Source organism: Urocitellus parryii, chromosome 4 (genome assembly GCF_045843805.1).
Source record: "Urocitellus parryii isolate mUroPar1 chromosome 4, mUroPar1.hap1, whole genome shotgun sequence".
NCBI classification, from domain to species: Eukaryota; Metazoa; Chordata; class Mammalia; order Rodentia; family Sciuridae; genus Urocitellus; species Urocitellus parryii.
In genome coordinates, this window is record NC_135534.1 from 46,663,309 (window position 1) to 46,770,041 (window position 106,733).

The window sequence follows — 106,733 nt, forward strand, 5'->3', positions numbered from 1 at the left end:
AATGTGATGGAAGTGCTCAGGGGTCTCTGACCAAACTCAGCACATGTTCAGAGAAGCTTGCAGAAATGGGCTAAAGGGCCTTCTCTTAATCCTTCCTGAGATTATGTGGAATATGTGCCTTTATGCTCCATACCCCTACCATTCCATATCCTTTCTACATGAAGGGTGTGTGTGTGTGTGTGTGTGTGTGTGTGTGTGTTTTCTGGTTTTTGCTTTGTTTTGCCACATTACTATGAGAATCTCTCCCCCAAAAACAGAAGGCACAACATTGCCGTTAAAATTTTGCCACATCCTTGAACCTGCAAGGCCTGTCCCAGGTCAAGTTAAGAACTCCAATCCTGGGGGTAGGGATGCTGCTAAGTGGTAGAGTGCATGCCTAGCATACATGAGGCCCTGGATCTGATCCCCAACACTTCAGAAAAAAAGAGGTGAGGGTAAGAATCCAGTTGTTTTTCACTGCCTCACAACTCTCTGGCCAGGATTAACACTTGTTCTACACATTCTCTTGACAGTCCCTGTAACATTGTAATGTATTTGAGGCATGAGCAAAGAAGGGGGTATGAAGGGAATCTGAGAAGCTGGATTAGAGCAATGTTTCTCAGCTTGCAGGCAGTGGGACCTTGGGTCAGTCATGTAATCTTCCTGGGCCTCATTTTTCTCATCAGAAAAATAGAAGCAATTTCAACTAGTTAGCAGGAGTGTTGAGAGATCCCTGTGGGAAAGCCTTGGATAGGCTGTAAAGTACCTTCTAGACCAAGAGCTTGGGACCACTTTTGGAAATTTCCAAGTGCCCTCCTAAGTTCTTCACAGATTTTCTCATCCATACAGGGTGGGGACTTGTGCCACTCTGTGCCCACGGGGACCCTCAGATCTCACTACATCCATTGGAGCCATATTCAGGTGAGTTTACTCTCGGGACCCCAATCTCACGCTCTTGGGGCCCACGAGGACCCTCCTCCTGTCTTTTGCATCCCCCACACTCCCACTGAAACGCGAGCGTGCCCCACCCGCCTGCCCTGCCTCTCTCCCCCAGCGCACGCGCGCAGAGGGGCACTCACGAAGGGACCCCCGCACACATCTGGGCGCGCGGGCCGACACAGTGGGGACGCCTGCGAGGGTGCGGCGGGGCTGTGGGGCTCCGCGCTGCCCTGGCCGGGCGGCGGAGCAGGGCGGGTGGGGGGAGGGAGCGCCGGCGGGGCGGGGCGGGGCCCGCGGTGGGCGGAGGGGGGTGCTGACGGCTGGCCGGGCGGCGGAGCTGCGAGGGACCGAGGCGCGGGAGACGCGCGGAGCCATCCGGAGCCCGAGCCCAAGCCCGCACCCGCGCCGCCATGCCCCTGGCCTTCTGCGGCAGCGAGAACCACTCGGCCGCCTACCGGGTGGACCAGGGCGTCCTCAACAACGGCTGCTTTGTGGATGCACTCAACGTGGTGCCGCATGTCTTCCTGCTCTTCATCACCTTCCCCATCCTCTTCATCGGTGAGCGCGCGGCGAGCGGCGGAGGAGGGGAGGGAAAGAAGAGGAGGCGGAGAAGGAGGCGCTGCGCGCCGCACCGCCCGCGTCCCCTTGCGGTCCTGCGACCGCCTCTTGCCTCTCTCTTGGGGTCCCCTGCTCTGTGCCCCGCCCGCAGTTCCCGACAATCGCACACCCGCGCATCCTTCACCTCCTGGGGTGTCCCCGAACCCAAGCCAAACACTGCGGACTTTTCCTGACCCCAGGGATCCCCAAGTTTTGCCTCCTCGGGGCCAAAGCTGGGTGAAGAAAGGGCAAAGCAGAGGTCTTCGTAAGGGAAGGAAGGTTGGGAGGGGTTCGGCTGCACCCTCAGTGGTGCTGAGTAGGGAGCCGGGTCACCCCTCCCCCAAGGCATGCTCCCTGTCAGCCACAGCTGGGCCCTGGGAGGAGGACAGGCTGTGCTTCCAAGACCGGAATGGAGGCCCAGCGAGCCCCGCGCTTCACCAAGGCTGGGCCAGACAGTGGTCGGTAGCCTCTGACAGTCCCGGGGCTGACCGTGCCCTGGGTTAGGAGAGGCGGGAGCTAGGGACTCAGATCCCCATCCAGGGCGCGTGTCTCCAGAGTGCAACTTCTCCAGCCCAGTGCCAAGCAGCTCTGACTGGAGACTCTCGCAGCGACCCCGGTGGCCCCCAGTGTGATTGCTTAAAATCCCTCTTCGAAGTTGGGCGCCACAATTGGGGCAACCCTTGAGTGCGTCTTCACTCCGGTCTTCTTTATCTCTCCAAGACCTTGAATCGCCTCAGCCAGTCAGCTTTGTCAACACAGAGTGTCCCCTCTTTCCCCAGAACGTGTTCATTCATTTTAAGAAAAATAGTAAATCTTAAAATTCATATACAGATTTGAGGAAGAAAGGAAAGAAGGTCACAAAATTAAATTTAAACAGAAATTGCTGTAGAAGTAAGTTGCTAGTTATTGACCAAGATAACAAAGATAGGAAAGAAACACAATACTTGCTAACATCTGTATCAAAATTTTTAAAAAAAGAAATAGCATTTATACTTCTATTCTTGACCTGATGACCTGTCATACAAGAGGCCAACATACAAAATGGATACCTGTACAGGATCAGCCTGCTGTGATCCAGGCTTTGTGCTTATACATTTAGTTCGTGTGTACCAGCCTTGGGGCTCCTCATGAACAGGTGAACTAATATGTACCTCACCCTGCTGTGAACCAAGAACCCTGGTGGGGCTCATGCACCCTCCTTCAGGTGGGCCAGACTTCTTACCTGTTACTGTCTCTCCCTACAGGATGGGGCAGTCAGAGCTCCAAGGTGCACATCCACCACAGCACATGGCTCCATTTCCCAGGGCACAATCTGCGCTGGATTCTGACCTTCATGCTGCTTTTTGTACTGGTGTGTGAGATTGCAGAGGGCATCCTGTCTGATGGGTGAGTGACTATGGACTCAGGGTAGTAGATCTGCTCCAGGATGCTCTGGAAAGGCCCAGGAGACCCCATCACACCTGCCTTCCATGAACCAGTATCATTTGCTATTAAATCTAGCAACTCTTTACTTAGCATAAAGTGTACAAAGATTTCTCTGCCAGGCATTACACACACACATGAGACCCAGGCCCTGTCCTCAGTCCTGGAGGACAGAGGGAACAGAGATCTGTATGCCAACACTTAGTGAAATAATGCTAGAGCCTATTAGAATGCCTCAACTCCTGTAAAAGATACCAGACCTCTTCCACAAGCTGCGGTTGCTACCTTCTTAGGGTGGGATGGGGGGAGACTAAGTGTGTCACTCGCTCTTTCTTAAGGCCTTTCCTTGGTTCTCAGTTGCTCAAAAGATGCAGCCCCTGGGTATCCAGGTTATCAGAGTCCTGCCCCACCTGCCTCTCACCTCATTCCCAATAGCCTTTTCCCTGCACCCACTTTTCTTGTGGGCCTCATATCCTATGTTTCACTCTTAGCTACTGCACAGGTCATACTGTATGTTGAAGTTTGGACCTAACTGCAAAACCATCTCAAGAGTCAGAAAGGCCTCTGGCTTAGAATCTGGTTCTTATTCATCTTTGTATTCACAGTACAAGACACATGAAGGCTCCACAAACATTTTTTAAACCCTTAGAAAAATAAATAAAATCATGTTACAAGTACATACTCTGAGAGGAGTGGGGAAGGCAATGTTGGAAGAGCTCTGTGGTTGAGGGGCTTTGGAGCTGAGCCTGGAGAGATGGCTAGGGTCCCACAGGCAGAGGAGTAAAGGGGAGGGAGGGCATCAGTGCTGGGGAGGAAGGAAGGAGGAACAAAGCCACCTGTGCTGTAGCAGAGGTCAAGGCCTTGAGGAAAGGTGGGCATGGAGAGAAGGTCTTTGAGCTAGAGGCTAGAGGGGAGTGGGGCTGAGTAAGGAAAACAGGTAGGTGTGAGGAGTGATGCAGGCTAGGCACTGAGCACATACAAGGGAGCGGTGGAGGCTGAGACTTGGAAACAGAGCTGGGCATCTTGGAAGGGCTTCAAAACCCACACTGCCTGTTTGGGTTGGATTTGATCAGCAGTTTGGAGCAGAAGAGGAATATTATCAGGATAGCATTTTTAGGTAGAAGCCCAAGGGCTGTCCAAGGCAGGTTGGAGATTGGCAGAAGCTAGAAGTGGAAACAGCCATGGGAGGTGATTGCAATAGTCTAGGCGAGAGATAACTGCAACCGGAAACAGTATGTCAGCAGTGAGGAACAGAAGAGGAAATGGAGCAGTCATCTCACTGAGGCACAGTGGAAGAGTCTGCAAGGCACAATGGCTGCCTGGTGAAGGGATGGTTCAGGGGAAGGACATCTGGCTTGAGAATCTGAGGTCCAGTCCCTCTGAGCTGAAATCAGATTATGCCCAAACTTGACTTCTACCAGCCCTGCCTGGTTCCTGCAGCTGATCTGGAGCCCCCACTCACACGTCCTCACCATCCCCATCCCAACCCCCTGGCCAATATTCATGCATCCAGGCACCAGCAGTGATCACTATGATACCTGCTTGCCTTTGGGGCAGGAGCTCCTCCTGATGATCAAATTCCCCAGACGGGCAAGAAGACCGTAGGGCATACTGCATACTGCTACCTAACTAGCAGGTGACAAGTCTTCCTCCCCCCTCCACCCCAGCACACTTTCCAAAGCAGCATAAATGCTACAGAGGGGAGGGATGCCTGTGGGCCCTTAGTCTAGAAGTACTCATTAGATTTTAATTAGCCAGGGTGACCAAGAAAGCACCCTGCCCACGAGGAAGGAAAACCTGGGTATTCTACTGCTCTGAACCAGCTATGGGACTTTGACAAGTCCTCTAGCCTTTCTGAGCCTCTCTTTCTCTTCTGGTGAAAGAATCACAACCCCTGGCTTTTCTGCTTCCAAAAAGTATAGAGGATAAAATTAGAGAATGTACAGGCTACAAGTCCAGAGTGACAGAGCCCTGGGCAGATAGTGTATTACTAGAACATGGGAGACTCTAAGGAATCAGTCTGGAGACTCCTTCCTGCAGGTTATCAAGATCCCCTCTTGTGTGTGGCTGCATCTGTACCTCAAACCAGCCCAATGCAAATGACTGCCTCCCCAGGGAACAGGTCAGCTCCTGAGCTGGGTATTACCTGTCTTTGTGGGCCCACACTCCTGAGCAGCAAACATGAGAGAAATGCACAGAAAATGAACAGACAGCAGAAGTTGAAGACCCTGCCCTGTGTTATCCCATATCCACTCCAGCCTGAGTCTTCAGACCTACCTGGAAATTTAGGGGGCAAGTGGGAGTAGGGGCTGGTTAAGGCAATGGTCTTCAATCTCTAGTTTGGTTAGACTAGACATCCTAGTCAAACAGAAACTCTGGTCATGGTGGCCTCCTCCTCATGCTAGCTTCTCCAGGGCAGGGGCCCTTGGCACACTAGATTGAAAGACCAGTGCAAGTTAGGGCACCCAGAGGCAGTTGGCTGAAGTAAGCCCTCTGGGAATGAAGAAGGTTCCCAACATAGTGAGAGCAGAAAGAGGAGGCTCCGGCAATGTTGGAAAAGCAGCTGGAAGCCATGTCACCTGGGCCTTTGGTGCCAAACTGAGCCAAGCCAGTTTTGACATCCGCAGAGGAGCACAATCAAACCAGCTAAAGGTGACCCTCATCTCCAGTCTTGGGGAAGACTGAGGTTTGGGAGAAGGCTCAGGCTCCCTATGGGGTTACCACCAGGTCTGAATCCCCCATCACAGAGGCCTCTGTGAATTAAGGTGGGGAGGACACGAGCTGGCAGTGATTGGATGTCTTTTGTCTCTCTATGCCTCAGTTTCCTCAACCACAAAATGGAGAGACTAACAGTGCCCAATTCATGGGGTTTTACGAAGGTTACATGGCCATCGAGTGCTCAAACCATGCCTAGCACAGGGTAAATGCTCAACAAATATTGACACTTACCAGTGTCATCCCATCACCAGTGCTGACCTGTGCCACTCATGTTCAATGGAGATGTTGCTAAGTGAGCTGGGATGCACAGGCCCCTGTGCTGCCCCACAGGACCTCAGGGACAGGGAGCCAACTGTGTTCACTCCAAGGAAGTGGTTCCAGCCTTCACAGTGGCCACTGCCAAAGCTCCGCAACAAGAACCCAGGGAGAGAGGCTCATGAATCCCAAGGTCTGAACACGGAGCCCTCGCAGCTTTGCTTCTGCACTCCTGGGTCCCTCAGCTAATGGCTGCTTGGGGTATGGGCTGGGCAGAACTGCCAGAATATGAAGTGGAGCTGTGGTCATCATCGAGGCCCTACTGTGTGCTGAGCAGTAAGCCCAAGGCCTGGGTTCTCTACTGGAATATTCACCATATCCACATCCTCTCACTCCTTCTCTTTCTCTCTCTCCCCCATCCCAGGGTGACGGAATCCCGCCATCTTCACCTGTACATGCCAGCTGGGATGGCGTTCATGGCCGCTGTCACTTCTGTGGTCTACTATCATAACATCGAGACCTCCAACTTCCCCAAGCTGCTGATCGGTAGGGGAGGAGGGGGCATCTTCATTTATTCCTTCAGATAATGTTTTGCTGAGGACTTCTTGTGTGCCGGGCACTGTTCTGGGTGCCGGAGATTCAGAAATGAAGAAGAAAAGATTTCTGCCTTCACGGAGCTTACAGTCTGATGATAGAGACAGGCAAAGACAGTAATGAACAAATAGGTGGTGGCAGTACTGTGAAGAAAATCAAGCTGGGTAAGGGTAGAGAGTGATCGCAGCATCGCTAGCTACAAAAGGTGATCAAGGAAGCTCTGCCAAGAGTAAGCGTGCAGATATTTGGGGAAAGGGTGTTCCATGCAGGGGAACAGCCAGCACAAAGTCCTTCTGATAAAAATGAACTTGGCAAAGAGGCCAGCGTGGGCACAGCCCAACAAGCAGGAGCAAGAGTGAAGGAGGTGAGGTCAGGGGCCAGGAAAGGGGTAAGGGAGACTCCCAGGGGAGACCTGAGCTCCTGGTGATGGTGGTGCTAATAACCTATATGGCACGGAAGAAGGACTTGGGGGTTGGCCCAGAATCAAGTTTTGTGTTTGGGGCGTGTTGAGTTTATCATGTCTCTGAGACAGCCAGCTCCAGGATTGGGTGGGTTGTTGGATCAAAGAGTTGGCATTCAGAGGGAGGTCAGGGCAGGAGATACATTCAGCCATGGTGGGTCTATGGCATCTAATGCTTGAGCCTGAATGAAATCATCTGGAGAGAGAAGAGAAAGACCCCGGGACCAGAGCCTGAGGTTTGCCAGCACTTAGAGACTCAGGAAGCGGTGCCCACTTGCAAGTTCTGACTTCACAGTGACTGCTGGACCTTATCAAGTGTGCACTGTGGTTCCAGGCTCGGTGCTACCCTTACTTGCCTGTCTGTCTTCATTCCCACGACTAGCTCTGTTGATGCTGGTAGCGTCCTTATGCTACACAGGCAGACATAAAACTCAGAGCGGTTAAAATTAATACCAGTACTCACTGAGGACTTACCATAGGCCAGGCTCTTTCCTAAGCATTTAATCGTTACAACTCTATGAGGTAGGTCCCACTACTGTTTCCCCTTTATAGATCAGAAAATTGAGGCTCAGAGGTTAAGTGATTTGCACCAGTTTACCCAGCTCATCAGGTGGTGAAGCTGCAACTTGACATCTACACAGCCTCCAGTTTCTGATCCTCAGGCTACATCCTTTGGGCCAAACTTATAAAGCCAAAGATCTGCCTCTGTGCAGGCTTAGCCTATGTATCAAAGACCAGGGCTACATATCTGAAAGTTGGAGGGTGTGTCATTAAGTCAGACTGTGATTTTTAGGAATCACAGCATTTAATCAATATCGGAGTCTAGAATACTCTGTGCTAAGCCAATGACATTGCTGTGTCATTGGGAGGCAAAGGTGTTTCGTGAGCTAGTCACAGGGCACCCTTCCTGTGTGAGGTGGGATCTGAGCTCCATGGGGATCATCCACATGATTACCCAAGACCTCCATGAGAGTGTGGATGGGCACTTGGAGAAGTAGGGTAAGAGGGTTCAGAGAGCCCCCTGCTCCAGTTTTCTGAAGCAGTTCTCATCTACAGAGAGCCCTGCATTAACCACCAGGGCCTGGCTGACTGGTGCCCCCTGGCAATACGCCCTCAGCATCTGGTGATTTCATTTTCTCATTCTCCAGCAAGCATGTGATACTCTCTCTTTAAAGCACAAATTGCCACTCATGGATGGATTAGTCCCTTCCCAAGGAACTAGGACTTTCTCCCTTCGTCTCCTTGTTTGGAGTTTGGCCACTTGAAAAGAGGCTCCATAGAGGCAGAAAAGTGAAGGGGATGCACCTAGGAACTACAGGGATGAGGGCAGTGGATATTAGGGAAATAACCAGTCCTCTAAGGAGCTGATGTCTGGTCATAGGTCTGGAATCCATAGGAAAGTAAACCATGATGTGGCTCATGTTATTCCATGAAAGAATCATTGTCCTGAGACTCCAGATGAGGCCAAGGAAAAAGTCTATGGGAAAAGACATGCTTGAGCTGAGAGCTGGACCTAGGAGCACTCTTCAGTGCTTCAGGCAGCGTCAACAGCATGGGCAAAGGCCCTGGCAAACAAAGCCTATTAGGGAATCTGGAAAGAAAAAAAAAAGGTAGTTGGAATAGAGAACAGAAGTGAGCTGAGCTTTGAAGCTTGGAGCTGCAGGTGAGGCCTACACCAGGCAGGGCCTCAAAGGATACACCACTGGCATGGGTCTTTGTTGGAAGAGCAATGGGAGTCCATTGAGAGTAGTGGAGGGAGGTGAGTTACCATATACATAACATAAAATTTACCATTTTAGTCACTGTTAAGCATTCAGTTCTGTGACATTATGTAAATTCACTTTGTTTCACTCCTATCACCATTGTCCATCCTCAGAAAATCTTTCCACTTTCCCAAACTAAAATTCTAGACCCATTAAACAACAGCTCCCCATTCTTCCTCGCCTCAGCCTTGGAAAACCACCATTCTACTTTCTGTCTCTATGAATTTGACTCCTCCAGGAACTGACCTCAGTGGATTCATGCACTGTTTGCCCTTTTGTGATCGGCTTAATTCCCTTAGTATAAGATACTCCAGGTCCATCCGTGTTGTCACATGTGTGATAATTTTCTGCCTTCCAAAGGCTGAGTGATATTCCAACGGATGGAGATTCCATATTGTGATATCCTTCCATCATTGCACATTTGGGTTGCTTCCACCTCTTGACTATTATGCATAATGTTGCTGTGAACGTGGGCACATTGAGATGTTTTAAAGGTGACCATGTTTATTGCTTTATGGAAGCCAGATTGGAGGAGGGTAAGTGGGGGAGCCAGAGAGGAGGCTCTTGAAGTGGTCCAGAGGAGACAGATGGTGGCCTGGGATGGACAGCAGTGGGGAGATTCAATGTATTGGGGAGTAAAACTGACTGAACTTGGTAGGGAGGGGTGCCGAACAGAGAGAGAGGAAGTGGGGAGCAGGAGGGTTCAGGGGATTCCAGAGCTTAGAGCTCAGCGGCAACCCCCTCTCAACGCCTCTTTCTCCTGAACATTTCCCTCTTCTTTCAGTCAAGCACTAAGCATTTGCTGAGTGCTGCTATGTGTGGCTTGGCACTGCAGGACAGGACTGTGGACATGACTCTGGGCTTGGCCCTGGGTCCACCATTGACCCCCTCTGTGACCTTGAATGAGGCCCTCAGGCTCTCTGAGCCTCAGTTTCCTCATCTGGGCAGGAACAACAACCCTACCTAAGCCACAGTGTTTTAAGAAGATCAAATCGGACCACATCTGTTAAGTGTCAGGGCAAGACCACGTGAGACACGTTTTCAAGTCTCAGCCCCACTTGGCAGCCTTCATCAAGGCTAGGAGGTCCTGATGCCTGAGAGAAAATCTGTAGGGAGGGTAGAGTCATGGAGGCAGGGGAAGGCCTCCTGCCGTGGATTCCTTGTGACTTGGAGCCCAGACCAAGCTTTGAGGGATATCATTGCAGCCCTGAGAGGTTCTGCCCCACTATCCTTGTGCCTCACCCAAGGACCTAGTCAGCGTCAGCCCTTCTGGGCATGCTGAACCCCGGTGGTGCAGTGGGGCCCAATATTTTGACCTGCTTCTCAGTCCAGGGTAAGACTGGACAGATCTCTGCTTTTGTCCCCAGGAGCAGTCCTGGCATCCCTGGGATGGTGAGCAGGCAGCAGGTCTCCTTCACTCACTGAAGGGCGCCTCAAGAGAAGCTCTAGGAGTCTGGGGCTGACCTTATTTCATGTGGCGGTAGGAACAGGGAGGGCAGGGGCTGCCAATGCCAAAGCACCTCTAAAGATGACATAACTAGCTGTTGCTGGTGTTTTTCCCCCAAGCTGATAGTGGATTAGGGGGAGGGATGATAATTTATGATAGAATCCACTGATAGTTTCTAATGTTCACTTTGCCCAAAATATGAAATCTAAAGATAATAAAAATATCAACAGTTGATGTCCAAAAGAGCATTTTGTGCCCCTGTGCTCAATGTGCTAAACACTTTCCTCATGTTGCTCCAACAGCCTTCAAAGTAGTGCTGTTATTATCGCCATTTATGAGGAAACTGAGGCCTAGAGGGGTTGTGTGCCTACTTCAAAGCCACACAGCAGTTATGCTACAGGATCTGAACCCATGCACATCTGGCCACAGACCTCTAACCACTCTGCTGCATTGCCTTACAGGACTGTGACTCATTTTTTCTGTGTCCCCTACTTCCCAGGCTTGCAAGGAGCCTCATGAGGGACCTGAGCCCTCACCCTCTCTCTGCCAGGAACAGGCAGCAATATTGCACCAGTCACCTCCTCTCTCTAGGCCTCAGATTCCTCATCTTTAAAGCAAACAGGCTGCATTGAATGACCTATAAGATCTCTCCAGCTTGGAAATTCCACTGGGAAGTTGTTACAGCAGGGAGCATAGGTGCATGACCTCTGGTATTAGACTAGCTCTGCCACTTAATGACTTTGTGACCTTGGATCAGTTACCTAAGTTTTCTGAGCCTCAATTCCTTTGATAAATTGGGGGTGACAGCAATGCTTTCCTTACAAGGTTATTGTGAGAAATAAATGAGATCATGTGTTTAAAGTGCTCACTTGGCACGGTGCCTATAACATAGTTAAATTCAACGTATAATCTTCCTATTCTCATTATTATTTAAGGGAGATTCGTCTGACCAGTTTGACTTATGACATCATTCATGCTTTTGAACATTGCCTGTCATAAATGTACTTCACGTCAAAGGGACACACTCTGATACAGTCATACCTGCACGTTCCCTCATCAAGAATGTGTGCACGCACACCTCTGCCTCCCCAACATGTCATTCTTGCTCCTCTCCCACATAGTTGCACATATAAGTGCTCATACATGTGAACTTGCACATACAACCTCCATGTTGTCCTGTCTCTCCTTGTTAGCTCTGCTCATCTACTGGACCTTGGCCTTCATCACCAAGACCATCAAGTTTGTCAAGTTCTACGACCACGCCATTGGCTTCTCGCAGCTGCGCTTCTGCCTCACCGGGCTGCTGGTGATCCTGTACGGGATGCTACTTCTCGTGGAGCTCAATGTCATCAGGGTGAGGGTAAGCAAGCCACCGGAGGACAACTTGGGTCAGGGTGGGAAGGGGGTGGGGGGTCTGACCACTGTGGGACCCTTAGTTTTAGCCCCTACCCTGCAGCTTGGCCAACACCAAGAAGTAGCCAGCTTGCTTCAGCTGCCCCAAAAGGGGAGGGGAGGTTGGGGGGAGAGGTCAGGAGAGCCTTTCCACTGGCCCAGTCCTTCTACTCCAGGCCCCTCAAGGGGTGGGGGGCAAGGACATGGTTAGCTGAGTTGAAGAATGGGTTGACTCCCACAGAGAGGAAAAAAAAAACACTTCTTGCACTGACTTCTCCCCGTTTCTTTATCTCAGGGGTGTTAGTGCTTAAGTGTATTCATAGACTCATACATATGTATGAATGGGTAGCCATGACTGCGCACATGTCTTGTGTTTGGCTCTCCTGTGTCTTCCCACCCCCTTCCTTCTCTCTTCTCCACCCCAGACTCCGACTTTCTCCTCCCTCTGCCCCTGTCCCCACCTTCCTGCATAGCTCAGATGAACAATCCTGTTTCTTTCCATATTGTGTTTTTATTAACATAAAACCCCTCATCAATCTCAATAAATATCTATTCAGGATTGTTTTGCTCCACATGTATAAAATGCATACACTTTTCCCCTTTATTTTATAAAAATCGCATCATATTATACAATTGTTTTCTGCATCATGCTTTTCTCACCCAACAAATATCACTTAAGATGCCTTCTAACACACAGATACAGTCAGTGCCATTTTCTTAATGGCAGCATAACAGACCATCAGGTAGATGAGCTGTAATTTATTCAGTTTTCACCCTACTGATAGACTTTCACTTTGTTGCCAAGTTCTTGCCTTCACAGACAATGGTGTATTGAAATACTTGTATCTTTATGTATTGTTGCTTTTATTTCTATGGGAAAGAGTCCAAGGAGTTAAATTGCTGGGTCAAAGGGTCTGTGTATTTTAAATTTTAATCAATATTGCATATTGCCCATCCAGAAAGTCTGCAGTCCAACTGCAATGAATGAGAATACCTTTTCCCACCCTCCAGAAAGGGTGGTGGCCCTTTCTCATCTGGGCCTTCCCATGAGTCTAAAGTGCTACTTTAATTTTCATTTCTCTGGTTCCTTTGCTCTTGGTTGGTTATCCAGGGGAAACAAAGCCCCTTACATCTCCACCCTCGGGCTGACCTTCACAGCAATCCTGGAAGCAAGTTCTACCCCCGTAGAGGCGGAGAAACACTGTCCATGAGGCCTGTCCAAAAATACCTTGCTAGTATGTGGAGGAGGAAGGACTGGAACCTGCTCTGCATAACTTCAAGTGCTGTGAACTCCACATGAAACACCATGGTGCCCTCAGATCTGTGGGCACCATGTTATCTCATTGACAGTATATGGGAGACCCCTGTTTTTCCCCAACCCAGCCTAGACCCAGGCCAGCCCAGCCAATGGGATTCAGAATGGACCTCAGTGAATAGCTACAAAGTGAGAAGGCCCTGGCATCAGTGGTCCAGAGGTGTTGAGGGATCCTTCTCCTGGAAATAATCACAGGCCAGAGATGGCCACGTCCATTAGAAGTCAAATGTGGGATGTCACAGCCCTGATCCTTGATGGGCAAAGTTGGGGGTGGTGAGGAGCTGCACTTATCCATTCCCCATGGCCTTGTGCTCCACAGAGATACATCTTCTTCAAGACACCAAGGGAGGTAAAACCCCCTGAGGATCTTCAGGATCTGGGGGTGCGCTTCCTACAGCCGTTCGTGAACCTGCTGTCGAAGGGCACCTACTGGTGGATGAATGCCTTCATCAAGACAGCCCACAAGAAGCCCATCGACCTGCGAGCCATCGGGAAACTGCCCATCGCCATGAGGGCCCTCACCAACTACCGACGGCTCTGCGAGGCCTTTGATGCCCAGGCGGTCAGTGGGTGTGACCACACCATCCATTCCCTGCACACCAGTTTAGAGTGACAGGCAGGGACTTCAGAAAGCATCAGGTCAAATCCCTGGTAGGACAGCTGGGGAAACTGAGGTCCAGTGAAAGAAAGAGGATTGTCCTGAGTCACGGTAAACCAGGGACAAGTCCAGTACTAAAAATTCATAGGATGGTCACAATTGGAATGGCCCTTACAGTTTAGTTAGGTCATCTGGTTCAACATCCTCATTGTGGATGGGGAAACTGAGACCTGGTGATCCCATTGGACTCCCCTGTGCCCCATGCTCTTCCCTCTGGAGTTCATTGATTATAAGGGAGGGGATTTTCACCCAGTAGGGATGTGGGGCATTGGCCTGATCCCTACAATGACTATGAGTTTGGCCAGGCAGAGATCTCCCCATATCAGTGAGGAGGAAGCCGAAGCCTTGACAAAGGCCATGACCTGCTCAGAGCTGACCCACAGCTGGTAGGTGGCAGAACTAGTCTCCTGACTCCCAGTCCAGTGATCCTTTACTGCCTCCACCCTGGCACCATGGGAACACCAAGACAGACATGGTGGTGGATGGTGATGAATGAATGTGGCACATGCCATGTCCTCATCAGAGAGTTCCCTACCAGCTGTGTGATCTTGATCAATCCTCTGTCTTCAGTTTCCCTATCAAGACCCTGTCGGTGTTGATAGGACACACCCCACCCATGCACTTAGCGATTCCATGATTTCTTCCTGGAGCTTACCTGTTTGCAGAGGATGTAACCATTGGATTTTCCCAGGCATCAGGAGCCAGGGGAATTCTGGGAGGCTGGGCTCTGTCATGAATGAGTCCTCAGTCACTCTGACCTGGCTATGAATCTCTCTGGGCAGCGGAAGGACGCACAGAGCACCCAGGGTGCCCGGGCCATCTGGCGGGCACTCTGCCATGCCTTCGGGAGGCGCCTGGTCCTGAGCAGCACTTTCCGTATCTTGGCTGACTTGCTGGGCTTTGCCGGACCACTGTGCATCTTTGGGATTGTGGACCACCTTGGGAAGGAGAACCACGACTTCCAGCCCAAGGTAGGCTGCCCCTGGGTTAGGGCAGGGCACCCTTTAGAAGGCTTGTTTATCTCACAGCTGTCTACACAGCTGTGCATGAGATTGCAAGAGGCCATTGTACATGTGCACAAAGCCCTCAGCAACATCCCCCTGCAGAGGATGCTCTGTATCTGGACAACCAAAATGCCAAGAGGTGAACTTGTGCTTCAGGAATTGCATGACACTTGGCTTTGCTTACCCCACCATCATTGCCATTAACTGCTCCTCTTGCGAAGTCAATCAGAAAGTTGCAGGAAGTTTATGTGTTTGCCCTATGCCTAGAGCTCCTATGGTTTGTTATGTGTGTTATGTCCTGGTCCTCCTAATTGACTCAGAAAAAGTTTGCAGGACTCGGTCTTCTTCCATTCTGCTCCCCCTAGCTCTTAAGTTCTGCAGGAGCATCTTGGAGACTGCTATCAGAGGGAAGGGATGAAGGAAGCCTCCATGGGTGGGGGTTTTTTCTCCTCAACTGCAAATTTCATTCAGAGTTCCCCTAGTTCTATTAAAATGTTGGACTTTTCCATTAAAGCTTCTCTTTAACAAAAGGTTCCATTGCTTAAACATACTTTAAACCCACTAGACTAGATGATGTCCAATGGTCTTTCCATCTTCAAAGATGCTACAAACTGAAATGTTTTGGACAAAAGAGAGGAGAATTTTTTCTGGGGTTTATTTTCCCTGCTTGAGGGCCAATGGCAGCCACTTTGGGAGCGGAGGGGTACTTGATTCTTTCCAGCTACTTAAGTTCAGATGACCACAAAATGGAAAACTTCTCAACCCTTATAAGACTCAGGGTTTTCTTTTCTCCGTGAAGAAGTCACTATAACATTTTAACCCAGACAGTCCAAAAGTGATGCAGAGAATTAATAAGTAGGACTCTTAATAATTTAAGACACTCCTTGTGTAATGTTAATTCATCTCACCACTGCTAAACTTGCAGATTGCAGTTAATCCTCAGGAGTATATGTTAATTTTTCTGGAGATATAATTAGTCAGCTGAGCATTCTTGGTCAGAAATATGAGATGAAAAAAAAAAAGAAATATGAGATGAACCAAATCTGTTTGTCTGACTTATTCAGCAAATATTTATTGAAAGCTATTGTGTACCAGACCTAGCTGGGGCTGTGAGAATATGGAAGCACTGGTTAGGACGAGGACTGTTAACACAGTAACACCCACTTAGTGTCTGCTTGGTACATACCTCACTGTGCACAGGGGTCACCCATATGTTATCTCATTGAATCTCTAAAAGAACCCTTTGGTTCTTTTGGGTTTCTTTTTTTTAAAACAGATGTATTGGGGTATAATTTCTATATTCATATTCATGAGATATGTATTCTTATCCCCATTTTACAGATCAGAAACTTGGGGTTCAGAGATGTTAAGTAGCTTTCTCTGAGTCTTTCAGCTAGTTAGTAACAGAGTTAGGATTTGAATGCATAGTCTGGATACTTTCGATCAAGTTACTAAATTAACTGTTATCATCCAACCATAAACTTTGGCTTCAAGGATTGTGAGGGAGAGAGAAATCTTTATAAAATATGTTTATGCTGTATGTTCCATATAACTATAAGGAGGATTACACATGAAACTGTGGAAAGAGGGAGTGACTAGTTTAGCCAGTGGTCACGGACAGCTTCACAGAGGAGAGGTGTCTGAATGGGACCTTGACAGGAGTTGGACATATGGGGGAAATTTCTTATTCAATTAATAGTGTGAGAATTCATTTTGCTTACTTAAATTTTGATGGATTTTGAGGTCTTTTCTGGCCTTTGGAGCCTTTGGTCTTTACTTGGCCCAAAAAAGAAGGGAGGAGTGGTCACTTTTCTTATCCACGGAAGTGTCAGCTTTAGTCTAACATAAGCAACCCCAGAATACTCTCCATTGACAATCTTACAGCTACATGAAGCCAGTTGTTAATATGAGGGGGAAATGACAGGGGCCAGAGCCCTTATCAACTTGTTCACATCTTCCTCTTCTTCCTGTGTTTCCTAAAACCCTTGGAGAATTCTTCAAAGGTGGGAGTGCATAAAAGGATGTTCCAGAGATGGTGAGAACAGCACTTAAACTTTTAGTTCATCTGAGCATTACCTTTGCCATCTCTTTTTCTCTTTATTTATACACAAACCCTAGGATTTATTGCTCTCTCATTGGAATGTTCTTGTCCCAGTTCCTTATCAACACATAAATCCCTCAGACAGATGGCCCTGCCTCAATGGCAGCAGGCTTTATCAGATTTAATATTTGTTCCCTGCAGCTCAAATACAATCAGCAAATTTCCGACATAGAAACGAGAGTTGAAAGTAAATACACTCTCCAGCATCTGCAGAAAAGAGCGCTCAATGATGTGGTTGCCTGGGATATGGCTTGATTCTCATTCGGGCTTCTGAGTCCAGAAAATGGGGAAAAGGGGTCATTTACTGCGCTTATTTGGTTCATCTCCCTGCTTCCCAGCAGGACTAATGCAGAGTCAGGTGCTTTTCTGGTCCTATGAACCTATGAAGAAGGAAGCCCCCTTCTGCTGGGTGGTGAACAGTGACTGGGTGAGGAAGCCCCGCCTGAATCCATCCTACTGCAGTCTGCACAACCGGACACCCATTGTTTATTCCTTATCAGTGGCTGCCCTGTTCTCTCCCCACTTCCAGGACACTCAGTTTGGCAAGACACACTTGGCACTTGGCAGCCACACAGATGGACCTCTCTGACTTCTTTAGTTACTGTTATGACCTGACAGGTCTCTGATGCACCTTCCCCATCACTCCCTAGGGAAAGCTGGGATCCAGGCTGGACTCCGCCCACGATCTAGTTCTCTCCATCCCCCTCTCCTGCCCAACCCCCCACTCCCAATCTGTCACCCTGCCGCAGATGCCACTGATCTGGCTGGAGGGTGAGAGAATTGGATTCACGGAGAATTTCTGGTGTCTGAAACCTGCCAGCCCTGCTCGGGGCGGTCAGCTGAGCCAGAAAAAGAAAGAACCAGTGTGGGTTGACCTAAGGGCCAAACCTCAACAGCCTAAAAACCTCACTGGGCAAATGTGTAGACTTGTGAATTGTATGAGTGTGTTCCCGAATGAGCTCTTTATAGTTTTATGTGTGTTCTCCTTTGTCCCTCAGAGTACCTTTCCCCCCCACCCCTTTTGTGTGTGTGTGTGTGTGTGTGTGTGTGTGTGTGTGTTTGTAGCATGTGTTTTCATCCCTGTTTGGGGAGCTATCCTTTGGGCTATCACTATGGATATCTTTTTTTTTTTTTTAATGTTTCCAAGTCCAAACTCCTGTGTCTTTTTTTTTAACATTTATTTATTTATTAGTTATTGGCGGACACAACATCTTTGTTGGTATGTGGTGCTGGAGGATCGAACCCGGGCCGCACGCATGCCAGGCGAGAGTGCTACCGCTTGAGCCACATCCCCAGCCCCAAGGATATCTTTTTTTAAAAAATAATTTTTAGTTGTCAATGGACTTTTATTTTATTTATTTATATGTGAGGCTGAGATTCGAACCCAGTGCCTCGCACATGATAGGCAGGTGCTCTGCCACTGAGCCACCGCTCCAGCCCCCACTATGGGTATCTTAAAGGACTTAAATGCGTTGGTGTTGCTGTGACTTTGGGGTGTCTGCGTAAACTGGCCTCTTTGCTGCTCTGGTTTGGAGTGCCCACCTTCACTCCATTGGCTCCTCCTCAGCCACCAAGACTCCGTTCAATGCCATCTCCTCTAGGAAGCCTTCTGATTGAATTAGAATTTCCCCCTCCGTGCTTCTATCATACCCTGTGCTCCCACATCAAAGCACCCCTCGTCTCTTTCCAGCTTGACCCTGAATCTCCCAAGAGTTCAGACAGGAACTGCATCGAATGATCTCTATGTGCCTAGCACCCAGCTTCCTGCTTGACCTTCAGGAGACACTGGGAAAATCAATTCTGCAATGAATAATAAATCCTCGCAGTAAACTCTCTGAAGTATACCCTTTTTTACGTTTATTTTATTTATTGTTTTATGTGGTGCTGAGGATCAAACCTAGGGCCCCAAATGTGCTAGGTGAATGCTCTACCACTGAGCCACTACCCCAGCCCCTGAAGTATACCCTTGATGGGCTTATTTTATAGGTGAGGATACAGACTCACAGAGGTCAAGAATTTACCTAAGGACACAATGGCTAATGTATGATGAGCTGGGATTCAAACTAAGATATGGATGACCTCCAGGTCCAGGCTCTTGACGACAATGTCAGATATTCTGTGGGCAATCAAAGATAGTTTTGGGTTTTTTTCCCGTGGCATCCTAGATGAAAACTCACCTTTTGACCTCTGCCAAAATAGAAAGCAAGAACCCGAGTGACCATCTTTAAGCTCCAGAACACACAGAAGGGGACAATTCCAATCATACCTCTGTCCAAGAGGACAACAGGGTCAGAACCATAGAGGCGGGAGTCCTGAATTCTGGTTCCACCTCTGCAACTAATCCTCATTATGCTCTTCAGCAGTCACTTACATTCTGTAGGTCTCAACTGCCAAATGGGGACGTGTGCAACAACTTCTGTAGAAAGTCCATGGGGCATAAAGATCAGAAGCGTTGGTTAATTTTAAAAAGTATTTATTTTCCAGGGAAAAACCCTGGAAACAAACATGGCTTCTTCCCTGAGAGCATGTGAAAATACAAAACTAGGACATACGAGCTTCCAGAGCTTTTATCTGCCACAAATGTCAAGCTGTGGTCCTTGGTCTTTTCTCTCCAGCTGTGGGACCTTCAGGGTGCTGGCCAGTGTCCTCACACCCATTGTCCTAGGGCCCTCTTCCCACTAGACTTCCCCTGGGCAGCACCCCAACCTCTTGGCCAGCCTGTTTCCTACTTAACCAAAACCTAGCTATTCCAGGTTCCATCCCTTTGAAACTGTCTCTTTTTTGAATTAAAAAATATTTATTAGAGCATTATAATTATACGTAGTATTTGGGATCATTTTGACAAAATCACACGTGCAAAGAATTTGATTTTCATCCCCATGCCCCACTTTCTTCCCCTCCTCCCTCCCCATATTCTCCCTTCCCTTCTCTTCTAAACTTCCTTTCTTCTACATATACATAACGGTGAAATTCCCTTTGGTACTTTTATATATGAATATAACATATTTTGTTAAATTTATTCCATTTTCTTCCCCTTTTCCTTTCCTTCCTCCCTCCCTCTCATTCTCCTTCTACCCCATTAATCTTCCCTGTATCTTTATGGTATCCAATCCCTTCCTCTACTGCCCGCTTTCCCTTATTTTTTTCTGGCTTCCGCATCTGAGAGAAAACATTCAACCCTAATTTTCTGAGTCTTTCTTATTTCACTTGGCATGATGTTCTCCATTTCCATCCATTTACCAGCAAATGCTCTTATTTCATTTTTATTATGGCTGAGAAACACTCCATTGTGTATGTATACCACATTCTCTTGATCCTTTCATCTACTGACAGGCATCTAGATTGACTCCATAGTTTGGCTATTGTGAAGTGAGCTGCTCTAAACATTGAAGTGGCTTAATTACTATTGTATGTTGATTTTAATTCTTCAGGATAAAACCAAGGTGTGGGATAGCTGGGTCATATGGTGGTTCCATTCCTAGTGTTTTGAGGAGTCTCCACACTGCAGTCCCAGCGACAATGTAAGCATGGACCTTCTTCCCCACATCCTCACCAGCAGTTATTACTCCTCATGTTCTTAATAATTGCCATTCCAGCTCGAGTGAGAACTCAGTGTTGAAAATGTCTCCTTCAAGAGACAATGACGGGGCTGGGCATGTGGCTCAAGCGGTAGCGCGCTCGCCTAGCATGCGTGCGGCCCGGGTTCGATCCTCAGCAGCACCACATACCAACAAAGATGTTGTGTCCGCCGAGAACTAAGAAAAAATAAAATAAAATGTTAAAATTCTCTCTCTCTCTCTCTCTGTCCCCCTCTCTCTCTAAAAAAAAAAAAATAATAATAAAATAAAAGTATTAAAAAAAAAAAGAGACAATGACGACAATGTCAGATATTCTGTGGGCAATCAAAGATAGTTTTAGGGTTTTTCCCAGGGCTTCCCAGATGGAAAACTCACCTTTTGACCCCTGTAAAAATAGAAAGCAAGAACCCAAGTGACCATCTTTAAGCTGCAGAGCATACAGAAGGGGACAATTCCAGTCATACCTCTGTATGATCATGACCTAATGATTTACACCTGCAGCAAGATTTTCATTTTTTTTTCCTTCTAAATGGGTCACAAAATTCTTGACCCACAGAAATTTGTTGCTGTTGTTGTTTTTTGTGGGAGAGGCCTAAGGTGTGTTTTAGGGGAGAGAAGAATCAAGATTTTGCCTTTAGAGCCGCCATAGAGAATTTGTTGCTTTTTAAAAGTGTACAAATATTGAGGACCACTCTCAATCTAGCCATCACGTGTGCTCAGCTGACCTCTCCTGCCCTCACTCTTCAGCCTGTGAGTCTCTTCGTTGCTGTGACACAGCACATATGGTGTTCCATGCTGTTCAAGAGCTCTCCTGCTGATGGGTAGTCTTGGGTGCACTGTGTTCCCATGAGTATCATAATGTCCCCAACCATTTCCAAAGGCTAGACATTTGTGTGGGGTTTGCATCTCCTCTTACCCTAATTTAGAGACAAACAACTATTTCCTTATGTTAAATTATTTCCCTTGGGATGATGCCCACAAAGTGTTTTGTTGTTTTAAAATAATGGACTCTACTGTCTACAGCTGGGTCTCTGGAAAGGCTTGGTGGAACAGAAAATTCCCAGGGCATGTTAAATAGGCCTGGGTGTCCTGAGCCAGGCACCTGTCAGGGATTGACTCAGGGCAAATGGGCTGGATGAAGCTTAGGTGGTGGGTCTCTGCTAATGTCTAGAGATCACACCGATTCATATCCATATGTTGTCTCCTGACCCGCATGTGGCCTGGGCACAGACATTTAACCACGCTGAGGGACTCCATTTCCTCATGCGCAAAATGGGGCCAGTGATGGTAGTGATGGTACCTTTCTCATGAAGCATTGTGAGAATGAAGTTCTATACCTGACTCTGTCGCCTGCCCCTTCTTCCTTTGTAAAATCCAGTCTCTCCCCTGTGGTCTAATTTTAAGGTCCCTCTTGCTGCCACCAACCCATCTTTGCCATTCTATCTTCTACCTCCTGCCTCTGTCTTTTCCTCTGGTTCATAAGTAAATAGGACAGAGATCCCAGGGGTCCATCCATGGTAGGGCCTTTGTCTGGAGTCTTGCACATATCCCTCAGTGGTCTCCCTGTGTCTTTTTCCTGTTCCCTCAACAGAGAGAGAGACCCCATCCCTCCAAGCTAAGAGGTACATCTATAAGCAAGACCAGACAGTTTCAGGGAGCAATGAGAGCTGGTTTGGAGTGCCCCTCTTAAACCAAGAGTGGGGTCTTTCTGCCATCAGGAAGCTCTATAGCCAAGATCCAGGAATTTCTGGATCCAGGAATTTCTCCACTGAGAGCCCTGCCCCACTCAGCTTGATCCTGGCTGGGGACATGCCCTTGTGCTCCTTCTCACCACTTTATTCTTTTCTTTTTTACCCTGCAGCAGCTCCCACACCCTTCCAAATAGCATGCAAAGTTCAGGGCAGAGTCTCAGGAAGGGGACAGTTCTGTCTTCGTGGAAATATTGATGTGCATCTGCTGGAGAGGGATGAACTTATCAAGATCAAAGTTTTCCTGGGAGCTAGTGATGCTGAATTTGGAAACAGACACACTGTTGTTCTGTGGTATCTTTAGCAACAAAGGCAAAATGTTTTCCTTCACTGGGTATTATCTGAAATCTTGCTAGAAGTGCAGAGAAAGAACCTCCATTTGAAAGGAGGGGTCCTGGGAACCCACAGCTGGGCCCGAGGAGGCTTAGATCTGAAATCTTTTTAGTCTATTGTAAGCGCTGAGTTCCCATCTTTCCCCCGGGAGCATCACAGTGCCAGGTTTCCCACTGGTCTTTTCTGCCCAGAAGTTACAGCACAACAGGCTGTTGGTAAGTAGGGGACAAGGCAGATGTTGATTGCATTTCTGCAGCAGAGAACACATCATGGGATTTGCTCTAACAGTTCTGGATTTGGCTTCTCTGTGATTTGCTCTATTTATTCTTGTTCCATTGAGAGTCATATTTATGGGTCTGAGATTAGAAGTAGGCCTCATTCCCTTCCCCCAAGTGGAAGATGAGGAGGATACAAGCTGCCCTCCCTGTAGTTAGAAGAACGTATAGTTGGACTTACCAGTCGGATTTTTCGCTCATAAACAATTGCACAAGGCTTTGTAAGCAAGGGGTCTTTTACTAATCACGGCCATGATGGCGCAGGGATACATACTGATGTTGTCATTTTGCTGGCAATGGCACTACCTCTGAACATTCTTTTCCAACAGACACAATTCCTTGGAGTTTATTTTGTCTCATCCCAAGAGTTCCTTGCTAATGCCTACGTCTTAGCCGTGCTTCTGTTCCTTGCCCTCCTACTGCAAAGGACGTTTCTACAAGCATCCTACTATGTGGCCATTGAAACTGGAATTAACTTGAGGGGAGCAATACAGGTACTTGGATGATGATTTTTTTTTTCACTTCACAATAAGAACTACATTGTTTGCTCAAGAAAAACTCTGCTGTGAATTTATATCTGTTGCCTTTCATTAGTGTTTGGAAATGATTAGGAAAGCAGTGTGGGATAATGAAAAGTGGGACCTGGGCCATGTAGTAAGTACTTCTGGCTCTGGTTCTACCTTGGACTAGACCTGGGATGTCCACTGTTCAGCCCTTGGGCCTCTGTACCCTTGAATGTGGCAGACATCACCCAACAGTCAATCATGGCATTCTTGCTGAGTGCAGACGCAACCTCAGAATCATTCTCTGGGTGCTGTTCCAGAGTTCTGCTACCAAATAATCTTCTTTGGGTGCAAAAACAGATATGGGTTAGACATGGAAGATCTACCTAGCCTCCACTAAGATCTATTTGAGCTCTTAAATCTGGGGTCACTAATGAGAGAGACTTGTCGGTCTGATGTGTCACTTAGGTGTAAACTCTTGGTCCTGCCTTCTGTGGATTCCTTCTCAGAGTAGCTGGGAAGGATCATCAAAGCCAGGGAGGATTCAAGGCCCCTTTGAAGATGGTGGTGATAAGGGTGCTTCAGGCCACAGTGTTTCCATTAGAATTCTGATTCAGTGATTGGAAAGAGAACCCTCTAAGAGAGTAGTTTAAAGAGGACAGGAGTTTGTTAATTTTTCACATTTAGTCAGAACGGATACAGCAGCTACACAATCATCTGAGACCATGTGTGCTGCTTGCTCCCTTTGTGCAATGGGGAGAGTGGACAGCCAAATGATTCTCCATACACAGTGATTCCATGAAGTTGTAGTAAAATCCCAAAGCCACCTAATCCTTCCAAAATGTCCTTCAGAATCAGTAACATTGACTGGTCCTGTGAGAGCTAGGATCAGAGGCTCTGTTGAAAAGGGACTGAGAGAAAGGTACATTCTGGGCTGGAGAGAGTATCAGGGACTGAACCCTGGCTATCTTGGTGTCGTTGTATAGTACAAAACCTGAACAGCTATACAGGAAGCACTGCCCACCTCCACTGGATTTTCATGGAGAAAACAGAGTATTTCCTTAGGACATCACCATATAAGAATGGTGGAAAGTGCCCAGGAAAATCTAAAACCTTCTGAGATCTGGGGACTTCAAAGCTAAGAATAATCAAACTGTTGCTCAGTTTAGAAAATCTCTCCAAAAATCCCAGCCTCTGCTCAGACCCCTCCAGTGACAGACAGACTTGTACAACTGCAACCAATTTTGTGGTTGGATAGTTTTGTGATTAAATCTATTTTCTGTTTGTATGTCATAAATCACACCAGCCCAGAATTTTCCAATTACACTAAAAGAGCCAAAAGTGGCTTCTTAATGTATTAGCATGTAATTGTTTTTATCAAACCGAATCTTTTGCATTAATAAGAGAGACTGATCCGTATGCCGCAAAAAAGAAAATACTGGCATTTATCATGGAAACTAATTAGAAAATAGAAAACCTTCTTCCCCTCAGAGATTTCCAGAAAATTATTCACAGAGAATTTACACTCATAGATGAGAGTCTGTTTCTTCATGAGTTTGAGGATAACCATGTTTTTTTTTTTTGCATGAAAAGTTATTATGTGAAATTCCTGAATTATATATAATTTTTAAAAATATATACTGGCTCTCAGTTGGTGTGCAATTTTATGTGTCCCAGCCTTTACTTAATAGTGCTTTACTTGACAGTTGACTCTGTGTGCCCACTTCATTGAAAGTGGTTGATTGTCCTTTAAGACCCTATCTCACATAACCTAGGAAGTACATAGATTTGTCCAAAAATATCATTGTCCTTATTTTAAACCTTACCCATGAAGCCTATCAATTCCCAGACCACATAGAGTAGCTCTCTCCTTTAAGAAAACATGACCCTCCACCCCCCAAAATCCTGAGTTCATAAAAAGATAAATTAAAGACTAGGAGTCCACTTTACAGCAGGATGCACAATAGAATTGCATTAGAGAGGAGACATCCCTAGGACACTTAAGGCGGAAATGACTTTTTCCTTGTTCAAGAGCACATAGCCTGAAAATTGCAATCTTTCTGGGAGGCACACTCACTCAGCACATAAAGCTGTTAGACGCAGAGCTCATGGGAAACCTTTACCACGGCTCTTCCCTGACAGCCCCATGCAGGTCCTGGAGTGGCTGGAGTGCAGGATGGTACTGGGAGTGACTAGCTAGCATTCGTGGTCATGTCTCACATCCGCTCTTCCAAGACTGAATCCTGGTTTGTTTCAAGACTCAACCGATGACTGACTTGATCCCAGAGTGTGTTGCTGCCCCAGGGTGGACAAGGCCACATTGTAGCAGGCAGCTCCCCACTTCATCATTTTTATGGCTTTGAAATGTGTTCTCCACCGGCCCCTGGTAAATCAAGAGTACAGCTGGACACAAAGATCTGCTTTTAAGATTTAAGAGCCAATTAAGTCCTGTAGCTCAAGGGAGAGACCTTGCTTGCTGGAAAGGAGCTCCCGGCATCCTCATTTCATTGCTCCTTCCCTGAGTGACTTGATCTGTAACTAAGCCCTTTCCCTCTCTGAGCCTTTAGTTGCCTTGTTTGTAAAACTAGAATGGGAACACGGGCCCCTTACAGAACTGCTCTAAGGCTGCATGGGCAACCCTGGCACATTCCAGAACCGTGGCATTTGGGCTGGTGAACAGAATGGTGATGATGATGAATGTGAAATACTCTGCTCTTGCTTCTAGACCAAGATTTATAATAAAATTATGCACCTGTCCACCTCCAACCTGTCCATGGGGGAAATGACTGCTGGGCAGATCTGCAACCTGGTGGCCATCGACACCAACCAACTCATGTGGTTTTTCTTCTTGTGCCCAAACCTCTGGGCTATGCCAGTACAGGTACTGAATGTGTGCTTGGGGGATGGGGGTGGCAGCAGAACATAAAACCACGATCTGCTGGCATGTGTCCAGTTTCTAGGCACTCACCATTTTCCATTCTGTTTACCTGTATCTATTACCCCTTAGGGTCCCCATGAGGTGTACCCCTGGGTCCCTTTAGTATCTCAAACATTGCAAGTGTCTAACCATCTCTTAATAATCAGAGATGGCTGGGTCATTAAGACTTTGAAACTACAGCCAACTTTAAATAAACTGTATAATAATCACATGTGGAACATTTCTACAGACACTAAAAGTTATGTTATAACAAAGTGCTTAATTACACTACAAAATTATCCTGATGTATCTTTATTTATTTAGGTACTGGAGATTGAACTCAAAGGTGCTTTACCACTGAGCTACATTTCCAGCACTTTTTACTTTCTATTTTAGGACAGGGTCTTGCTAAATTTCTGAGGCTCAAATTTGCAATCCTCCTGCCTCAACCTCCCAAGTCACTAGGATTATGATGTATTTAAACAAAAAAAGAAAAAAGAAGTTACAAAATAGTATGTGCAGTAGGCTTCCTACTAAACTGAATATGCATATATATACAATATATATACTGCACAAAGTCAATATATATACATTGCACAAAGTCAATCAGAAGAAGGAAGTGGAAGTCCCCAAGATAGGATTGCAAGTAATTTTTGTTTTCTTTGTTTTTTTCTAAGCTCTTCAATAAGTGCATATTTTTTTTGAAATTAAAAATGTGATATGTTTTGAAACTGGACAATTTCCAGCACTGGCCCAGGAGCAGACACATCCTTCCTGGATGTTAGTAGGAGAATCCTCCTTACTTGATCCTGGCCTCTTACACACTCTTATCTCTGGATTCCTCCATGGAATCTGATATCTGTCGTGGGAATGAATTTTCACTTTGCTGCTCACACCAGAAACTTAAATCTCAGACCCATTTCCAGAGAGGATTCAGGGTCCACAGGATTGGCCTAGTGTAGAAGGTGTGTGGACTTGGATGAGACAGGCTCTGAAAATACTTAGCCTCTCTGAGCCTTGGTTTTCCCATGTGTGAAAGGGGAACAATTCCTACTCTCTGTAGTTGCAATGATGATTCAGTTAGATAATGTAGGTAAACACCAAGCAGAGTACCCAGCAGTGGTCACTTGAAACACCAGATCCCTTGACATTTAAGTATTTTCTGAGAGTGAAGCTTTATCAGAATCCATTGGTTCTTGGAATACAGATTGTATAAACCTTAATCTTAAGTGGGGTGTATTGGTCCTCCTTGCCTGTAAAACATAGAATTAAAATATATTAAAGGAAAATAGAAGCAGCAACTCACACAGGGAGACAGCTAGAGAAGACACAACGTAGGGCAGGAGGAACAGCTGTCTATGCAGTCACCATTACTACATATGCATGCCCAGATTGCCCTCTGCCAAGAAGGAGCAATGACTGCAAAAGCACGAAAGGGCCTGGAGAGCTCGTCTAATGCAGTCACCAGCTTTTTACCCACAAGTTCTTTCTGTTGTGTCCCCTTGAACAACCTGTTTTATAAAATTTCATCCACTGAACCTGTTATGTTGCTGTTACTAGTATGCATGGTGTTTATTGCATGTACATCATTGCTCAGAGTACTAGCTGGTGACTGTGCTGGCCCTGTCCCAGGCCCTCTCGTTTGTGTAATTGAAACCTTACACACAAGAGAGGGGGCAGAGACTTTTATCTGCACTACTTAATTACTTTGCATATTTATCATGAAGTAGCATGTGATTTCTGATTTGTTGTTGTTTGAGGTGGCTTTTGCTCTGTTGCCCAGGCTGGCCCCAAGCTCCTAAACTTCCTCAGCCTCCCAAGTATAGGCATATACCACTACACTTGGTTGATTTTTCATTTTTAATTAATCAACACTATAACTTTTGCCACTTAAAGATTTGGCCAGCACACAGGAGTTACTGTTGAATGTTGAGAGCTGGAGAGGTAGCTCAGTGGTAGAGTGCCTGCCTAGCGTGTGCAGGGCCCTGGATTCGATCCCCAGCACCACCCTTCAAAAAAGAGTTGATATCATCTCAGCCCCAAGGCAAGGAAACAGCCTGGCCAGGATTCTCTGGGCAACCTGGTTGCCACAGAGCACAAGAGGCTTTTTATAATATTGCAGTTAGCTCCTTTTCCCCTTCCCTGTGAGAGTCCCAAGGGCTCTCCTAGTGCATAATCTATCTTTTTTTTTGGTAACACACTTTTTAAAAAATTAACAGCTTTGTTGAGATATAATTCACCTACTTAAAATGATACAATTCAGTGGATTTTTGTATAATCACTGAGTTGTGCAACCATCACAAATTTAGAACATTTTCATACCCCAAAAAGAAACCTGTCCCCATTGGCAGTCTACTCATCCCAGCCCCCAGTTCTAGGCAACCACTCTTCTACATATACTTTTCAAATTCTATTTCTCGGAAAGAAAAAAATTTTATTCACACATGTGCATGCAACCCTGACATGCATCAAGGTTAAGGAACTCAGCCATGGTAGAAACCTGTTTCCTCATTCCATATGTATCTGAAGCCCAGAGAGGGCAAGGGTCCAAGGCCACATAGGGAATTAATAACAGCACATTACCAACATATCTCCTTTCTATGGTTCCCTTGTGACAGGGCTCCCATGAGACTTTTATATTTTAAAGAAAGGTTATCCACCTTGTATCGATCTCCCACTTCATGCAAGGTACTATTTTAGGTGCCTATTGTAGAGGTTCATTTAATCTTCATGACAGTCCAGTGAAGTAGGCATTATAATCACCATTTTAAAGATGAAGACTTTCTGAGACTCAGAGAGGTTAGGTAATTTGCCCAAGATTGCACAACTGATAAGTGGTGGGGTTGCACTATAACTCAGGGCCAAAAACCCCAGGGACTGTGATCTCCCCACGACAGTAGATACTTTATAACCTGTGAATAGGAGACAAAATAGCCCTTTAATTCCTAATACTTGCTTTGCACACCTAGAATTAGTGATTTCTTTTATTATCTCCCAAGAGGGCCATTCCAACCACTGTAGAAGAACAGAATGGACCAAGGAGTCTAGGAAGCACAGGGGAGGAGGGGCATAGAAGCATCAGAAGGAGCCTAGGAGCAATAGGTGTAGCCCTAGCTCCTGCCCCAGTCACTTCCAGTCCCTTGGAGGTGGTGTGGGTACAGGCACTGGCCCCCAACAGGTACCTTATTAGTGGCTCAGGGTGCCCTGAGAGGTTTCTCTGTGTCTGGCATAAACCCAGTGGTCAAAGAACAGCCGAACTGCCTACTTATGAAAACAGCTCATGTGGAAAAGGACTGGATGCGGGAGAACTTTCCAGGTGGATGACAGGGTGGGCCTGGCCAGGGTAGGAGGTTCCTCTCCTAATGAGGCCCTCTGCCCACCTGTGCCAGCATATAACATTAGTTAATCCCTGGGAGGCAGGTGATGATGGGTCAATTCAGAACCTCTCAGACACCTGCTAATGCAGGAGGCTTTCTGTGATTAATGGAAATTGCAGAACTGCCACCTACTCCAACCTTAGGGTGGTGCAGGGAGCTCAATGCTAGTCTTGTGCAGGGCTCAGGGACTGCAGGGCCAACCCAGGTGACTTTTTATCCTTCTTCTTTCTTTCCAACTAAGGAAGCTACATCTGTTCTAAAGTATGCCCTGTATCTATAAACGAAGTGCCTGCCTTTAATGGCGACCTGGGAAACTGTCATCTTGGTGCTTTGGGGACTGGTGAGAATGATTTACCCTTCTCATAAATATTCACAAGCAGGCAGTCATTTACATAAATCTAGAAACAATGAATTCTCTTATCAAAGAATATCTGCCAGCTTCACTAAAAATTTAAAGAGACCAAAAGCATGAGAGTGAAAAACAGTCCCTTGCACCAAGGGCTGGTTTTGTCTGCATCATGGATGCTGCAATTTTGAACCTTTGTTCAGGGATCACCTTTTTCCAATGAGAGTAAAATGTCAGCCTCAGTATCCAGCACACAGAACAAAACATGCTGTCATGCTCCTGGGGCAGTGTCAGCTCTGACCCTTCCATCAGGAAAATAGGCTTGAGAGTGAGGCAGCCTTGCAGGTAATGCAGTTAGTTACCAGCCCAGAAATGGCTCATGTGAGAGCCCATCCTTCCTTCTGAGAGTGCTTTGTCACACATCCTCCCATGCCCCACTCTCTTCCCAAGACCTTTTGGAAACTTGGGCACCAAGGCCTGTCCCACTGGGGAGGGGAATTTTGTCCCCTGGCAGGGCAGCCTCCAGGTCAGAGAACTCATCCTGCCCACCCTCCCCCAGATCATCGTGGGTGTGATTCTCCTTTACTACATCCTTGGGGTCAGTGCCTTAATTGGAGCAGCTGTCATCATTCTACTGGCCCCTGTCCAGTACTTTGTGGCCACCAAACTCTCCCAAGCCCAGCGGAGCACACTGGTGAGTGTCCAAAGGTCCTCTTCCCCACCCTTCCTCAATGTCTGTTTCCTCCCCTACCCTCACATCAGCGGGTCCCCTCTTCCACACCCACATTGTCATTGACCTTGGGTAGGACACTTCACTTGTAGGCCTGAGCTTCTGTATCTGTAAAATGGGATTAAAGGAAAGGGCAGAGAGCATCCCTGTAGGAACAGGAGCTGGGTGAAGGATGAGGACATTGACTCAGTACCTCTCTCTTGGGTGAGGTGGGCATAAAGGCTTCTCCCCTCTGACTCACTGACTTCCTCAGGAATATTCCAACGAGAGACTGAAGCAGACCAACGAGATGCTTCGTGGCATCAAGCTGCTCAAGCTGTATGCCTGGGAGAACATCTTCTGCACACGAGTGGAGATGACCCGCAGGAAGGAGATGACCAGCCTCCGGGCCTTTGCTGTCTACACCTCCATCTCCAGTGAGTCCACCCAACAGGCCAACCCTGGGTGCTGCTGCCTACATGCAAGGATAGGCTTGGGTGAGGTGTGATGGTGACAGAAGTGGGAGGGTTTGGGGTCATCCAGCCCAGGGGGATCTCCAACAGACTGTGGTAGCTGAGCCGCCAGAAATCACACAGCTCTCATTCATTTATCCCACAGACATGTACCAAGAGCCGGCTGAGCAGTCACCATGTTGACCTTCAGAATATACTAGTGAGAAAGACAGATGAGGCCTCATTCTTCCTAGACCTGATATGTTATTGACAGGGAGCAGTAAACAAATAAATAACAACAGTTTCTGATTCTTCTAAATGTGAGGACTTTTTAGCAAGTCAGACTGAGCTGCCACTGCCCCGGGGAAGCTAAGAGGAAGGTTCCATTCATCTGGGGCCATGAAAAAGAAGAGGTGAGTTATCCTTAGAGTTCGGATGTCCAAGTTTGAGGGATTCACAGGTATAGGGACTAAAGCTATACTAATCAAGTGATTTGAACCCTAATCCAAGAAAAAAATCAAAACTGATAAATTTGTATATAAAAGCCACTTTACAGAAACTATAGAACTGCTATGGTAATCACTCCTGTTGAATGATGAACTAATAATAAGGAAATAAAAAGTCACAAGAGAAAAAAAAGTCACAAGAGAGAAAATGTAGCACTAAGATGAGAATCAGCAGGTTCAAAAAATAGAAGAGTTAGTCTCTCAATATTTATAGATGATAAAATAGTCTACAAGACAATAAAATAAATGTATTTAATATAACCAAAGAGCTAAAAGAAGGTATAAAACCAACAAGGCAACACAGGGGGAAAGTATCAGGGGAAAAGAATAGAAAGAACTTCTAGAATTTAAACTTCTCATTATTGAGATGAATTCAGTGAACAATGATCCCCTGGACAGAATGAGGGCACGTGGAGGTCAGGTGATTGTCTCACAGTTGGTCTCATGGCTCCAAGGACTCACCCCACAGTAGTTACCCCCCAATTGCATAAGTGGAGTGTGGATATTTAGCAACTGGCAGACCTCACTTGGGTTCCCTGACTGATCCAGTTTAAAAGCCATTATGTATAAGAAGGGCCCAGTAAAATAACCTGGAGAGGAAAAAAAGAAACAGAAAAGAAAAAACTAATTTAATAGACAGGCTGAATGAATTAACAAACCCGAAGAGAGGATTTGTGAGAAGACAGATCTGTGGGAATCCTGCATAGAATGTGCAAGAAGAGTAAATGGAAAATGCTTTCTGCACATTGGGCAATCATTTTACAGATGAAACTGAGGCCCAGAGAGGACTGTGTTCCTGAAGTTACTCCTTAGGTTAGCAGCATGAGTCAGACTAGACCCTATGAAGTCTTCTCTTGCTATTTTCCAGAGTGCTAGGGACCTCCATGGGTAAGGGCACGAAAGGGAGGGTATTGCAAGGTGACTCTTAGGTGAAGAGAGACAATCTAGAATAGGCTATAACAGGAGTGGGCATAGAAGAGGAAATGAGGAGAGCTAGTCCATGCTGACCACCTCCCCCAGCTAAAATTGTTTCTTTTTGGTACAATGGGAAGAGACACACCTGTGGGGATGGCAGAGCAGGCACTAATGGAGGATATGCTGGGAATATCTTCCAGATAAACTCATACAGCAAGCCTCTTGGAGAATGAGATGGTGCTCAGGTCATCTGTGTGCTCCTGGTGTTCATGCTGTCAGGTGACCACCCTCAACACAAGGGTTACTGCAGGGCACAACTGGGACTGAGCACCCCATGGTCCAGCCAGACCAGGATGTCCTATGCCTTGGGCAGGGCTCTCACTCCAGTCAGCAGTGGCGAGGTCATCCACTATGCATGGTACAAGCCATGTTTTAGTCAGCTATTTCATTGCTGTGACCAAAAGACCCAACAAAAACAGCAGAGGAGGAAGAGTTTATTTGGGGCGCATGGTTTCAGAGGTCTCAGTCCATGGCTGATGCTATTGCTCTGGGCCTGAGGTGAGGCAGAGCATCACAGCAGAAGAGTGTGGTAGAGGAAGGCAGCTCAGGACATGGCAACAAGGTAGCAGAGAAAGACTGTTCCTCACCAGGGACAAAATATGTATCCCAAAGACATGTCCCTGGTGACCTACCTCCTCTAGCCACACCCTACCTGTGTATAGTTATTCCCAATTCCCAGTTATTCCCAATCAATGAATTAATACATTGGTTAGGTTAAGGCTCTCATAACCCAATAATTTCTTCTATGAATGTTTTGGTATTATCTCACATGAGCTTTTGGCAGGGGTCATATCATATCTAAACCATAATAGTATATTTACACAGAAAGTCCTGCTAGGACCTGATTTTCTCAGAATGAAGCTGTGGGCATGGCAGGCAGCCCGTGCTTACTAGATTCCTCACCAAGACAGTTCAGGTTCCTCATCCTCATCCTCGACCCTGTGATGCTCAGAGAGGGGCTGAACACTCACTCCATGAGACAAGAGAAATTGGATGGAACATCTGGGAACCCAGGAAAATCAGTGCCCCCAGGCCCAAGTCCATGTCTTCCCTCTCTGTCAGTTCAACTTCTTGTCTCTGGGCTGGTTGGGTTAACAGCACCTTCACCCTTGCATACAGCCCCCTGTGTTAGAGATATCTGATTGACAGTCACTCTCAGGAGTGGGAACAGCTACTGGGGTGGGAATAGGCGTCTCCCAGCAGCTAAGGGGCTTCTCCCAGCAACAACGTGGCAGGATGAGGTGGGGCAGGCTCACGACTGCTGACATGGACAATGGGAAGGGAAACAGCAAGGAACATGGTGGCATTGGGTCCTCAAGATTCTAGGCACAGTGAGTAGCAAAGTAGGAGAATCTCAGGAAATGCAACCTGGGGTAGGTGGCTGCTACTTTGACTGCTCCTAGGAGATGTATATTCCTAGGTGTATTTGTGGATTCCAAACTAGAACATGGGACATGTTTTCCTATGTAAACAACATCCTACAATGCCTACGTTTCTTGGCTAGCCCATCAAAATAGGTTCTCTTTGTCCCTTTGGGACCCTTAAAAGACAAGCCATGGCTTTGTGACCAGGAAGATGTAAGGAAAGAGACTTCATTTTGTCAAGAGCCGAGATGACTCTGGAAGGGGCAGGGGGCTCTGGAACCAAGCAGGAGCCTTCCCAGGGCTCTGAACCTCTCCAGGTGACCTAGAGGTACAAAGAGAACAGCTAGGTTTGCCTCTGAAAGGAATAGAAAAAGAAGAGGCCTCAAGGAGGTATTTTTAAAATTATTATTGTAATTGTACTTATGGGGTACAGTGTGATAATTTTGATAGATGTATACCATGTATACTGGTCAAATCCTGATAATTAGTGTGAACTATAGTCCCCTCACTGGGCACTAGAACTTTAGAATTCAAGTAAAATAAGCCAGACACATAAGGACAAATAGTGATTGCTAGAGGTTGGGAAAGGTGGTGGAGAGGGCGCTGGATAACGATGGAAACACACACTAGCTGGAAGGAATAAGTTCTCATGTCCTTCAGGTAGAGCGCTGAAAGGTGGGTTCTGTTTGCTCCATGTGTCATCCTTCCAGAGATGTGTCTCTTCTCATGAGCCAGCCCTGGGAGTGGGAGAGAGATGGGTGTGTTGGGGTACTGCCCAGTCACGGGCACATGTTTGCAGTGTGTTCTCATTTGCCTCTTCCTGGACTTCCTCCTCCTGTTACTGGGATCAAGACACAGGTCATTAGGCTGAGGTAATGGGAATCTCTTATTTTCACCCCTGGCGCCAGTCATGGGGTCCTGGCAACACAGAAGAACCTGGGAGTCATGTTTCCTGATGAGGCCCAAGCCGAGGATGCCTGCTGGCCATTCACTCAAGCCTGCAGGGCAGACAAGATTGCCTCCGATACTCTATCTGATAGTCTCACTGTCAATGTCACTGACAGCCCATATGTGGCACCCTGGTGGCACAGAAGACTGAAAAGCAAAGAGACACAGTTTTCCCAACATCAGAATCCATATTTCTTTTTGAAGGAAAACAGATGTAAGTCACTTGGTGGATGCTAAGCGAGGTGTATATGTGAGCCCCTCCCTATGCTAAGCACCAGGATGATGCAGGGAACCATAAGATATGCTCTGCAGTCTTTTTGGTTTATGCTCTCTGAGAAGTCAGAGGGCACATGCATAGAACCATGTGACAATAAGTATCAAACTGTGTGGCCAGCTCTGTGCTGGCTGCCTAGCAAGTCTGACGGCACTTAATCCTTATTATGACTTGTGAGGTGTGTGGCTCTACTGTCCCATTGTATAGCAGAAAGGACTGAAGCTCATCAAGGTGCAATGACTCATGGAGGACCTTAGCCAGTATACTCTGCCAGTATAAATGGCAGAGCACAGAGAAAGAAGCCCAAGTGGCCAAAGAGGTTACACAGAGATTAACATAGAAAAGGCTTGGGCTGCACCTTGAATGGTAGAAAGGATTTCAGTGAGTAGAAGACAAAGTGGGAGAAAGCTAAAGGCAGGTGCTGTGGTTAGTCCCTTTAGAAGTCAGCTCAGTCCTCATTTCCTTACAGAAGCAGCAGAACTCTAGGTGCTTCTGGGTTTTGTTGCTGTTTTTGTTTGTTTGTTTGTTTGTTTTTTGTTTTTGTTTTTGTTTTGAGAACAGGCTTTGCAGAGGAGACAAAGGCATTTTCATAGGTCCTATCAGTCAACCAACCAATAGGCCTCCAGTTCATTTTGACCTTTTTGCAGCACCAATTCCAGGGCTCTCTCTCTGTGCCAGGCTTTATGGAAGCCCTGGGCATGGAATTAAGTGGATATTGGAAGGAGTGGGCATGATTCAGGCACTCACAGTCTTGTGGATGGCTGTGCATGTGGTCAGAGCCACAGAGTCAGTTCCAAATGCCCCTCTATCTGTGCCCCCCCTTTTTTTGGTGTTACTTGCCTGACCTGGGTCTTTTGTTTTTTTTCACTTATTTAACAAATATTCATAAGCATCTCCCATGAGCTAGGCCCTGCCTAGGCATTAGGTGAGAACACTTTGGTCCTAGCCCACACATCGCTTACAGTCTACTGGAGAAGCTTAGTGTCATAAGTGACAAGAACAGAAAAGGGTATTCTCTCACCCATAAGAGTTATAAGTTGTATCCAATCTATTCTCAGGGGCAGTGGGTGTCAGGGAAGGCCTATCAGAGGTGGAACCCACTGCTGGTTCCCTCAGGTTGACCTTGAGTCAGCCAAGTGAGCAGGCACAAAGGCCTCCAGAGAGATGATGGTGTGTCCCATACTCCTGCAGAACTTGGTGAAGAAAGGCGACAAGACTAGCTCCTGCAGGACCATCTGTGTTGTGCTTCAGGAGGGAGCCATGGAAGGCATTTAAGTGAAAGATGTGTTTGCCATCTCTTTTAGCATTCTGTGCTCAGAAGTCTGAATCACAGTCAGTCAATGTGACTGGCCTCATACTGCATCCTGAAAAACAAAGAAACCCCAAAACACAGCTCAGCCACTCATGAGCATTGGGGGCCAGCAAGATGGTGGCACCTAGCATAGCCCCTCTCCCCAACCCAGAGCCTGCCTGTTATTTACAAATCTTGCTTACCCTCTGTCCCCCTCAGTGGTCAGATCAGCTAGCATAGGGGGACAAGGTGACCTTGAAACTTCGTCCCCTTCCTTCTTCCAGCTCTTCTGAAATTCTTCAACATCTGCCCTTCCTTCTGCCAGTTGATGCAGCCACAGTGAGTTGTCCTGGCCTGGTTTGGCAGGGAGGGTGGCTGAGGAGGGGTCAGGGAGGCTCGCCAATTTAGGAGTCACAAATCAGTCTGACTGAGTGGCCTCCTGATGCGCTCCCACAGCTTCCAGCAATAGAAATACTATTTACCTGCTTTCCCTCCCCCTCTGTTTACTTCTCTGACAATTGGACAGAAAGGGAAATAGCCCTGTTACTTCAAAATACATTTCCCCTCCTGGAGTTGCAACTTGCAATTAGACCCAGGCTGCAAGGCAGCAGGCCCCTCCACCATCCCTCTGCAGGGGACCAAGATGAAGTTAACCAGAGGCACAAATGGCTGGCTGTGCCTCCCTGATACATGGCTTCTGAAATATTTCTTGATGCTTAGGAAGTGAAAAGCTGCTGGTATTGCAGTGCTGGCTGGCACCCACAAGGCCAAACAGCATTCCATGGACAAAGCCAGGGGAGTGGGAATGGTGACTGAGCCCTGCTTTTGAATTTGGTAGATTTATTATTTTATTTAGGATGGGGAGTAGGAAAAACTGACACATTTGTTCACTTTGGTACCTCCAAATCCCAGCCCAAAGCCTGAAATAAGTGAGAACCTCAAAAAATAATTTTTGAATGAATAAGACTTAGAGAATAATTTTTAAAATACCCATATCTCTGCACCATCACAGAAGACCTTTTTGCTTGATAGCACCTTCAGGCCTGCCCACATGTAATCTAACCCTCCATAACAACATCACACTCTCGTCTTTCTGTCATCTTCTATTTCACTTAACATAACTTAACAAGTATGTCTTGCTACCTATCACTCAAGATTTGAATCCTGTTATGTTCTTCATCTTTTGTGTGTTGTTTTTGTTTTTTTCTGAATCAAATCAAGGTGAGTCACCCCACTCTGTGCCACAGTAGGGGAGAAATCTATCATTGGTTATGTTTCCCATCCCTCCCTCCACTTTAGAATCTTGCAGAGCTTTATGTAGTTCAGGAAAATGGGAGCAAGGCCTCAGGTCTTCAACCCCATGACAGCGGGGTGGATGCCCAGCAACCCATGCCCAAACCCCAGTTGTCTGCTGTGCTCAGAGAGGAGCCAGGGCCCACAGCAGCCCCAGGTCTCCCAGTTCCCAGCACTGGCATCTCCAGAGCTGGTCACATCCACCCCAGGGGCCATGGATGGTCTCCAGAGAGGCCTTTGGAACACAAGCAGACAGTGATCCCGCTATCCTAGTCCCCAACCCCAAAGGGGACCTGGAACTCCCTGGCATCTTTCCAGAAGAAGGTAGAGAAACTGGAAAATCACACTTTCATTCTTCATCATCTGTATACAATAGCTAGAACAGCATGGAAATTAATTATGTCATAAGCACTCTCTATATTGCTGCATCAGCTTTGAAATGTTCACTTTTAAATTTATTTATAGCTTGTCTGATTTCTCAAAGGAGTTCAGATGGCTATAAGAATAAAGACAACAAAACAGAAAAAAATATAAATTTTAAAAAATCATGACCAGGAAAAACATGCAGTAGAATAAAATATCAATTATCACATGTTTTCCAACTGCAAAATCTCCCTGAGAGGTCATGTACCATCATTTGCTAAGACAGTCCCTCCTGTTAGAAGTGTCGAATTTATTTAGTTTGGGTGCTTTGTTGCTGGGGTTGTGGCTTTGTTTTACTGTGATGGATAGCACTGCAGCTAACACCATCTTGCTGATGGCTTTGTGCTTCTCTTGAATGATTATTCAGGATAAATTCCCAGGAGACGGATTACAGGATCAGAAGGTCTGAACTTCTATGTAGCGCTAGCTACAAAGCACCAGATTGCTTTCCAAGCACGCTGCACCAATTTACAATCCAATTCCCAGCCAATGCCCCAGAATGTGAAGGAGGGCTCTCAGCCTGGGGTAGGGGGCCAGTGGGTGCTGATGCACATACGTCTTCTACAGCTTGAGCCCCTCCTCATCAGGAATTTATGGGGATGGGTCAAGGAAGGCAGAAGAGAGGCCCCTGCCCCAGGGAACATCTTGGAGCAATTGACCCTCTAGGGGAGAGGCAGGGCTCCCTCTCATTCAGAGCTGTGTGGCCAGTGATGCCAATGGCCCAGGCCTGATGAGTGTCCTCCTCTTTCCTGTCCTCCCCAGCCAGTAATGGCCATCCTATATCCTATGTCCTATATCTAGGCCCCTTTTACCTTGACTGTAATCAGTAGTGCTATGCTGCTCACTGCTAGCAACTACAAATGAGGGCTGTGACATTGTGGAGGACAACTGGAGACCACCCAGACTTTATCAGGAAGTGCAATTAAAGCACAATCATGTATGACACTGGTATTAATAAGGAGCCTTATGGTTGGTGGAGGTACATGTCTGTACTCCCAGCTACTCAAGAAGCTGAGGCAGGAGGACTGCAAGTTCAAGGTCAGCCTGGGCAACTTTTTTTTAAAGGGGTCTGGGGATATATCTCAGTGGAAAGCACTTGCCTAACATAGACAAGTCCCGGGTTTAGTCCCTAGCACTGCCAAAAAAAAAAAAAAGGAAGAAATCCTTATGGTCATAGATGAGCAATGTGTCAAGAGCTCCAGCCATATATGAGGCTAGGAGTTCCCCCGTAGCATGGGTCTTGTCTCACCCATCAGATTAGGAATTCCCCCCAAATGGGGACAATGTCTTTTCTCTCTGGTCCAGAGCTTCCTAGGGTCTTGTTCTTCATCTTCCTATCATATCACAGGCTGCCTGGGAGCATAGTTCTGCCTCCTTCTTCTGACTGGGATCCCCAAAAGGGCAATGGCCATGTGTGTCCTTCCATGCTTTGGGATTCCCTGAAGCTGGGGACCCTATCCTCAGTGTACATTGTGTGTCTAGCATGCACAGGACGCTCACAGTAAACAGGCAGTCAGCCAGCCTCAGGAATGGTGTTGACTATTTGGACTTGAGAGTTTCAAAGTCTTTGCCATTCATTAGACAGGGGCCATGAGCATAGGCTAAGCCCTTGACCTTTTGCTCCTGGCTCCTGACTTCTTGTCTTTCTGGTATAATTTGGCTAATAACATAAACAGGCTCCTTTCTGGGCTTGCCTGGAAGAGAATGGAGGAAGCAAGATGAGAAGGGAAGGTAGCAGCTGGGATGGTCACTTTTGCTGCAGGGACATTGCTCTTTCAGGAAGGCCAGGCCTAGAATCAGGGCTCTCTTGGGTATCTCACATTCTGGGCAAAGAGATGTGATCTGTGGAGCAAGTCTACACAAGTCACTCATGAGATATGATATTCAGGTGGCACTCAGGGCTCAGAGAGCCTGTCACCTATATTATCTCCTTGGACCTTAGTGTGTGAGCCGGTAAGTACAAGTTTATAAAAATCAGGTGAGAAAACTGAGGCCCAGGAAGGTAAATGACCTACTCAAGGATGCCTAGTGTATAATTAACAGGGCCTCCGTCCTGTGTGACTTGAACACTAGATACCTTTGCTCCCTGGAGTCCATATGGAGGATCTGAGGCTTCACTTCTAGAATAAGGAAGCCAATCAGCTGACTCACCTAATATGGACTCTAAGCCTTAGGTCTAGGGAAGACCCCATGTAAGCTATCCTTGGTCACTAATACCTCAATGTGGATGAGTTTGAAATCTTTTCCAAGAAGCAGAGGAGACTGGGAAGCTTGCTGCATCATAGCAAGCATGGCTTGGGTAGATGCAGGGACGTGTCTGTTCCTTCCTCTAAAGCAGAGGAAGGAATAGCCGCTTGGAGCCTCTTGGAGCCTCCGGAAACATGTTGTGACCTCACAGTTGGCCTCAGGCAGCAGCACTGCAGTCCTTCTCCCACCACTTTCCCACAGGGCTTCCTTCACCCACTTCACATGGAGCAGAATAAAGGCACCTAAGCCTTTAAATGAAGACTTAAGTCAGGCATAAGAGAAACAGGGTAAGGAGACGGAGGCCAGAGGACTGGAGTTCTGTCCCTCCCCTCATCCCAGCCCCTCCTGCAGGCTGGGGAGAGGACCCCATGGGGCTGCAGTGCCCCCACTATCCTGGGCATCTTAATGTCCTGCTGTCTCATTCCTCCCACTAAACTCACCCTTGTTCTTCCTCTGCAGTTTTCATGAACACGGCCATCCCCATCGCAGCCGTCCTTATTGTAAGTGGATCTTTTCTCCATCTCCAGGGGTGGCATGGTGGGGAGGAGATCTGTAGTGGGAGCCATCCAGATTTGGCCTTTCCACACAGAGACCTTAGAAGAGGGGGCTCAGTGTCAGGGCTGAATTAGAGGGATGGATCCCTCCCATAACTGACCCCAGCAGGGCTTTTGCCTCAAGGCCTGGAAGATCTGAGAATTAGGATTTAGAGAAATTAAAGTTCATTTTTAAAATAGCTATCAATATTTTTAATTATTAAAAGTGAAACATTTATTGTGGAAATGATGGAAAATTCGGAAAGAAAAACACAAAAAAAGAATTAAAGTGCCCCATAATCCCATTGCTACCATCTTTAGGGTGTTTCTTTCCAGTCTTTTTTTAAGGCATATGATATGTCATTTCTACAAAAATAGGATTGTGTGGCACAGGCAGTTGTGTAACCTGCTTTTTTATACTTAAGAACATGCCACCCGCAAGTCCCCACGTCATGATATATCACAATGGTGGTTTTCTAAAGTGATTTTGACAAAAGCTGTGTGTAGCTTGGCAATGGGGACAGGCAGTGTGCACTTGCAGAAAGGTCTGGGCCCCACGAGCCTGCAGCCCCTCTCCGGCCTCCCATCCCCTGCCACTATAAGGGCTGCAGTTCTTTAAAAAGACGTATTTATTTCCCCTGGGGCCAGTGTCCCTGAGCTGTGTTGAGTTCACAGTCTGTCAGGCATGCTTGGGAATTCACTTTCAATGTGATTTATTGGGCCGGTTCCTGGCTTAGCTCTTTGGGACCTGTGGGTAACAGACTGCTGAGCCAGTCAAGTTGCTGGGTAGGCACAGTGAGGAGGTGGCTTTGCAATGAGTGTTTTTGCATTTTAATTGACTAAAGACTAGGAAAAATGAGCTATCTATAGCACTGACCTAACCAACCCCAGGGCTTCTCCCTGTTCATTCATGGCAAGGAGGGGCAGGATCAGGAGGGATCACCAGGGAGCAACCCCTGTTTTCCAACATGAAGTCCTAAACTTGCTGGGGACATTTTCATGAGATGACTGTGAGGGTGATGAATGTCTCTAACCAAAAGGTCCCTTCTATGCCCCCTCCCTGCCAGTCTTAGAGTTCCCTTTCTAGGTCTGGGTGCTACAGTGAGGAAGGGGGCCCATGCCCTGAGTCACCCTGGCCTCACTTGTGTCTCTGTCCACAGACCTTTGTGGGCCACGTCAGCTTTTTCAAAGAGTCTGACTTCTCGCCCTCAGTGGCCTTTGCCTCCCTCTCCCTCTTCCATATCCTGGTCACACCGCTGTTCCTGCTATCCAGTGTGGTCCGCTCTACGGTCAAAGCTCTAGTGAGGTGAGAGAAGAAGGGTCTGGGGAAGGGTGCTGGATGAGCAGCTTGGGTATCAGCACCAGGGCTTGCTCTAGCAACAGCTGGAACCAGAGTTCTTTGTCCCAGGACTCACCTCCCTGTGGATCTGGCCTCCCTGATGCTGATTATGGCTGGTCAGAGGGACATAGGTCATGTGAGCCTTTCCCAACATGCCAACATTGGAGAAGGACTTGTTTATATCCTCCAAGGAAAGGGGACTCACTGTCACCTCCAAGTCAACTCTGCAAAAAGAAAAAAAATTAAGGTGCTGAAATTGCATAAATTCTAATCACTAGTCCTAGTTCCACCCTCCAGATTCACCCAGAATGAGCAGCACCAACCCCACGTGACATCCCTTGAAGTGTCAGAAAGTAGCCATTGAAAGATTGTCTTACCCAGGCTGAGCATCCGCCATTTTTCTGAGGATCATCTGTGCTGCCTTTCCAGCAGCAGCTTTCCCCAAGCACTGGCAGTCACACCATGATTGGCCTACAGCTCTGGGCTCTAGAGCCCAGCAGCGACACTGCCAATCTGAGAAGAATCCCCCTCTTGGGAACAAGAACCTGAAGGTAGAGGCTGAGGCTCAGCTGGGAAACACCATACTTTGGGTGTGAAGATCTCCTCGGGCCTCTGAATCATTTCCTTGAAAGCAAGAGCCTATCCTGCCTCTCTAAAGAGCTAGCCATGTCCTCACCTGTCACTGGTGGGACTACACATTGCAAATATCCTCTGTGTCTTCAGCCTCAAGGAAGGAGCAGTTTACACAAGGAAGCTCCAGCAGAGATTCAAAGATGAAAGGGGAAATAACTCTGTGGAAAGAGTAGCTGGCTGAACAGGAATTAGCATCTATGCTGCCTCCTTTCATTGGCATTGAGATTTCTAATGACCACCCCTCCCCTCACCCCTCTCCAGCCCTGTGATTCTGTGTGGAAACCACAAATGCAAGGATGACAGGATCCTCGTTGCTGATCCCAAAACATCACATTTCCAAACACTCTAATCCTACTATTTGCAGAGACAAAACACCAGGGTAGCTAAGGCTCTTTCAGTGAGGCTTTTCTGGACCCAGCTTGTTGGACATTTAGCAAAAGGGAGGAAAAGGAATATAAACCATTCTCGACATTCCCATAGAGCTTCCACACCCTCAGGATGGGAGAGAATGAACCGAACTAGGGAAGCCTCAGGTGCCTCCTCCAAGTCCATAGGGAAATTCTGAGGGTAAAGAGGCAGGAGGAGCATTCTCCATGAGCAGTAACCCCTTCCCAGCAGCTTGTTATGGGGATTCAATCCTGTAATGCTTATAAAGCAATTAACAGTGTCTGGCATGTATGTGCCTTATATGAGCATATGTGCTCACAAAATGTTACCTATTGTTAATAACCAGTCCTAATCCTAACTGCCCTAAACACTGACCAGCCTTAACTCTAGCAGTAACTAGAACGCCAACCATCCTTCAATTTAATAATCCAAGCTACCCACCTTGAACATTCAACTAACCTTAAAAACTATCCATTCCAACCTCTAATCCAGACCCCAGCCCACTCCAGCTAACTCTGAAAATCCCTGAAAAAATTAAAGTAAAAATTCCTGGTAATATCTAGTACCATCTCCATTGGGGGTAAACACTGGTCTGTCCCTCTCCAGTGTGGGCTTTGTGGGGGCCACCCTCAGGACCAGGAACTTTCTCAGAGCTGCTCTCTCAGGCCACACCCTCCCTCTCCCCTCCTCTGCCTCTGGCAGGGGTGAGGGGTGTCTTTGTGCTTCTTCTGCAGTGTACAAAAGCTGAGTGAGTTCCTGTCCAGTGCAGAGATCCGCGAGGAGCAGTGTGCCCCCCGCGAGCCCGCACCTCAGGGCCAAGCCAGCAAGTACCAGGCGGTGGTGAGTGCCCAGCCTCCCCCTGCTACTCCCAGCAATTGCTCTCTAAGGCCTGAAGCTCTGCCCTGCCATGTTGCGCCTCTACCTTTCCTCCCAGGAAGAGGGACCCCCAGCCCTGTGGGTCCTCACCTTCTAACCATCATCCCCAGCCCCTCAAGGTTGTGAACCGTAAGCGTCCTGCCCGGGAGGATAATCGGGACCTCATGGGCCCTCTGCAAAGGCTGGCCCCCAGTGTAGACGGGGATACTGACAACTGTTGTGTCCAGGTGAGTCCTAGACCGTGTGTCCCTATGCCCAGCTGCCCAGCTGCCCGGCACCATCTCCCCGGGGAAGCTCAGCATCTAAAAAGCCAGAGATGGAACACAGAGGTCTACCCAGAGGTCATCGTTCCTGCCTGTAGGAATCTAAAACTAGGGACATTGCTTCTGTCTCCACTCAGTGGGGAGTCCCGCCTTCTCCCAGGAGGGTGCCTGGGGCAGGGGGCCAGCATGAGAAAGCCAATTCCCCATTCTTCTGCCCTGGAAGTGCTCAGGAGGTTGGAGTCAGTATCTTTTGGCTTTTGCAGGGTGGGAGGAATGACTATTCACTTTGAGAACCCCTTGCCTTTCTGTCCTCTTCTGCATGGTGGGTGTGGCCAATAAAGATTATCGGAGGCTTCTTCACCTGGACCCCGGATGGAATCCCCACACTGTCCAACATTACCATCCGAATCCCCCGAGGTATGGCCTGGCTACCTGCTCCAGATGGCCCCTCAGCTTGCCCCATATACAAAGAAAAAGCCAAATCAGCATTTGCTGAGTACCTGCCCTTGGCTCACTCTTGCTGGGTGTTCTGGGCTCTGAACACTAGAGAGGGGTGGGCCATGTCCTCAAGGCATCTGTATGCTGCCCAGATGTGCAGCAGCAAGGGCAGAGTGAGACAGTAGGGCCCTAATATCAGACCACCATTGCAAACAGAATAGGTGATTCTTCACAGAATGATCAGTCTTGAGTAGCCAAGGAAGGCATGTGGAAAAGGTAGGGAGGACATCTTGACAGGCAGTGCCTTGAGCAAAGTGTGGAGGTGGGTTGGGGTGGGACCCAGTTGGCACCCTTTGGAATCACAAGGAGTTGGGCTCACACTGGGAAGCACGAGGGAGAATCAGGGATGGGGGCTAGGGGGTGAGAGTAGAGGAAGAGCCTGGGAAGCCAGAGGATGATGTCGATTTCCAGAAGGAAAGACTCAAAGCGAGAGAGAATTTCTTAGGGATTTTAGGTAGGAGGAAAGATAATGAGTGCTCCGTGACTGAGCATATCTGTCTGAATGTCCTTCTGATTAATGGTTGCTCAGGCTGTTCCTGGCTTCCCTCCCATTGCCGTCCTCCCTCCCTGCAGGCCAGCTGACCATGATCGTGGGGCAGGTGGGCTGCGGCAAGTCCTCGCTCCTCCTAGCCGCACTGGGAGAGATGCAGAAGATCTCAGGAGCTGTCTTCTGGAACAGGTAATAAGTGCCTCCTCCAGGCCCAATTAGTGGGGAGTCCTCCTTTCAACCATTCTTCTTCTCCATGGAGGATGTATCATGTATTTATTGAGTACTCTGTATGCAGTCAGTGAGTACTCAATAAATGCTGCTAATTGTTACTGTCATCACCATCATTAGTGTTCATTCACCCTTACTGGTTTTTTTGCTGAGTCCTTTGTATGTATTATTTCACTTAATCCTTAAGATAACTAACAAGGTAATTACTGTTGCCAATTCTCATTTTATAGATGAGAGTTAAATTATTTGCCCTAATTCACACAGTTACTAAGTGGCACAACTGCAGTTCAAACTCGGTTCTGTTTAACTCTAAATCTCAAGTTCACTCAACTGAATTACCTCCCTTTGTGGGAATTTGCAATGCCAACATTAGTTTCCAACTTGGTCATCAGCAAAGTTGACACAGGACATTCAGTGGGTATGTTGAGGACTCAGGGATAACCCAGACAAATGGTGGTTTCTGGGCAAAGATCACTCTCTTAATTAAAGAGAAAGAATCCCAGTCTGAGTCATAGATCTATTATTTATATCCACCTACTTCCAAAAAGCTCTTAAAACTCTTGATAAAAGATGCATATAGGGGCTGGGGATGTGGCTCAAGCGGTAGCGCGCTCGCCTGGCGTGCATGCGGCCCGGGTTCGATCCTCAGCACCACATACCAACAAAGATGTTGTGTCTGCCGAGAACTAAAAAATAAATATTAAAAAAAAAAAAAGATGCATATAGGGCTGGGTTGTGGCTCAGCAGTAGAGCACTTGTCTAGCACATATAAGGCCCTGGGTTCGATCCTCAGCACCACATAAAATAAATAAAACAAATATATATATATACATTTAAATTTTTTTTTAAAAGATGCATATAAAATGGAACCTTCTAAAAAGATAAGAAGGAAGAGCTGGGAAACAAAGAGGGTGTAAAATATTTAGAAGCTGAGGAGAGGATAGCTCCTGCAGTCAGCACAAGGCCAGCCCTCCTGTAGCCACAGGAAAGAGGCACCCAGTTGGGGTTTGTAGTCCTCATTCAGGAATAAAGTTTGCAGCCAGTTGAGCAGAAGAACAAGTTTTCCTACCAATCACTTTTAGGGGGAAAATTATTTAAGATGTCAGGTTTTCATAAGCATAAGTGCAGAACTGAGCCAAGTCTAAGACCTTGAGCCCAATGACTAAACACCAACATGTGCTCTCTTTTTCTGCTTTTCCAACAAGTCCCTGAAGTATGCGCCCAACATGGCAAATTTGCCTCTTCTGTGTGACATGGGTTGGCAGATGAACTCCTGGGATTTCCCATGACTTTAGTCAGTCTCTTGAACCGTAATTCCTTTGAGATGAGAATGTGTTTGGGGTAGAGGCATCTCTCCCTCTATTTTTTTGTCTTACTGGCAAGATTTCTCTTCCTGACTGGGAAGATCCAGACATTGGATTTAAGTCTGCTTTGCCAGTCAGTCCTTTGTTACTGACTGCCCCTCAAGGCTTTGGAGTGAGGACCCCTTGCCTGTTGCCTAACACTGTGTCGGCAATAGGACAGGAGTCCCCAGTGAACTATGAGCGTAAGAAAGCCACCAGTCTTTACTTGGGACTTGCTGTGGACCAGGCCCTTTGCTAAGGGCATAGCAAGCATGATCTCATTCAAGCCTCCCACTAAGCCTAGGAGGTGGGTCTTCCTGTTCCATTTCACAGAAGCAGGAGCTAAGGCTCAGAGAAGTTGGGGGCACTTACATCAGCATGTGGAGCAGCGGCCCTGTTCCAGGGTTCTTTCCCTTGGGTTGGAGCCTCCTGGATTTTAGTCTCAGGGTTTATTCTTCAAACACATAGAAGTCAGTCTGTATCCTGCTCGACAGGCAAATCAAAGCCTCTCTGAGCCAGGTCCCTTTCCTCCTCTTCTTTGCCTCCTCTCCATCCTTTTCTCCCCTACCTGCCCTCAAGCCAACTTCAGTGCCTCTCCTTGTCCCCTGCAGAGGCAGCAGGCATGCTTACCAGGAGTTCAGCCCTGCTTCAGACTCCAGCTATTCTTCAAGATGTGCTAATCTCCAGAGTCTAACTGCTGTTCTCTTGGAAACCTGTGCCCCAGCCTCGGCGAGACAAGGGGCCTCTTCAGGGCAGGGAACACTGGACACCTGTCATGTGCCAGGACTATGCAAAGCACTTCATTGCCTCAGACAGTCTTCACCAAGCCCTGTGAGGTTGCTTAGGAAACCTAAGTAAAGCCAGTTGCCCGAGGCCACCCAGTGCTAAAATAACAGAAGTAGGATTAGAAGCTAGATGTTCAATTATATGGGCTTTCTACTGTGCACTGAGGAAAAGGCGGGGGGCACTAAAGAATCGTAAAAAAATAATAGCTTGCCTGACTGACCAAAGGCTAGCAGCCTGTGTGCCTTTACACTCACAGGCCTGTTTCTTCATCAGAGCCGCTGCATGGGGTTTTCAGAATTCTATCCTCATCAATACATCCTTTCCCCATTGGACAGTCCAGGCCCAGATCCTGACTCTGTTCCCGGAGACAGGCTGCAATGCAAAGATTCTTATTTCTCTAGTATCCACCTTGCTCTCTTCCACAGACCTTCCCAAGCAGAGCGAGGGATATCAGGTTAACTTGCAACCAACCCTAGGAAGTTACGAGAACTTGTTCTGGATTCCATTCATGCTCTGGTTTCTCTACATTGATGTATTCACTCACTCAACATTTACTGAGCACCTATTGTGTGCCAGACCCTGTGACAACAGGAATGCAATGTTAAGATGTGGCCCCTACTCTTAAAGGAGAGGAAATGAGATTAGTGTGATGCTACAGCCTGGAGCAACAGCAGCGATCTCTGCAGTCAAGGAGGGAAAGCTGACCGTGGATGTGGTGTGCAAGCCTCAGGGATGAGTATGGGTGCCGCCGATGGAGAAAGCGGGGGTGGCCGAAAAAGATGTTCCAAGCAGGCGTAAGGACATAGTCAAAAGCTTGCCGATGTGAAAGAAAATAGTTCTGTGTTCTTGGAGTACTGGGGGTGTAGGGTACAGTGAGATGGGACTAAAGGAGTGAATTTGGCTTAGCTCAGATGTAACAGGCCTGGGATATAAGATTTAGTCCCAAAGCTGTAGAAGAAACATGCTATGGATAAAGGATGGTGGATGGGGGGCGGGGGTGGGGGGAGGTCAGGGATTGATTCCAGGAAGGAGACCAAGTAGGAGCTTGTTAAAGTGGCTAAAAGAAAAAGTCTAAGCAGACACAACTCAATCGGCTTCTCTTCTATTTCTCCAACAAAATCCTGGGCACACATAGCTCTGTCGGGACCATCTGTCCTGTATATGAATTGAATGTGGGGCTAGAGGCCAGGTGCTCCTCCACTACTTGCAAGAGCTCCATGCTCTAGATTTGGGCCTCAGGTCTTTACAAAGATGATGTGCTTGTAAAATGAGCCAACAGCAAAATAGCTTTTGACCTGGCAGCCCCTCCTGGGAGTCTGCCCATCTGCAGCCAGAGACAAGAGTGATGCCAACCTGCTCCAATGTTTTCATCCATACCAGTAAGCCCTGATGACCAGGCAGCCAGTAAGAGGCTGGAGACACAGGAGACACAAGGCAGGAAGTTGGGGGATTAAAAGGCGCAGTGTGGAGAATGCTCTGGGGACATGAGCCTTGGTTTATTGGTACAACTGTTCATTTATTCCCCCAAGGACCAAATGAACTAAGTATGGCTGAGCAAAGACTGTGGAGCCAAGCTTCCAGGGTTCAAATTTGGTCTCTGTGCTTTGGAAAATTCCATAAGCTTTCTGTTCCAGTTTCCACTTTTTACCCATGTGGTTGATGTGAGGATTAACCTAGCTTGTAGCAAGTGCCCTATAAATATTATTATAAACATTATTACTCAACAATGTACCTCTGCCAAGAACAAAATTCCCCTACTGCTCTTTAATGTACTCTAGCCTGTCTCCCGGGAGAGATGGTAGTGAGCTCCCTAGAGACAGGGACCATATCTTATTTGTCTCTCTGAACCCAGAGTGCCTTTGCAAAATTAATTCACTTACTAAATTAATAGATCAGGAAAACATGTGGCTTTCAAAAGACTGTCATTATAAGTACATCTTTTAAAAAAATTTTTGGTTAGTTTCTTTTTTCTTTTTTAATTTTTTTAGTTGTAGATGGACACAATAGCTTTATTTTATGTATTTATTTTTGTGTGGTGCTGAGGATTGAACCCAGTGCTTCACCCATGCTAGGCAAACACTCTACCACTGAGCTACAACCCAGCCCCTATAAGTGCATCTTGATGTATCTTTCCCACATGCTTTGCCCAAGATTTCCCCTAACCCCAAATTCCAAACTTTTCCATCAACATTTGAAATGAATGCTTCCTAGTAGTGCCTCAGCTGTCTTGTGGTCATTTGCTAATGCATCTGTCTCCCCAATGCCACTGGGCTCCTTGAGGTTTCATGTTGTATTCCATATGCCCAGTGCAAGATATGTATTTTCTAACTGTTCTGTGTAGGTGGCTATAAAGGAAAAAAAATGGGTCCCTGCTCTCAGGGGGCTGACAAGGCCTCTATGTACAGGGGTGTGCAGACAGAGCCCAGGGTGGGCACAGAAGGTTCATCAGCCAAGGTCCTGCTGACTGAGCTGGAGAGCTCCTGCTTATCAGCAGCCTGGCTCCAGAGATCTGGAGCCAAGATGCTTGGACTCTGAGCATTCACATTAGTAAGAGTCACCAACCCCTGTCTGGCTTTCTGCGTCAATGAACTGTCAACCTGGGAATTTGCAAATTTCCTCTGTAATTTTTAAATGGAAAACATTTTAATAAAAAGTCAATATTGGCAGATACACTCAGGTGGAATTCTTTCCCAGGAAATAAAGAATAGGATCAGAAATATCCACAGTAGAATGATTTTTAAATGTCCCCAAGGACCCAGCAGGAAGCAGGGCCTGGAGGAAAGTACTGGAGTGGGGAGGAGAGTCTCACCTCCAGATGAGGAACTGCACACAGAGTCTCACTGAGGATTCCTGAGACCCCTGCCACCACCTACTGAGGCTTCCACATATGACACACATTAGGTCTGTCTGTGCCCCCTCAGGAGGCCTGGGTGCTCCTTGCCCTGGGCCTGCCTCAGAACCTGTTGTCTTGAGTGGCTGGTGAGAAGGCCGCCTGCCCAGGTCCCTGATTCCTCAGAAGATAAGAAGAAAGGTTCTCCTCAGGGCTGCCCTACAGTCTGACCTGCTGTATAGTTCCTGGACCTTTCCAGGAGTTGGGATCAGGGGCACAGGTGCCCCTGGGTTTCCTGGGAGAGGCAGATGTGGAAAGAGGTGTGGAAGTGGCAAGCCAGGCTTGGAACCAGGAGGCCTCTGGTTGTGACCTTGATCGCTACTCACCAGCCCTGTGATCTTGGGCACATTACTTCACCTCTTTGAGACTCAGTTTCCTCACTTGGACAATGAAAATAAAAGCCCTGCCTTTTCTTCCTTGGAGATTCAGCCTTGGGACCCAGTAGCACCAATTGAACAGAGTGTTGAGGGTGAAGGGTTAAGTTTCAGGACAGTGACAACCCTGTCTGGCAGGAAGAATGGACCGTGGAAATGGATAAGGCCTAACCTACTCTTCCCAAAGTCCTTCTTCCCTTTTATTCACTGCTAGGTCTTAAGTGAGTGCTGGAGGCATTTGAGTACCCCTCTGTCTGCTCGTTGAGGACCAAGCACTGGTCTGAAAGGACTATTCCCCACAGTTCTCACACTCCTACTGTCATTGTGAGGTTTCTTCCTTTCCCCGCCACTTGATGGATAAGGAAATAGAAACTCCTCTAAGGCAAAGGCTTGCCTCAGATTTCATGGCCAGTGAGCAGCAAAGCCTTTGGATTCAAACTGTAGAGCCCGTGTTCTTCCTACATGTACACACTGCCCGGCTCCATGCACTGTGTCTTCCTCTGTCCCACAGTTCTTCCCATCACCTCCATGTCACAGTCCTTTTACCCTTCAAGGTTTGGCTCAGCTCTGGCTTCATCTGTGAAAATTTCCTCATTTTCTTACATCTCTTCTTCCTCTTCCAAATAACCTTATCAGATTGCGGGGTTTTTTTCTCTGATTCTAGAAGAATGCACTTTAAGTTAGAAAAGATACACAGGGAGAAAGAAGGTACAACAGCTTCCCAGTCCACCACCAAGAAGTATCCCACTGTTTTCTATATGTATTTGTGTATGTATCTGTGTGTTCTTTTGCACAAAAGCGCTCTAAAACTTTGTTGTTCCAGCTTTTCTTGTGGCCATCACAGCTTTTACCAGACCATGAGCCCCTGGAGCACAGGCTCCTGGTTCAACTTGTGCACATGTGCCCAGCTTTTGCCTTGCTGTGAGGAAGAATGTGGGAGCCCCAAAATGCAGGCAGAAGAGACATAGAATGTAGCTGGTGTTCATTTAAGACCCCAGCAATCAGTGAGCGAAAGTGGCTGCAAGATGTACCATTCTTTACTTTTCAGATTGAAACATACACACAAAGCCTTGAGGCGTTCATTCTAGAAAACTTAGGCTACACTAGAAAGAGAAGCTGAACCCAGATTCACACCCCAGCTCCCCTCCCTGTATACACACACACACACACACACACACACACACACACACTTCCTATCTCTCTCATTTTAGGCCTGCTCTGCAAACTCTGAGGCTCAATTTCCTCATCTGAAAAGCAGGGATAAGATGATAGGGGTCTCATAGGGTGAGACAGTAAGTGTGGACAGCTTCACACAGAGCCTGGAAACAAGAATGCCAGCCCCTCCCTTTCTTCTTCCCCAATTACTCATATGCCTGTTAACAGCCTCCATTTATTGTAGACCTGTCATGCCCTAAGCACCATGGAGGCTGAAACAGATGCTCTTCCTGACTTAAAATCCCTCTGGGGATGAAAGGCTTGCGTAAGAGTTGATTGGAGAGTAAGGTAGTCCATTATAAGGGCTAATTGAACACCCCAGACCATGATGCTCATGGCGTGAGGGCCAGGAGCACTGGTGTTGATGTCCACAGGGATTCTGCAGTAGCAGAATTAACAATCTTTGCTACTCAGGAACAGTCAAGGCAGAAGGACTCCAGAGATGAGCTTATCTAGGCTCTCTGGCCACAGAGTTGGAATTTGTCAACTTTGATTTTTCTTTTAAATCTGTCTCATGTCAACAGCTTGTCTGTAAATTGTAAATTACAGCAATCCAGTGGTTGCAGAATGCAGGGTTAGGTTGGGTTAAGAGAATGAAATGAGACCACAAAAATCAGAGAACAGGAACAGAGGAGATTGGCGATGATCTATGCATCGGGGTCTCCATTTAGTCCTGCCTCCAAGCAGGGGTTCATTAGGCTGTTTTCTATCTCTGTGTTTTTCCTTCCTGGTTTTCCTAGCAAGAAGGAATTTATCAGACCTATCATGTGGGAAATCACAGTGAAGTCTTGGAGTGTGAACATTTGATATGTGACACTTTGGAGTCAGATTTGTTTTCTTGCCACTTAATGGGTGTGTGACTTTGGGCAAATTTCTTAGCCTTTCTGAGCCTTACTGCTTTTTTGCAAAGTGGAAACAATTAAACTGAACCTCCTTCATATGGTACTTTGTACATTAAAAATGATAATACTCTTATGGTGTTTATCATAGTGCTTAAAAAGTTCAATCAATGTTATCTGGTTTTAGTATTATTAAAGTAAGACCTGTAGGAAAACAGAGCAGATCATTTTTCCCCCAACTGTGCTTATCCAAAGCACTCATTTCCTTGGCAGAGGGCTGGTTCTGGAAGATTGAAGTGTTAGGCTGGGGCAGGGGAAAAAGCACTTGTCCCCAAATGGCTTCTTTGGGGCAAGAGCTACCCACATTTCCTCCCTCCCTCCTTTCCTTTCTTTCTTCTTTCTTTTTCAAAACAAGAACTGGAACCCAGTGAACCATACCCCAACCATGGGTGGGTGGCCAGGTGGGGGGATTGCTTCTCCCCCCAAAGACTCAGCATCCTAGAAAGGCAATGGGTTGTGAAGTAACTGATATTGATCTTTCCATCTGTGCCCAGCAGCCTTCCTGATGGTGAGACAGGAGAGGACCCCAGGTACGGCCTCGGGACTGGTTGGAAGTGGATCCCAACAAAGAGAAGGACCTGGGTGGGAGTGAGGGGCCTGTGAGTGGGAATGCTATGTTGGATTCAAGGCTGTGCAGCCCACATACTTTCAGAGGCGTGAGGCTAGGCCATGCATTCTTAATGAGGGTGAAATTTGGTTTCTTGGGGGAAAGAAAACAGATATTACAATGCTCTGTGCCCATCCACAGAGCCATAGTACATAAATACATCTGTGCTGTTAAAATTTCATGGTGAGAAGACTTTGAAAGTAGATTAGTGGTTGCCAGGGATTGAAGGGAGAGAGAAGGAAAGGGCAGGGATTGCTAATGGGTACCAGGTTTCTTTCAGGGTGATGAATATGTTCTGGAACTAGATAATAATAATGGCTGCACAGCCTTGTGAGTATACTAAAACTCACCAAATTTAAAAAAAAATATGGCAGGAAAGGACAAATAGAAAAACATGTCAAAAAAGACTATGGGGTGAAAATGTGGAGGAAATTGAGAAACATGTCTAAGAAGAAGAGCTGGATTCCCCTTGGGTTCAGAGAGAAAACTCAGTCTTCTTGCTTTGTGTTCAAAGCAAGTCCAAAAAACCCAAGGAAAATAGATAAAGAGGCTCTAAGACCCTCAAAGCCTTCCCTACCATACCCTCTCCCAAAGACACCGGAGAGACTCTCAAGGTGGTATGAGGTTGGATGGGGGAGGGGGTTGGATTCACTGTGTAGTTTAAGCTTCCTGTCTTCATTCTCCCACACCAAAGAGACTTCACTTCCCAGTATTTTATCTGCCCTTTCTCCCATCTTACCCCCAAAGTGATGAGAGGCCCAGCCTCTCAAGCCGTAGTGATTGAGCCAAAAGTCAGTCATGGGCATGGCATGTGACAAGTACGGGTGTATGCAACAAGAACAAAGTGACAGAATTTCTGGCACTGGAGCAGTTCCGGGCAGTTCAGAGCACAAGGGCATCACAGCTGACATTTCTTTCCTGGCAGACCCCTCAGATTCCACAGTTGTCTTCTGACGGGGCCACGTGGGGCCGCAGATCACCCTGGAGTCCTTCTTGGCTTTCTGGGCCATAGTGGCCCACCTGCAAAGTGCAGGTGCTGCTGTCAGCTGCCCAGCCTGGCCTGGCCAGAGTGCTGCTGGCCAACAATGTGTTTGGTCTTGGCAGCCTGAGACCTTGACCTAATCACCTGAGCCCAGATGAAAAGGCTGGTCTTCAGGGACCACATCTTGAACTTTATACTCCTTTGAGCGGGCTGTTACCCTCAAGAACCTGTACAATGACGCCTCTCCCCATTCTTACTCTTAAATGAACTGGTCCCCAGGATCTCCTAACACCTCCATGGTCAGTCAACAAAGACTGCCCTGGGATGGCCATACTCCATCTCACCTGTAGCTGCAGACTTGGCCTCAGGGTGCAAAGGAGCTTGGGATCTTTATGGAGGACGTGGTCTATGAAGACAGAACCTGAAGTGTGTCTTTCCTCCTCCACAGCAGCCCGGAGCGGGAGACAGTGGCTGACTCCGATATCAGGTACCATATCAGGGACACTTGCCCTCCAGGGTGGGCTCCCTCAGAGAACTCTAGGCCTGAGGGGGTGAAATCACCCTGAGGACAGTTCTAGGTTCCAGCCCCAGCTGCTTGGGTGGGCAGGAGCAGGCTCTGTGCCCCACAAAGGGTCTGTGCATCAGGCTGTACTCTTCATGCCAGATCTCAGGGTTGGGTGATGGGGAGAAGAGCTCTTGAGAACCACATTATACCACATGTGATTCCCTTGGCTCCTCTTTGAAAAAACAAGCTCTTTCCCTTGGAGTCCAATGGTTCTGGAATACTGAAGATAAAGAAATCAGAGGTGGAGTGGTTACCTGGTTTGATCACACTTTTGGCTCTTCCTTGGCTCAGGGTAGAGATCCAGGAAAGAGAGCTGATTGCAAAGCTGGGGCAGGCTGGGTGTAGTCTGAAGAAGGCCAAGGTCCTATTCCCCAGCCATCTGAGGCCTGGAACACCCAAACCTGCCCCAGGCCCTGGAGAAGGGAGAGGTCACATGGTACAAATTTCTGCCAACTGTACCTCCCATCTAGTGCTGCCCCACCACTTTAATCCAGTTTAAGCCATCAGCTTGACACCTGTTCTGAGAATAAACCCCTAAGAAAGCCCCCCCAACCCCACCTCTCAACCTGCATTTTTCAGGAAGAGAGGCCCAGTGGCTTATGCATCTCAGAAACCATGGCTGCTAAATGCTACTGTGGAAGAGAATATCACCTTTGAGAGTCCCTTCAACAAACAAAGGTAAAAAATCTCCAGGAGGAGGGAGGGTCCTGGGGGAGGGGAAGAACTGGTCTCTGGCAGTGTTACCAGCTGGTCCCAGGCCCCACCAGCTGCCCTGCCCCTCATCAATCACCCGCACCCAGTCATCCTACTCTCCAGGCCACTTACCTGGGAGTCCAGCCAGCTCCATATGGTCCATCTGGAAAGGATCCAGCTGTGCAGGGGCATGGGGCAGCACTGCTCGTGGGTGAGAGGAAGGAGAAAGCTGTGCTGCCTAGTCTCCTGGCTGGTGGGCCGACTGACCAGCTCCATCTGATTCTCCATTCTCACAATCCCCACCTTCAGCTCCCAGACTTATGCACTATTTTCCTTCCATGATAATAGTGAAGGCCAGCATTTGTTAGGGTCTTACTAGGTGCCAGGCAGGGTACCAAACTCCTTGTACATGCGATTGTCCCTAACACCCACAACAACCTCAGGAGGTGGGTATGTTATTATTCCCATATTACAGACGAGGAAGCCAATGCTCTGAAAGATTAGGTAACCAGCCAATAATTAGCTGAAATGGGTTTCAAATCCAAAGCTGCCTAAGAACACATTTGTCACCAAGACACTCTGATGCCTCCATGGATCCTGGCTGGCACCTTCCCAGGTTAAGAGCTGGCCAGGAAAGGATGAAAAGATCAGGCTAAGCAAATATTTGACCAGCCATCATCATTACCACCTAAACCAACCAGCAGTGATTTTCCCAGGTGGTACCCTGAGCATGGGCTCTGGCTGCAGTTTTTCCCACTGCACAGAGAATGTGGGCTCCCTCTTGTCACTTAACCCCACATGTTTGCTCTCATCCAATTTTGTCCTTCAAATATTTAACCTGCCTCAAGCCTGCATGAGGTGCTGACCTCAGCTCTTTTGAAGCTCACATGATGTTTGCTTGCACCTAAGTAGGAGGCCTAAGTAAAGACATTGCTCATTCTGGGCACAGATACCCAGAAACTAATGACCCTGTGCGAGTGCTGAGGCTCAACTCTGGCCAGGCTGATCAGTGACATTCCCTGCCCCCACTCCTCTCCAGGTACAAGATGGTCATCGAAGCCTGCTCCCTGCAGCCAGACATTGACATCCTGCCCCATGGAGATCAGACCCAGATTGGGGAACGGGTTCGTAGCAGCCTCCCTGCTCCCCACCCATCACTCCCACTCTTCCCAGAGATCCTTCTCAGGGAGAGTGGACAACTGGGAAGAAGGATAGGGATGGAAGCTGATAAGTTGCCTGCAGTGGGGTCAAACCGGATATCTTTGATAATGGCATTCTTGATGGGTTCTCGGTCCTACCTATTGGATGAGGTCAGCTTAGCACCTGCCCAGGCTGGGGATGACTTGACATCTCCTTCATTTGCCCCATGTATATATTATGAGCACATATAGCACTGTTCTTGACCCAGGGTTGTATTGTTCCTGTTCATTCTCCAGGTAAGTTCCCTCCTCCACAAGCTTAGATATATTGGCTTCTCCTATGGTCTTCTCCTGGGTGTGATTTAAATCCCCACTTCCTCTGTCCTCTTACACTGGTCAGATGGTACCTAGCATCTACATGATGAATATTCAGACTTGAGGTTCATGCTCCCCACTTCCAAATGAATTCAGCAAACATGTACACGTTCCTTCTTTCTGCAAGGTGAAGAGAGCCAGCCCTCAGTCTCAAATGGCTCATGGTCCAGTAGGAACCAGAACAATCTCCCATGAATGGCTGAGGGCATGATCTGTTCCTCCCCTTTGATGACAGGGCATCAACCTGTCTGGTGGTCAGCGCCAGCGAATCAGTGTGGCCCGAGCGCTCTACCAGCACACCAACGTGGTCTTCTTGGTGAGTGCCACCCTGCGTGCACATTCATGCACACACATGCACACACGCACATGCCTACAAAAACACACAGGCACTAATGCCCAACAGTCTCCCTCTCCAGCAGCAAATCTTTCCTGCCAGAAATATTGCCTGTTCATCTTATTGATGGAGAAACTGATGCAGACAAAGACTTTAGACCGAGCCCAGCAGCAACCATGACGGGAGGCAAGTTGTACTTAGAAGCTGCCCCTTAGCAGGACAGTCTCAACCTATAAACACACATGCAGCCCAACTGTCAGAATGGCACACATACGGAATGCATGCTACAATGCAATGCTCAGGACAGACATTGCTAATTGATCACTGCATTATTTCCCATAGAACTTAACTTGGCCTCAAAATCCTCAACACAGCACTCTAGATAACCACTAGCAGTCAGACATGAGAGAAAACTTATAAGCCCTCCCTGCCCTACTTCATGCCAACCTTGGTTGATAACAAAGAATCCTAAGACCCAGCTCTTGACCTTGAAGATTTAGAGTTTTGATCAGGGAGACAGACCTCGCCCACACTCAGGAAGCACATCCAGGTCAGAGCCCAACTGTGGCACAGACTGTGAAGGGTCAGACAACTGTGAGGGCTGGAAACATCAGGGAGAGCTTCCTGGAAGAGAACCTTGAAGAGAAGTCAATCAAACAGAAGGAAAGAGGCAGGTAATTTAGATAGGGAGTTGGGAAAAGGAACTTAAAGTTTCTGATACCAAATTTTTTTTCTCCCCTATCCTACCATGCAGCACTTCTTACTCAAGACACTTCAAACATAAAGATTCCTAGTCTTTGTTAGCATCTGACACATGTTCAGCACTTTATGAAGTTCCAGCTTATTCATGATCCTTGTGAGATTTAAACAACTCTGTTAGATAAAAATTAAGTGGCTACTTTACTTTCATCAAACTTTTATTACTCTCTAGCTCTGCACCAGGCATAGACACAAGGGATCTCAGATCTTAGGGACCTTGCAGTCTGGAGTGGATAAATAATTACCAGATCTGGCATTGTACATTGTACATTGATATCTTTGATAATGGCATTCTTGATGGGTTCTCAGTCCTACCTATTGGATGAGGTCAGCTTAGCACCTGCCCAGGCTGGGGATGACTTGACATCTCCTTCATCTAGATCAGAGAGGAGGAAAGGATAGAAGAAGCAGGGGCCAGACAGAACACAGTTAGGGCTAGTACTTGGGACAATGAAAGATGAGTAGGGGTTCACTAGGCAGATAGAAGGCAGAATTGCATTCCAGGCAGAGGAAAACCTAGAATGGGAATCTTCTTGGAAACCTGAAATGGGGTGAAGGGCACTTGGAAACGACAGAGGAGAAGTGAGGCTAGAAAAGAAGCTTTTCCAGGTTGGAAAGGGCCTGTAATACCATACTAAGGAGTTTGGACTTTATAAATGCTGAGACATTGGAAGTTCAGGAGACAGGACTTGAAATGATTAGATCTGTTTAAAAGTGATCATGGATCTCTGCCCCATTTTAAGATGAGGCACTTGAGGCCCAGAGAGGTTAGATGAGTTGTCCACTGCCACTCAGCTAACTAGTGTCAGTTTCTTCGTCAGCATTGATATAACTTTGATTTTATGCTCACTGTTATCCCTCATCCCACACTTGCTTCTTTCTTCTCCCTCTGCCCAGGATGATCCTTTCTCAGCCCTGGATGTTCATCTCAGTGACCACCTGATGCAGGCTGGGATCCTTGAGCTGCTCCGGGATGACAAGAGGACCGTGGTCCTGGTTACCCACAAGCTACAGTACCTGCCCCATGCAGACTGGGTGAGTGCCACAGAGGGTCAGGCCATGAAGGGTCAGGGTGTTGGGGGGAGGCAGTCAGGTCTCTTTGATGAAAGAACAAGTGTTTCAGTAGCAATTGCTAAAGCACAAGAGCCCAGCACCAAATGGCCTCCTGCAGACTGGGCAGCTCAGTCCAGGGAAGAGCAGACATTCTCCACCCTGGGGCTTCTGTGGGACACCCAAGTCTGGCAACAAGAAGTCTCAGGAAGAAGCAGACACTAAGCACCTAGCTTCTGATTCCTGCCTGACTTAATGATGTTCCCCAGCCTTAGGAACTGTCCATTTGTATGAGAGAGATTTTTCCCACCTTCTGACCTCCTGGGGGATGGATGGATTCAAGTGGGATCAGATGAAAAAATATAGAAACAATAGCAGTGGTAATAAAAATGCCAGTGTCGTCAATAGAATGCAGTGTTATGAAACCACACATTAACTAAATTCCCATATTCCTCACTAGGCAGAAAAGAGCTACTTTTCAATTAATTGGAAAGCACTTAGTTTTTTAAGATGAAGATAGTTATTTTTGAAATCTAGGCCCTGCCTACTCCCATATAAAATTACCCCTAAGCAACAACCAAAATCTAAGGCCCATTCTGAGCTTCAGGTCTGTGCCAAATGACCCTGCTAATCCCCGCCCCCAAAATAAATCTTTCTTCCATGTGCTGAGATCCTTTTCCACAATGAAAAAGAAAAAAAAGAAAGAAAGAAAGAAAATTTCAGATTTTATTTTTTAACTATTAAAAAAGGTACAGAAGGTTTGCATCTAAGTTTCCGTGGCAACCCTGGCAAGGTAATAAGGACAATCCTGAGTCCAAAGAAGGGAGGCCTGGAGATGCCTTGTTCCTGAAGATACCATGAACAGGACTCCGAGGCATCCATGCTACACCCCAGCATGGGGTGGGTGAGGTTGAGGGATCAGGGTTGGTTGTCAGTGGGGAATCTATATGATGCTGGTGTCATTGAGTGCTTCACATAAAAAGCTTTATTAATTTCAAAAAGTCATGACCACACACATTTGGACCAACAAGTGCTTTGGCAAGCACTAATGGAACACATCAGACCTGCCATCAGGAAGACCTAAGGGTAGCATTCAATTAGCCTGTTAAGTCTATGGAAACTACTACTGGTGGAGTCCTTGCAGGTCACCAGTCTGCAGACCAGGATGCACTAATTTACTCTGCAGACCCAACTGCTGAGAATCAAGGTTGGTGAAGGGATTATCACTACCACCCAGAGTCATGGATGAAAGATGCCATTCATAGTGGGTGGAGGGATATGTCTATCTCCTTCTCAGATGCCACAGCCAGGTGGTGTTTGACCACCACTCCTCCCTCGACCCAGCCCCAAGCCAGATTTGTATCCCTTTCCAGATCATTGCTATGAAGGATGGCACCATCCAGAGGGAGGGTACGCTCAAGGACTTCCAGAGGTCTGAGTGCCAGCTCTTTGAGCACTGGAAGACTCTCATGAACCGGCAAGACCAAGAGCTGGAGAAGGTGGGTGTTTCCTGGGGAAGTTTCTAGTAGAAACAGAACTCACAAAGACCTTCCTGTCCTCATGCTCTAGGAAGCTCTCAAATGAGACATGTGGGAGCTGGCATGGACTTGCTCCTACCAGAGAGCCAGTACCTGCACCAGGTAACCAGGGCAGAATTAGGTGGACACTCTCCCCTTATCCAGAGTATTTTTAGTTACAACGTTTCAGAAAATCAACTCAAACTGGCTAAACATTGAAAAAAGTGGGAATTAAGGATGTATTGGCTTATGAAACCAAAAATTCCGGACATGTCCTTGAATCCAGGGGATCAAACACAGGAATCTGTTTCTTGCCATCTCTTGGCTTGGCTCCCCTAAAATTGGCTTCGGTCTCGTGGTAGCAATGAGGGCCATCAGCAGTCCCAGGCTTTCATTCTCTAGCTCAGCTCTGCAGAAAGAGAGTGCCTCTCCCACAGTAGTTCAGCAAAAGGCCCAGGGCTGACCATCATGGGGCCAACATAGTCACATACTCACTCCTGAGAAAATCCTCTTGGCTAGAGAGTGGAATGTAAGGATGAGTCATCCATGATCATGTATCTTCCTGAATCACACAAATCACAAACTAAAGAATAGGGGAGAGATGGCCCCCCCATTGGGAGACTGGGGTGCTATAAGCCAATGAAAGGAAAGGAGTAAATCCTAGCATACTGAATGTGTGTGTGTCCATGTGGACCTTCCCCAGTCAGGAGCAACCTGGAATCCTGACACTGGTCATCACCAGGGTGGTTACCTCCAACCTCCCCTTTCCTGTGTTTACACCCCAAGGACATAGGCCAGGCCCCATATATCTTTCAGGAGACAGTCATGGAGAGAAAAAACACAGATCCACCCCAGGGCTTGCCCCATGCTATGTCCTCGAGAGATGGCTTTCTGCAGGATGAGGAAGAAGAGGAAGGTACAGACAGCAGGCCTGGGAGTGAAGTGATCAACCACAGGGAGACTAAGGTTTGGGGTTCTGGGTATGATGAGGTAATATGCCTTGAATCAAACCCCTCCCCTCCGTGTGCCTGGTTTTCCCGTGTGTAAGTGGGGATTAAAATACCCTTTGGTTAGAAGGATGTGAAATGTGAAGCCACAGTGGGGTCTTTGCGGCCTGCAGAGGAGGCAGCCGAGAGTGAAGAAGACGACAACCTGTCGTCAGTGCTGCACCAGAGAGCCAAGATCCCATGGCGAGCCTGTGCCAAGTATCTGTCCTCCGCTGGCATCCTGCTCCTGTCCCTGCTTGTCTTCTCCCAGTTACTCAAGCACATGGTCTTGGTAGCTATTGACTACTGGCTGGCCAAGTGGACCGACAGTGCCCTGACCCTGAGCCCTGTGGCCAGGAACTGCTCCCTCAGCCAGGTAGGGCCAGAAGCCCCACTGCGGGACTAGGGTGGGGGTGGGGGCAAGGGCTGAGCCCTCATGTATCCCTGGAAACCCCTTCATTTTCTGCCTGCCCAGGAGTGTGCCCTGGACCAGACCGTCTATGCCATGGTGTTCACAGTGCTCTGCAGCCTGGGCATCGTGCTGTGCCTTGTCACCTCTGTCACCGTGGAGTGGACGGGGCTAAAGGTGGCCAAGAGGCTGCACCGTAGCCTGCTGAGCCGCATCATCCTAGCCCCCATGAGGTACCCCCCATCCTGGTCATGCCAGAGCAAGTCACTGTGCTCTGAGCCTCGGCTCTCCTTTCTATTAAGTGGGCACAGATGACCTCTGTCATAGGTTTGTGGGAGTGACACAGAAATGTGTGTAGAAATTCCTCCTCAAACTGACAATTAGTCAGCAGACCCCATGCTAGATATTTTACGTGGATGGATCATCTAATGGTCACATCAGCCCTTCAGAGTGAGTCTCTGGGGATTTTGGATACAGGTTAGTTCCCTTCCCCAGGTGGTGCCATCTGCCCATCTCCACCCACGAGTTCTGCTGCCTCCTCCCCCACACTGGCTCTTCCTTCCATCAGCAAGCCTGCAGGTTCTGACACTGGGAGCACAGAGAGCTGTTCTGATCTTCCATAATGGTTGGATAAAAACCCAAAGGCTGCTTGGTGTGGAAGAGGTTTAATGCTGTCCTTGTCCAGTTGGTTGGCCAACTCCATTTGAAACCACAATAGACAAAAGGCTACCTGGCCCCTAATAGATACCTGACCTCACCACATGACTCCAATTTTTACTTTTCAGCGTTGTGAAATCTCTTTGGCCCATAGACATGGCCTTAAGTTGACTGACCCTCTGTTTGTCCCAGATCTGTGGTTCTTAAATCCTCTGGTTGGGGTTGGGCTGACTCTAGGTCACAGCCAGAGAGCTGACAGCCAGAGTAGTCTTGCAGAGTCAGCCAGCTGACAGGCTGTCTCCAGGGACCTCTGGAAGGTTGTGCCTCTGGAGAGGACTCTGTGTCCTGGGAGGACAACTGCTGAGTGAGTCAGGGTGAGGAGGAGCTAAGAAGGGTGACAGTGGTCACAAAGGGGCCTGAGAGTCCAAGAAGCTAATAAAGGGCCAGCACCCCTTTGGGCAGCTATGGGAATCTTCAGAGACACAAGTCAGATGTCTGCAGACCCTCAAAGACAACTGCTTCCAGGAAGCCAGACCTACAGATGACTCTAGGGACACTTAAATAAAATAAAAACCATCCTCATTCAATAAGCAGAAAGAAAATCAATAACTGAATGAATAACTGTTCTGTTTGCCTCTTAGGTTCTTTGAGACCACACCCCTTGGGAGCATCCTGAACAGATTTTCATCTGACTGTAATACCATTGACCAGGTAGAGTTCTGAAGACTGTACCACATTTCTTCAGTCCAGGGAGAGGCCAGGCCCCAGGAACTTTTTCTCCTTGATGCCAGGTTCCCCAGATCAGATGATCAAAGTCCTGTGGGAAGAGCCCAGAGTCCCTGATCGGATTGCAATCTGTCTCAGGAAATGGGGTCCCCCCCGTGAGACCTTCATAATAGGACTGAGGGAAACCAAATCTCTTTGGCTTCCATCCAAGACCCTAGTGGCTTATTCTATAAAAGTTCCAGCATATTCTGAACCAAAGTACTGATTATGTGAAGAATATTCATTTAGATTCAGCCTGTCTTCTTTATTTACCATTGTACCAGATAATGAGAAAACAAAGTCCCAATTCTTGCCTCAGGGAGCATACAACATAGCTGGACAGATAAGATATATGCCTGTAATAAAGTGAGAGAGTAAAACATGGAGGCAGGTAATACTCTGAACACAATTAATAATTGGTAATACCATTTAATTAATACCAATTAATAACCAATTATTAACTGTGTTCAGAGTATTACCTGCCTCCATGTTAATTAATACGGGTAATACCAAAACACACCTGCCTCTCTCCCCCCACCTCCTTCAGCACATCCCGTCCACGCTGGAGTGTCTGAGCCGCTCCACCCTGCTCTGTGTCTCAGCCTTGGCTGTCATCTCCTATGTCACACCTGTGTTCCTTGTGGCCCTCTTGCCCCTGGCCGTCGTGTGCTACTTCATCCAGAAGTACTTCCGGGTGGCATCCAGGTGATGGCAGCATTTGCCAGCCTCAGGGGTGGGTGGGGGATGGGAAGTGCTTTGCAGTTGGGCAGTTTGGTAAACTTCCTAGAATCGTCATTATAACAGTAGTATTGTCATGTTCCCTAGAAGAAGAAAGCAGAAATAACAAATAGAAATTGAAGGAAATATCCATATCATATCCTTCTACTCGAACATAACCCTCTGTTAGCATGCATACTCCACAAATAATATCTGAATTATTTCCATGGAAGATATGGTTAGGAATGGAATCCCTAAATCAAGGTGTGTGCACATGTTTATGCCCTTCATTCATTCTGCCAGAGTGCTTCTCATGAGGGCTGCATGTTTCCATCAGCCAGACTGATTGCTGATGGTGTGAGAGCAGACAACACCTGATAGGAGAGGTGTTACAGATATCACAACTCCCAGCCCACAAGAGTCCAGAGTGTGGCTGGAAGCTATGACTTCACAGATCCTCTCCCAGAAATCCATTGCCCTCAAGACCCTTGGAGCCCGGCACACCTCTTTCCTACTCAGAATTTTCTAAGAACATTCTCTAGGAGGTTCTTCCTAGGAGTGATTCTCTCCAACTCAGATTCAGAGAATTATAAGAAAAATATTTAAAGACCTAATAGGTCACTGTTTCTCAAACTGCCAATTACAAACTATCAGTGGGTCATGAAATCAATATCATGGATCACAACCAGCATTTTAAAACAAGGAAATAGGACAGAAAATATCAGCTTTGCTTCATGAAACCTTTGTTATGGTCATGTAAGAGTGTGTGTACTGATTTATGATATAAAATATGTTTCTTACTGTGGGTTGTGGTCAGAAAGGTTAAGTACCTTTCCAAAGTGTGCCTAGTTTGCTAGAAACTAGAATTGAAATACTGATCAGCAATAATAATAATTAAATTTAGATGCTTTTGACTACAATGACCTGTCCAAAGGATCAATATTTATATAAATGGCTTTTTGCTTGTATGATCCAGAATCTGCTCCCAGCACCCAGGAAGAACATAGTTCATTGATATTAACAAAATTACAGTGACTTTTTGACCACTGCACTCTGTACTTCGGAATGTTTCCAAACACTTTGTAATACAAGCTGTTCTACAAAGTTCATTTCTTTTGCCAGAGAAGACATGTTCTCCCTGTTTCTCTGGTACCCACTCTGGTCCTGGAGATAATCTGTCCGGGAAAGCTACTTCCTGGATCCAAACCTGGCCTGTCTGACACTGATGAGCTGTCAAGTTGCAGCTGTGAAGAGTGGACGGCCATTCTGTTGCCATGGATCCTCTGAGGAGGTCTCAAGAGCTCTTTAGGTCTTAATCTTTAATGTACCAATCTATAATGATCCCTGGGAAAGGATGGATTAAAAACGTTGAGCCTGGCCTTCCCATTCCTTTAGTAAGCCGTGTCAGGCTCAGGTGCCCATCTGTAAGATGGAACCAGCACTGCCTGCCCACTTTACTTCAGTGCTAGGTGTTGCAGCAGGAGTGCAGACGGACACACGCCTGAGGTGGACAATGCCCAGGATGACGGGAACTGTGCCTAGCAGGCTCTGTTTAAGCATTTTACATCAGCGATCTCATTCAGTGCTCACAGTGTGTTGGGAAGGTCCATTGTCCTCCCTTTGTAGGTAAGAAACAGACCTAGAAAGGTGAAGCCCTTTGCCCAAATACTGGTAAGGTAGAACTAGGACTCAGACCCGGCTGAGCCACAACCTGCCCTCCTAACCATCCTGCTCTCTTCCCTGGCACAGGGACCTCCAGCAGCTGGATGACACCACTCAGCTCCCGCTGCTCTCACACTTTGCTGAGACCGTGGAAGGCCTCACCACCATCCGGGCCTTCAGGTACAGGTCCAAATTCCCCCAAAGTAGGAGTGGGAGGCAGGGTCACAGGTCATGAGATTGAACTCAAAGAGCCCCACTTAGGAAGGCCCAGGACATACCTCTCTCAGCCCCTCCTCAGGCCCCAAGGCCCAGGTGATGTCTACCAGCAGGGACAGGCCCGTTGGGCTCCAGCTATAAAATTCCAGCTCTCCAGACGGGCCTGAGGCCTCTGTGAACCAGCGCAGAACACGGGAAGAAACAAGGCGAGGACAGGTCTTCAACTGTCAGTACTAGAAAGGCCCTCAGGTCTTTGGCCAGCATGGATGCCTTCTGATATTGAGAACTTCTTGTCACCAGACACTGCTGACATTCTCTACGCTGCTCTCATTCATGCTGCACGGCAACCCTAGGTGCTGAGCACGAGTGTTCCCATTGCCCAGATAAGGAAACCGCAAGGCCCCACAAAGCCCATACTTGAAACTACTTGTTCATTCAACCAGCATTTACTAAGCACCCCCACATGCTGAGCCCCTTGCCAGGCACTACAAAAGATGAGTCAGGCAAGTGGCTGCCCTGGAGGCATTACAGTCCAGACTTAGAGCAGGCCAGGACAAATCCATGTGACAGCTGCTCTGCAAGAAGTGGGGACATGGGCTGTGGGGACATAGAAGAGAGGCAGTTATGGAAGGCTTCTTAAAGAAGGTGTCATAGGAGCCAGGACTCAAAGGATAAGGAAGAGTTCACCAGCCTGGAGAAATTTCCAGAAAACTGTAATGCCCCTGCCATGCTCTCGCCATCCTGAGCGGCAGTGTCAGGCTGAACAGGAGCATCTGAGGCTGCCTAGTGGTTAGAGTTGGCTGTTGCTCCCCCAGCCAAGTCTTGGTCAGTCTGTTGGGATATTACTCATTCTGCCAACCAAGCCAGCCAACTCTGTTCTCTAAGCCTCACCTTAAGAGTGATAATAGGTTATTTATAGAATGACACAGCTGCAAGGGTATGACAATAACCATGTGACACTAAACCCTGTAACCTGAGGTCTCAAGGACCAGCCTAGTTCAGAAAAGCTCTCCTCCCCAGCCATCAAGTCCATTGTCAGCCCTGGAATCCTGATGTAGCACCACAGCCTCCTTTCACTCTTTGGCTTGTGGGGCCAATAGGAGCTCATCTCTTGTCTGAGTAAAGCAGAGCTCTCCCCTGGCCAGGGCTTTGCTCCCTGCACATCTATGCCCCTCATTCAAACCTATGCTGCCTCCACACAGAAGCACAAGATTCTAGAGTCTGCTCCCAGCTTGCATTTCTCATCTCAAACCTGCATTTCCTCAGTGTCTTCAATTTTCAAGTCCCTCGACACCTCTGGGCCTAGCTCCTGGTCTAAGTTTTGGCATGTCCCTCTTACAATTGGTGTCCAGAGGCCTTCAGGATGGGCCTGGAGCAGAGAGACTGTGACTTTCCTAATGTGGACCAGGTCCCTTGTGAGTGGATTCCAGCACCCTGTCACCTGCCTCAGATCAAACCTGTGACTCAGGCCAAGCCTGTAGTCAGCCAAAGGAACTGCAGCCCAGCAAGGTCTCCTACACCCTTCCCTGACACAGTGAATGATTCTTCAACTTGAATGAAAGACTTTTTAATCATCCCTGTATTTGTTTAATTTATCAGCTTTGGCCCTGCAACCTGCCCTGCTGGGAGCAAACTAGCATTTATGGATTGTGCGCTTACCAAATGCCAGGTGCTAAGTGTTGCATGTGCATTATTACAATTAATCCGCAAAACAGCCTCATGACACAGGCCTGGGAAGCCATGTTCTACAGATGCAGTCTCAACCAGAGAGGCTGGTAATCAATCTGAGAGCTGGTAGAGGGCCTGGGACCTAGACCTGACTGACCTTCTTGACTTTCCTCAGAGTCCCTGTTTTTTTCACAAAAGTTTCCAGAGTGCCCAGCACTGGGCTCAGTATAAGAATTATCCCCATCCCCATTTTACTGATAAAGAAACTGAGTCTCCATCCCAACACACAATTGTGATATTCAGATACCAGCCTGAGTTTGCATGGCTCCAAAACTTGGCTCTTTTCCTAGTTCTCAGACATACCATTGCACGCCTATAACAGGAACTCCCATCTCAGACTCTCCTGTCACACAGAGCACTCAGGCCCACACACTGAGCACCTAAGCCTTCTTACATGCACACGCATAGTGTTTGCACTCACATAGCTACATGACTTTCCTTCAGATACAGTTTCACACTCACCTCAGACACCCACCGGCACGCATCCACATCCAGAGCTATGCAGTTGCACGCTCTCACTCACCTCAGAGACTCACATCACTGTCCTCAGACACATGCCCTCCACCCAGAAATAATCCAAGCCAAACAGAGAGCTTCAAGAGTAAAAATTAGGTGGTAAACAAGACATGTCTCCAGGTATGATGGTGCACACCTGTGATCCTAGCAACTCAGGAGGCTGAGGCAGGAGGCTCATGAGTTCAAAGCCAGCCTCAGCAAAAGTGAGGTACTAAGCAACTCAGTGAGAACCTGTCTCTAAATAAAATACAAAATAGGTCTAGGGATGTGGCTCAGTAGTTGAGTGTCCCTGAGTTCAATCCCTGGTACTCCACACACAAAAAAAAAAGACATATCATGGATCCTTCCGAGCCCCAAAATTTGGTCTTTACTAGACCAGAGGTGCCAAGATGGCTTTTTATTCTCTTCTTTGTTCATCATCAAACAAGTGCTCCTGTACCTCCGCTGAGCCCATCCTATGCCAGCAAAGTCTGAGGGAAGTGGCCAAGAAGTCAAGGCTGATCAGGGAGAGGAGACAGGTCTTTCATAGTAATGTGAAGAAACAGGATGAGGCATGAGTATAGGAAGAAACCCTCAACGTTCCTTGCACAGAAAGATCTTATCTACCTAAGAAACTCAGAGAAGGTTCCACTCATTTGTTCAACAAATATTTAATGATAGTGCCAGATGCTGGGATCAAAACAGACATGATCTCCATCCTTGTGGGTTTTTCAGTCTGGTGAGAGAGATGGGTTATAAACAGCCAGAGAAAATGACTGTGCAATGAAGCTAACAGTCTGCAGACATAGATAATAGGGGAACCTACTTTAAGTAAGATAGTGGCCAGGAAAGGCCCCTCCAAGTAGGTCTCAGGTAAGGGAAGTTCTGAAAGTTGTGAAGGAGCCAGCCTTGTGAAGAGCAAGAGAGAAAGTATTCCAGGCAGTGGGGAGAGCATGCACAAAGACCCCAGGGTACAGAAGAACTTGATATTGCCAAAGAGCTTTGAAAAGGCTGGGGTAATGGCTACAGAATAATAAGTCAGAGAGTTAATGGCTGGGGAGGAAGTTGGAAGGAGCTAGTGCTCCTGGAAAGAAATTTTTTCTTTAATTTTCTATTTGTTGTTTTTAGTTATACATTTCAGTAGAATGTACTTTCACATATTATACATACATGGAGCGTAACCTCCCATTTTTGTGATTGTACATGGTGTGGAGTTACACTGGTTGTGTATGCATGTATGAACATAGGAAAGTTATGTCTGATTCTTTCTTCTGTATTTCTTCTTCCCATCCTCCCTCCTTTCCCTTCATTTCCCTTTGTCTAATCCAATGAACTTCTACTCTTCCCTCCCCACTTTCTTACTGTGTTAGTGTCTGCATATCAGAGAGAACAGTGGGCCTTTGGATTTGGGGGGGAAGAGATAGTTCTTTATCCTAAAAGCATTGAGAGGCCATTGATATTCTCAGCAGGGCCATAGTTGGTGATTTAGAAAGATCACGCTAGCTGGCCGCTGGGTAGAGATAACGCACAGGGAGATCCAGCACGTCTATCAGGAGCTGATACAGAGTCCAGGAGAGGTTTTGGTGGGCAGGAAGCAGGAGAGAGGTGGACAGAGGCGAGGATTTGGGGGATGTATACATAAGAGGACTTGTTGAGGGATTGAGTGTGAATCCAGGATATTCCTGGTTCTGGCCTGAGAAACTGGGTGGATAGCAATAGTGCTCACTATTCTCCAGGAAGACCTAGAGATAACAAATCTTGGAGTGAAAACAGTTTGGAGGAGGTGGGACTCTGCAGGTAAGATAGAATAGTAGGAGTGTTGGGGGAGCCTATATAAGATGGCAGAGGTGGCATGGTCAGGGCGGCCAGCAAGGCCCAGGTGACCCCTCCTAGGAGCTACGTGGGCCACCATTATTCCCTCCTCATCCTCCCTCCAGGTATGAGGCCCGGTTCCAGCAGAAGCTCCTGGAATACACGGACTCCAACAACATCGCCTCCCTCTTCCTCACGGCTGCCAACAGATGGCTGGAAGTCCGCATGGCAAGTACCACCTACTGCTACCCAGATCCTGGACAGGTGTTCTGATAGAAATGTGGAGCAGAGCAAGGGCCAAACATGGACCAGGGGGTGGGAAGAGAGGATGGGGAACCAGATTGTGTGGACATAGAGCCTTCCTTTTGTCCCATCCCTGGCAGTCCTTCCAACATCTAACCTGTGTCCCCTTCCCCTATATTACTGTCTGGAGGCTTGTGTGTCTGAGGGTTGTGCCTGGAGCAAGAATAGTTGTGAGTGTGTCTAGTGAGTGTGTCTGTAGTGAGTGACATGACACATGCATGCATACATGTTGAGCCCACTGGTGAGGCCTGCCTTCTCAGGGAGTAGGGGAGCCTAGGCTGGGGGGCACATGTTGGCTCCTGAGCCCAGGATTTCCCAGCCTCCTGTGTGTCTGATGTGTGTGTGATGTGGGGCTGGTGTAGGGATATCTGAGCTGCTCCCTGTCCTGGATGGGTGTGAGGTGGGACAGAGCCTCTTTAGGTCCAACCCCCAATGGCTGGGGCCAGCTGTTCTCCCTCCTCAGGAGTACATCGGTGCATGTGTGGTGCTCATCGCAGCCGCCACCTCCATCTCCAACTCCCTGCACAGGGAGCTCTCTGCCGGCCTGGTGGGCCTGGGCCTCACCTATGCCCTAATGGTGAGTGACAGCAGGCTGGGATGTGGATGGGTAGGACACCAGCCCTCCAGGAATCCCAGGGCTCCTTCCCCAACAGAGTCATGAGATACCCCCAACCCAGGCCTTCCCGTGTGGGCAGGATAGCTGACAAACAGGCCCCAGGTCCCAGACACGTGGTGGGTGAGGAGCCACATTCACTGTGACTGACTGACTTCCCACAGGTGTCCAACTACCTCAATTGGATGGTGAGGAACCTGGCGGACATGGAGATCCAGCTGGGAGCCGTGAAGCGGATCCACGGGCTCCTGAAAACTGAGGCAGAGAGCTATGAGGGGCTTTTGGGTGAGGGGCAGCAGTGAAGACGCTCAGAGGAAGGGCCCACAGGAGGGGAGCACTTGGGCTGGGGGGATGATGAGGGAGCCTGGGGATGGTGGTCCTCCTAGATACCAGCTGTGGCCCATGCCTGGTGGCTGACACCCAGCCTGGCCCCTAGCACCATCGCTGATCCCGAAGAACTGGCCAGACCAAGGGAAGATTCAGATCCAGAACCTGAGCGTGCGCTATGACAGCTCCCTGAAGCCAGTGCTGAAGCATGTCAACGCTCTCATCTCCCCAGGACAGAAGGTCAGACGTAGAGCCCTGGAGGGCGTGAGGCAGGACAGCTCACAGAGTCCCCCATGGCCACCCAGGCTTCCTCCTGGCTTCTCACCCACTCACACCCCCAGTCTCCTGGCCCTGGCTCTGTCACGCTGACCTGCTTTCCTCCTCTTGATGTCCTCAGACCTTGTGTCCTCATCTGTCCACCAGAGACAAACAGCCTGGACTCCCCTAGCTTCTAGGGGCTTTCCCCTGGCTAGCACCACCCCAGAGCTTCTCTGCCTAGGGGGAGACAGCAATGCTGTCCTTGTCCTCAGGGAGGGAGCCCCTGCCTAGTGTCTGACCCAACGCTCCTCATGTCCCTCCTCTCTGGCCCCATTTCTCTCTGACGCTATCCTTCTCCTTCCATCTCTTTACTTCTCTGTCATCGTCTGTCTCACTGTCTCTGACCTTTGGGTGTAACTTTGTCCCTGCTGCTGTCTTCTTCCACCTGCCCTTGCCTCACTTATCCTTCTGCGTCACTTTCTCTGAACCTGTATTGGTCTCTTATTTTAAATTCTATTAGAGCCCCAAAGCCAGGAAGCAATGGGGTCAGAGATGGCTCCAATTTAAGGTAGGGCACACAGACACACCCCTGCACACCTTTTTGTCCTCTTGCCACACCCATGTGCACACAGACACAGCAGGGCCCCCAGCTCCCCTGAAGTCATATATTTGGCACTCCCAGACCCAGGAAATTGGATGTCTACACCCTGCACTGTGATCTCAGGTCCGAGCCCCCTTGGACCTACCACAGAAAAGAAACCCAAGCCTGTGGCCCAGCATGGCCAAAAAGAAGCTGGTGCAGAAGAGGAGAAGCTGTGACCTTCCCCACCTGCACACCTTACCAAGAGCTAGCACTAGAGGTCACTCCTGGCAGCCCCTGAAGCCGGAGCAACACACCTGCCTTCCTTTTTCCAGATTGGAATCTGTGGCCGCACAGGCAGTGGGAAGTCCTCTTTCTCTCTTGCCTTCTTCCGCATGGTGGACATGTTCGAAGGTAAATTTTATGTTGGGCACCACATGAGTCCTAGCCTGTGGTCTTATGTTACATGAGGCCCAACAGTCACTGCCTTTTTCTGCCTCCTCACTGGGGCCCATATCCCAGGCTGAGCCTGTCCCCAGCACCACCCCATCCCTGGTGGTACCCACCTGCCACATCATCTCCATACAGGGCGTATCATCATCGATGGCATTGACATCGCCAAACTGCCATTGCACACCCTGCGCTCACGCCTCTCCATCATCCTGCAGGACCCCGTCCTCTTCAGTGGCACCATCCGGTGAGCTCCTCCACCCCCAGGCCCATGCTAGCTCAGCTCCATCAAGTCTGCAACACAAAGAGGAGGATGTGGGGGGACTGGGGTCTTCAGCTAAGTGTCACCTTCAAGCCCTTCTCATGAGGCCAAGACCAGCACTGGTGACATCCTGCACTACAACTCTTAGTGCTGTCCACCACCCACTGCCACCACCTCGGTGCTCCCTACCCAGCAAAGCCTCCAAATGACTCAGTTCTCACCCACGAGCGTTCACCAGCCTTGCCTGTGACAGGACCCTGGGGATGGAGGCAGCCCACTGCTCCCTTCCCTATGGGTTTCTGTGCTACTCTCCAGATTCAACCTGGACCCGGAAAAGAAGTGCTCAGACAGCACACTGTGGGAGGCCCTGGAGATCGCCCAGCTGAAGCTAGTGGTGAAGGCGCTGCCTGGAGGCCTCGGTAACAACTCCTGGCCGCACAGCCAGGCTGGCTGGGTGCTAACAGAGCATCCGTGGGCTGGGGAGGGAAGACTCATAGCCATGTCTTTGGTGGCCTGAGTTTGAAGTCTGGGATCTGATAGGACCAGAGACCATTTCGTCCTACCTTCCACCATTCAGGGGCCCAGAGAAGTAGTGACATGTTCCAGGTCACACCACAAGTCCGTTCAGGCTCTCATCTTCTTGCAGGGCTCAGGGAGAGAATAGAGGTCACTGTATGACAGAGTTTGTCACCCATGCTGTGGTAGTATCTTTAGTCCTGCCCTGCCCTATCCCTCTGCCCTGGGGAAGAGAGAACAAAGTGGAAAATCTTGGACACTGTTCGCTTAAAGAGTTTATTAGAAAGACTCTGCCCCATCCAGGGGAGGGCAGGGCCTTGGGGTGTACTGCACCTCCTGGATCAGTGGAGCCTGGCCAAGCTTTGGCTTCTGTGGATTGCCCTCCCTGAGGCCCCAACTCGTGTGGCCACTCTCCATGCACACACTCAGCATAAATGGCCCCTCCCAGGATTGCCAGGCCACAGCAGAGCACACCACCACAGATGCCCTTCTCACTTCAATCCCTGCAGATGGCATCTGGGTTGTATCAGGTGTGCTCCTGACACACTACCACCTAGGGGTAAATGCCCCCCCCCAACCCATGCCGTCTGCTCTGCTCACACCGTGAGCCCTGCTCTCCGTGCCTGGGGCTACTTTCAGATGCCATCATCACAGAAGGCGGGGAAAATTTCAGCCAGGGCCAGCGGCAGCTGTTCTGCCTGGCTCGGGCCTTCGTGAGGAAGACCAGCATCTTCATCATGGATGAGGCCACAGCCTCCATCGACATGGCCACGGTTGGTTCTGGGCATGTCCATGGGGTAGAGACCTTGGAGAGGGTTTTAGTGAGGTGTTAGGGAAAAGTTGGCGCAAAGCAGACCTGACTTTCAAGTTGCCTTTAACATCAAGGGCTATTTGTGGCCGAAGAGGCCAAGGGCGGGGGGACTCTGACTCCATCTAGTCTTAGAGAAGGTTCCCACACACACATACACAGATCCACAAAGACTTCCCACCCCTCACCCACAAAACAGCATCACACTTGCAGCACATGATGTGCTCACAGAACTGAGCTCCAGCAAGCCAAGTCAGCCCCTGAGTGCTGGACACCCAGTGAGTCCTTCGAGAACCAGGACCAGAGAGAGGGTGGGGGAGGGTGGCTAAGATTGGAGTCAGATGGGAGCTGGGCCACAAACCTGGGCCCCACATCCCCAAAGCCAGTCCAGACCCCTTCAGCTGGGCAGGGGAGCCCTCAAGCTGCTTCTTCCATCTGACAGGAAAACATCCTCCAGAAGGTAGTGATGACAGCCTTTGCAGACCGCACTGTGGTCACCATCGCGGTAAGGGGCCCATTGACAGCCAGGGGCCACCCAGCAGGAGGGCTGGCTACTGGGGCTGTCATTAGTGATCAGCCCCTGGGCTTGGCTGGTCCCCAAGAAAGGACCCTGGAGCAGTTCAGGGCAAGGAGTCTGGAGGGCTGGCAGGATTTGGGGTGAGGGGGATTTGCACCTGCTCTTCCCTCAGACATCCCCTCTTTCTCTCCAGGTTCCAAGGTCCACCCCCCTCCCAAGGCCCTGTGAGCTAGGTTGGGGTTGCTTCTCCATAGGAAGTCAGGGAAGAGAGGCGTTGGGGTGGGGGGGCCCCTGAATACTGAAACCTGGATGTGGGGCGAGCTGAGACCTGGTGGAGGGGAGAAGGGTGGTATTGAAGGGTTCAGATCACAGTCCCCCTAGACAGGGGCAGTCACCACAGAGATACAACATCGTGGCCACATGCCTCCTTCTCCAAGCTGCAGGAGGGAGCCCTTAGCTGCCCTGACCCTTCCACCCACACCCTGACTAGCCCCCTCCCGCCTGCCCAGCATCGAGTGCACACCATCCTGAGTGCAGACCTGGTGATTGTCCTGAAGCGTGGTGCCATCCTGGAGTTTGACAAGCCAGAAAAGCTGCTCAGCCAGAAGGACAGTGTCTTCGCTTCCTTTGTCCGTGCAGACAAGTGACCTGTCAGACCCCAAGTGCCATCCTATACTCTCACCCTGCCCCCACCCTTGCCTGGGTTTTCTAACTGTAAATCACTTGTAAATAAAGAGATTGATTATTTCCTACTGGGAGCCCCAACTCTGGTGGGCAGAGACTGCAGTGGACTGTGGGTGCAGGGAACCAGCCTGTCCTTGACACTGGGCAGATTCTGATGTTGCTATGTAAACATGGGCCAAAGCATATTTCCTGATCTGTGAAATGAGGGATGTGTTAGTCAGCTCAGGCTGCCATGACAAAATATCACAGAGTAGGTGGCTTCAACAACAGGAATTTATTTCTCACAGTTCTGGAAGCTGAAGCCCAAGATCAAGGTATCGGCAGCTTTGGTTTCTCCTTGGCTTGCAGACAGCCATCTTCTCACTGTCCTCACATGACCTTTCCTCTGTATACACACAGCCCTGTGAATTCTCCTCCTCACCCTCTCTCCAAGGACAGCAGTCATATTGAGTTAGGGTCCAATCCCTGTGTCTTCATCAAATCTTAATTACTTCCCCACAGGCCCTAGCTCCAAATACAATCACATTGGGGGCTAGGTCTGGAGAAGAAAATTCAGTCCATAGCAAGGGAGATAGCATTTTTGTGGAAACCCCATTGGATAAGGTGACAGGTCTCTTCCTTAGGGTATTTATTCTTGGATTGAAATTGTGGAGCCTGGGTACCCTGGATTAGTACTATTTCCTTTGCCAATAATGGAACCCAACTCAAAATGGCTTAAACAAAAACATATTTATTGTGGTATGTGACTGTGAAGACCAGGAGGTATACTATTTCAAACATGGTTACTCTAAGTATGTAATGTCAGGGATGTGCCTCCATTTCTGGGTTCCATCTACCTCTTCCTTGCTGATGACAAATGGCTGCTAGCAACCAAAAGGAAAAAGAGATGTTCTTTCCCAGAAGCTCTAGCAAAAATTTTGGGAGCAAATCTCAATGGATAAATTTGGTCACATTCTCATCTTCACCCAGTCACTGTGGTTGGAGGGCTAGAACATACCTACTGGCTAGGCCTAGATCCCACATCCACATCTCTGTTCCCCAAAGCAAGGACATTCAGAAGTGGGGAATGGTGGTCCTTCAGAAAGTAAGAACAGTGCAAGTATCACAATTAGCCAGGTGGTGATTGAGAGTTGCCAGGCCCCAGACCCTGGAGAGTCCAAAACAACAGCTTGTACTAACTTCATCTGCATCAGGAAATAGGAGTGCACACCTGCCCTCAGTCAACAAATGACAGGTGCTAATTTACATATCATTTTATAATAATTTACATATCACCTGCAGTACTGGCTTGCCAGGCCCTGAAGTAAAAACCTAGGGTCCTTGGGCTTAACTGCAAGAGGGTCAAAGCCCCTGCCTTAGTGCCAGATAACAGATGACCATGCATGGTCCAAGGGATTCTTCTCTAAGGATATGAGCCCCAGGGAGCAAATGAAGCCATTACTGTTCCAACAACCAACAATACCTACAATAGAAACATGTCCAGACAAAAGCCTGGGACCCCAGTGTCTAAGCTAGCTCTAAAACAACTCAGGTCCAGATACCTCCTATTACTTATATTGAAATAAATCAGGCTACAGACATGAGGAGTGTAAAGCAAGTGCCAGTAGTTCACATCCTCTAAAATGCAGGGTGGGCTGGGGCCTCTTGGGATAGAGAAGATGGAACTTCCCAGGCTTCTGGGGCTACAACATGAGCATTGTTATGGTAGGTGTTGGACTGTGCTCCCAATCCTATTGAAGTTTTTTGTTTGTTTGTTTTTTGGTTTTTTTAATGGGAAAGATTTGGAGTCTTCGGATTCTCAAGGGATCTAAGACTAAGAAAAGGTGGTCCTAGGGGCCTCTGGCTCTGGGATAGTGGCGCCACCTCTCAGTGCCTCCTTTCCCTGGAAACCCAGAGCCTCTCTAGAGGCAGAGATGACCCAACTGCAGATGGGTAAAAAGAGAGAGGGGAACCAGGGCGACAGCGGCTGCTATCCCAGATTAGGACAGATGATGACTCCCTCCGCGCCCTCCAATTTCATAGTGAAATTGGAACCTCATATGATCTGTCAGTCGAATTGGACGGACAAAGCCCCAAGGACAGACTGAGATGGGAGAAGGAGGGGCAGGGTAGGGGGTGGCTAGGGGCGGAGCTTGCGCCTAAGCCCGTCCCCTCTCCCGCTCAGAAATAGGTCGGGCTCCCCCTGGCGGCCAGTCCCCAACTCTGCTCCTCGGGCGACCCCCGCCCTTAATCTTGTATCCGCACCTTGCACTGGTCTGTATTCGCGGACCCACAGACCGACAGACTGACGGAAACCCGCCGGCCTCCAGCACGCAGTCAGCGGGAGGGGGCGGGGAGGCGACGGCTGTGGCTTGAGGAGCAGGAGCAGGTGCCGCGGCGACAAGCGGGCGGGGCAGGGACCGCGCGGCGGGCGGGGATCGCGGGGCGGGCGTGCGTGCGGCCGGCCGGCGAGCAGCCGGGAGGCCTCGACTCTGAGCTAGCCCAGCCAGGTAGCGCGGGAGGCGAGGGGATCCGGAGTTGAGCCGGGTCGGGAGGTGACTCCGGAGGGCGCAGGATCCCAAGGAGACAGAGAGGACAAGAGCTGGAGAGAGATCCCGGGAGCGGCGGGGCGATAGGGGAGGAATGGGGTAGGAAAGAGGGCGCATACCTAGAAGAGGCAGTCGGGACGTGAAGCTGGAGCTTGGAGAGGATCTGGGACAGAAATGGGTGGGGCGGCAGAACAGTGGGGGGTTGTGCGAGGTCTCGCTAGTTGGTAAGATCGGGAGGTGTTAAGTTCTGAGGTGGGTTGAGAAAGGAAGGCTGGGGGACCAGAGGGATGTTGGGAGGAGGCCCAGGTGTGGAGGAGAGCTGTGTGGGGATCCAGGGCCGCCTGGCTGGAGGGCTCACTAGGCAATGGGCAGGTAGGCTGAAGGGTGAGGCTGGTGTAAAGAAGTGAGTCAGGATCCAGGTGGAGGTGAAGACGGATCTGGAAGGACAGGCCATCTCAGGTGTGAAGATAGCCCAGGCTGAGGGTAGCCCAAGGTGAGAGGGTGCCTGGGAGACCCTAGGCCAGGTCAGGGCTGTGCCCCCCATGGGGGAAACCCCTCCCTGGGGTCACCGGAGCCATGCTGTCCCGCAAGGGCATCATCCCTGAGGAGTACGTGCTGACACGGCTAGCAGAGGACCCTGCAGAACCTAGGTACCGGGCTCGAGAGCGGAAGGCCCGCTTTGTGTCCAAGAAAGGCAACTGTAATGTGGCCCACAAGAACATCCGGGAGCAGGGACGCTTCCTGCAGGACGTATTCACCACGCTCGTGGACCTCAAGTGGCCACACACACTGCTCATCTTCACCATGTCCTTCCTGTGCAGCTGGCTGCTCTTCGCCATGGTCTGGTGGCTCATTGCGTTTGCCCACGGTGACCTGGCTTCTGATGAGGGCACAATAGTGCCCTGTGTCACCAGTATCCACTCCTTTTCATCCGCGTTCCTTTTCTCCATCGAGGTCCAGGTAACCATTGGTTTTGGTGGGCGCATGGTGACAGAGGAATGTCCACTGGCCATCCTGATCCTCATTGTGCAGAACATCGTGGGGCTCATGATCAACGCCATCATGCTGGGCTGCATCTTCATGAAGACTGCGCAGGCGCACCGGCGAGCAGAGACTCTTATCTTCAGCAAGCATGCTGTTATTGCTGTTCGCCATGGCCGCCTTTGTTTCATGCTCCGCGTGGGTGACCTCCGCAAGAGCATGATCATCAGTGCCACCATCCACATGCAGGTGGTGCGTAAGACCACCAGCCCTGAGGGCGAAGTTGTGCCCCTTCACCAGGTGGACATCCCCATGGAGAATGGCGTGGGTGGCAACAGCATCTTCCTGGTGGCCCCGCTCATAATCTACCATGTCATTGATTCCAATAGTCCACTCTACGATCTGGCACCCAGTGACCTGCACCACCACCAGGACCTGGAGATCATTGTCATCCTTGAAGGTGTGGTAGAAACCACAGGCATCACCACCCAAGCCCGCACCTCCTACCTAGCTGATGAGATCCTGTGGGGCCAGCGCTTTGTCCCCATTGTCGCTGAGGAGGACGGCCGCTACTCTGTGGATTACTCCAAGTTTGGCAACACCATTAAAGTGCCGACTCCACTCTGCACAGCCCGCCAGCTTGATGAGGACCGCAGCCTGCTGGATGCCCTGACCCTCGCCTCTGCCCGCGGGCCCCTGCGCAAACGCAGTGTGGCCATGGCCAAGGCCAAACCGAGGTTTAGCATCTCTCCAGATGCCCTGACTTAAGTCATGGTCCCTGGGTCCCCACATGTGCATGTGCACACAGGCAGTTTGGTATGGTAGGTAGAGTGGATGTGGTGTGGGCCCCTTGGCAAAGTGAAGGCCTGGACCCTCCTCAGCTCAGCCTTCCCTGCTTTGTGCCCAGGGTGTTGCAAGGCACTTGTCACTATGCTATTTCTGGCCTCAGCAGGAGCCCTTACTGGGTTATTTTTGTCCCTGCTCCTCCAGCCCAGCTCAGGACTGGCTTATCCCTCTCTCTCTGCTCAAGGGAAGACTGTGGGTGTACTAGACCCTAAAGCTGGGTCTCCAGCCAGTCCTGACCCCCATGATCAGCCTAATACCAGCAGGCAGGTGGCTGGGGAAATCAATCCCCAACTGGCAGCCTGCCTTCTGGTTTCTGTGGTCCCCAGGAAATCCCTGTGACCAGGCCTCAGCTCTACTTTGTCCCTGAAAAAGTGATGGGCTAAGGGGTGGGCTCCATCTGCAAAGGAGGGCAGGTGATGAGAGCACATTGCAGCTCCACGGCTGGAGCTGTGGAACCTACACAGGTGGGGGTAGGCTGAGATGAGCAAGGCTTCTCTCCACCGGCAGGCTTCAGCCCAGGAGGGGGACCCAACAGGGATAGGGTAACAGAAGAAGGCTTTGCTGAGCCCAGCTTAGGGAGCAAGAGATGGGCCCAGCACCCTGCCCTTCACCCACTTCACCCTCTCTGCAGAGAGGACTCCTTGGGCTGGGGCTGCTGTTCCCATTCTGTCACCAACCTGGGAGGCTAGAATGGGCTAGGCAGCCAGTGACATGCCAAGCACAGAGAGCTGAGAAAAGAGGTCCTGTGGCTACCACATACAATGGGCCTCAGACTGAACTCTGCTCCTGGCTTCCCAATGGCAGCTGTGACTCACTTGTCCAGAGGACATCTGGGGGTGGGAGTGCCTTTGAGTTGCTGGAAAAAGTGTTGAAAGTTCTGAATGGTAGGGGGTATGAGCTCCCTGAGGTGAAGAGGCTCTTGGTCCTGATGGGTTTGACCCAAGCCAGGACTCTTAGAGCCTGTACTCACGGAGTGGTGCTGTGTGTCGTTGCCCAGAATTCTGCCTTCTGCATTGTCAATAAAGCCTCCCCTTCATGACCTAAACTCTGGGCTGTTCTTGCTGGGGAGGCAGCAAGTATGCTGGTGGAAAGGGAGGGTGGGGCTGGCAGCTGTCACCCCACATTCAAGAAGTACTGTGAGCCCTAGCAGGGAGGCCAGGAAAGGGAGCTGAGGCTGGCTCCTCCTCCCCCAGCTCAGGGGCACTTCCCCCTCCTCAGGTGACCTAGTACTGCCAGCAGTCTAGCTACCTCTTTTTTTTTTTTCTTTTTTTTTTTTTTTTTGTTGGAATCCAGAAGGCCTTATAGCCCTGGGCCCTGCCTCCCTCCCAGGGATCTATTGGAAGATAAGGTACCTAGGGAGAGGAGCAGGGTCATTACAGGCATAAGGGTTGTGGTTGGGAGGTGAATTTTCCAGACATATGCCTGGGTCCAAATCCTGGCTGTAGCTATATGACTTAGGCCAAGTAACTTAACCTCTCTGTCTCTGTTGCCTTATCTATGCTAACTGTATCTACTTCATAGAACTGTAGGCGTAAGTGAAAAGCATATGTAAATGTCAAAGTGCCTGGTCTGTAATAAGTGTTCAATAGTTAATTGTTGTGATTGCTTCCAAATCAACCATAAGATGAGAAAACTGACCAAGCAAGCATTAAGAGAGAAAGTGTGTTTATAGTTTACTACAGTGATACATTTCTTTGCTTAGTCTTACTTTCTATACAGTGTCCCTTCCAGCTCAGGATTAGAGGGGTTGTGGCAACCTATAGCCATATAAGTGGTCTTAGAAGGGTTATGATCATTTCCTCCCACATGAAGTCCCTTCAGTAGTTTCCCATTACTTTCTGGATCCAGGCTAGACTTCTTAGCCAGCCATTTCAGGACTTGACTCCTTTCTACCCTACATTCCACTGTTCTCTTGCCAGAATAATTTGCACCCTGATTCAGCCAGTTCCCTAACTATCTGTGTGTCCCCTCCTTGCACATAACTGAGGTTCTGACTTTCAAGCCTTTCGTTATGATTTCCCCTTTGCCTGAGCTGCCCAGGCCTCATCTCTGCTAAAATCCATAGAAGTTCAGACCCAGTGATGTCTCCTCAAAGCCTTTCCTGGTTTCTCTGGGGAGAAACTGTCCTTTCCCTGAGCAGTCTCCTCTGCCTATGTTTATGACCCCAAAGTTCATGGCTCCTTGGGATTAGGAATTGTGTCTGGTTCAACATTGGGTCTGACACTGAGTAGGTACTGAGTGAAGGAATCGATGAATGCATGATGGACAGATGGATGGATGATGTACCAAACCACAAGCCAGAGTCATTACTAAAAAGAAGCCTGCAGACTGGGCTGTGGTTGGATCAGTAAGGGTCTGTCACAGGCTGCCAAGAGAAAGCCAAGGGGTCCAGGTAGTTGCTGCTGCTTGTGTGAGCTATAAACTTTCTTCTTCCTCCACCCACATAGTCCCTGGCACTGATTCCCTTCCTTGCAAAGCTGACCCATTTCTGGTTCAAAGAAGAGATTGAAAAACTAGTCAGAGTCTGCCCTGAGTTTTGAGGGTCTGGCTTTTGGAACTTAATTTGGTCAAACCCTAAGGCCATGGGAGAGGCCAGAGTCACTAACAAGGAGCCCCTTGGTCACAGCATCTTTGGAGTCCCATCCAGAATAATCTTCCTCCAATCCCTCACAGACCTTAAGTGGCTGGTGAAGCCTGACATCTGCAGAACTGGGGTCTCAGCGCCACCTTCTGGCCACAAGGAAGACTTACATGATCCCGGAAAACTGGAGCTGCTGGTCCTTCCATTTCTGACCACTCTAAGGGAGATCCCCAGCCTTCAGGCTTAGATTAGAGAGAAGCTGGAAAGTTCCTCAATAGCTGGACAAAGCCATCCTTGCCCCCACATGATCAAAATATATAGTGTAACTCGGGAGTTCCCAGGGTCTCTCTGAGTCCCAGATTTGAGACTGACAGCAGGCTCAGCTATGTTAAATGACAGTGCAGATTATGCTCCAAACACCCAGTATCTGAGGGGCCTCACAGATACTTTCTCTGAGCTACATGTATGGTGAACCTTCCCTCCTCCTCCTGCTTGCATAAGCCCTGGGCTCCTTGCCTTCCAGGCTACTCTGTTCCCAGTCAGTGATGATGCAGCCAGAGGGGGAAGATCTGCTAAACTTCTGTCACCAACTTACATCAATGGTGTAACATGTCCCAAGCCTTCGTCCTGAGCTCCACAGATGAGGGAAGTCAGGCTACCCACTTCTTGTTATGAAACCAACCTGATAGTCATAAACTGGGCAAACACAAGTTCTTTTATTCCATTCCAATCTTAATTTCTAATATCTCTAACATTCAAATCATATACTTCACACAATGATGTATAGAGTGATCACAGAAAAACTAAGAAATAGTTAACGTGGCTGCAGGGTTCCAGTATGCTGAGCCAAGAACACAAGCAGAGAGAGATAAGAAGGCAAAGATAGTCAATGTAGATGGTCAGAAAAGGATTTTTAAAAATATTTTTATTAGAGCATCATAATTATATAGTAATTGGGTTAATTTTTACAAACTCATACATGCAAGGAATTTGATTTCAAGCCCCATTATGCCCCCCTTCTCTCCTCTTATTCTCCCTTCTCTCCTTTATTAAACTACCTTTCTTCTATATATGCATAAAAATGAAATTCCCTTTGGTATCTTTATATATAAATATAACATGATTTTGCTAAATTCATCTCATTTACCTTCTTCTTTCTCTTCCTTCTTCCCTGTCATTCTATTTCTACTCACCTGATCTTTGTATATCTACCAATAGCACAGGACAGATAGTAGTTGTTTCCTTGTACAAAGAAAGTACAGAATCATTTTACCTTGGCAGTTGTCTCAAAATGGAGTAGCTTATGGCAAACTACTGCTTTCTAAAATGGATTAACTCAGGGTCAGGCACAACCTGCAAACCACTATTCTGTATCTCATGAAGTAACTGAGATCAGAGCATAGCCTGCTCTTCACAGTGTAGGATGGAGCTGTCTGTGCAAGCTACCCCTGGACCCAGGCTGATCATAGCCTTCTCTTTCACTTTCAGTGGTGTCATTGCCATATGTCTGTCTGTCATGATAGTATCTGGATATCAGAGAAAGGCAAGAAATATGACAGTAATCACAAATATTGCAAGAAACATTTGAAAACCACTTTAGATCCAGTTTTTTCATTAGCTTAGATCCAACTAGGAGAATAAATCTCTTGAATCAGTCTTGGATAAGTGGTTTTTTTCATTGACTGATAGCTCTCCCTAACACATTTACAGTGAGAAGTATTTATACTCTTGCAGATCTTGCCTTGGCAGGCCCATAAATATTTGATAGCAATGTGTTTTTCTAGAACCATTTTAACCAACACATTTACATTGGTCCCTTGGGCCTCTAACGCTTGTGCTATTTTATTTGCTATTTGGGCCATAGTTGGGGATTGAGTTTAGAAACTTCTAGTGAAGGTCAGGAATTCTCAGTCAAACCAGTAAGATCTAGTGGTAAGTCAATCCATTGAGGTACTAATAAAATATGAGCAAGTAGGGGAAGGAATTTCCCTGTCTCAGCCAGCAGTTTCTGTAGGTATGAGAATAATGCAGACCACACTGTTCAAAGACCTCATCTCTGAACTAATAAGGTCAGGTTCAATTCACTGTGAACCTCATATTATATGGAGAGACACAGGGAGGTTCCTCAATGTGTCTCCCCCGCTTCACAAAGCAGCACATGGAAATCAGATGGGAAAGTTCTTCCCCAACACATCAGAACACACACACACACACACACACACACACACACACACACACAATATCCCAGCTTCAATCCTAAGAACAGCCTACAGTCTTTCCTGTGATCAAGAACTCTAGGGCTGGGGATATGGCTCAAGTGGTAGCGCACTCGCCTGACATGTGCAAGGCTCTGGGTTTGATCCTCAGCACCACATAAAAAAAATTTAAAAATAAAGATATTGTATCCACCTAAAACTAAAAAATAAATATTAAAAAATTCTCTCTCTCTCTCAAAAAAAAAAAAAAAAGAACTCTAGGAGCCAAGTTCAAGACTCAAGGCTACATTTTACTGAGGAACTCCTTACCTTTTACAACAATAAAATGCAAGTGATACAATCAGTCCAAAACAGGGGAAAGAATGAAACCTACTCACAAGGCCCAAAGGGACCACAAAATTGCTACTAGAATCTATGTGATTAATGTCATTTTCCCTGTCAGAGATCTAACCACCCACCTTCTGCCACATATCTCAGCACCTCTATTCCTATCGTGTATTATTTCACACATGAGAGTATTTATCACATGTCAGAAAAATTACACTATTGCACACTGCACACCTCATACACATACCACACTCATCTTCAAAGTTTCCATACCACACCATCTTCTATCATCTATATTCTTATCACCCAGACAAACCCCTCATGCCATCCACACAGAGCATGTTTCAATTTCACACTCCCCATCCCCCCCCCCCCGCATACATCCTGCACACCCCACTCACACATACCTCTGGCCCTTACCTCCAGAAACAGTTCCTTTCTCCCTCTAGGAGCCATCTGGCACATCCAGATCACATCCCTCAGAGTCCCTAGGTAGCCCTTACCTTCCTTACACCTCTCAGCTCTGGAAGATGCATTTGATCCACAGGGTCATCCTATCCAAGACCAGAGCCATGACCAAGGCAACCAGTATGTAAGCTCAAAAAACCCCACCCCACTAGCAAGAGGGGTTCTGCAGTAAATTGTGTTATCCTAAGGATTTGATGTGCCTGCAGAAAGCCCTGGGCATCTTCAGGACCATCCTACAGTGGCCTCCTCATCTTGGGACACAGCCTATAAGACAGGACTACTGATTTAACCTTTCAGTCAAGAGTTCATAGTGGACATGGAGCCTGACTAGAAGGGCAGGTCCTGGCGGAGCTGGTCCCTGGTTCCTGATAACCCCTATCCTCAGGAGCCATGGACAGGATCTTGTCTTTATTCCTCTAGCAGCAGCCAGTGCAAGCTACATAGACACCCAGAACACTGAAGCTGCCATGAGCTGACAAATAGCCCTATTTCCATCTGACAACTACTATCACCTCTCCCCACCAATCAGACCATCTGCCCTGGTTTAGGGATCTAATGTGGGCAGCTAACTCTGGAGCTGACTTGAACCAGACCAAAGCTTGTTCTCTTCAGTCAACACTTCCTCTCCTTACCCATCACCCCCTAGACAAAGACCCTAGACTCCCTGGGGACCAAAGTTTTAAGTTACACACCCATAAGCTTAAAAGTAGGGGAAATGTGCAGGAAGATGCTCACCTGTAATATTCAGTGTGTAGTTCACTGTCTAGGGGTTGTGCAAGGATATGTGCCATACCACACACTAGTAGATGGTCCCCCTATCTTCCAGAGAGGACTTCAGCTTCAAGTTGCTAGTATGGCAAATGTACCATCCTCATTCTTGATGGGTTCAGAATTGATGCCCTCAGAAATCTCCTGGTACTAGGGAAACTTCTGGGTCCGCTTTTTTTTATGCTAATGGTTTCTGGGTAGAACCCACTTGACTTACACACAATATGTTTTCTTCATTATGTTTCACAGTGGCTTGCTCCGAAATCAATATGCTCTCTGGGGAAGTCAAACAGTGGGACCCAGCATCCCACTACCCTTTTCTTCTCCCACACCTTGCAGTAACTGGCTTCTACCACATCTACATACCTCTGCATCACTGCTACTACAGCCAGGCAAGACAGGAAACATAGGATTCCATTCTTTAAAGAGGGAGACTGCGGGGCATAGGTAATACTACAACCATGCCCAACAATGAGCTGGAGTGTCACCACACCAAACTGGGAACTCCCTGAGGGTAGATAAGGACTCCTTATTATCAGCCCAATGACTGACCCAAGGCAAGCCTTTAGCAAAGGTAAGTAAACTGAATTGGACACTGCATAGGTCTCATATTCTGGGTGTGTTTATGCCAATATTTTTGTAAAGCAGGATTTCTTAAACTGTTTGTTATCAGACACCTTTCAGAATCTGAAGAAAGCCTTGGGACATCATTGTAATAGAGACTACTAATTCTAAGCATATTTAGCTCCACATGACAACTTGCCCAAATTGTACTCCAGGTAGATATAGCCATGTAAACTTAGAGTCTAGTAGTTCTGGATATAATCAAAAGTACCAAGAGCTCCTTCTGGGAAGTATCCTTGAATAAAAGGGTGCCTTAAAGAAAAAAAAACTCTTATCTCCCTTTTTTCTTCATCATTCCTGTACAATGGTGGAATACCAAATGATGATGGCTGAAGAATGAAAAAATCCATTTCCAAATATAAGGTGGAGGCTACATGCTAAGGATGGCAGAGTGACAAGATAAAAGGATGGTCACAGTATTACCATACCCGCCCTGGGCTAGTCCATTTGTGTGAGAGAAAAATAAACCACCTTTTTCAAAGCTGTTTACTTCCAGTTTCCCATCTGACAGGTAAAAACCTTGTAAGTCATCATCACTCCCATCCTCCTAATAAGAACAAAGGCTTCACAAACTGCAAAGCAATAAGTTTTGTAGCTCCATCCAAGAGTTGAGGTGGTGGGGCAAACTGCCACCCTGAAAACTAGAAAGACAGGCAGATTCAGAGAATTACAACCAAGATCAAATAACCTTAAGTAGAAACTGCTGAAGTCATAAACTAGTAGAAGTATTTCAACAGTAACTTCAATGAATTGCTAAAGGATGAGGTGGACAAGCTTAAGAGTGAAAACCTCTTTGGATCCCAGTCATAGGAAAGCTACCGAATTTCAATGGGTTTACCTCCAGGAACACCACCAGGTTCTCATAGTGAAGATTCAAGAAAAATCTCCTCCTCCTTCAGACAGGGGAAACTAATCATTTAAAAATACATCCAAGAGAATTCTCCATAACAAAGAATGTTCCCAAGAGAAAAGACTTTGCTGGAACCTATCTTGATCTGAATGAAGAGCAAGTAGTCAATGCCAGTCCTTCCAGTCCTGATCAACTACAAAGTGGTGATGGGGAGGGGGAGATGTTTCTAAAGGTCATAGCCCAGGGGCTCAGGACATTAAAAGAATGAAATTTAGTCATAAGATTATGACTCTGTCTCCCCAACACTTTACCACCACCTCAACAGGACTCTAGTATGAAAGTGGGGAATTACAACTGAGACCTGCAAGACACATAGTCTATTTAAGAAGGAGTACATAGGGAAACGCAAAGACAGCCAGAAAAGGGGATTTTTAAAAAGACACTAGCATACACCAAACCTCTAGCACCAACAACTACAGCAAATATTAAACACAGATCAACTTCTGACCAAATTAACATAAAACCCCCCACACTATAAGCCTATTTGCACCAGGTGCAAGGGTGCATGTCTGTAATCCTAATGACTCAGGAGGCTGATCACAAGTTCAAAGCCAGCCTCACAACTTAGTGAGATAATAAGTTAAAAGGGTTAGGGATACAGCTCAGTGGTAAAGTGTCCTTGCATTCAATCCCCAATATTTCAAAAAGAAAAAAAGAAAGGCGTATTTGCCTCAGTTTGTTTTACCTGATACATAATACCTGACTTTCAACAGTAGATTACAAGGCATTTTGAAAAGTACATAAAGATAAAGCAAACTTAGTGACCAGACTCAGGTGTTACACAGATTCTGGAATTTATAGGAAATTTAAAATAATAGTATCTATTTTTTTGTAGTAGAAAGGAAAAAGGAAAAATAACTAATTAAAATGTTAAGGTAATTAATGGAAAAAAGTAAATAATGTATATGAGCAGATGGGTAATGGAAGAAAAGAGACAGACACTCTCAGAAAGAATCAAAAAGAAATGCTAGAAATCAAAATATTGTAAATGAAATTCAGAAGGCCTTTGATGGGGTTTTGTCAATCGTCTTGACCCTGACCAGGAAAGAATTGGTGAGATTGAAGATGTCAGTAGGAACTTCTCAAACTGATATGCAAAGAGAAAAAAAATGAATTAAAAAGTCACAATATCCAAAAGATATGGGATTAAGTACAAAGGTATAGAATACATTCATGGAAAGAACAAGAGAAAAAGGACCAAGAGAAAGACTTCAAAGAAATAATGGCTGAAAATTTCCCAAAATTAATGATAGTGAAGTTAAAGACTCTCAAACAAAAACTAAATGAACCCTGTCACTAATAGACTTGCTCTGAAAGAAAGATTAAATATTCTTCAGAGAGAAGAAAAATGATATTAGTCAGAAAATAAAATCTACATAAAGGAAGAAAGAGTTACAGAGAAGAAATAAATGAAAGTAAAATAAAATTTTAAAATTTTTGTCCTTAATAATTATTCAAAATAATAACAGCAATAATGTATCAGGTGATCACAGCATATGTATAATTGAAATAAATCACAGCAATATTAGAAAGGATGGGAGGGAGGAATTAGAAATGCTCTGTTATGAAGCAATAGAATATTAATTGAAAGTAGGTGAGTTGTAAATACACATTATAAACTCTAAGGCAACCATGGCACATTTTAAAAGTATAATTGATATACAAAGATAGAAGGAAAAAATCATATAAATGTTTCTTCAAACAGAGATGGTATAAAAAGAGGGAAAGATTGAAAAAAAGAATGTGTATATCAAACAGAAAACAAGGGGCTGAGGTTGTGATTCAGAGGTAGAGCACTCAATTACCATGTGTAAGACACTGGGTTTGATCTCAGCACCACATAAAAATAAAGATATTGTGTCCATATATAACTGAAAAATAAATATTTATTTTAAAAAAATAGAAAACAAAAATGGCGCACATTAATCCAACAATATGCACAATTGTTTTAAATGTGAATAGTCTAAATCTTCCAATTAAAAAACAGAGACTATATATATGTGTGTGTAATAAGAATTGTAATGCATCCCACTGTCATTTATTTTTTTTAAAATCAATAAAAAAACAGAGACTATAGAAATGGATTTTTAAAAACCAAGACCAAATATAGTATTTCACCACATAATCATCACAGATTTTTTGTCACATCTTTTTGCAAAAAAGTGGGGTGCAACTATTATGTTAATTTTTTTTCAATTGTGCTGTTATTACTTAATAATTGTTTATTACTACACTGTCTTTGCTGCAAGATTAGGATGCACAGAATTCTAACGAATATACATAATTGTGGTAACAATAACTATTCTATAAAATACAGTATATGTTTTCTATAAAAAACCCACTTTAAATATGAAAGCCCAGGTATATTAAAAGTAAAAAGGTTAAGAAATATATATTATGTTAACACTAATCTAAAGAAAACTGTGTAGTTATGTGAATTTCAGACAAAGTAGCCTTCAGATCAAGAAAAACTGTCAGAGATGAAGAGGGACATTATTTAGTGATAAACGTGATTAATTCTCTGGCTAGGGTTGTGGCTCAGCGGTAGAGCTCTTGCCTAGCTCGTGCAAGGCCCTGGGTTCAATCTTCAGAACCACATAAAAAATAGCCCTGGGTTCAATCTTCAGCACCACATAAAAATAAACAAATAAAATAAAAGTATTGGGTCCAACTACAACTAAAAATTAAAATGTTGAAAAAGAAAGTAATCAATTCTCAAAAAAAAACAGTCTTTTGGAGGTTTTTTGGTACTGGGGTACTTTGTATGTTCTTACAACACAATGAAATTAAACTATATTTCTATACAGAAAGATAGCTGGAAAAACCTAGGATTGCTTCACCGCTGAGGCATATCCCTAGCCCCTTTTTTATATTTCATTTTGATATAGAATCTTGCTAAGTTGCTTAGGGCCTTGCAAAGTTGTTGAGTCTGGCTTTGAAGTTGCAATCCTTCTGCCTCAGCCTCCCAAGCTGCTAGGATTATAGGCATGCACCACGATGCCTGGCCCCCAAAACACAAGCTTTAATGAACATATATATATCTAACACCGAACTGTCAAAATACATGAGCAAAAAACTGAGAACTACAAAAGAGATCCACTATCACCACTGAAGAATTCAATAACCCATATTCATTAATTAATGGACCCAGTAGGCATAACAGCAGTCAGAACAGTTCCTATTCAGAATAGCACCACCAACCAACTGGATCTAATTGACTTTTATAAAATACTATAATTATGGAACATTTTACCAAAATAGATCACATTCTGAGTCATAAAATACATCTTAACATATTTGGGGGAGGGCAGGGGGACCAGGGATTGAACTCAGGGGCAATTGACCACTGAGCCACATCAACAGTCCTATTTTTTTGTATTTTATTTAGAGACAGGGTCTCACTGAGTTGTTTAGCACCTCGCTTTTTGCTGAGGCTGGGTTTGAACTCTCGATCCTCCTATCTCAGCCTCCCGAGCCTCTGAGATTACATGCATGTGCCACAGAGCCTGGCCATCTTAACATATTCTAAAGAATAGAAAGTATACTAAGTATGTTCTTACAACACAATGAAATTAAACTATATTTCAATATACAGAAAGATAGCTGGAAAAATCCCAAATTACCAGTAGAATAAGCCACATGCTTCTAAATAATGCATGGGTCATAGAAGAAGATTTTGAAATATCTTGAATAAAGTGAAATGAAAATACAATTGACTAAATTTGTGGGATAGAGCAAAAGCAGTGCTTATAAGGGGATTTATGGTATCAAATGCATATATTGCAAAAGAGAAATTACATAAAAAGAGGAAAGATGAGGTAAAATTATAAATATCTACTTTAGGAAGCTAGAAAATAAAGAGAAATTAAAAACTAAAGCATGCAGAAATAAGAGGAAATAAAAAATAGACCAAAAAAATCCAAGAATACTATGAGAACAACTCTATGCCAACAAATTTGATAACCTAAATTAAATGTACCAGATCCCTGAAAGACACAATCTACCAAAACTCAAACTCACATAAGAAGAAATTGATAATTTGGGTAGGTCTATTCCTATTAAAGAAATTGAATAAATAACTAATGACATTCAAAAAAAGAAAATACCAGGAATTCTACTCAACATTTAAAGAAGAAATTACACAAATTTTCTACAACTTCTTCCAGAAAGTAGTAGAGGAAACACATCCTAATTCATTCTATGATCCCAGGTATTAGCCTATTGCTAAAACCACATAATAATATTATGAGAAGGGATAATTACAGACCAATATCTCTCATTTAACTAGATGCAAAAATTCTCGACAATATAATAGCAAATAATCTAACAATTTATTGAAAGAATTATATACCACAAGCAAATGGAATTTTTCCCAGATAGAAAAGTAATCAGTTAATGTAATCCCTTATATCAACAGACTGAAGAAGGAAAATTATATGACTACAAATCAACAGTGCAGAAAAAATATTTGACAAAATCCAACATGCATTCATATTAAAACCCATTCTGTTTAATCATCCCAGATGTGGGACACCTATAAAGTCTTAAATTGAGCAATAATGATTCTGTTTGCAGAATTTAAAACTTGGTACTTAACAGGTTAAAACTCTCAGGAATCTAAGAATAAAGGGAAACTTCTTCAACTGGATAAAGAACATCTACCAACTGCTCTCTGCTTCCTGATGGCCATGTTCTGAGCTGCTTACCTCTGCCATACTCTTCCACCATGATGTTCTACCCTACCTCAGGCCCTTATGAATGGAGTCAGGCTCTATGGAGTTAGAACTCTGAAACCCTAAGTGCCAAAATAAACTTCCTCCTCTAAAAAACAAATCAACCAAACAAACAAACAACTGCAAAAACCCTACAACTAATGTCATTATTCAATAATAAGAAAATAAAATTTAAAAAACAGGCAAGATGCTCCCTCTAACCCCTCTTTTTTATTCAACACTATATTGGAAGTCCTAGCTAATAGAATATGATTTTTTAATAAATAAAATGCATATAGATTGGGAAAAAATAAAGCTGAATTTGTTCATAGGTAATGTTATTTATGTAAAAAAATTTCAAATATTGGCAAAAAAGTCTTCTGAACCTCATAAGTGATTACAACAAGTTTGCTAGATATAAAATGAATATACAAAAACAATTGTTTGCATATAACCTATGATGAACAATTGAAATTTGAAATTAAAAATACAATAATATTAAGAACAATCCTCCTCCCAGAAAAGGAATAATTAGATATGTCTGTCAAAATACATACAAGATCTATATGGGAAAACTACAAAACTCAGGGAAGAAGCCAAAGATACAAATAAATAAAAAGATATTCTGTGTGTATGGATACGGTGAATCAATATTGTTAAGATGTCAATTCTTCCCAAACTGATATACAGAGTCAATGCAATCCCAATTAAAATCCCAGAAAGTTATTTTGTGGATCTCAACAAACTGATTCTCAAGTGTATATGGACAGGCAAAAGACCCAAGTAACTAACACTAGACTAAAGAAGTACCAAAAAAATTAAAAGCTGACACTTCTGACTTCCTGACTTACTATGAGGATGCAGTAATCAAAGACAGTGTGATACTTACAAAAGAACAGGCAAACAGATCAATGGAACCCAACAGAAAGCCCAGAAACAGACCCAAACAAATATATCCATCTGCTCTTTGACAAAGGAGCAAAGGAAATTCAAAGGAGAAAGGATTCTTTTCAATAAATGTACTGAAGCAATTGGACATTTATATGCAAACAAATGCACATGGAATCTATACTCAGATCTGGCATATTTTACCCTCCCCCCCCCAAAAAAAAACCTCAAAAGGAATCACAGAACTAAATGAAAACATAAAACTATAAGACTTCTAGAAGATAGTAGAGGAGAAAATTCAGGTGGACTTGGGTTTGGTGATGAACTTTTAAATGCAATGCCAAAGCATGAGTTAAGAAAGAAAAATGAAAATTATTAAGAACTTCTACACTGCAAAGAATATTGTTAAGAAAATGAAAAACAAGCCACATACTTTGAGAAAATATTTGTAAAACATAATCTGATAAAGAACTTGTATCCAAATTATGCAAAGAACTCTTATAACTCTTATAAGAAAACAATGAACCCAATTTAAAAAATGGGCAAAAGATCCAAAGAGACATTTTGAAGATATGTAGAGAAAGAGATGTCAAATAAACCATAAAAAGATAAGCCTTATAAATAAACCACATAAAAAGAGGCTCAATGTTGTATGTCATTAGAGAATTGCAAATTAAAACAAGTGAGATAGCACTATACACTTATTAGAATGCCTAAAATCCAAAGAAATTAACAATACTAAATTTTATTGAGGATACAGAATAACAGGAACTCTCATTCACTGTTGGTAGGAATACAAAATGATACAGCCACTTTGGAAGACAAATTTGGCAGTTTCTTAAAAGCTAAACATAGCCTAACCATATGATTCAGCAATCACACTCCTAGCTATTTTTTATTTGTTCTAATTAGTTATGCACGATAGTAGAAGGCATTCTGACACACCATGTATAAATGAGTTTAACTTCTCATTCTTCTGGTTGTACATGATGTAGGATCATAATTGTCATGTAATCATATATTCACATAGAATAATAATGTCCAATTTATTCTTCTATCCTTCCTACCCCAAAGCCCCCTCCCCTCCCTTCACTCCTTCTGCCTAATCCAGAGTACTTCTATTCTTCCCTAGCCCTCCCCTTTATTGTGAATTAACATCCTTATATCAGAGAGAACATTTGGCCCTTGGTTTTTAGAAACTGGCTTATTTCACTTAGCATGATATTCTCCAGCTCCATCCACTTATCAGCAAATTCCATAATTTCATTCTTAGTTAAGGCCGAATAATATTCCTTATATGCCACATTCTCTTTAGCCATTCATCTGTTGAAGAGCACCTAGGTTGATTCAATATTGTGAGTTGAGATGTTATAAACATTGATGTGCCTACATCACTATAATATACCAATTTTAGCCCTTTCATTATAAACCAAAAAGTGGGATAACTAGATCAAATGGTGCTTCCAGTCCAAGATTTCTGAGGAATCTCCATACTGCTTTCCAGAGTGATTGTACCAATTTGCAGTTTCACCAGCAATGTATGAGTGTACCTTTCTCCCCACATCCTCGCCTTGTTGTTTGTATTCTTGATAATTGCCATTCTCACTGGAATGAGATGAAATCTTAGAGTAGATTTGATTTGCATTTCTCTAATTGCTAGAGATAATGAACATTTTTCATATTTTTGTTGATCACTTCTGTGAAATTTCTGTTCAGTTCCTTAGCCCATTTATGATTGAGTTATTTATGGGTTTTTTTTTTTTGGTGTTAAGTTTTTGAGCTCTTTATATATCCTGGAGATTAACACTCTATCTGAGGTATATGTGGTAAAGATTTTCTCCCATTCTGTAGGCTCTCTCTTCATGTTATTATTTTCTTTGCTGTGAAGAAGTTTTTTAGCTTGATACCATTCCATTTCTTGATTCTTGATTTTGCTTCTTTCACTTTTAGAGTCTTGTTAAGGAAATCAGTTCCTAAGCCAACATGGTGAAGGTTTGGACCTACTTTTCTTCTATTAGGCACAGGGTCTCTGTTCTAGTACCTAAGTCTTTGATCTACTTTGAGTTTCATGCAGGGTGAAAGATAAGGGTTTAACTTCATTTTGTTACAGAAACATTTCCAGTTTTCCCAGCACCATTTAGTTGAATAAGCTATCTTTTCTCCAATGAATGTTTTTGGCACCTTTGTCTAGTATGAGATAACTGTATTTATGTGGGTTTGTCTCTGTGTCTTCTATTCTGTACCATTGGTCTATGTGTCTGTTTTGGTGCCAATACCATGCTGTTTTTTTTTTTAAAGAGAGAGAGAGAGAGAGAGAGAGAACACCATGCTGTTTTTGTTACTGTTGCTCTTTAGTATAGTTTAAGGTCTGATATTGTGATGATTTCTGATTTACTCTTCTTGTTAAGGATTACTTTGGCTATTCTGGGTCTCTTATTTTTCCAAATGAATTTCATGATTCTATTTTCTAGTTCTATAAAGAAATGTCATTGACATTTTAATAAAATTGCATTAAATCTGTAATTGCTAGTATGGCCATTTTGACAATGTCAATTCTGCCTACCCAAGATTTCCCATCTTCAAAGGTCCTCTTTGATTTCTTTCTCTAGTATTCAGTAGTTTTCATTGTAGAGGTTTTTCACCTCTTTTGTTAGATTGATTCCCAATTATTTTATTTTTTTAAAGCTATTGTGAATGGAGTAGTTTTCCTAATTTCTATTTCAGTGGATTCATCACTGATGTTTAGGAATATGTTTGATTTATGGGTGTTGATTTTTATTTCCTGCCACTTTGCTGAATTCATTTTTTAGTTCCAGAACTACCCCTTTAATTTCTTTCTTCTAATTTCTCTGGCTAGAGTTTTAAGGACAATGTTGAATACAAGGGGGAACGAGGGCATCCTTGTCTTCTTCCAGTTTTTAGAGGGAAGGCTTTCAACTTTTCTCCATTTAGGATAATGTTGGCCTTGGGTTTAGTATATATAGCTTTTACAGTGCTGAGGTATGTTTTTACTATCTCTAGTTTTTCTAGTGTTTGAACATGAAGAATTTCTGTGTTTTGTCAAATGCTTTTTCTGCATCTATTGAGAAGATTATATGATTCTTGTCTTTAAGTCTATCGATGTGATGTACATTTATTGATTTCCATATGTTGAACCAACCCTGCATCCCTGGGATGAACCCCACTTGATCATGGTGCACTGTCTTTTTAATATGTTTTTGTATGCAATTTGCCTGAATTTTATTGAGAATTTTCGCATCTATGTTCATCAGGGATATTGGTCTGAAGTTTTCTTTCTTTGATATTCTTTTTTTAATATTTATATTTTAGTTTTAAGTGGAAACAATATCTTTATTTTACTTCTATGTGGTGCTGAAAATCGAACCCTGTGCCTCATGCAGCCCCTTTCTTTGATATTCTTGTCTGGTTTTGGTATCAGGGTGATATTAGCTTCATAGAATGAGTTTGGAAGTGTTCCCTTCTTTTCTATTTCATAGACTAACTGAGGAGTATTGGTGTTAATTCTTCTAAGGTCTTATAGAACTAGGCTAAGAATCCATCTGGTCCTGGGCTTTTCTTGATTGGTAGGCTTCTAATGGCATCTTCTATTTCATTGCTTTAAATTGATCTGTTTAAATTGTGTGTGTCCTCTTGATTCAGTTTGGGTAGGTCATGTGTCTCTAGAAATTTGTCAATGTCTTCAAGATTTTCTGATTTATTGGACTATAAATTTGCAAATATCATTGTGATAGTTCCTTTTTCAACATGAATTTTAGTAATTTGAGTTTTCTCTCTTTTTGTTAGCATGGCTAAGGGTTTATCAATTTTATTTATTTTTTTAAAGAACCAACTTTTTGTTTTGTCAATTTTTTTGAATTGTTTCTTTTGTTTCAATTTCATTTATTTCATCTCTGATTTTAATTATTTCCTGTCTTGTACTGTTTTTGGTGTTGACTTGTTCTTCTTTTTCTTGGGCTTTGAGATGTATTGTTAGGTCATTTATTCATTGACTTTCTATTCGTTTAATGAATGAGCTCAATGCAATGAACTTTCCTCTTAGCATTGCCTTCATAGTGTCCCAAGGCTTTGATATGTTGTATCCAATTCTCATTTACCTTTAAGTATTTTTTAATTTCATCCCTGATTTCTTATTCTATTTATTCATTATTCAATAACGTATTATTTAGTCTCCAGGTGTTAGAGTATTTCTACATTTTATTTTATCATTGATTTCTAATTTCACTGCATTATGATCTGATAGAATGCAGGGTATTATCTCTATTATTTTGTTTTTGCTAAGAGTTGCTTTGTGGCATAAGATATGGTCTATTTTAGAGAAGGATCCGTGTACTGCTGAGAAGAAAGTATATTCGCTCATTGTTGGATGAAATATTCTATATATATCCATTAAGTCTAAATTATTGATTGGATTGTTTATTTCTATAGTGTCTTTGTTTAGTTTTTGTTTGGAAATCTGTCCAGGAGTGAGTGAGGTGTGTTAAAGTCACCCATATTTCTGTGTTGTGGTCTGTTTGATTCTTGAAATTGAGAAGGGTTTCTTTGATGTACAGAGATGCTCCATTGTTTGGAGCATAAATATTTACAGTTGTTATATGTTGCTGATGTATCATTCCTTTAAGCAGTCTGAAATGACCTTCTTTGTTCCTTCTGTTTAACTTTGGCTTGAAGTCCACTTTATCTGATGTAAGGATAGAAACCTCTGCTTCCTTATGCAATCTTAATAGTGAAATGTTTTTTCCCATCCTTTTACTGTCAGTCTGTGGATGCCTTTGCCTATGAGGTGAGTCTCTTGGAGACAGCATATTATTGGGCCTTGTTTTTTAATCCAATCTGCCAGTCTTTTGATTGATGATTTTAAGCTATTAGCATTCAAGGTTATTAGTGAGATGTGATTTGTATTCCCAGTCATTTTGGTTTATTTCTGGTTTTTAATTTGTCTTAGTTTCTCCTTTGATTGACTATTCTATAGGTGTAGATCCTCCTTTTGCTGGTTTTTGCTTTTTTAAAACATTTCATTCTCATGGAATATTTTGTTGAGAATGTTCTGGAGTGCAGGCTTTCTACTTGTAAGATCTTTTAATTTTTGTTTATCATGGAAGGCTTTTATTTCATCTTCAAATCTGAAGCTTAATTTTGATGGATATAAAATTCTTGGTTGGTATCCATTTTATTTCAGGGCTTGATATGTATTATTTGAGGACCTCACAGCTCTGAGGGTCTGGGTTGAGAAATCAACTGAGATCCAAATTGGTTTCCCCCTATACATAATCTGATATTTTTCTCTCATGGCCTTTGAAATTCTATTCTTATTCTGTATGCTACGCATTTTCATTATAATGTGACTTGATGTGGATCTGTTGTAATTTTGTACATTTGGGGTCCTGTAAGCCTCTTGAATAGATTTTTCATTTCATTCTTTAGGTTTGGGAAATTTTCTAATATTATTTCATTGAAATGATTGTGCATTCCTTTGGTTTGTACCTCCTTGCCTTCATCTATCCTGATAAATTTTAAATTTAGTCTTTTTGTGTTGTCCCATAATTGTTGGAAGTTCCATTACAATATTCTCTGCATAGTCATCTTTATTTTCAAGATTATATATTTTGTCTTCATTTCCTGAGGTTCTGTCTTCCAAGTCTAGTCTGTTGGTGATAGTTTCCATTGAAGTTTTAATTTGGTTTACTGATTCCTTCATTTCAAGGATGTCTACTTGATTTCTTTTCAGAATCTCTATCTCTTTATTGATATGATTACCTCCTGAAATTTATCTCTGATTTCATTTCTTATCTCAACCATTATATTGCAGATCAGTTTAACTATGTACATTATAAACTCCTTCTTTGAGATTTCTTCTACTGTGTTGTCAATGGATTCTATTATTAGAACATCTTGTTTTGTTTGGGGTTCTTCATTCCCTTGTTTTTTCATGTTGTTTGTGTGTCTTACAATCTAGCAGTTTGGATATGAGGCAGTACAGTTTCACTACCCTGTAGACTTATAGTGTCCCTGAAGGTTCCCAGTATCTTGCCTTTAAGGGGGAGACCAATATTAACAGCACCCAATGCAAACAATATACAGCCTTAAACCAAATAGCTCCTATTAAGATGTCTACAGTTTTGTTGCAATAAACAGAAATGATATGTTCAAGTATTGTCTACAGTATCAACAGAGAGTCTGCAAAAGAGTTTACAATTTCTAATGATGGACAAAGAGAGAACAGCAGTAGTGTACCACATGATGTTTATGAGGAAAGAGGAGAGAAGATAGAAGAGTATAGGAAGAGTGAAAGAGAAATCAATAGAGGTTGGCTGTTAACAGAAGAAAAGAGAGAAAGAGAATCCAGGGAAACAGACAAGTGAGAGGAAAAAATATATATAACGTAAGAGAAGAAAAAAATTTAAAAAATAAAAGAATATACAACAAAATTGTAATATACCATTTAGAATTCCCAGTTCCTCCCTTTGCTGGTTTTTACTTTTTTAAAAAATTTCATTATCATGGAATATTTTGTTAAGAGTGTTCTAGATAGCAGGCAAATAAACTGATGCATGAAAAATATTTAGTTTAAAAAATAGTAGAAATGTGAGAGAGAGAAAAGAAGAAAAGGAAAACCTCAATGTAAAATTGAACAGTTGTTTCTATTGGAGTTCAAAAGTTTCTCAGCTTCCCCTCCCAGCCTATAGGTGGTATTGTCTGAAGTTTGATGGTAGCTCCACCCTCAGGATGGTGAGGGTTGCTAGGGTAGAAAGGTTAGTCCTGGAGGCGGAGCTCCTGAAGGAGAGGTATAGCAATTGTCAGTCCATGTTGGAAGGCTGTACCCCAGGAATCTTCTTTGGGTTCCACATGTGATGTAGGAGCCTGATCTTAGCCCCTTACATCAACTGTGGACCCCACAACTCCTGGTCTATGATTTAGTCTCCAAACTCAATCTATCCAGCCTCCACCCCCACCCTTTCAAATTCCCAGTCACGTACTTCTCTCCCTGGCCATCCTGAGGGCTGAGTGCTGGGAACTATGTGCCTGTCATGTAGCACTGTTCTATATTAGGTGGATCAAGACCAGGTGCTGGGAATGCTGAGCCAGGTTGGTAGCTATGGCAAGATTGGGAGACTGGGGATTGAGGAACCAGAGGGCCCCCTGTTGGGTGCTAGACCTAACAGGACCAGGGGATCAGTGGATGATGGACTTGGGAGGGAGTCAGGGACCAGACTGGTGCTGGGGCCCAGTGAGTGCTGGCCCAAGTGGGCCTTGGAGCCAGTGGGTGCAAGACCAGATGGCTGGGCAAGCCAGAGCAAGATGTCCTCACATCCTCTTCCAACCTTCTAACCCTCTGTAGCCAGTCCCATCTGTCCCAGGCACTTCAGGACTCAAGGAGCTGGGCAGAGCTTAGCTCTCTCCAGCCTCTCTAATCTGTGTTCCCCCAGGCAAAATGCTCCCAATTTCTGACTTTCCACAGGATTGCTAGGCTCAGGCAGGCCTATATAGACCTCAAACTCACGGATCTGGCCTTCTGAGTAGTTGGGACTACAAATGCACACACTGTTCCCATTCAGGGATTGGGGTGGGGGAACCCAAAGCAACCAAGGCCAAAAAAAAAAAAAAGACATGAAGGAAGCCAAGCACCATGGTGCATGTCTATTATCCCAGGGACTCAGGAGGCTGAGGCAAGAGGATAACAAGTTTAAGATAACTCTGAGCAACTTACTGAAACCCTGTGTCAAAATTTAAAAATCAGAAGGAGGGGCTGGAGATATTGCTTAGTGGTAAAATGGCTGCTAAGTGTGGTTCAATCCCAGCCCCTCCAAAAACAAAGGAATAAAAAGGACTGGGGATATAGCTCAGTGATGGAACACCCTGGATGCAGTCCACAGTACCTCCAAAAAGGAAAGACACATACACAAAAAAAGGGACTCTAAGTATAAACTGCTGAATGAATGAAGTCAGCCTGAAAAGACTACATACTGGAACACTGAATATATTCCAAATAAGTAGATATAGATATATTCTGGAAAAGGCAAAAGTATAGAGATAGGAAAAGGGCTCAGTGGGAGGGAAAAATTGATGAATCATAGAATAATTTAGGGTAGTGAATCTATGATACTATAATGATGGATGCATTTGTCAAAATCTGTAGAACTATATAATGCAGAGTGAACCTTTAGGTATGCAAGTTAAAAAAAAAAACACATTTAGCAGTTCCAAGAATCCCAAGAAAAAATGCAAACTGACAAGTGAACCTAACTGTATTGCAAATATAGGAAGCAGGAGATTGCAGAATGGTGCTGACAAAGTAACTTTGCAAATGAACTGAGTAAGACTAAAGGCTAAAGGAGTTGCAAGTAAGTACTTTAATTGGTAAGACTTTCTCACAGCAGTTCACGTTAACAACACTGATACTGCTGTACATGAATACAGGAGTTAAATAAATAAGCAGATGGAGGGTACTGGGAGACATCATTAGTAAGAACTAATTTTATCAAGAAACAGATGCTAACAAGTGGAAATATTTATACATGTTATACATATGTGTACATACAGATTAGTGTACATGCATATCTTTCTTCAATGTCAGTTAAGAGAACATGAAGTAATGACACCCCAGTAGAAACAAGAACAGCCAGTACCCAAATCTTGGTTTCTAATATCACTTTCCAATAATAGGAACCAGGGCTTTTTGAAAACTGGCTGATTCTAGGAGAAGGGTAGGAAATATACTAGATGAGACAAGAAGCATCTCTATCAGAAAGTAAAAGGTGCTTAAAATAAACAAAACAGAACCCCACATTGATTGGGGTATGTCACAAGGAAACAAGAGCCAACAGAAAGAGCTCACAATGGCCAATGCTGGAAGAATTCAAGCAACAAAATTAATAAAGTAGTAATAGATTCTAACCTGATGTATAAGTACCCTTGAATCCTTATTAATATAAACAGCGATAGAATAAGTTATTAAATGGTGAAAAAGAGACACATCTCCTACAAAGAAGAATTTCAAATAAATTATGTAGATAATTTATTTATTTACTATTAAATAAATAAATTATCTACATAATAGATTATGATAATTTATTTATTTACCCAGTAGGTGTGGCCACCAGAGCAACTTCCTTTCAAAGAGTACATCAGGAAACTAGGGAGAAAAACGAATTTTACAATGAAGAAACCAGATAAATACTACTTCACTTAGGTAATCAAATGACTTTGATGACTTTACCTAAGTCACAAAGTCATTAATGTGATTTGACCTGATGTGATAAAAATGGTGCTTGACCTCTGTCATCATCTTCCCAAAACTAAACCTCAGTCTAATTATGAGAAGAACAACAAATTCCAGCAGAGTGGCACCCTACAACATATTTGGCCAGTACTCCTCAAAACCATCAAGGGCATCAAAAACAAAGCAAGTCCAAGAAATCATCACAGCCAAGAGAAGCTTGAGGAGACACAATGATTAAAAGTAACATGGTGGACTGGGGTTGTGGCTCGGTGGTGGAGTGCTTGCCTAGCACATGTGAAGCACTGGGTTTAATCCTCAGCACCACATAAAATAAATAAATAAAAATAAAAGATTAAAAAAATTTTTTAAAGTAACATGGTATTCCAGATGGGATCCTGGAACAGTAAAAGGATATTAGATTTAAAAAAAAAAACAAAACTAGGAAATCTGAGTCAATTATAAACTTTAATTAAAAAATAATAGTAAAATGGTTCATGAGTTGTATCAAATATACCATACCAATGCAAGCTGTTAACGATAGGGAAATGGTATACAAGGATGGGAATATTACAAGAACTTTCTGTCCTGCCTTGCAAGTCTATTAATTGTTTTTAAAGCTACTGCTGTTTCAGCCTTTCTATCAATTGAAGAATAAATGGATTCTAAATACTATCCTTCCACATCCCAAAATTAATATGTACAAAACATTCTAAGTTTGTGTACAATTATGGATGGCTCAAAGATGCTGCTCCCTGTTATAGGCTGAACTGTGTTCTCCTAAAATTCATATGGCACCCCCTAGGTTCCTGGTATCTCTGAATGTGACTATATTTAGAGATAGGGTCTTTCAAGAGGTAACTAAGTTGAAATGAAGTCATTTAGGGTGGGCCCAAATTTATTATAACTTGCGTCCTTATGTGAAGAGAAAATTAGGACATAGACACATATACAGAGGAAAGACCATGTAAAGACACAGAGAAAAGATGGCCAAAGAAGAGAGGCCTTAGAAGATAGAAGCCTTGCTGACGCCTGGATCTCAGACCTCTAGACTCCAGATTTGTGAGAAAAATAAACATCTGTCGTTAGAGCCCCACAGTCAGTGACCTTAACAAACTAATAAGTCCACCAAGTTCATTCACATATTTATTATCAGATCATTTTCTAATAGAGAAAAATGGAACTCAAAAGAAGTGTTTGGGGGCTGTTGTTAGAAGTCCTGACTAGGGCAGGCATGGTGGCGCCCACCTGCAATCCCAGTGGCTTGGGAGGTGGAGGCAGGAGGATCACAAGTTTAAAGCCAGTCTTAGGAACTTAGCAAAACCTTGTCTCTAATAAAATATTTTTTTAAAAGGGCTGGGGATGTGGCTCAGTGGTTAAGCAGCCCTGGGTTCAATTCCCAGTACCAAAGCAAAAGAAGAAGAAGAAGGGGGGGGAGGAAGAGGAAGAGGAGGAAGAAGAGGAAGAGGAAGAGGAGGAAGAGGAGGAAGAAGAGGAAGAGGAGGAAAAAGAGGAAGAAGAGGAAGAGAAGGAGGAGGAGGAGGAGGAGGAGAAGGAGGAGGAGGAGGAGGAGGAGGAGGAGGAGGAGTCTTGGTTAGGAACCTGCCTACCTCTCAACAGGCATTCAGCTAGACATTTTCACAAGCATTGTCTTATTATGAGGCAGGTATGAGTTATCATCCCATTTTGTACATGGGAGAGTTTGGGTCCAAAGACATTAAATGGTCTGGGCCCTGTCATTCAGTTTGGAAGCATGGCTAGAATAGAATTCAGACCTGTGGAACCAGAGCCTAGCACCTCTCCTTTCCCAGCTACTTACCAGAAGCTCCTCTTCAGGAGGACAGACTGTCCATACAATAGGTGAATTAAATAACAATTACTATAGCTACATTTTACACTGAACACTTACAATGGACTAAGCACTATGTTAAACACTTCACTTCCATTTTTCATAGACTCTTACCTACAATCCTCTTAGGGAGGTATTATTACTTTTGTTTAGAGAAAAGAACATTGAAATTCAGAGTGATTAATAACTTGCTCAGGTTGTCCAACCCTATGTATGTATTTTGTAGTATTGGGGATTTAACCCAGGGCTTGGCACATGCTAGGCAAGCATTGTGCCATTGAGCCACATCCCCAGCCCTCCAACTGTTTTTAGAAGCCAGGGCTCAAACCCATGTTTGTTTGACTGCTAGACCCATGTTCTAACCCTCTGCTCCACTCATATACATTACCATCCAAACCCTAGCACCATGAGAACTACAGGGCACTTCCCTCAAGTACTCCACCACAACTTGTAGCCAGACTCTTCCCTGTGCCTTCTGAGGAATGACAAGTACCTCGCATTGGTATTGTCCTGCTTCTCCCAGCTGGATCCCAGGTAGCTGTAGTGAGGCATCCCTACTTTTCAGCCTCCACAGAGACAGAATGGTTCCAAGTCAAAAAGCCTCTTGGTGATCTCCAAAAAACTCAAAATCTTGACCCCTACTTCAGACATATAATTTTTATGAAACCAGTTGATACCCATAATCTTGATTTCCAAGTGTGGAAAACCAAGAATTTTGCAGAAGATGGTGATACTGTCACTCAGACATACTATCTACTTCTGCTCTGCCATTTCCAATTCCAGAAAACCTGTGGCAATAAAGTGCTTAGTTATGAGAGATCCATGTTACTCTCAAATATAGTCGTGCAATAAATACTTTTGGGGAATGAGTAAAAGATGACTTGATATAGAGGCACTTAGTCCATAGCCCCTTATTCATCTACATAAGACCCCTTCAACTTTGTTCTTTTTCAAGATTGTTTCAGCTGTTTTGAGTCCCATGCAATTCAATATGAAATTCAGAATCAGCTAATTAATTTCTACTGTGATAATCCACTGGATTCTCATAAGAATTGCGCTGAAACTGCCATCTTAACAACGTTAAGTTTTGGGGATGTGCTAGGGATTGAATGTTTGCATCTTCTCAAAACTGATATGCTGAGGCCTAATTCCCAGGATGATAGTAATTGAAGATAAGGCATTTGGGGTGAGGGTGATTGGGTCATATGGGTGGAACCCTCTGAATGGGATTCATAAAATAAGAAGACAGGGGAGAAATATAAGAAAGTATCCTACAAAGCAGGAATGGGGCTCTTGGGAGAAACTGAAACAGTCAGCATCTTTCATTTTAGACTTCACAGCATCCTCAATACTGTGAGAAATACATTTATTTAAGCTACCCAATCTATGACACTTGTGATAGCAACCTGACAGAAGTAAGACAGGATATTTTTCCCTTTGTTTATCTAGATCTTCTTAAATTTTTTTGACAATGTTTTAGAAGTCTCAGAGTAGAATCGGGTCACTCACCAATGGGAATTTGTTCTGAGAACTGTATTTAGGCAATTTCATCCCTGTGCAAATATTATATGCTTACACAAACCTAAATGATATAGGTCCATCACTCAATAGTAGTTATGAATCAAGAGATATGATAAGCACAGCTGTATGAGACTACGCCAGTGTAATATTTCACAGTAATTCTTTTTAAGTAAAAAAGTACACTCTAAAATAAGGATTAAAAAGTATACTATAGTTGGGTGTGGTGGTGCACACCTGGGATTCCAGCAGCTCAGGAGGCTGAGGCAGGAGGATCACGAGCTCAAATCCAGTCTCAGCAAAAGCAAGGCACTAAGCAACTCAGTGAGACCCTGTCTCTAAATAAAATAAAAAATAGGGCTGGGATTATGACTCAGTGGTTGAGTGCCCCTGAGTTCAATCCCCAGGACTCCCCCAACCAAAAAAAAAAAGAGAGACAATAAAAGGAGAGGGTAACCTACAGCATAGAGACTGCACAGCCTTGAAGAAAAGACAGTGTGGTGCTCACAAGGCTGGAGTTTTTAAGGAAACTGAATCCT

General features: G+C 45.9%; 2 protein-coding genes across 11 annotated transcripts; both read left to right on the forward strand.

The window, feature by feature from the left end:
* The first annotated feature begins 1,309 nt into the window (after positions 1 to 1,309).
* On the forward strand, positions 1,310 to 75,706 carry Abcc8 (ATP binding cassette subfamily C member 8). 10 transcript variants are annotated; one of them, XM_026398968.1, is made up of 39 exons: positions 1,310 to 1,476; positions 2,760 to 2,901; positions 6,335 to 6,456; positions 11,368 to 11,534; positions 13,201 to 13,443; positions 14,322 to 14,510; positions 22,908 to 23,072; positions 25,807 to 25,962; positions 30,281 to 30,415; positions 30,705 to 30,867; positions 40,663 to 40,703; positions 41,897 to 42,042; positions 43,830 to 43,956; positions 44,034 to 44,198; positions 44,576 to 44,651; positions 45,306 to 45,411; positions 53,455 to 53,487; positions 54,998 to 55,033; positions 55,691 to 55,789; positions 56,844 to 56,928; positions 57,554 to 57,634; positions 59,309 to 59,446; positions 60,835 to 60,960; positions 61,795 to 61,894; positions 62,099 to 62,340; positions 62,440 to 62,606; positions 63,672 to 63,741; positions 64,343 to 64,500; positions 66,262 to 66,354; positions 70,551 to 70,653; positions 71,192 to 71,305; positions 71,506 to 71,626; positions 71,778 to 71,908; positions 72,842 to 72,920; positions 73,095 to 73,203; positions 73,534 to 73,637; positions 74,374 to 74,507; positions 74,985 to 75,047; positions 75,569 to 75,706. In XM_026398968.1, the coding sequence occupies exons 1-39, from the start codon at positions 1,329 to 1,331 to the stop codon at positions 75,704 to 75,706; spliced, it is 4,815 nt and encodes a 1,604-aa protein (XP_026254753.1). In that variant the 5' UTR covers positions 1,310 to 1,328. The 10 variants fall into 10 exon arrangements, with proteins under 10 accessions (XP_026254753.1, XP_026254754.1, XP_026254755.1 ...); XM_026398969.1 differs by having other exon boundaries at positions 43,830 to 43,935; positions 44,082 to 44,198; positions 53,452 to 53,511; XM_026398970.1 differs by having other exon boundaries at positions 43,830 to 43,935; positions 44,082 to 44,198; positions 53,452 to 53,487; positions 54,995 to 55,033.
* A 2,435-nt stretch (positions 75,707 to 78,141) lies between these two features.
* On the forward strand, positions 78,142 to 81,137 carry Kcnj11 (potassium inwardly rectifying channel subfamily J member 11). The gene has a single exon (XM_026398987.2). It carries the CDS (start codon positions 78,848 to 78,850, stop codon positions 80,018 to 80,020), a length of 1,173 nt encoding a protein of 390 aa, XP_026254772.1. The 5' UTR covers positions 78,142 to 78,847; the 3' UTR covers positions 80,021 to 81,137.
* Positions 81,138 to 106,733: the final 25,596 nt, after the last annotated feature.

What these genes read in the sequence shown, in the direction of transcription:
- Abcc8 (XM_026398968.1), top strand. Translation starts at nt 1,329, where the DNA reads ATGCCCCTGGCCTTCTGCGGCAGCGAGAACCACTCGGCCGCCTACCGG. An exon ending in TCAATGTCATCAGGGTGAGG is followed by an intron (nt 11,535 to 13,200) that starts GTAAGCAAGCCA and finishes TGTGCTCCACAG; the next exon opens with AGATACATCTTCTTCAAGAC. An exon ending in GGAGCTGTCTTCTGGAACAG is followed by an intron (nt 45,412 to 53,454) that starts GTAATAAGTGCC and finishes TGTGCCCAGCAG; the next exon opens with CCTTCCTGATGGTGAGACAG.
- Kcnj11 (XM_026398987.2), top strand. Translation starts at nt 78,848, where the DNA reads ATGCTGTCCCGCAAGGGCATCATCCCTGAGGAGTACGTGCTGACACGG.